At 49.8% G+C, this 114,152-nt stretch overlaps 1 protein-coding gene across 3 annotated transcripts; it reads left to right on the forward strand.

Annotated features, from left to right (window-relative positions):
• Nucleotides 1-9,849: 9,849 nt before the first annotated feature.
• Nucleotides 9,850-69,667, forward strand: LOC125623645 (carboxyl-terminal PDZ ligand of neuronal nitric oxide synthase protein). Of its 3 annotated transcripts, none has more exons than XM_048823304.2 (11): nucleotides 9,851-10,037; nucleotides 18,303-18,374; nucleotides 51,563-51,655; nucleotides 52,977-53,035; nucleotides 56,108-56,216; nucleotides 57,114-57,255; nucleotides 57,737-57,882; nucleotides 61,178-61,345; nucleotides 63,707-63,872; nucleotides 65,524-65,884; nucleotides 66,484-69,667. In XM_048823304.2, the coding sequence occupies exons 1-11, from the start codon at nucleotides 9,933-9,935 to the stop codon at nucleotides 66,995-66,997; spliced, it is 1,935 nt and encodes a 644-aa protein (XP_048679261.1). In that variant the 5' UTR covers nucleotides 9,851-9,932; the 3' UTR covers nucleotides 66,998-69,667. The 3 variants fall into 3 exon arrangements, with proteins under 3 accessions (XP_048679262.1, XP_048679261.1, XP_074976404.1); XM_075120303.1 differs by lacking the exon at nucleotides 9,851-10,037 and adding an exon at nucleotides 25,455-25,781; XM_048823305.2 differs by lacking the exon at nucleotides 18,303-18,374 and having other exon boundaries at nucleotides 9,850-10,037.
• The last annotated feature ends 44,485 nt before the right edge of the window (nucleotides 69,668-114,152 follow it).

A 114,152-nucleotide genomic window follows, 5' to 3' on the forward strand; every position in this document is an offset into this window, starting at 1 on the left:
AAAACTCTGGAGATTCCCTGAGAGCATGACTTTTATGCTAAAGCACTGAGGACGACTCTATTCAGTGTTGCACCAAGAGCAAACGGTGCCTCAGGTAGGTACAGTCTCTCCAGATGTTGTTCCTTATGCATGTGTCCTTTTAAGGTTAATGATCGGCTCTTCATATCAGGAAGAATCTTTGTAGAGTGTGAATGTAAAACTGCTGATTTCACAGACCCGGAAGCTGAAGTCTTCTATCTATCAGATACAGCACAGAACATGGTAATGTCCCACACTAACCAGCATATATCTAAGCCTTTTCTGAAGGGATCACCTCTGGGAGGAAAAGAGGAGTCTCTTTTCTCATTGCTCATTCAGTCTTTGGCGTCTCTGTTAAGACTGCCTAAAAGGGTGCCAATTCTAGTGGTGATTTTAGTGACGACAGCTGTCCACCAACGCCTCTCACACAACAATTATGATTCACCAACTCATGTCACACAGATCACCAAACAGCCACCAGATGGTAGCAACTGCTGGTGACTGCCAGCTAGGGTGGGATTTAAACTGGTGACCCAAAAGTGAAAGGCTCCTTATCCTATTATCAGCCTCCTGAGCCATTTAGCCCCCTGGCATAACACTTTGAAATGTATGTTAGAGCTTTTTCCATCACAGATGTCAGAAATGCTAAAGGAAAACCATGGATTTAGCTGACATGGGCCAGAACATTGACTAGCTTTTTGAGCACTGGAAATGTCCTGAAGATGCCAGATAAAATGACTGGAGTCATTAGGAGTATTTTTATATACAATTTTGATAGAGCCATATTTCTAAAAGGTTCATAATTCACTACCTACTTCTACCCAGTCATACACCAGATACCTGGTTTGCTTTATGCTACAGGCATAAAAGCTTCATTTCCTGTTGAGATAAATGGGGATGGTATGTACTGTACGGCGTGAAGTCAGACTGTATGTAGTATTCCTGTACTGCAAGGTAAGGAAGTAAAGTATAGGTTGAGTAGTAATGAGGTAGCAATGGCACAGCAGAAGGAGCAGGTATCATGCTGTATATTGCAGGTTAGATCTAGTGGCAGGGGACAAACAAGCATGAATTTTTAAATTCTCTCTTGTAAGGTCAAGGGAAATTGAAAGTTACTGTGTGCTGCTAAACACAGATTTATATCCTAGAGAGCCCCTCATCCAGAGATTTGCTCAAGCAATCCTTGTGTAATAAAGCTCAGACACATATTCCCGGTAGGAGCTATATACAGAACTATGTTGGGAAAAAATATTTATGAAGAGTGTCTACCTGAAGAAACTCTTACATCTAGCAGTAGCCATGTCAGCTTTGGTGGGCCTGACAATACAGGGGGCCACCATGATACCACAAATCAGATGAGGTCTGACATTCTGTCATCTGAGGGCACAGTGGTGCTCTCATACACATTAGCCAATACATTATCCAGTCCCAGTAATGTACCTGATAATGGAGTAATCTGGCCAGGAAGAGACCTGGATTTGAGTCCTACTTTAATGGCCTTTGTAACTGTATTACTGTAAGACAGGGCTAACAAATCACACAGATGGCAGGCTCACCCCCCAGGGAGATAGCAGGCTGGCTGTGAGTTCAGATTGCCCTGTACTCTACCTGTCTCCTAGCCAAAAGCCTTGCTCATCCCTGTGCTGATTCATACTTTATTGGGTCATCTACAGCATGGTATATTACATGTGTGTACATGCCTTCCCAAAAGGTGTGTATGTAACAACTGCTCAGTACTGGATCGATATCAGGTCTACTCCTGCGGGATCACATTGCCATTGAATGGCTGCAGCCCACTAAAGGGAGAAGCCTTAATACTACTATATAAGCACAAACATTATTTCACTGACTAATGCTAAATGTCTACTTTTGATCTGTAAACATCTGAGAACCTGATTCTATGAGTTATGATCGTGCAGTCAGGAAACTGACGTGTACCATACGACGTCCAAATCAAAACAACACATTAGGAATATCAACAGCATTGCAAGCTCCAAGCATGCAAAACTCATGAGTCAGGCTTCAGAAAGTATCAGGAGATTATCTTAAAATTCATGGGAATTTTGTGAATAATAAATTTGGGGATCTTTTTATTTGTCCTCTGGTTTCTAAGTCTTTACAAAAAGAAAAGGAGTACTTGTGGCACCTTAGAGAATTTGTTAGTCTCTAAGGTGCCACAAGTACTCCTTTTCTTTTTGCGAATACAGACTAACACGGCTGCTACTCTGAAACAAGTCTTTACTGTGAACTTGGGTCACAGTTTCATGCTTTTCCCTGTAGCCATGAAAACTAGCAACTTACATGAAAGCTGAGATTCTCATGTAATCACAGGACTCCAGAATCTGGTTATTTAGATCAACATCAAATATCATGAGACTTGTGATATAAAAAAAAAGTCACAACTTTTGTACCAACACCAACACCAAACTGGTCTCCTGCAAGCTGCAGAACAAGAATTATTTGCAGATATTATTCAGCAAATCATTTTGAATACAAAATAAATTTGAGAAAACCTATGATGCATTCATGGACAATTCACAAACAGACACAAGGAAAAGTTAATCAAATAAAGTTATCCATAGGAACTATCCACTCTGCTCTATAGTAAGCAGTTCCTTCTGTAACCCTGGTGGGAGGGTTTTTTTTGTTTTTTTTTTTATAATTGTGCCTTTACTGGTCAACAGGAAAACAATGTTTTAAAACTGAAAAAATCAGGAGAAAACATGTCTGGTAAACACAGTCTCTCTTTGGGAAATGTCTCTGTTGTAATTATACTTCCCAGGCTGGGTTTAAATTGGTTTACATAAGCATATGCTCACAATGTTTATGTTAGACCACTGCAGATTTGTGGTTGGCCTACAAATGCAAACAAAACAATGGCTGCATACTTTGGAAAAAATGTTCATGATAGAAGATGATGAAAATATGCATAATAGTAGATGACATTTCTCATTCCTGAATCCTCTTGTACACAACTTAGGAACTGGCCATGCATAAAAGAGGCTTGCAGTTGTAATGGAGAGATTTTCTGGCTACACTACAAATCTGAACCTTCAAGACATTAGGCTTCTGTTTCTCCCCGAACACCACAAATCTGTATAAACCATCTAACCAAACAGAACCGCCACCAGCCGAGCAGATATGTGACACTGAGAGAGAGGGACTGACAGTGATGAAACAATGACCGTGCTACCCAGCCTGATCCACATGTCACTTCCTGATTTGGTTCATGTGGCAGCTCAAGAGCCTCACTGCAAGATTTTGCCCTATTAAACCCCACTGTAGCTGAGGGTAATACCAGCTAATTTCAACCAACATTACCTTATTTATCTAACCTGTTCCTTTGGGTTTAATCAAACATTAGCATTTACAGACATGTGAGGGTGTCTCCAGGTATTTTTGGCTAACCAGGATTCTAGTGTATCACCTTACTGTCCTGAATAACAAAGAAGGGAGCTACCTGATTTGCAACACACAAGAGGAATCCAGGGTCAAATTCTTCAGCCAACTGTGAACTAATTCATCCATCTTTATTTTATGCAGAAAAGCTCAGCTTGGGTTGAGCACATGGTTAATGTTCCTGCTTTGTTACCAATTTTCTGTGTTAAATTAAAACACAAGGTCAGTTTTTTTTTAATCAAGGTCGGACACTGCCTTAGTCAGGAATAGAAACACAGCCTGCTCCTTTGTTTCCAAGTTTGCTCTAGCTACGAGAAAGCATCAGCTCCTCAGGCAATGGAGAAGTGGAGCATGTATGGGGGTCTTCTGGCTTTACAGTGAAACCCATGGCGGCATGTCAAGGCACAAGAGAATTCCTGAGATGTGTGAAGAGCTGGTTGGTAATGCCAGTTCATGTTCCTTTTTCATTTGTGTCCCGATCCTGTGAGCCCTGCTTGCAGACATCAAGTGAAAGTGACAGATTTTTCTGTCTTAACAACAATGCTTATTTCTGATCCTCTGTTTTTGAGGGTAAAGTAAGTGATTAGTTGGAAAAAAAACAAAAAACCCTCACCATGAAGTACTGAATGTCTCAAGCTTTGGAAATACAATCAGAACTTGCATTTTATTTATATTGTTAAACATGCAATCTTAAAATGTTAAGCCCATTATGATGGTGTCCTCTCTCCCCTCCCCGACATTCTTCAGCTCATCTTGCTTTGCAGTGGGAAGGCAGGCAGGCTTTTGGAATTGGTTCTGGGCTTGTTATACAAAAAAAATCCACCCCAACATTTAAATAAATATTAAAGTCCTGATCCAAAATCCATTGACGTCAATGAAAGACTCTGATTCAGGCCCCAGATGCTTCATTTTTATTTACCACTCTCCAGGAACGAAGCCAGAGAATTTGTTCCCCCCCACCCCACCCCCCACATGCATGTTTTAAATTTAGCAGCCTTCAAACACATGTCTCAAAGACACACCAAAACTACCGGATTTTGATCCCCAACTTCACATCTGTCCCAAATCCCCTCTTCATCGTAAAATCCTCACCTCAACACCCACTGGCTCTCAATATCCTGAAAGTGAGAGAACACTGTCTGTTCTTAGTAAACATACACAGCAAGACTCTGCTTTGCAAACAAACTCCCATCTCATAATTAGTGGTAAGTGAATTAACCTTTTAAATCTTATAAAGCTGTCTGCCAGAACGCTTGAGGACCTAGCTTTAAGACCTCACCTGCCCATGGTACTCTTGCTACCATACTAGCTGGTGTCGGAGGTACTGCTAAAAACTGGTGTTACAAAAAGTTAGAGGAGATCAAATACACTGAGCTGGGAGTAAAGTGCATAGGGCTTTCAGGTCTTGCAAGTAAGCTCTGGAAGTGATTCCTGTAATAAAGATTTTCACTAGCATTACCCTAGGTCTGGCTTGTTGTTTTTGCTAAGCCATGTTATTTATTGTTTTAATCAGCATAGCTCTGCAATGCAGAAACAAGTCATCCTTGCAAACATAAAAACTTTAACAGAAGAAGGGGAAATAATCTTGACATCAAAACCAGCTTTTTGGTCTGTTAAACGTGTGTAATCAGAGACTTCACTCAGGCCTGCTCTACACCTAAAACTTAGGTTTATCTAGCTACTTTCCTCAGGGGTGTGAAAAAAATTCATGCCCCTGAGAGATATAATTAAGCCAACCTAAGCCCAAGTGTAGACAGCACTAGGCTGACAGGAGAACTTTTCTGTCGACCTAGGTACTGCCTCTCGGAGAGGTGGATTTACTACAGCACCCCTTCGATCACTGTAGTAAGTGTCAATACTGCAGGAGCGGAGCTGCAGCAGTGCCTCTGTGCCGCTGTAGCGTGTCTAGTGTAGCCATACCTTCAGCTTAATAAAGTCACTGGGGTGTGTCTTCACTAGCAACGTTAAAGCGCTGCTGCGACAGCGCTTTCATGGGGCTGTGTAGTCGCGGCTCCCAGCACTGGGGCACTGTCTACCCTGCCACTTTACAACGCTGAAACTTGCAGTGCTCAGGGATGTGTTTTTTCACACCCCTGAGTGAGAAAGTTGCAGTGCTGTAAAGTGGCAGTGTAGACAAGGCCTAGAAATGACATGTCATGGGTGTTGTAATGATGCTCACTCTGTTTTAGGGCAACACTCTGATGGGCACGAATGGTGTCCCTAGCCTCTGTTTGCCAGAAGCTGGCAATGGGCGACAGGGGATGGATCATGTGATAATTCCCTGTTCTGTTCATTCCCTCTGGGGCACCTGGCATTGGCCACTGTCGGAAGACAGGATACTGGGCTAGATGGACCTTTGGTCTGACCCAGTAGGGCCGTTCTTATGTTCTTATGTACTGTTACTGTATAATGTCCCTTTAAACAAAAGCTCACTGTTGTTTTCTTTCTGATATTTACATATCAAATATTTGTAAACCTGTGAACACTTCCTAAATAAATAAATAGTTTTTTAAAAAGTCTTCCTTTAAAAGGTTGCAGTGTCCTTGTAAGGTGTGAGAGGTAAACACCTTGTCCCAATTGTTAGGCTGGCTGGGACCTGGAAGAAACACTTTTAAAGCTGGTGGGTGTGGCAGCTGCCTTCCATTCCGGCTAGAGGAGGAACAATTAAATAAGCCTTTGTTTAGAGATAGCTGAAACAGCAGCAGCCACCACCCAAAACACAGGCCACATGAAAAGCCTCAGGAATCTGAGCTGGGAGGGGAGAGCGGGGGGGCTTCACTGTGGGCTTTTTAACCAGCATGTTGTCTAACTTGGCCCATTGGGCTCCCAGGGCAGTCACCACTGGAAGACTTGAACACAACTTCCTCTGCCAGCAGCGTAGGGGCTGAATTATTGCACCTGTCCCACTATGCTCAGCACAGCTCCTTGCAGCAAGTGTCTAATGTCTATGGTTTATAATGACTACAGTTTGGAACGACACCTCCTACTGCTTCCTACTGAGACTGGGAGCGGAGGTTGTGACATAGTGGCTAGCGTTGTGTAGAGCAGGGACAATCCAAGTGGTAGTGGGAAACTTGAGCACCATGGATAGCAATTGTGACTAGAAATGTGGGGTGAAATCCTGTCGCCAGTGAAGTCAATGGGAGTTTTGCCACTTACTTAAATGAAGCCAGGATTTTACCCATGGTGTGTTACAGGCATGCTGGGTTAGTACACTAACTGGTTAGTGTAGACAATGCCTAGGTGTACTGCCTCCCATTCAGCGAGCGTGAGTCAAAGGAGTCTTTCCCACGTGAGCTCCAAGAAACGCTTTGAGGCTCACATATACCAAACAGCAGCAGCAGTGCTAGCAAGCAGTTTTAAATGAGAGGTTGGGATAGTGGCCATTCTCTTCTGTTTTAAGGAAACCAAACAATTCACCTTACCCCATTAGTTCAGCGACACTCACAAGAAGGTAATCTAGGTTATTGATTCAGGCTGGGTGGATTTTATTTCCATATTTTATTAAATTAAGACTCCTGAAAATATAAAGAAAAAAGCACCAATCACCCTGAGCATTCAGCACACAAGTGAGTGTAAAAAGCTCTTGCCTAAAGAGAACTCATGAATCTGCAGGTGCAATGCAGAATCTGAAGAGTGGCACATTGGATAGAAAAAACAGATTCATTTAATTGCATATGTAAAATGAAACCTGTATTGGGGTACTCTGAACAAATGAAGGATTAGCATAAATCTGTGTACATTTAAATGGGAAATGTGATATTATATTATAGCCAGGGAAAAAAGAAGGAGCCTGGAGACAAGACAGACAGAAGAGCTTAGCAAAGAAGAGGCTAAGTGAAGGACCTGTCATTGCTGACTCAACCCTGAGTGATGCCCACAATATCAGGAAGATCTGCCAGCAACCCTAGTATTCCTGAACCCTAGTATTTCTGGACTCCGACCAATGGTACATAGAAACAGTACTAGTTCTTCAGGCTGCCCCGCCCTTTATGATGAGGTTCTGTAATTGGCCAGAGTTTGTGGCTGCTGCCTTCCTCCCATTGACTCGTACATGCTCAAACCTGCCAAGCCACTTGGGCCAATCACAGTCATGGGAGTGAGGCTTGGAGCAGCACAGACTCCACTGTGGCATAAAGTGTGCATAACTGAATGGGAGGAGGTAGGTCCAGGCTGGCAGAGCGAAGGATTGTTGTCACAACTCTTGCAATAATATAGGTGTCTGAGCAGAGGATCTGAGACCAGAATACCAACAATCACCACTTGGCAGTGCATATCCTTTGATTTATCAGTTAGCAGCCATAGATCAGTCACAAGGTTACAGTTCAGTAATGGGAACCCCACATCCTCTGTGGTTTTGGAACTAAATACCCTGTTATGATATCACTGATCAAGCTCCATATCTTGAATTCTGCTCATTAAAAAAAAAATCTCTCTTGTTAAAATAGATATCACAGAGTACAGTGTGTGATCATATTTGAGCATGCATGGGGATATTATTTGTATGATAAAAGGTTATAGTCACTCACTTCATAAACAAAGGCCCAGATTAATTCCTGGTGCAGCTGTACTGAAATCAGTAGAGTTACCCCAAGGATAAGCATGTCTCTGACTTTTAGGCCCTATTCAACTTATACCTTTTAAACCAGATTTTGCAACTGGTTAGTGACAGGATTGCCTTAGAAAGTTGCACATTAAATGGCTCAGCTTTTCTGTCATCACCACTACCCTGCTTGTGCATCTGCTGTTTGCATAAGTTCATCCTGGGAAATTTGGACAGCTACTGCACAGCTACTCCACACTGTCTCAGCAAGGGATAGGCCACTACAGAGCAACATCAGCAAGCTGTGACACAATACACCATGGGATGCCCTACCGCAGAGACGGCTGGAAGGAAAGAGGACCAGCCAAACTGGTTGCACAAAGATGGCAAGGATGCTTCACTGCAAGAACCTGTAACTGGTTCAGCACCTGTGGGAATCAGCCACCTGACACTATGCCTCTGGCAGGGGGGAATACAGGGCTATGGTTATTAACAGAGCCTTAACCATATTGTGAATTGATAGGAAACATGGTTAAAACCTGCCGTATCTGGTTACAACCTTGGCTAGAAGTTGTAGCGTGGACACGGCCTTCCACTGTATCATTTTTTGCACAGTTGTACACAGTAGGGAAAAAGGCACAAAATCAAACCAGAGTTAAAATAACAGATACAGGGCTAAAAACAGAGAAAAGACAGACAAATCAGTTATAGCCGATATTCCATCCTTAACTCATCCTGCCATCCCTCTGAGCTGCAGTGCTAGAGACTAGGCAACATCACCCACTGTTTTAAGATGCCCTAAGAGAAATTGCCCCATGATGTAAACTTCATTTCCTCCATAAACAGCTAACAATTCCTTTTCAGGCTCCTTGTGTGCTTTTTCAGTCAGTTCCTTACTATTATTGTCAGCCCTGGGTTTGTATTTAAGGGGACGCTGTCAGGCCAGCATAGCCCCCAGTTTGTAAGACAAGATTCCATAAGGCTAAACTCCAACAGAAATGTCCCCATGATTGGTTTCCCGGGTGGGCGCAGAAAGCCTGTTTCTAAAGGGGTAACATTTCCCACCGCCTCTGGCAGCAAGCTGCGCCCCGCGCTACAATGCAGGGAAAGTTGCAGTGGGGGAGGTTTAGGTTGGATATTAGGAAAAGCTTTTTCACTAGGAGGGTGGTGAAACACTGGAATGCGTTACCTAGGGAGGTGGTAGAATCTCCTTCCTTAGAAGTTTTTAAGGTCAGGCTTGACATAGCCCTGGCTGGGATGATTTATTTGGGGATTGGTCCTGCTTTGAGCAGGGGGTTGGACTAGATGACCTCCTGAGGTCCCTTCCAACCCTGATATTCTATGATTCTATGAAAGGAGAAAGTGAAACGGCTCCGAACTGACGCTAAACCAGAGTGAAGCCGATCGGCGCCGCCTCCACCCTGCCCGCTTGTGGCGGGGGAGGATGCGGGATGCCGGGCGGGCCAGGTCCGGACGAGCCCGTGCGTGGCGGGGACCCGCGAGGGGGAAGCAGATGCTATTGCCAGGTCTCTGCATGTGCCCTCTGGGGCGGGCTCAGTGAACCACAAGGGGGCTGGCTGGGGAAATGGCCAGGCCAGGGGTGTGGGGCCGGGCTGCTGGGCAGGGCCCTATGCCACCCCCTCCCTCCCGCCCAGGCCCGCGGTCACGGCAGGCCCCGAGGGAGGGGAGGGGGGACCAGAGGCAGGAGCCAGCTCCCCCCCCCCCAGCAGCACCGCCCCCGCCCGTCACGTGAGGGAACTTGGGGCCAATGGGCGCGAGGCGCCGCGGGCAGCCGGGGGAATCTCGTTCAAAACGCGGCCGCCTGGCACCGGGGTGCGCGGCGCTGGCTCGGGGCCTCCGCCACCCTGCCGAGCCGAGCCGCGCCGGGCCGAGCCGGGCCGGGCCGGGCCGGGCGGAGGGGGCGGCAGCGGGCGATGCGCGCGGGCTGGGCGGCGCCTGAGCGCGCGGGAAGATGCCGGTGAAGAACAGGTACAACCTGGTGGACGATGGCTGCGACTCGCGGGTCCCCCTGCACAACGAGGACGCCTTCCAGCACGGCATCCACTTCCAGGCCAAGGTGAGCCGCTCAGGCCGGCGCCTGCTGGGGAGCGGAGGGGGCTCCCCCGGCTGGGGGGGGGCGGGGGACGGGACACCCCCCCCCCAGGGCCCCGGGCAGTGCAGGGCGGCCGGGCCCCCTGCCCCGCCCGGGGACGGGGATGCTGCGGCCGGTGTCCGGGGCACGTGTCACGGGGGCACGTCCAGCGCCAGCTAATCCCCTCGGGGCACAGGGGGGCCCCGGCGCCTGGCTGCGGCTGCCCGCGCACCGGGGCCGGCTGCCCGCGGGCGGAGGACCGCGCGGCCTGGTGACAAAGCCGCGCAGTCCCGGCCGAGCAGGGCTTCCGTGCCGGCGGCAGAATCGTGCCAGGGGCGAGCCGCCCGCCCTGGCTGCTCCCTGGGTCGGGTCCTGCCGGGGCGGCCTTGCGCAGCAGTCGGGCAGGAGCGTGGGGAACTTTGTGCTCCGAGAGGCGCCCGCGGGGGAGGGAGTTCTGGGGCCAGGGCAGGGAAGGGTTCGGGTCCCAGGGACCGGCCCTTCCTAGGCTGGTCTGCACAGGGTCACTGCCCAGCAGCCCTGGCCTGGGGCGGTACCATCCTGCCGCGGTAGCTGCGCTGGCAGTCTGGGGGGGCCTCCCTCTCTGCCGGGACAAGTGCCTTTATTCCCCTATCAGCACCTGGGGCGTTAGCGGAGCATAGTTCTGCTGGTCAATTTCCCCCAGCCCATAGCGGTGTAGAGTTTGGGTTCCCTAAGAGCAGTCAAACTAAGTCAGACCAATGGTCCACCTCGGCCAGTCTCCTGCCTCCCAAGGACCAATGTCAGATGTTTCAAAGGGAATGAGCAGAACAGGGCAATTATCAAGGGAGCCATCCCCTGTCATCCAGTCTCAGCTTCTGGCAGTCAGAGGCTTAGGACACCCGGAGCATGGGGTTGGATCCCTGACCATCTTGGCTACTAGCCCTTGATGGATTTATCCTCCATGAACATATTTAATTCCTTTTTGAAACCAGTTCTAGTTTTGGCCTTCACAACATCCCCTGGCAACAAGTTCCACAGGTTGACTGGGTGTTGTGTGAGGAAATACTTCCTTTTGTTTAACCAATTTATTTGAGCATGAGCTTTCGTGAGCTACAGCTCACTTCATCAGATGTTGTGATCTGATGAAGTGAGCTGTAGCTCACGAAAGCTCATGCTCAAATAAATTGGTTAGTCTCTAAGGTGCCACAAGTACTCCTTTTCTTTTTGCGAATACAGACTAACACGGCTGTTCCTCTGAAACCTTCCTTTTGTTTGTTTTAAACCTGCTGCCTGTTAATTTCATTGGGTAACCACTGATTATTGTGTTATGAGAAGGAGTAAATAACACTTCCCTGTTCACTTTCTCCCCACCATTTGTGATTTTTACAAACCTCTTTCGTATCTCTCCTCAGTCATCTTTTCCCCAAGCTGAACGGTCCCAGTCTTTTTAATCTCTCCTCATACGGAAGCTGTTCCAGACTGGTCATAATTTTTGCTGGCCTTCTCTGTACCTTTTCCAATTCCAATGTATCTTCTTTGAGACGGGACAACCAGAACTGCACGCAGTATTTAAGGTGTGGGTGTAGCATGGATTTATGCAGTGGCATTATGATATTTTTTGTCATTTTGTAGACTGTTCCTTGTTCACCATGAGTAGTTGCATCCTCTGCTTGTGTTGCCAGATTATCAATATAATGCTGTTTGTCCGCTCTCCCAAGTCGTTTGACCTTCCCATGTGCCTTGCTATGCTGCTCGTAGCATTTGTCCTTTACCTTCTGGGATTTTGCGTCTAAAATTTTTTTCTTCAGGGCTCGTCTGGTTTCTATGGCATTCCATGTGCTGGGTGTAATCCACTCCTTCCTTCTCTTCTGCCTGTAGCCTAGACAGGCTTCACTGCTCTGTTTATAAATTGCTGTTACTTTGTCCCACTTCTTGTTGATCTCCCCGTTTGCATTCCCCTCCTCTTCATCAAGGTCTGCAAGTGTTTGAAACCTGTTCTTTAACTGCAGAACGAAGGCTTTCTGCACTTTTATCTGTGCCAAGCAAAGTATTGTGTAAGATCATAGTCCAGTGTATATCAGAGGTCGTTGATGGTGTTCTCAGAAAAGAGCAAGTGTGGCTGCACAGACTACATCTTCATTCTACGAAACATAATAGAACAGTGCTTAGAATGGCAATGGCAACTCTACATAAATTTCATAGACGTTGAGAAGGCTTTTGATAGCTTTCACAGGACCAGCCTATGGAGCATTCTGCAGGCATATGGAATTCCCTTCCCTATAATCAATGTCATCAAAAGCTTCTACTTCAACTTTACATGCAGTGTTGATCACAGTGAGCTCAGTGTTGAAATCAAAACAGGAGTACATCCGGGGTGTGTCATGTCTGCAATCCTCTTCAACATTGCTATCGACTGGGTAATGCGGCGTACAACAGAAGACATGCCAAGAGGCATTAAATGGACACTCGTCTCATCCCTTGAAGACCTGGACTTCGCAGATGATGTCGCTCTCCTATCACATACCCAACACCATATACAAGAAAAAACAACTCTACTCAACGCATTCAGCCAGCAAATTGGACTGAACATCAACCACAATAAGACAGAGATCATGACCTTTAATATTGCCTCACCATCCCCAGTGCAGATAGAGGGTTATTTTCTCACCAATGTAGAACCATTCACATACTTGGGCAGCACCATCAGTCAGGACATCCAGAACAAAATCAGTAAAGCCAGGAACACCTTCAGGAGCTTAAATACAGTCTGGAAATCATCATCAAAATACAACACCAAAACCAAACTCAAGATTTATCAGAGCTGCGTCCTTTCAACACTACTTTATAGTGCAGAATGCTGGGGAATGAGAAAGTCTGATGTGTCCAAACTGTCTTCATTCCATACAGCCTGCCTCAGAAAAATCCTCCGTATCTTTTGGCCCAGAACAATCTCAAACCAAGATCTATTGACAGTGCAGCCAAGAGGATCTGAGCACCATCATTGCCAGGAGGCGTTGGAGATGGATCAGCCATGTGCTTCAGATAGAAACTGATTCCATCACCAGAGTAACAATAAGATGGACACCTGAAGGTAAGTGAAAATGAGGCTGCCCGAAAACAACGTGGAGAAGAGCTGTGGAAGCTGAGCTGTAAAACCTGGGGCACAGTGGGGAATCATTGAAAGACTTGCCAGAAACAGACAGGAGTGGAAGAGCTTCATCACTGCCCTAAACGCCAGAGGGGTAATAGGAACATGATGATGATGATGATATTTACTGTCTTATTGTAATCAGATAATGGGCAGGCTCCCATTGAAGTCACTTAACACATGGTGTGCTGAAAAGAATGGACTTGATCAGACAGGGCTTGGTTGGGAAGAGGAAGAGAAGCTGTCACTGACATGGCTGCTGGTACCCAAGAGCAGGTGTGAGGCATCTACTGCCCTGTAGCCCAAGGAGACATGTGGTAAAACACGTAACATGGAAGTGCAGAGTGGAGCCAGGTACGAACTGGACAGCAAGGGAGTGAGTTGCAGGAGGCCCAAGGCTGAGGAGATGTCCGTGCACTGTGGTTTTCAGCCCCCTTGTCTGTTAAAACATTGAGGCCAAAGCTTTCAGAAGTGTTCACTGACTTAGGTGCCTTGGATGTTGGGTGCCTAGCTTCAGGACCTTGCTGTCCTAGAGGTGCTGGGACACAGCTGCCTTCCAACCCTGGACTTTCGGGTGGCCTTGCACTCTTACTGTCAGGCCCACGATCAATAGACACTTCAGCATTTTTGGCCACCTGGCTTTAATTTGGAGCTGCAGGTGGGTGCTGGTACTAAAGGGCCATAACTGGAGTTCTAATGCCCTTACCAGGCTACTAAAGTCACGTGTGTTAGTGTTGGTGTCACGGGTAATAAACCATGAACAAGGCCTAAAAGGCTTTCTGACTTTCTATCTTCCTTTAGCGTTCTGAACCTGCTGTTCCCACGCTAGTTTCAGCCCCATTCAGAATATGTTTCTCTCTGCAAGTGGGCTTTAAAAAAAAAAAAGCAAAGGAACTTCAAAACATGCCAACAAAACTTATAGTGCTTTTGAGCAGAGGAAGTGTGGAGGGGAAAATAGCAAAAGGTCACAGAGGCTGAGCTGTTATGCTCAGATTAAACTGGTTTGCACTACATTTCTTTTTGGTAGCTGTTTTTGGAAGCCTAGCTTGGAAACTTTCCTGTGTAGTTTGCTTGGGAACTGATCTGGAAAGGCTCCTGTTGACTGCACTGGACTTTGCATCACGTCCTTAATACTTTTCTATCTATGGCAGGTGCCAGTGGGTGCTGGGTGATGATAGTGGCCTGTGCTGTACAGGAGGTCAGCCTAGATTATTTAATGGTCCCTTCTGGCCTTGAACTCTAATACTAGGATTCTAATAGTATTTGTATCATGAGCATTTGTACTCAGAGGCTCCACTTGGACTGGGAAATTGTTCAGACACACAGGGGTAAACTGACCCTGCCACAAGGAGCTTAATAGTTAGAAAAAATACTTCCCTGGAAACCAACATAGCAATGGCCATTGTGCTAAATTCCATGTTAGCGTATTAGCCCTTTTGACCCACTGTGCTGCAGGAAAAGCTATAGAAGGCCAAGTGTTAATGTAAATAGAAGTAATCTTGAGGCTGGATCTGAAGAACTGCTGGTATCACTGTCAGGGACTTCATATTGATCATGAAAAATGTCCAGGCATGACTACATCTGCCTTTCAGTAAATGACTTCATTGTAACTGGCTTTCTGTAGTCAGTGCAGGGGGAATGAGTTTATAATTTAGCTGACAAAATGAATTGCATTTTGCAGGAATAATTCTAGCTTGTTTGCAGGTGGCCTGACAGATTAGAAATGGAATTCATTTCTCCCCTCCCCTGAGCTGTAAGGAAAGGGAACGCATTCAAACAAAGCTTTAAGAACGCTGATCTTGTGCAGCTCAGTTTTCCTGCTGAAGGAGCTGTAGATTTAAAGAGGATGTGGGAGAGAGATCTGTAAATTCTCAACTGTGTGTATAAAAATCTAGCTTTGCTGAACAGGGAGATACAGTATTTTGAATGCTTAAAACATAACAGCTGATCTACTGGATACCACCTTGACCAGGCGAAAAGCTGTTACATTCAGGAACTTTTAAAAGTTACTATGAAATGAATTTACACTTCTAATGGGTAGGATAGCCACCTGCAGTCAGCCAGCTTTAGGACTACCATGCTATAGAGAGAGTGGATAGCTCTATAAGTATTCAGCTACTTGCCCAACTCTCCTCTTCAAGTTGTAATGGGCTGGCTTCTCTTCCACCCTCACAGATGAAGTTTGCATTACCATAGTAACATGCTTACTTAGTGCTACTATAGGGTCTGTCTCTTCCAGTTAATAGTGTCTCACTGCAGGTACATCAGACTGGCTGTGCCTCTTAAAATGACCAGTGTATTAATTATCTAGCTTGCTTCGTGCAAGACTTTTGTTTATTGGTAGTGTTTCTCATCTCTAATTCTTTCCACGTTGTAAGTACCAAGCCACATTGCATTATATGAATGAGTTTATATTTCAGATTTTTAGGGATGAACTCCCAATGCACACACAAGAACCTGATACTGCAAGCTGCAGGTGAGCAGCCTTACACTTGGGTGGAGCCCCCGGTGAACTCGATAGGGCTCTCCATAGGCAAACACAGAATCATAGAAGATTAGGCTTGGAAGAGACCTCAGGAGATCATCTGGTCCAACCCCTTGCTCAAAGCAGCACCACCCCAACTAACTCATCCCAGCCAGGGCTTTGTCAAGCTGGGCCTTAAAAACCTCTAAGGATGGAGATTCCACATGGATCAGCTTGCAGGATTGGGACCCCAATACAAGGTCTGAGAGGAAAGCCAATAGAAGTGTTCTTAGCCACTGGCTCTCTCCCCATTGCCTACTGATAACAAGATTGCAAAACGCCAGCCTACTGCATTAAATAGAATTTTTTCATGTGACTCACTATAGATCATGGCCCTTTGTGAATGGGGAAAGCCAAACAGATCCCATTTTGTGATGTTAATGTACCTTTGCCACTATAGAAAGGGGGAGGAAAAGCTAGTCCTTTCCTTCCCAATGTACCCCAAGTACTCATGCTCTGGGGCCTGGATCTCTCTTGTGACTCACCGAGGGGTTGCTGTAAGTAGTTACAAAATGGCATGTCTGTAGAAGCTGTGGAGACATTTACAGATGGTGCAGGGAAATGAGATGAACTTTCAAGATGCTTGCAGTGCTTATTTCTAGGCAGCTGAAAGAGCAGTAAATACTGAGCTAAGACGGCCAGTCTGTGTGGAGAGCTCTTCATTGAATACAAGCTTGCAAAATAAAACTCTACAAGCTGTTGGGTCTTGCCAGCTTCAGCTCTTGCATCAGTGCTTTCAAAAACCCATAAAGATGTCAACATGTCCAGTCAGAGCCATGGGCTGGTCTTTAGGAAGAGCAGGAGCTGCCTGCCAAGCTTCCATGGGGCTTCCCTGACTTGCTGACCACAAAACTTCCTCTAGACTCACAAGCCAAACCCTCTTATGCATGGAGGCTGAGCTTTGTCAGCTCCAGCACCCCTGATTAACCTGGGGGAGGAAGGCAGGCTGCCTGCCATGGCTGTGTATGAGGGGAGAGGGCTGCATGCTCCACCTATGAGACAATGCTAATGCCGACATATTGGACTGGCTTTTGGAATCGGACTCCCTCGCTCCAGCTGTCTGACTTCCACAGCATATGGCCTGAGGACAGCAACCCGCACTCCCCGGTACTGACAGGATGCTGATCACCCACTCGGTTCTGCTTCTGTTTACTGGCTGACTCGGGCTATTCTCTCTTCGCTCCCCCTTCCAGTCAGTTATGCTGCAGATGAGCCAGAGGCCCTGTGGAGAGTTCACTACTCTTTGCATCACACGAAAGAACTGCTCTGTCTGTGGGAGGTTTGGGGGTTCCCCCATGGCTTGGGGCAGAAGGGCAGCCTGGATCTCAAGCTTTGCACTGGCTTGCTTTGGTTGGTGGCGGTGTGGGCATGTTCATCCCGCCCCATGTGCCATCCCGAGTGTCCCCGTCCTGCAGCAGAGTCCTCCCAGCAGAACAGTTTCTTCCTGTCACTGTTCAGATCACTGTGTCCCTTGGCTGGCTTGGCACACAAGCGTGGGCAGGCTGGGGCTGAGCATACGGTAGCCGTGCTGCCACCACAGGGCAAATGTCTGTGGGAGGGTTGGCTCCTGCTGTATCAGGTAGGCGGTCAAACTACATTTTTGTCCAGAGCAAGCGTATGACCAATGTATATGGTCCTGATGCCACCCAAACCCACAGGCAGGACTAGAGGTAGCCAGGATACAGAAGGCTGCATTTGTTAATTGGTTGTGGGCAGGTTTTCAGGCTGGACCTGGAACTTGCCATCTGCCTTGAGCTTGAGCAGCCCTTATTCAGCAGGCAGAGGTGCTAACTCTGCAAACCTAAGTTTTGCATGTCCTGTTACAGGATGCTGGGCAACTTGCTGTTTCCGGTGGAAATGTAGGGCTGCAGCTCCCATTAGCTCCTACTTATTGACAGGCTGGGCCAGCACAGAATACCAATTCTGGCACGTTTTCCAGGATCAGCTAGAGAATTCTGCTAGGCCAAGCAAGCAAAAAGGCAACTGATGTCCAGAGAGGTGCAGAGAAAACAACAAAGGGTTTTGACCAGGGATGCAGACACATTGCTCCTCATCAAAGCCAGTAGCCACAGAGCCATGCACTAGCCTCAGTCCTTGGGGGTGCCTGGCATTCTGAGGTTTTCAAGAAGCTTTTCTTGGTGAGGGGAAGGAAGAAGATAGGAACCAAAATGTAGCAATCAGCTTGTCTGAGATGCAATATATGTAATGATTTGGCTAGCAGCTGTCCCCCTGGTTGTGGTTGCCAGCAGTAATCTCCTTTCTCCAGTGCAGAGTATTACGGTCTCTAGTGGAGTCCAGCAAACTGGACTGGGCTTCCAGGAAGGGGCTAGCTTTTAGTGGGGTAATGTGAATTTAATGTCTAACGGATCTAAGGGCATTTCCAGAACTGGAAGAGCTCAAGGGCTTAAACCTGACATTAAGGATCCATTGATACCTGTGAGGGATCCTCCTTGTAGGTGCTGACAGGAGTTAGAGGTGTCTAACTGCCCAGCCACTTATGAGCTAATTATCAGTCAAAGATGCTGTTCATTTTGAAGACGTCGTGACTCCTTCACTGCAATTTGTTTTAAGACCATCCCACCACTATTCTATCTTCCAGTACATCGGTAGTCTGGATGTGCCGAGACCCAACAGCCGTGTGGAGATCGTGGCAGCCATGAGAAGGATTCGGGTGAGTCTGACTGGGAGCCCTAGTACCACTGCTCATGGCAGGTTACCGTGAATGGAAGTATACAGGTGTAGTTGCTCTGTGCTGCTCTTCCCCAGACCCCTCTGCTTTTAACAGCTGAAATTTGAGCAGCTTGACTGCTTTTCTTGTCTAGCTTTGGAGCCACGCTCTTGAGACATACCAGGACTAGATCCAGCACCCTGACCTCCCAAACTCTCCTCTCCAAAGCAGGGAGAGGAAACCAGCTCCACCTCCACTGAGTTATGTAAGGTTTCTGTTTTCCTCTCTGAACCTCACACACTTCACATTTCCCTTTTGCAAATTCTTATTTTAACAAAGACTTGGCGAGATTCCACTTTTCTCCTCTACCTTCTTATTCATCAGAAGGGCTTGTGAATGGGCACTAGAATTAACCAACAAAGTTATTAGAATTTCTGTCTCAAACCAGTTTTGAAGTTTCTCAAGTGCAGGTTTATTTTCTCAAAGCCTCCATCCAAGAGGTAGCACTGATGGCTGCTCTGACAGTCTCCATGTTAGTTATATTGTTACCCATCTGAAATAGTAGGGTGTTTTTTAATTAATTCAGAGACTGTTCAGAAATGTTGCAAACTTCAACTGAAGTAGGTTTGGAATTGTGCATTTGAAGCCTTCAAAGGGGATTATCCTGGTTTTCTTTTGGAGTTTAAAAATCTAATGTAATTTAAAATGGCTTTTTTAAAAAAAAAAAAATCTTTGCCTGTAACCAGCTGGAGAGTTGATTTATTCATCTCCAGCCAAGTGCAGAAATGAGATTCCCTGCCTCCTGCCTGCCCAGAGACTATTAACATAGCTCCTGCTCATAAAGGACACAGTGCAGTGGCAATCTAAATTGCCAGATTATTTATCTTAAAAGTAGAAGTTAATAGCAAAGAGGCAACGGATGGGGGCCAGTGGGGCAGCTCAGATGCTGCAGTGAATAGCAGTATATCTTGGGCTGCGTCTTATTTTTGGCCTGTCAGATTTAAAATAGCACTGCAAAAGAGCTTCATTTCTGATCCTTCAGTGGCTATTTTAAAAAAATAAAATAAAGGTGTTTAATTCCTGTTCCCAGCAACTGTGTACAGCCACTGATTGAGCACCTGCTATCGGCATGATGAATGGCTTAATATCGATCAGGGAATTCTGGCAGTGCAGCAACACGCTTGGGTGTTGGGAAGCACGTAACAATGCCCTTCTGCTCTCGTGGATGCAACTGATTAATCTGGTGACTGAGTTGCAGCTTTATCGCAATGTATTTTAAAGCAGCTATTCTGTTAAAGCAGCTATAACCTCAGCCCATTGTTTGAAGGCAGGGCTTTCCCTTTTCACTTGTGTGTGCACTGTACAGCAGGACCTTATTCAGACACGTCCAAGCTGTGTGGAGCAGAGGATGCTGCTCTGCTGAAAAGTTAACTAGCTTGGACCTCTTACTAGAGGATAAGGAACAGGGTTTTTGAGAAGGATACTTGAGCACAGACAGCATAATAATAGGAACTCTGAAGAAAGGTAGTGGCTATTTAGTGCTAACTTGCGTACAGAGGCCTGGTCTACACCCGAATTCTTTCTCTCTCCTGTCAGTGTAGCTGTCCCTGTGGAAGAAACCATGGTACAGCCACAGGCCATTTGTGCCTATTACTCTTTAAACGGTGGTCTCCTGGAAAGCCGGCATCCTGTCAGTGCTGGCACCAGCATGGCTCCCCTGCTGGGAGTAATATTGGGAAACTCTAAGATGTCTACCCTGCCCTTGGCAGGTTGCAATCTATGCAGACAGGGCATCTGGGATATTAAAGACTATTAAGGAAAAACTGGGTACATACAAAATTAGTGCTTGTGAGAGGCTCTGGAGTGACAAGACCAGAGACTGGCGTTGTCTAGCCATAAGACGGGGTATACAGTGCAAGCCTCCTCATGCCACCCAGTTTGCCTCCCCAGTGACCTGAAGGGGCCGCCTCTAGGAGTGAGGGCATTTCCACCAAGATTGGCAACAGAGCGAGCCAGCTGGCATGTGGGCGCTTGCCTAGTGGCTCTGAAGAGAGGCCACAAACTCATGTAGGCTGCTGCCACCCTGGATTGGCACCAGTCATCTGTATGAGAAGCTCAGTGTCCCAATCCCCTGAGTCAGCCAGCCCCATCCCTCTTTTTATTTTTCCAGGCTCTGGCAGAGCTGGTTAGTCCAGTCACTCATTTCTGGAAAAAATTGTATTTGGGGTTTGAAACTGAATCTCTACTCCATGTCTATGGAATCCTGGATCTCCAGCCAGGGGCGAAATGCTAGCTCTCTATGGGGGGGTGGGGGCGGGGGCAAGGGCAACAACACAGGCTACTTATCACATGCTAAACTCAGTGGCGCCCCCCGAGAGTTGCATAGAGACATAGAATGAGGGAAACAGCAATTCATGCATCTCGCTGCTCAGAAAGTCTCCTCTCCTTCAGGCCTCATTATGCCAGGCCACATTCTGCATATGGCTGCTGCAGACTTGCGGCTAAAGCTGCAAATGATATATACGAGAGAGACCCAGGGACACTAATCCATTGATGTGCTCTTCCAGCTCAGCAGACAGTTGTGCACAATAAGTCAGTTAGCCATAAATCCTGGGAAGTTGCTATCTGAGATTCTCATTCATGAATCTAACATTGGTCTGTTAAAAGCACAAGCTGTTCTTTTGAGGCATAGGCTTTTTATACAACTTTAAGTGGTAAAAATTCTATCCATAATCGATCCTATCACTGAGTTAGTGGCATGCCTTTTGTTCGTACTCATGGAACTAAGTTCCATTTGCAAGACAAATTGAAAAACCTTGTTGCAGATCATGTTTCCTCAGTTAGAGGAACTGCATGCAAATCCAGTAGGTAGAGCAGGGGGAATGGCCATTCTCTGCTTAGCTTTTCATTATGCAGCACTAGTCATACATTTAAAATTTCCTAATCCTCCCCCTGGATTATTAACTACATACAGTTGCCATGTTATTATAGGATTCTCTGGGTTCAAGCTAATCCCCTGCCCACTCCTACACTGACAAAGGAGGTGATGGAATTTGTTTAGTACCTGAATAATAAGTAGGACCAGAAGTATGACACACTGACAGGCATATCTAGTTCCAACCACTGCTTGGTCAGAATCGAGTTCTTAGTGCAGCTATGGCCATTCAGTCCAGGAGGGAATGCTTCTAGTGGTGATGCCGCAGAGAACCTGTGATCTGGGGAACTAGTGTCACACAATAGCTGCCTAACTTTTGTTCCATTGCCTGAGGCATTCCAGGTCTAAGGCTTTGTCTACACTAGCACTTTTGTCAGCAAAACTTTCGCTGGCCGGGGGTGTGGGAAAAAGCCAAACCCTGACATAAGCGTCACCAACAAAAGCACCGGTGTGGACGTAGTTTAATTATGCGGGCAGGACAACTCTCTCCTGCCGGCACAGAGCAGCTACACAGGAGACCTTACCGTGGCACAGCTGGAGCGGTACAGCTGTGCCGCTGTAAGACCCATAGCGTAGACATCGCCTAAGAGCCTGCAGGGTTTTCTCTCTGGCTGTCAAGCCCTTGCCACATGCAGAGGCAGTAATGTATTCGGAGAGCGTTGGAGTTGATTGATCTGCAGGAGAACTGCAGGTGACATGACATTCCTGGAGTTCCAGAATGCCAGGGTGTGATTGCAAACATTTTCTTTCTGCATGACTCCAAGGAAAATTCATTCTCATGAGCCAGAATCAAAGTGATGCAGCAAATCTCTTGGGGGCAGGTGTATCTGCTCCCTTATGCCTTCTAGGGAGAAATTAATGGGCAAGGGTCTGCCCTTGTGCACAGGTGAAGCTCTCCCTGAAGTCCTTGAGAGTAGAGGGCAGGTCTGAGGGCAGAACTGGGCCTGCTATTTGTAGGAAGGTAGCTGTGGGGAAGCGGTATTTGAACTGTAGGAATGCTAGCTCAAAGATCATGGGGCCTACAATGTGCAAATATGAGTCTTCCCACCCTGTGTGGTGTGTGTGTGTGGATGGTATGAATGGGCAAATAGGCATCTCCTGCCAATGCGGAGCTGTCTCTCCCTCTGCAGTCTGTCGGCACTCCACGTGGCTAGGTGGCTATGGCAGAGGAACAGCTATTGGTCCCTTCTCAAGGCAGTGGGATTTAAGATTCAAAGAGCATCATGATCTACAGCTGATGTGTCACTGGCTCGCTCTCTGTGGCCTGGGGGTGGGGCATAGACTTAGCCGCTGGCAGCACACCAGAGCCCAGAAGTACAAAGAGCATAACCCAGGCGTGGGCAAACTTTTTGGCCCGAGAGCCACATCTGGGTATGGAAATTGTATGGCAGGCCATGAATGTTCACAAAATTGGGGTGCAAGAGGGGATGAGGGCTCTGGCTGGGGGTGCAGGCTCTGGGGTGGGCCAGAATTGAGGAGTTCAGGATGCAGGAGGGGGCTCCAGGATGGGGCAGAGGGTTGTGGGGGGTGAAGGCTCTGGGGTGGGGCTGGGGATGAGGGTTTGGGGTGCAGGAGGGTGTTCCAGGCTGGGACCAAGGGGTTTGGTGGGGTGTAGGCTCCGGACGGCACTTACCTCAAGCAGCTCCTGGAAGCAGGGGCATATGCCCTCTCCAGCTCCTACACGGAGGCACGGCCAGGCAGCTGTGCGTGCTGCCCTGTCCGCAGGTGCCACCCCTGCAGCTCCCATTGGCCGCAGTTTCCGACCAATGGGAGCTGCGTGGGCGGTGCTTAGGGCAGGGGAAGTGCGCGGAGCCCCTTGGCCGCCCCTAAACGTAGGAGCCGAAATGGGGACATGCCGCTGCTTCTGGCAGCTGCGGGGAGCGGCCCTTGAACCTTGCTCCTCCACTGGAGTGTGGGAGCGGGGCAAACCCCAGGCCCTGCTCCCCAGCAGGAGCTTGAGGGCTGGGTGTGCCCAGCAGGCTGGATGTGGCTGGCAGGCTGTAGTTTGCCCACCCCTGGCATAATCCCCGCTCCTTTTCTCCTGCCTACAGTAGATCCTGGAGTCTCTGAACACTACCGAATATGTATAGTAATATGAAGTCATCTTACATTTTTTTGAGATGCCAAAGCACTTTAGACTGATACAGAATTACTGAAATGCAGCCAGCTTTTTGGGATGAGGAGTGGCCTAAGAACACAAGTGCAGACTCCTCTTATGAGAAGCGTTGTAGGATCTGCAACATCCTTATAGAGCAGATCTCCAGCAACTCACATTTAGCTGAGTGGATCTCCAGTTATCTACTTTGAATTTATTTGCCAGGTAGTCTAGAGGTTTCAAACTTGATACCTAGACCCCTGTGGCTATTGTAGTTCTGAGCAAGTTGTCTCGACATCTAGAAAGAAGCCATAACACCGGTATTGGAGGTTTAACATAAAGCCTCTTATTTGTAAAGGCAGCAATTCACTGACACCGCTTCCATCGTGCATTATTAATGTCCAAACAAAAAGTTAAATCTCCAAACTGGCATATTCCTCCTCCTGTTTCCTTCTGATAACTCTAGGCTTCTCAGGGTAGGCTGTTAAGTCTTTAACAACTGAAACCCCAAAGAAACAGGCACACACTTAAAAACCTCAGGAATCTACACAGTGTATCTTCTAAGGATTTGTGTTTTGTTTTTTGCTTGGAATAACAACACAAGGAATCCAAACCTGGTTTATTACTGCCAGTTTACTAATACTAGCTCTGTTTCCATGTTTTTAGCAAGTGTCTTGAATAATTCTTGCATTTTAATGCCAAGTTAACCTGCCGCTGAGGGGCAGGACTCTGAGCTGGACAGGAACAGCTCCGACGGGTGTGGTGCGTGGGGGTTTAGTAATACTCTGTCTCAGAATTTCAGTAAAACTCCAGTACAATTGTCATGGATAGTCTCAAAGCTTCTTAGTTTAATTTTAGCTTGGCAAATAGAACACCTACTGGGGAGGAGAGTGTTTGTTTTTCTGTTGCACAGATGCTTCCAAAAAAATCTCATTTTATGGCTCCAAGAGACTCCTTCCTGAGTTGTTATGCTTGGAGCCAAGTTGGGTTTCCCTGCCAGCTTTGCATTGTTTACAGCTCGCAGCCCTGTAGCTTAAACCAAACCTGACAAAAAACCCAAGACAGTGGGATTTCTTGATTGGTCTTTGCAGCCTGTGCAGCTTCCTTATTCTAATTACACTGCTGGTTCTGTGGTGGTCGGAGTTCAGACTTGAAGTGTGTAAAACTTCTTTTGTGTTGAGCATGCAGAGCTTTTGCACCTGTACAAGGCTATGTAGCTGCATGACAGGCGCTGTTGCTGGATAGGAATGTTGTGCTGTCAGAAGCTGCTGTAGGCCATTTCCTTTTTACCTCCCAAGAAGAAGAGGGTGACAAATTGTTCCCCTTAACCGCCACGGACAGGACAAGAAGCAATGGGCTTAAATTGCAGCCAGGGAGATTTAGGTTGGACATTAGGAAAACTTTCTGTCAGGGTAGTTAAACTCTGGAACAAATTACCTAGGGAGGTTATGGAATCTGTCATTGGGGGTGTTTAAGGACAGGTTAGACAAACACCTGTCGGGGATGGTCTTGATCAGCATTTCTCAGTGCCTGCTCCATGGGCTGGTGCAGGTCCCTGCGATCTCCCCGACACCGTTTAGGAAGGCAGCAAGCTGGTTCCTGGTGTCAGAAAAGGTTGAGAAACACCAGTCTAGATAATACTTCAGCTTGCTTCACTGCAGGGGACTGGATTAGAGGACCTAGCAAGTTCTGTGAAAAGAAGCCAAAATCCTCAGGTAATGGCTCAGAGGCAGAAGGGGACAGACACACCGCATTAGTGTGCGTTACTTCAACAGCTCTCCAATTGACAGCATGGCCCCCTAACAATCTTGTTGACACCCCCCTTCTCATTCACAAGCTGGAAATATCCTTTTGGCAGCTCCGGCCATTGCTGACGCGGGACAGGAGTTATGCAGTCTTAGCTAATACACTGTAGGGCTGGAAAGGAGCATTAGCATCATGTGGCATCCATCTCTCTCAGCGGCCATCATCACCTACTTTGCAGGCTATGCTGAGAACCACTGCTTGTCTTCTGCAGGGAGGATAACCCAGACTTGTTTGTTTGTATTGGCAGTGCATGAAGGCCCAACCAAGACCCGGGGTCCCATCACGCTGGGTGCTGTACAGACAGAGGAGATAGGGCCCTGCTAGCTTCTTCCCTGAGAAGGAGTCCATTGATAATTATTGGTGTCAGACTCTCCGTGGCACCTCCTTGAACGCGACAGTACTGGAGCAATGGGCACCTTAGCTGCTGTGGTCCTCGATCTGCATTCACATTTACAGCTGCAAGATGTGCAGGCAGCAGGGCCAGTGCAACCAGTAGGCGAACGAGGCGGTTGCCTAGGGCGCCAAGTGGTTGGGGGTGGCCAAAAGCACGCTCCAGGGAGGCGGTGGAGCAGAGGTGAGCTGGAGCGGGGAGCTGCCATACGGCGGGGAGTTGTCACACATGGCTCCCCAGGCTGAGGGGAGCTGCCGCGAGGGGGGGCGCCGAGAGGAGGGAGGGAGGGAGGGGGCCGAGGGGAGCTGCCGCGGGGTGGGGGGTGCCTCAGGGCAGAGGGGGGGCAGGGTGCTGCTGCAGAGCTCCCGGGGGAGCAGAGGGGGGGGGCGCGCAAGGTGGAAGTTTCACCTAGGACGCGAAACAACCTTGTACCGGCCCTGGCAGGCAGAGAAAGCGGGTCTGTAATGGGAGGTGAGGCAAGTGCTTCAGGAGGGACCAGATACTGACCACCACCTCACTGACCTGCGTGTTCAGTGTTTCTACACTGCTCCACTATAAACTAACCAAAAAGCCCACAGCTGCCTATGTGTGGAAACCGCTGCCTGAGACCTGCACCTTGTGCAGTGAGGTCAGGGGAAACCAGTGTGGTTTCCCAGATTAGAACAGGAAGCCACAAGTTTCCCTGAATGAGAGCAGCATCGCACAGGTCTTAGAACCAAGCCCTCACGCCATGCTCAGAACCCAAGACTCCTGTTGAGGCTGCTGCTCAGCGTTTAGAAGGGTTATGCTGACTTTTTGGTCCCTAGCTCTGTATCCATCATAGGCTAGTAGCTGCAGATGTGTGGGGAGGCGGGAGGTGTCTTTTGGTAACCAAGAGCTCTTAGATAAATAAGAAAGTCTCCCTTCCCCCAAGGGAGTGCAGGACAGAGACAATGTTGCCGCGTCAGAGTACTGCAGAGTCTTCTCCCTGCCGCCGTCCCCCAAAATCTGGAAAGGCTGTTTCATTTTGAGCACCATCTAGGTTCTACTTTTAAGACAGACCCCTAATAAAAAAAATATTCAGACTGAAAGACTAGAACAGATCTAACGTTAACTTGCATTTTTCTTACTGTGTGGTGTCGTACAAAAGAAGTAGAAAGAAATGTGCCTGGCACTTCAGGCACTGGCCTGATTCTTCAGAGGGGACCAGCAGTTTTGGGGTACTTCCATTTTGGGGTGTCCAGCTTGAGACACTCCTAGGAACCCAAAGTGCTGAGCACCCACCCTTTAAAGGTCAGGCCTTTTAAGATATCTCAGGTTGGGTTCCCACAATCAATGGTCACCTCTGAAAACAAAAGTCTCGGATTCCAGATCCTAAGTCAAGAAGACTCTGTAATGAGGGATGGGAACAAACATTAGGGGGACAGGATGACATGGGTAACTGGCACGATGCTGTTAGTTAGCTTAACAACACATGTCATTTGGATGGGGGATTCTGACATCAATTGGACTCCTTTTCTCCTCCTGTCTCCCTTCACTTCTTAAAGGAGGCTTTATCCTCATCTCCCATCTAATCTCTTCTCCAGCTGCACTGACACGCCTTCCCTGATGCCTTTTGTCCCCAGCCCCTGTGGACAGCGCACCGCGGCCTGGTGTGTTGTTTGCCATCTGCTCTGTCTCCTGGACATATCGATGAGCACTATCAAAATCAATATCCCACTAGATGAAGCAAAGCTGCAGCACTAGAAAAGGACAGTTAGTCACCCACACTAACGGGCAGGGGTAGCAGAAGTGACATCCTGGAATCAGGGAGCCAACAGCATAGAGCAGGCTGACTTGATGCAGGGTGTTTCTCTGCAGCGTGTGCTTCTCTACTGCAGCCAGTAGAACAGTCACCCAGTTCCCTGTCCAGTAGGTCTGACCCTGGTACACATCTGCTGGCCCTGTGGGTCACTCAGGCTAGCATGCTGAAGATCTCTGCAGCCTCAAATGGTGTAAAGAATCAGTAACACCTCACAGGGACATGCAAGGTCCTATCAGATGCAGAGTGACAAGATTTAATGCAGTTTCAAGGTTTCTGTCACAAATGATTAGGCTAATCTGTTACACTTTTAAGGGACCTGGTCAATACAGTGTCTGGGATTTTTAGGCTATTAAATGTTCATTGCAGCTATATTTAGCTTAGATCCCTCAGTCCAGATTTAGTTTTCCTTTAGTCCTTGCAGCTCCAGCTCCTGAGTCTCCCACATGGCACCATGATTGCTGGCAGTAGAGTTGCTGGGATCCTGGCAGAATGGCCTTTGCATTTTCAAAGCCTGTGTGGATGGGGGTATCCTGCATGAAACCCTGGAGTCCATTAAGGTTATTAACAGGCCCTGAAGGGAATCCCAGCTCGCTCTCCATGCCCAGGGGGATGGTACCATATTCAAGTTACCATATAGATAGGCTTGGAAGGATTAGATTTTTATTGGTAAATGTTGATAAACGTCACTTTTGTCTGTGTGTGTCCAGTGAAATAATTTCCACCAATAATAACTGAAATTTACGGGCACATTCTGCATGTCTAGGCAAAGTAAGAAATGCTGCCTGAGAATTTAGAGGCAAAAATCCAGTGGTTTAGCCTGGTTACAGGAGGAGTAGAGAAGGAACAGTAAGAACGGGTTCGATTTGTTGATTGAAGGGTATTTACTTTGTATATTTTGACATGTGATATTGACAATTTGTGTTTTAACAGTTTATAAAGCTTTAACTCTGAGTCTCAGCCTCTACTTTAGTTAAATAATTGTCTGACTCCCACAGAATTTCTCACAGACTCCTAGATGTTAAGACCAGAAGGGACTGTTGTGATCATCTAGTCTGACCTCCTGCACATGGCAGGCCACAGAACTCACCCACCCTATCCTGTAGTAGGCCCATAACCTCTGGCCGAGTTACTGAAGTCCTTGAATCCGGATTTAAAGGCTTCAAGTTACAAAGAATCCATCAATTACTCTAATTCAAACCAGCAAGCGACTCATGCCCCACGCTGCAGAGGAAGGTGAAAAACCCCCAAGGTCTCTGTCCACCTGACCTGGAAGAAAATTCCTTCCCGGCCCCAAGTATGGCAGTCAGTTAGCCCCTGAGCATGTGGGCAGAACCCACCAGACACACACCTGGGAAAGAATTCTCTGTATAACTCACAGCCTGCAACTGTGAAAATTTAAAATTGTTACTTTCAAAAATTGCTGAAGAATAAACAGGCATTTATCCATCAAAATTGTAAAAAAAAATTAAAATCAAGTTCTCCTACGCCTTCACAAGGACAAGTCTGCATGAGAGATTGTAGCATTTGTGCCTGGAGATGTACGAGCCGACACCCACATTTAATAACCTACAGACTGCCTTGTTGTTTCCATGGGCCTGTGTCTCATTTCACGAGAGCCACAGCAACAGCTCTTCCTTTTTTATTCTGCGGCCCTCCCTTGCCGGGTGCATTAGTTGCTAGAGTTCGTTGACTACCCGCATTGAACGCTACTGATTTTTCCAGTGTCCTGCTCTCTAGAGGCAGGTACTTTTCTGAATATCTGTTGGGGCCACACAGCAAGTGCCACAGACATATTTTGTTCGTCTTCGTGCAAGGAACAGAAGTAATAGCCCCAGCTCCCATGGGGCTTCCATACGCTATATTCGAGAGAAACCTGGCTGTCGCAGGCACTTACCTTTCTGCAAGGAGCTTGCTGCCTAAGTCTCAATCTGTAGATGATCTCCCTCTTGTCACAGTGTTGTCTAGTGTGTTCCCTTGTGATGGAACAACATGGCTCTCCAGCCAGACTAGAGATTCCTCCCCTTCCAGATCAAGCAAGAGTACCAAACAACCAAAATCCATTCTGCCGTCCCCTGAGGCAGGAGTGTGCAATAATCCTTCAATCCTTTGCATGCTTAGCTTTCCCCCTTGATGGAGGGTTCAGGTCAATAGCTTCTTCACCCTTCCACAACTAACAGTGTGATAGTCCTTTTCCCATCGGGGTCTCTCCTAGCCTCTCTAGGGGAGGCAGATGGAGCTGATGGCAGGACTTCCTCCCTCCATTGGTCCAGCCTGGGGCCTCTAAACAAAGACACGTGCTAACACCAGGCTTCGGACCCTCACCATTACTGTGGTCCCCAGGCCTCTTCATTCACTCCACTGTTATATCCTGCCCTTTTGGGACTTGTACAGCTTATCCTCCTTTACATCCCCTCCTAGCTACTCCTCCCACTGTCTAGAGAGAACACCCCTCTCCTATGCTCTCTCAGCAACTCCAGCTCCCTGCAGGTCTTTTTTGACTGGGCCACAGGCAACTTTATATACAATTACCCACTCTTACCCAGCATGCCTTGAAGCAGCCTACTATACCCAGGGTCCTTCTTGGGACTACATCTCCCATAATTCCCCTAAAGGCCAAGCACCAGGAACAGTGGTAGCTGCTCTTAAAGGGGAGCATGTCCTGTTACACTCCTGCTGAAGACTTCCTTGTTGTTTAGCTGGTAGCCCATTATGCACATGCATTGACTGGAGTGTATTTCAGATAAAAGCTTCCTAACTAGTTTTATGGTGATATTTTCATTTCTAAGCTGATTGCAGAAAAAGTTTTAGAAACCTGGAAGGTCTCTCTGAAACCATTTGGAACAACTGCCTGGGCCATATCTCAGACTAAACCTAGAGCAGCTTATGTAGCTGCTGCTTTTGAGAAGTAGTTAAGATACCATCATATTGTCATAAGGCAAAGGGAAGAGGCTTTTAATTAAACTTGCATCTGCAGAGTCTGCACCCAGCCTTATATAGCTGCAGTAGAGAACAAACTATTCCCAGCTCATTAAATCATGATGGGGGAGGGGAAGGAAATAGACTGCTTTTGTATACAGGAATCCAAGATAAAATAGTACCTTCTGTCTACCCTTTGGGGACATTTAATTATGGTATGACACTGGGGTACAAGTGAATAGCTGCCCCTGCTGCTTTTATGTCCACTAGTCACCTCACTGACTGTTTTCCTTTGTCCCTTAGGAACGCTTACACGTTTCTATCCTAAAAAAAACCCCAAAAACAAACAAAAAAAAAACCCCACAACCTTTTGGTGGAGAATAGTAGCTGACATTCTCTTTAAACACTTAGGCTTGTAAGTTTGAAATCATTGAGCCTAGTTCTGCTCTTAGGTACACAAGTTTACTTCTGATCTTTTGCCACTGTAACAGAAAGGAACTTGGATGCTTTGCTGTAGCCACATTCTGTGGCCGAACTTTTCAAAAGTGACTAGTGATTTTTGGATGCCTTAATTTTTAGATCATGTTCAAAGAGGATGCTAAGTATGACTGATAACAGATGGATGGAGGCATCAGTAAATGAAATGTGTAATCTCTAAATAAGTGACCTTTTAATGCCTTCCTTGGATTGCTGAAAACTGGTTGGCTTCTCAAATGTGGGGGATGAAAATAGACATGTTAACATAGTTTTGCATGGGAGTCATGCTAGACTGGGATTAGTTTAGAGGCTAATAAATGGAGCAGTTAAACAGATAAAAGTTAAATTGAACTGTTAATACCAAACTGAGTAAGAGCGAGCTCTTTAACTGGCAGCGCTACAAGGCAGGTGCCTTTTTTATTCTAAAGCAAAGGGGTTTTAACAGTACAATCATTTTATTACACCATGTACTAGCACTTGGAGTCATTCAGTAAAATATTCCTGGATAAGATCTCTACAAGGACTTTTAGCTGGTTTGAAATAAAGTGGCTTTTTCAACAAATTATATTACTGGGTAGTAGAGACTTGTAGAGATGAAATATAATGGCCTTCAAATTACATTACTGTGTAGAACAGTAAGCCCTGCCTTAGATCTTTTTCTGTCTGGGTGTCTGAAAAAGTGTAATTGAGATGGCAACCAGAGAGGGAGTAAGCACATTCGATGAACTCATTAATGAGAAGGTACCTTAATTCAAGTGACAGTTGCACTGGGAGACTGTCCAAGGTAACCAGGATCTGACTGGTTGTTTAGAGAATGCCTCAGCTGTATTTCTGTAAAGCGGTGTGGCCCTTGCTTGTAGACCAGATCTGAGCTACTAGCTGGTTTCTTCTGTAAGAATTATTGCCCAAGGCATGTTATCACCACAGCAACTTGACGTGATCCAGAGACGGCAACAAAATACAATGGTCCATGAAAACACACAAACTTAAACCTGCCTCTGTGGTGATGCTTACAGAAATGAAGGGGGAATTTTTTTCTTCTTCTTCTTCTTTTTTTGCACTCATCATGAAATTCTTGCTTCTCTAAGTCAGCTACTAGTCTTAGTGCAAACTACTGCCTAGACACCCCCTCCCTTGCTGCCTGTTAAAATCACATTGGCTCTGCTCCCCAGACATGGGAAGTGCTAGTCCTGATGCTGTGGGCTGGGGACCTTTATAGATTAGTTACTGTTGTTATTTGTATGTCCGTGGTACCTTGGAGCCCCAGTCATGGCCCACGACCCCATTGTGCTAAGTGCTGTGCAAAGCCAGTCCCTGTCCCAGAGGTTGTGCTGGTTTCTGTTTAGGCTCCTATACCTCACCTGGCAGCATGGCACCTGAGTCCCTTATATTTTACAGGGCCCTGTTAGTTCTGGGAAGTTCTCTGGGGCCACAAAGCCGTCTGGTGGTTAACAAAATATGTGACTCACCAACAAAGGCTTTGTTCCACACTTACATTCTTCAGTCGGCTTTCGCTCGGTACTAAATGAGGCCTGAAGGCAAATGGAATCCATGCTGCTTAACATAATCATCTAACAAGTTACTTCATGTTTTGACCAAATAACTCTGTGATAAATCTACACAATAAAAATTCTTAATGGATCCCTGGAGGAGGGGAATGCTTTGGCAGGGGAGCAGCGAGTCTTAAAAGGCTTTAAATTAGTTTTCTTCCTCTTCTGCTATAATTATTAGACACTCTAAATAGCCTTTCCTTAGGCCAGATGGGCTCTTTGGACTAATTGGCAACTGCTTGGCTGTTTTCTGAACACCTGAGTCACTTCCCCTCCCTGCTTTTCTCATTCCATCACCATTGGTGACTAACTACCAGCTGCGCTTTGAGATTGATAGAGAACACGGGCCGACCCACATTGCAAACTGTGCCATAATCCTAGGGGATCTCTGTATCATTGCCCTGTCTGCAGGGCTGGGTATAAAATGCACCCAGGGGACCGAGCTGAACTCTGTTGCTGGGCTTCCAAAGCTGCCAGCCAAGCCAGTTATGGCTTTGTTGTATTGTAGCTCTTGGCTTCAGGAGAAACCTTAATTTTTTTCTCTTCTAAAAATAAATGTGTCTTTCTGTTTTGTCATGGGGTGAGAGAGCAGTGAGATTTGTAGGGCTAAATTGTACCTTCTGCCTGCTTGCTGGAAGAAGCTCTGTAATGGAGGAGAGGGTTTCGGGTAGCTTGGGACTTCTGCTCTGAGGTTGGGAACACCTCACCCCAACTAATGGGCATTGGGCATGCCCTTCGCTTCATGTTGCTGCCTCCCCCGGGCAGCAGCAGTCTCGGGCTAGTCCCTGCAGCCCAGGTTGTGAGGTGTTGCAGTGTTGTGGCGGGGAAGCACCCTGTAAAGTTAAGTATTCATGGGTAACTGGATGTGCTGCCATCACAGGCAATTAGCATCTTCAGCTTTGTCTCCCTGTAAGAAATGATAGTAGGAACTCTGGGCCAGATTTTTCAAGGTATTCAGGTGCCTAAAGATTCAGACAGGCAGTTTTGAAAATCCCACTAGGTGCTTACCTCCCACTAATGTCAAGGGGAGTTGCTTGATGCTTTTACCAATCTGGCCCTCTGTGCTTATTGGGCTGAGGAGGTGGGACCTAGCAGCAATCCAGGGGCAAGGGGAGCCAGGTATTTGGTAAAGGAAGGGCATTGTAATGCGGGCATTACAGGGACTCTGGCAAAGCTGCCAAACTCCATCTGGGAGTGCTGGGAGCCAGTGGCCTGACCCAATCTGTTGCATCATCAGTATCGAAAGATGTGCACAGCCATGGGCATTTCCATCCTTTGCAATGCCTGGGGCCATGGCTAAGTTTGACTTTCTAGGCCTTCTAAGGTTGTGGTAAATGTTCTCTCATGTGGAAATACTCTTATGTAATGGATACAGATTGACAGTGTTAAAGCAGCTGAAGATGGTTCTCTTGCCTGGGAATAAACAAAATGGTTCTGTGTCAAGGTGCACCAGCCCTGATCTGACTGAGACCAGGTGGGTGTTGGGTTTGTTTGCGAAGGTTGCTGGCTGAGGAACTGAACAGTTCCGCTGTACCCAAGGTTGGAGTTAGCAAAGGGCACTCTTCCATGAAAGCAGAGAATGAAGCCTAGTAGCATACAGCCAACGGGGCATGAAACACAGTGTGAACATTGTCGTGTGTCGAGTGCCTCAGCACCTCTGGTGACTCTTCCTGATTGTATCTGTCAGTTGAATGTTGGGTTATGACTGTAGATGGAGTCGGGCTCTTCAGTGGTAACCTGCTCTCCTCTGAGTTATCGCCACCAACCCTCTGCTTAGAGGCAGAGAGACATATGCCTTCGCCTGGCTTCAGACCTCCCCCGGTGGCCTAGTTCATCTTCATTGCATTCTGCATCGCAGGCTGAGTAATGTTTTGCTCACGGTTGGAGCGTTGGGTGTGGACGCTTGGCAGTTTGCAGGCTGAAGCTCTGCTGCTTAGGGAACTTGATCAACCTTGTTTTCTTGTTTCTGACTGTTGCTTTTTCTGTCTATTTTTGTGCTTAAACGTTGCTACACTGCTCAGCTCCTGGGTGCTCAGCTCAAAGCGTCTGGCAGCTAGCCGAGCCACTGGGGCTCCCCTGTCTCCTCCCTCCTCTAGGGCTTCTGCCTTCAGACTTCATTTATTGAAATCAACTATTTCCTTAGAGAAAAGAGCTTGGGAGTGGGAGAGGGGGGCACTGACCTTCTTGCCATGTCACCCCCTATGGAGACTGAGCCCAGACTGGTCTGTAGAGGGAAACTGCTCGAGTTAGCTGGGCCATGTCGTACCTCACTCCCTTGTGCCAACTTCCTTGCCTTGCCACCTCCCCTTCCGTACGAGGAAGATATGTTTGAGTTCCGCTGTTCTAGGAGTGGGAAGCCCCATGGGGCTTATATCTTCTCCTCCCAGGAGCTAATTAATGTCAGATTAATTGTGTTAAACCACTCTAGCCAAACACAGCTCTTTCCAGAATGTAACGCATCCGTCCCGCCCAACCAGCACTTCAGATGGCTGCGGTACTTTATTCCTTCTGGTGCTAGCAGCACAAAGACGCTTTGCTGTGACGTCAGAGGGGACAGTCCACTGGGGGTGGGGAGAAGGCATAGAACACTTCTTCCCCTTGTAGGTGCACCTAACAAATACTGCTCTGGGGGGAAGGGACGTGGGGAGGCGGTAGCTGAACGGAACTTAATATGGGAGTAGGAGGGCTGAACAAAAGCCTAGAAAACATGGGATGAGTGTATCTCAGAGTGCAGATACTTCTCAGAACATCTGAAGTCTGCAAAATGGGGATGGGGGAGTCAGGAGTGCAGACGTGCAGGCTTTAGCAGTTTGTAAACACAGGCCTGAATCAGATTTTGCTTACACCAGCATGAGAGCCGAATAAAGGCCTTGTAGCATTGCTCTCTGTTAGGATTTGTATACATTTTGTATACATTTTGCCCTTCCAGCCCTTTGGCAGTGTGTCATGTATGCCGAGAAAGAGGTGCTTCTCTCTCTTGCAGAGGGTCTCTCCTGTCTGGGTGCTGTTGGCTAAGGATTCTTGTTCCCTACGCACAGCGTGCTGGCAGAGCAGTGACAGACATGCTGCTGGAGTCCCTGGGCCTAGAGTATTTTTTTCTGGAAATTGTTCTATCATGCACGCTGCGGGTTCCTGAGTCCACATGGGAACACCAGGCCTAACACCTGGCAAGGCTCCATGCTGTCATCTTTCATGTCTTGCCGCCTCTGCGCTCTACTGGTCATTGCAGTGGGATTTCTGGTGGGGGTGGCTGGGGAGGGCAATGTCTGCGATAAATTACTCCTAGGATGAGATCATAGTAGAACTTAAAACCAAAGTTAAACAGCTCAGGGACAGGCACCTGTGAAAGAAGGGCCTAGGCTCCTTATGCAGTATTGCTCCAAAACTTCTTTCATATTCCACTCTCTGGTGAAAGCATCAAGGGTCACATCATCTTCAGAGACAGGGATTCTCTTCCCACAAGTATAGCAAAGCAGAGAGAAGCCACAGATCTGCCTACTGCTAATGCAAAAATTCACCCCAACTACAGATGAAAACTGTGAGATGTCCATGTCTGCACGACTTCATATAGCACCCAACCTGCACAAGGCACTTCAGAGCAAATAAAAAGCCATGCCATGTCCTTGTCCTGAAGAGCTTAAAAAAGAAGTGGGTTTGTTCTTAGGGTGGTAGGAGCAACATCTCCAGCATGAGATGAGCCTTGCAAACAAGCCAGGCTCTGCTTTTCATTTGGGTAAATAGCTTTGCTCCTAGTGGATCTGGGATTGGAAATACTCAGCACAGATCTTCTCCGAATTCACATGCTGCAAGAAGGTCGCAGCAGTGTGGAGGCGGGTGCTGGCAGCCTGTGCCCTCAGCCAATGAAGGAGGGACACCACAGCCAAGGTCAGGGCCTTTTACCTTAGGTAGGACTTCAGCTTTATTTCTTCACAATAAAGCCATTCCACACACAAGCCCAGTCATTCCCCCTGCCCAGGGTCTTCAGTTCCCACTGTAGCAGCCACTTGTCTGAGAGATGCCACCTGCTCCCTGTATCTCTCCACATCAGCTGCGCTCTTTCAGCCTTGAATAGGAATCAGGGGCTCATTAGGCAATCACCTGAACCCTTCCCAGCTGGATCTGATGAGCACCTCTAACAGGCCTGTTCTGAAAGGGGCTCTGCATAACCACGGGGCTGGCCGGCCCCAGGCCCCCTAACCACCCTGTTACATGGGGACTTCCAAGCATCCTAGAAGTTAGATCTGGAAAAGAACTCTTAGATGATGCGATGTGTCCCCCTGTGAAATGTGGGGGTAGTCCCACAGCAGCTAAGCTCCTGAGCTGATCCGAAAGGCCACGGCCCCTCTGGCTTGCACATTCTTTAGTGTCACTCTCCATCTCACGCCGTTTGCAGCAACAGACACATTTGCCTCCTGGCATCTGGGTCGTATGGAGTCTGCCATGCAGCCCGGTGACTCTGAGCACCTCCTGCCTGTCACACTCAGTCCTTCCTGGAGAGCACAAGGTCAGAGCTTCCTCTCTGGCTGCTCTGGTTTGCCAGAGGAATAAAAGTTGTGAGTTCTCATTTTGAATATATGGCCTAAAATAGCACCATTACATAAATGTACAGGGAAGTGCTGCATTATTTAGTGTCCTGAAATCCCAACACCCACCTTCCCTCAGAACCATCGCATCAGGAATTCTCACTCTATCTGTGTCAGCGTGTTCATTAAATAGCCCCAAGCGTAATGAGGCTCGGCTCAGCCACACTCTGCTCATATGCTGCTGCTCTTGCCATCCCTGAAAGCATCCAGATAGGAGCAGACATGGTGGGGCCCTACCCACGCCCACATTAATACCGACTGCTTAAAGTCTAAATAATTACATGCCTCTCTGCAGGATCAGTGACATGAGAGTTCCCGTGAAGAGCCACAGAAGAATTAAAAACGGCTCTTAATTTATATTCTGTCTTTCCAAACAAGTTCTACCATGTACAAGCAATAAACTCTGTCTCCCTCAGGCATAGGGATGACACAGTCCCATTAATCACCACTGTGTCCTTTCCTCCGACCTCCTTTTCCCCTGTGCAAGCCACAGATCCTCTCTGCTGTCAGAGGGAGCAGCTGCCAAGCATAGCCATTGTACTGGCCAGTGAGGAATTCAGCCAGGAGCCTCCAAGAGGCTCACACATCTTGCCTAGCATGTCGCCCTGTGACTGGGCTTGTAGGGCACAATGTGAGAGGGGAGAGGAACTGACTGGACAGAGAGAGCTTTGGAAGGAGAAACAGGAATTTGGGCCAGTGGCACTGTACAAACACAGAGTGCAGGACGGTCTGGGCCCAAAGAGCTAACGGTCTAAATAGACGAGACCGACAGTTATCCTCACTCTTCAGATGGGGGAACTGAGCCCCTGAGAGATCAGGGGCCTTGCCCAAGGACACCCAGGGAGGCTAGAGCCCCCGAGTCCTAACACAATGCCCTAACCACAAGCCCATCCTCCTCCCACGTGCGCCAATGCGGAGCATGGCCCTGTAGCCTGAGCTTTGCCATGGAACTGTTCCATCCTGTGGAAGGGGAATCGGGCGTATTCTTGTCATTTAGGCTTTTATTGTTTGAATATTTAGGGTTAAAGTTGCAAGAGCATCAAACCTGACATCTTGCCATTTGTGCAACGCGTGGTGCCAAAGGAGACACCACAGGCCAAAAGGACAGCGAGAGCATGAAATGCCACGTGTCCAGAAAGCAGCACAGAGATGAGCTGTTCTCCCTGCACTGAGCTGGGCTCCGCTGAGTCCCCATTCACAGAGAAATGCTGGGACGGGCTGGCATCACAGCCTACAGACGGCAGCATCCGTTCAAGGGGCTGGGTGAGGTGAACCCGATCTGCTTCTCCTCAGATTAGCATCTCTTGCCGTGTCTTTAGAGTGTATCAGCTCTTTGAGACAGGGACGGTCTCCATTTTTGCATGTGTGCTACAGTGGAGACCTGATCCCTGGCCAGGCGCCTCAAGCCACAACCTCAGTACAAGTACTAATGAATACTCCTGGCTGTCCCCATCCACCGGGAGGAGGAAGGGTACCGTGAAGCCTCTGAACGGCTCTCCGGGGGGGGCATGAGTCCACACAGACCGCCTGGATCTCCACGCGCTGAAAACAGCAGGTGTTGTGAATCCGTGGAAGTGGGTGCAGTATATAAACCCGGAACAGCTTGGTACTCAGACTGCAATGACAGCTAGCCAGGTCTAGTGTTTGATCGATGGGGCACAGTGCAGGAGAGTGAAAGTCTAATTCCAGTACAGAGAGAGCAAAGGGGTGTTTCCAAACTCCGGTCCTTCAGTGCTCTCCACCGGTCTGGAAAGTCGAGATTGCTGCACACGTACTGGCCCGGCGTGGATTCTCTACTCACAGGAGAAGCTGCTGAGTTCACGTCTGGCAGAGAACTAGCCTGTTCTGCTTTGATGCCAAAGATGCCAAGCGATCCACATGCTGCTCAGGCTCCACAGGACAATTTATGAGATGCCGGCTAATGCCGCCTGTGCAGCCCTCCTCTCCAACCCACCCGACGTGGGTATCAATGCTGTAGCAGCCTCGCCCAGGCTCCCTGCACTCTCCCCCCAGTACTTGTCTCGTCGTCAGCCCTGCCCTGGTGAAAGGTCCCGTGCGGACAGCCCTGAAGCACAAAGGCCTGAGCAGGCACAGTGCTAGCAGCAGGAGGGCAGCTTCCCTGCCACGGGCCTCCCTCCTGACTGGGTCTGGATGCTCTTTTGTGGGCAGAGGGTAGATGAGTCTCCATGGGCCTGTCGCCGCGTAGCCATCTCAGCTGGGAAGCCAGGAAAGGGGTGGTTCTGGGATAGGCCAGATTGATTCACCAGCTACTGGAGGGTAACTTTCGGGCCCTGGGCTGGATTGAACTGGGGCTCTAGAGGCAGAGCCGCCATGGGGGGGCAAGTGGGGCAATTTGCCCCAGGCCCCAAGCCCCACAGGGGCCTCCACGAGAATGCCTGAAGTCTGAGGTCTGAGACAGGGAAGGGGCCCCCGAAATTGCTTTGCCCCAGGCCCCCTGAATCCTCTGGGTGGCCCTGTCTCGAGGTGACGGGCTCATTGGCTTTCATCCCTGCCTTTGGCCCAGCTGTCCCCAGCGAGAGGAAAGGCAGGGCCAGGATAGCACGGCAGCCAGGAAAGGTGCCCTTGTTCCCTTTCAGTGAGTGAATGGCGCTGGGCTGCCCTGGTGAATTGGGCCTGGCCCACCCCAGCAACAGAGCAGCTGTGTGTGGGAAAGCTCCCTGTTAAACCTGGGCACGATGGGGGGCTCCTGGAGATGACAGTCACATAATGGTGCTTTTGTTGGAGAGGCCCCAAAGGGCAGATGATGTCACCTTGCACTGGGCTGTGCGGCCACTCGGGTCACTGGGGGAGAAGCTGCTGAATCTCTTTGGCAACAAGGCAGCCAGGAAAAGGCTGCTTTTATCCCATCCCTTTCTAAAGCGGGTGAAGGGGTTTTGTTCCCAAACAGCACATGTGGTTAGGAATGAAAACCTCCAATCGGAGCTGTCACCTCTGCCCCCTTGTGTGCCCTTGGCAGCTCCCTGCACTGGGAGAGCACCCACTGCCCACGTCCTTTGGACCAACGCCAAGGGTTTGGGCTCCAGGCACACCTTTTTGCCTTCGCTGTCCCCCCTTCCAGGTGGATGGGGTTGGCGGCAGGAGAGGCCGTCTGCGTGAAACACCCAGAGGGCAGGAGTTTTCTTAATACCAGATCTACTGAAGCCAGAGAGCACCAGATCAAAAGAAAGGGTTTGCAGTGTGTGCCCATCTGAATGCTCTTCATAGCCCAGACAGGCAGGCTCCCCTCAGCCTGGTTACAGAGAAGAAGGGAAGATCTGGTGTGCCTGGAAACAGTTCTCTTCTCTGACCCCCCCAAGGTCAGACTGACACCCCCACCTTGCTGCAACCAGAGAGCTCATCACAGTGCTCCTCACTATTAACCCCCTCAGTCCAGGGTAGGACCTCCTCCTGTTTTCCCAAACTGTTTACATACAGTGTTTGCCTTTTCCAGGAGACTGTCAAGGGAGGGGAAGAAAGTTCTTTAGAGGAGAAATAATTGTTGCCTTTCAGATGCTTAAAGACTGAACTCAAGTACAGGCTGTCACAGTTCATTTGGCCTGGCTATCTCCAGTTTCTTCAGCCCCCTTTTAAAAAACCCCCTATCGGTTTTCCCTTGCCATGAAATGTAAATGATTGACAATCCCCAACCCCCCTCTCCCAGGAGCACAGGGTAAACCTTTACTAACAGCCTGAACTCCACCCCAGGGGAGCGGACCTAGGAGGATGCTTACTTACATTTCTCCTGCTTTTAATTTAATCTCAAACCCACTGGCTTTTCCTTCCTCCCTGTAAGGAGCAGCTGAGCCTCTCTCTTCAGATCTGTCTGAGGCTTTGCATGAGCTCTCAGGCAGAGCACACATGAATTGAGATGCCATGCCATGCAGCCCTGATTACCCCAGGGTGCTGGGCATTGGACATCACAGGGAATCATTAATGTAATTAAATGACAGACATTAGAGGAAGGAACTCTTCTGGGGAATAGCAAGTTTGCACCCGCTGTACAAGAGAGCAGTGTGATCGTAAACACGTGAGCAGGAGCCAGGAACTCCCAACTCCTAGTCCCAGCTCTGCCATGACTTGCTAAGTGGGCCTTTGGCAAGCCACTGTGTTGTGGTTTCCAAAACCGTAAAGTGGGGTAATGTGTCCGTATCTCAGAGAGGTGCTGCGAGGGTTCGTCTTTGCAAATGACAGAAAACCTCTGTTTCAGCAGGAAGTATTTGGATCAGTCACTTTCTGGTTGCTTTTGGATTCTGAGGTTGGGTGTTTCTGAAAGCAGGAGCTGCTCAGGATCTTGGAGGGATTCTGCTGAGCTGTGCAGAGCAGGCCCCTTTCCTATAGAGAAAGTGTTTGCAGTGCAGTGTTTCTACAGGATCTGTTTTCAGACCTAAAGCCGCACTTAGGCACTAGCTAAGGGAAGGCTTTGGCAGTAACACGGGCTGATGTTTTCTGGAATGGATTTTGGAGGTTCCTTTAGATATTTGGGCTGAAACCAGCTGGCAGTGCCCTTCTTCAGTGCAGTTTCAGCAGCAAAGCTGGTGAAAGGAGGGTGTGTATTCTGGAAGGCCCTGATCCACAACTTGGCCTTCTGCTGTCCACGAACTGTGTTGGTTGTGGCTTCCAGACTTGTATTGCGAGAGAGGGGGTCGGTCTGTACTGCTGTGTAGGAGAATTTTGCAAAACTCTGGGAGCTGTATTCTGGCTTCACACACCTGCACATGCACCCCATCAGGAGACTGGTTTGTCTCTAAGGCCAAAATATGAATTAACAGGAAGTGGCCGGGGTGGATTTCACCCTGAATGTGCCCAATGTACCTACTATAGCTGCTGGCAGAAGCTTTTCTGCCCCCTGCACAATGCCCCTAAGGGAGATGGAAAATCCCTGGCACTGGGCAAGGATCTGAAGTATGGCAAAAGGCTGAATTAAGAGGAGCTGTACTGAGCTGTTGCTTCCTTTTACAGGCAACTTTCAAGAAGCAAGTCTCAGAGCTGCATTTACAAGCTGAGCACATGAACTGCCTCCGCCTGACCAAAATGACCTGCTCATTTAAGGGTCACTGGGCTCAGGGCCAAGAAAACTCGAGGGTCAGATCAATTAGAAACAAAATGTTGCTGGGAATGCCAAGCTGGAGGCTTTGGGAAAGGAAAAATGTTCTACCGCCTTAATCCCAGGAGTTTGCAACACTGGGCCCCTCACAGTGAATTGGGCAAACCCAGTCTGCAGTCACTCGCAGCTTTGGGTTCAGCGGGTATTGGCTTGAACCAAAACACTCCAGTCCAATAATCATTAATTGGACTCTCCAATGCTCCAAGGTGATTGTACATGCTGCAGCCCAGTCTCTTCCCCACATAAGTTTCCATGCAATAGGATGTCCCTTTGGCCATAATATTCACAGGCTATGCAGGACTGGCTGGCTTGTGAGTGGGGAATGGACTGCACAGGCTTTTGCTTCTCTCTCACCTGCTCAGATGCCCATGCGTATCCGTTCGTAGCCCATGTGACAAGAGCTGGTGCTGGCAGTCCAGTTCCTCATGGATGGACATCTGCGAAGACTCTGCTTGGCTCCTTGGGGACGGGCTTGGCAGTGAGGCTAAGGATGGAGGGTTGGCGGCTGGCTCGAGCAAGGGACTGGAGCTCAGGTTTCCTGGGTTCCCTTCACAGCTGTTTGACTGTCTTGTTGTTACTTCCACTTACCAGCTCTAGATCTGTCTATGCTTCTATTTCCTCACCTTTCAAAGGGGTAACCGCTGCCTACCTCACAGAAGCATTGCGCAGCGCCTATTTAAAGAGCTCTGAGACCCGTGGGTGACATGGGCCAGAGAATTTCTGGGCTTGGAATCCAGATTCCCTCTCACTCCTGAGACAGTGTCTGTGCTCAGGCTCCCACACCATTACTCTACCGCCACAGCCCCTCCCCTCGTGTTAGCATCGGTAGGGTTCTGGCTCTGGACCAGCTCTAGGTGACACAGGTCGAAATGCCCCTCCTGATACTAGCAGCAGTGGGAAAGCTAGAGAAGCCAAGGCCCCAAAGCAGTCCCGGCAGACCAGGGCTGTGGCGGGTGAAGCCGCCCACGCTGGGCTTGTTCTGGGCATAAACATGAGGCTTTTTAGTGGGTCCAAGCCTAGCTGTGAATTTTGGTTGGAAGTGGAATCCCCGGCAAAGGGGATGAAGATACGGCACATGGGGATCCCACGCCTGTCCCAGAAACCCACCTGCCTGCTGCTCGTCTGCCCACACAACTTATTTCCATGAGCTGACTGCACAGAGCAAAAGGCTGTTTGTAGGACCGCCTGCTTCCATTGAACTAGCAAGAAGTGCTGAGGGATTACAGTCCTTCCTTAAGGGGGGCAAGATGCTCCTGTTTGTTCTTCCCATATGGGGCCTATGGATTTGGAGGTGCTCTGTAATAATTTGTTAATACTGTATGTTGTCTATTTATTGGGATGTTTATGGTAAATGGGGTTAACTCAACAGAGGGCTGGCTGGGAAAACAGGCAGGAAGGAAAAGAATGGCTCATGATAATCACCCCTCAACAAACACTAAGCAGTTGTTAAGGAACAATGCCAGAACTATTAGCTGTCATGGTTTTACCTCCTCTCCAGCCAGCCTACAGAAGTAGTTCTGACCAGGACAGGAAAAGGCCTGGAACATGGAAGAACAAAGGAACTGTGGCAGGATTTATAGGGTCCCTCTGAAGAGAGGTTGAGTACTCATGGGAAATGAGACTGAGATCCAGCGCCCCATTGGGGTCCTCTGGGGAAGCTAGGCTTGATTAGGTCACCATCACAGGTCACCATCACAGGATCCACCGGGAGGAGGAAGGGTACCGTGAAGCCTCTGAACAGCTCTCCGGGGGGGCATGAGTCCACACAGACAGCCTGGATCTCCACGCGCTGAAAACAGGCCTTCAGGGAAGGTAGGCCTTCAGGGAAGACAGGCATGCATGTAGACTGTTGGACCCTTTGGTTTGAGAAGGCTGTCTGATCATGGTATTTGTCATTAGTCATAGATGGCTGACGCGAAGAACCCCAGGTGTCCGAACCCAGTCAGCCCTGCAGGGTAAGCAGAGTGGATACCTGGTGCCCAGTGTGAGAGTGGGAGGACTGTGAAATTCCACCACAGGAGCAGTAAAGGCACAAGGCCCGACACCCGGCTGGCGCCTTCTGAGAGGCCTGCGAGGGGACAGAGTGTAGCTAGCCCTGCACTGTGACAGTAAGCCCCAGGGGCAGTTATCCAGGCAGAGCAGGGGTAGGTCTGACAGAGAGCTTTATGTGGGGAATGAACCCCAGGCTCTGGGATAAGTCAGATGAAGAATGGGCAAACTTAAATTTGAAAAAAAGCGTATACAGGATATTTTGCCAACATCCCCCTCGTCCAGTGTATTCCCTGCTCGTTTTCTGCTTTCCAGTGGCCACTTTTATGTTTCCGAGGATCATAAATCCTCATTTTTCCACTGGACGGGAGGTAGGACAGTCTAATCAGCAGCGATCTGTATAGGTATTGTTTACATGTTGCCCAGTTACTGGGAGTACAGGCCCAGACTGTGCTCAGCTACATTCAAACATGCCAACTTCCTGCGAATGTTTGACTGCTCGCCATACATGGGGCTGGGACAGTCGAATGCTGTGAAAGGGGGAAGAACCAAAGCCCTTCACTCCCCTGCCACCCCTTGGCAGGTCTGGTGCGCTGGTAATGCTCTAAGTCTGTGCTAGCTAAGATGCTGAGAGGGAAACTCATGGGATATTTAAAAATAAAAAAGTAGAGTTTAGTTTTCTAATCACATCAGTTTCAAGGGTCAGCGCTTCTAATAGCAATACTGAGATGAACACAGAGAGCGCGAACATGGCCTCCATGTGTGAGGGAGGCAAATTTAGTTTGAAACAAGTAATGTTCCATACATTGAAAATACTCACTCTCCCTGCATTATTAACGCTTACAGAGACACTCTCCCAGCTTCAGAAGCTCCAGCCTGCAATTGCTGTGGAAGGGAAAGGTACCTCATTAGGTTGCATAGATAAGCTATTTGCTGCATCCAGTTTAGGAGCAGAAGGATGCAATAGATGTCCCGCAAACCACGCAAGTGGGATACTGTGACTAGCCGTTCTGTCAGTGGAGCAGAATTGGTCAGAGTTCCATCTACTTCCTGGGTCTGTTACTTCACCTGCAGTCTCTAGTAAGGTGTGTTTTGGGGAAGGAGGTGGAGCTATTTATTTTTCTAGAACATAAGGGTCCAGAAACAGCCATTTACGGTTGAGAAATAGTGGGCACATGCCACAGTATTAACTTTAAATGTACATTCTAGCTCCCTGTACCCCAGTTCTTTGAAAGCTAAATCTGCAGCTACACCAGCCTCAGCTGTGATCTGGATCTCTAGGAGCTAAATAAGATTAGTCCTGCTACTGTTTGGATAGAAAATCCCACAGGAAAATCCTGGTTATTCAACAGGGTGGGAGGTGGGGGTGGGACTTTGCTCAGCCGTAATCCTATATCCAAACCATTTCCCTCTTTAGAATCAGTGAGACACTGATGCTGGAAATACTGTCTTTCGCCTGACACCTAAAATGAAGGTGCTGGTCATATTAAAAATCCTGTGGCATTTTTTTCCCCATTCACTGTCTGGGCTGAATTCCCGTTTGGGTAATTGCAGCCTGCCTCCGTAGACTCCTCTGCAGTGTTATCTGGACAGAGGGTTCTTCTAGACTCCCTTCCTGAAGTGTTCTGTACTCCTTTCAAAGGATGCTACAACCCAGTGGCAGTGACTGTATGAGATTAGATTGTAAACTCTTTGGGGGAAGGCCCTTGCCTGACCTTTGGTGCAGGGCCCAGCACAGCATTCCTGATTGGGCCTTTTGGGGTACCACACTGTAAATGACAATATGGAGTTTGTACCTTTAGATTTTTTGCTATGAAATTGATCGGACAGGGGAGCTGCAGTTCTCTCAAATTGAAGTGCAGAGGAACCACCACTGTAGTCCAATAGCTAGCTGAAGTCCTTGTAACTGACAGCGAATCAGATAGACATTCATGACTGCAGTGCCTTTGAGCGATCGTTCAGAAAATGCTAGTGTTTCTGGCTCAGAACAAGTGCTATGATCTGGTCTCTGTGGAGAGGCATTTGCAGGCTCTCTTGTATTCCTGCTCCAAAGAGCCCAAGCATCTCTGCTTCAGAAACATTTTTCTCTTAATGGGACAGCTGTGAGAGGATGACAAAACCTCAGGTGTTATGTCAGTGATCCTGGCCATTCCTGGCTCTGGGGGTTCTCTTCTGGCTGCTCTTTACTAACGGAGAGGCTACATCTCGCAGAGACCAAGTCAATTCCAAAGACCCACAAACCTTTCCATTTTATCATGGTTTTTCATTTACATAATAAAGGCCCCAATACCTGGAGTAATTAAGGCACTTTAAGAATTGCTTTTTCGAATAATTCTCCATACATGCAAGTTATTCCTAGCCCTGGATACTGCATGTGATTTCAAATGTGCATTAACCCATCTCTTTCATCAGCAGATAGAAGCCAGTATCTGCATATGTAATTTATATCTACTTGAGTGGAATTAGCAGATGAAATATGCATTATGCGGCTCCTTTAACATTTTTTACTCATACAGCTTTTAGCTCTTGGTAAGTTAACATTACACACCAAGAGTGTGCAGGTCCTTATGCAAAGCAAGGCATTGCACAAAGGGATTTAAAGCAGTTACAGAGTGTATTCCAGGTCAGGCAGGTTTGACTGTCTCTAAATAGAATAAAATTTAGCTGCTAAATGACAAGAAAGCAGGCCAGAAAGAGGCATTGCCTCTTCTTTGAAGCATCATATGTAGGTTCTTTAGATCAGACAGACCCTTGTCTGTGCAGTCTCCCCCTGGAATCTCCCAAACCTAGGGGCATCTTCAGAATCATTAATATCCAAAGGTATTTCTACCCCACCCTGCATGATCATCAAAAAGACTAACTATTGAAACCTGGAAGTCAGCAAAGAAAACCCATGTTGCTGAATAGAATTTGGTCCTCGGTACCACTGGCAAATTTTGGGGGTAGGGGAGGACACAGAAATTGATTCAATAAAATAAAAAAAATGCAAGGAACATTGACCCCTTTCTTAGAAGCCAATGTAAGGATAACCAATGAACCATCTACATTCTTCTCCGTTTGTTTACACACCGAGCGTTTCATCTTTGCTAGGTTATAAAACATACTAGTTTGAGTCCAGTTTGGGAATTTTTTTGCATTTGCTTTTTCCTCCAGATAAAAAATATAAATGCTTAATTACAATATAACACCATTGATTCTTACTAGAAAGGAAGTGAATAAATGACTCTGCAATTGGATCCCATCTGCCTCTTGTGTTCAGAGATTGAAAGAAAGAGTTGGTGTGCAGCTTTTTAATGGGATAGTAATGACCTCTCCTAGACATGCCCTTTGCAGTGCTGATCTCTCTTGCCCAGCTGGCATAGCTCACTCCCCATGCAAAGTGGCCCAAAATGGCAGTGCCATCCTCATGCCTCTTGGGCTTTGAAGGATTTCACTCCTTGGAGATGCACTTCAAGGCCCAATGAGTTTTAATTATTTCGAAGCCAGGCTAATGCTGCTTCCCTGCTCTGCTGCATCTTGCCTGTCACTGGAGACCTGTCGCCTCCCCTGTGCGAGAGACACATTGTGCACTAGCCCATTAGAGGTGATCCAGCAGGAAGGCTGTAGCCAGGTGGGAACAGGAATGGCCACAGCCAGTGTGAGGAAACCGGTACTAGCTAACACACATGCCAACACATGGTAGATCCATAGCCAGAGAGCCAAATCCGGGTCCGGTGAGTGAAGTCTGAACAGTTTGCTTCATGATTGGCTTGTCCTCCCTCCCTTCCCTACTTTGCAGCTATATTCCTAAAATAAATGGAGCCAGGCATTTAGCAGCGGACAGGATCTCAGCATTGCAGAGCAGTGTGGGGCAGCCCAGTGCTGGACCAGCAGAGTAGAGCTGCGGGTCAGGCTTGAGTTGCAGGAGGGGGAGGAGGGTTGCACTAGCTGGCTGTGCAGAGAGCGACTGAGTGACTGTGGAAGGAGTTTGCACTTTCTGCCAGAATTACGACTCACGCCAGGGCTTTCATCCCTCACCTCTGCGACCATTAACGTTCATACCTCCATTTAAACACAAACGCCCGTCTTGTACTTTAGCTCCTGCTTCGCATGCTACCGCGCTGCAGCTAGATTTTTAAACAGCTTGTCTCAGAGTAATAATGCATGGAGAGATCAGAAGGGTACATCTTATCCAGGGCTTGCCTGCCATAAACAGTGTGAAGTGCTGGAATTTTATGAGCAGCAGCAGCAGAAGCCTGATAGACAGGAAGGCCACCTAATGTTTCTGGCTGTGAGCCTGATGTGGCGTGTAATGGGTTTCGGAGGCTCCTTTTCTGCAGTAGGTGCTCAGAGACTTCACTGCTCTGAGCTATATATGAACCTAGGTACCGCATGCACGTGTCGATGCAAGGTGTCCACACTCCAGTGAGGGTGTTTAGCTGGCCCCATCTGAGCACCTCACACTTGTTAAGGGACTTCGCCTGGCAAGTGACAGCCTCAGTGTGATAGAGGGGATCGGTGGCAGAGCAGGCCATTGAACCTGGGTATCCCCATTCCCAGCTACTGCTCTAACCACTGCACCCTCCTGCCGTGAGACGTAGTCTTCTCGTGGGCCTTGCCTGGGCAGGTGTGGCTCTGTTTCGGGAGGTGCCAGCACTGAAAATGTGGTTTTCACCACGGTTCTCTCACCACTCATGGCACCTCAGTAAGGGAACTGCCTGGCTTCTCCACTCCGTCTGCTCTTGTAGATCAGTGGCTCTCAGCCTTTCCAAATGACTGTCCCCCTTTCAGGGGTCTGGTTTGTCTCACGTACCCCAAGTTACACCTCGCATAAAAACAATGTGCTTACGCAGCCAGACATACAAATACAAAAGTGTCATAGCACACTGTTACTGACAAACTGCCGACTTTCTCATTTTTACCATGTAATTATGGAATAGATCTATTGGAATTTAAATATTGTACTTACATTTCAGTGTATAGAGCGGTATAAACAAGTCATTGTATGAAATTTTAGCTTGTCCTGTCTTCACTAGTGCTTTTTATGTAGCCTGTTATAAAACTAGGCAAATCTCTAGATGAGTTGATGTACCTCCTGGAAGACCTCTGCGTACCCCCAGGGTACACGTACCCCTGGTTGAGAAGCACTGTTATAGATCATAGTGAGACCCAGACCCACAGTTAGGAGGTAACATTCTCTGGGGGCAGGTTATCTCATGGCTGCCTACTGTGTCTGGGCTTGGCCCCTGCAGTATGGCAGTCCCTTTGTGCCTAGAATACGTGTGTTCAAAACTGACCCTCTGGACCAGGAAACGATGAGGACCTGGAATGGCAGCCCAGGAATCCTTCTACCAAAGTAATAGGAGGAACCAGTGCCTGTTATTTTAGAATTCCATGAAATATGCTGCAGAATCCCTCTGGGAGTCTGTTCGCAGTTAGTTCTGGCTGTGGGAAGGGGCTCCACCACTCTCCGCACTGGGGCTGAGTCCAAGCAACATGTGGTGCCCCAGAGTGCCCAGAACTACCTGAGCCCTCCGCCCCCTTTCCACTGGTGGCGACAGAGCAACTGATTGGGTATGCAAGAACTGCCCCCTCCCAACTGCAGAAGCTACTTCTGCCCAGCCAGGTGCTTGGGGTAGCAGGCTGGCCCAGGAGGTGACCATGACGTGTCCCCGTCCATGGCCTGGTTCTACCTGCAGTGCCACAAAGGCCCTTCTGGGCTCACCCTAGTCTGAATTTTAAGAAAAATGAGAAACAACCCAACCCTGATCTTGCAATTTCAGAAACAACAATGTCCAGACTGCCCCACTGCGGCAATCTCACCGTACCCCATACAGGGAAAAAACAAATCCTAGCCCTCAGGCCTGGGTCGTGTCTCTTGCTATTTTGAGTTGCAAATTAGCGAGGCATGAGTCCTTTGCCTTTTTAAAAAAAAAACCAACAGTTTAAAATCTCTCCCCTTTTAAAATGAAAATGGAATAGGACCTGTAAGGAGGGGAGTGACATCCCCTTTGGAGACGGGAGAGCCCGTGGGGGTAGCAGAGCTGCCTTTGAATGCATTGCCAGCATCTGGATACTACCCAGAATCAAGACGGATGCGCCTGCATCGGGGCCTCCGTGACTCTTGCAGGATCTTGCGCAATTTTGAAGTGTATGTAACATTAGTGTTCACAGCCTCACTGCTGCTGTTTACATGGCTATGGCTGTCAGGCAATCCTTGCAATGGCTCCCTTGCTGATTTCACCAGCTCAATTACAGCTGAGTTTATGTTATTAGACTATTAAAACAAGGATTTATTCTCACTGTTGTCAACCAACAGTAATTCTTACACCAAGTTAATCCAGAGTATTTTTTTAAATAGATGCATGTGGCCAGATTGTCAGCCAGCTTAAATCACTGAAGCTACACCGATTTCAATGGAGCTGTGTTGGTTTACAGCAGTTGAGGGTCTGGCCCATGCATGGAGTCCATTGTTCGTACGGGGTCAGCTAAATCCTGTGTAAAAATATTTAGCAGCTCAGAACCAAGCCCAGAATGGGGGCGTAAGGACTGGGTCCGTGATGAACTCGTGGATGTTCGGTCTAGCTGTCTCTTGGCTTGCTCCTTAGCTTTTGTCAAGGGCAATATTTAAAAAACAAACTCCGTAATTTTTAAAATAAGTGGCATTCAGCAGGAGCATGCAGATAGGAGCCTGAAGTGTTTCAGGGATACTGAGCCCATCGAAGTGGATACGATTATGTTAATAGCCAAGATGACTGCATTTTTGCTGCCCCTATGGTCCTCCCTCCGAATGGTCCTGCGCTGTGCACTGCAGTGCCCAAACCCAAGGACAATGGACCTGCCAGAAGTCATCAGTTCCTAGCTTATCCTGCAGGCAAATCCCTCTGAGTTAACCCTTTGATACAGAGGCTGGATTTGCCAGCACTTTAACTGCTACCAATGGAATTTCCATATGCCAGCAGGTTCTGGTTGGTGCCCCCTTCTCTGACGACAGTGCCTCCCCCGACTTTATCCAGACTATGTGTGCTGTGTCTTCTCCCTGCATTGAAAGCCCATTTATGTCACTTGCCATTTAACTAGTCATTAGCACCAGCAAAACCCATCCACCAAGCGCTTCCCTCCCCCACACTCCACTGGTGCCCTCTCCCGGGCTTGGCAATCACACGCACGTGAGAGTCTACCAGTCAGTTCCAGAGTCTGCTCAGGTAGATGCCAACGTTCATGTTCCAGCCACTGGCCTCAAGAACATGGCATTCGTGGCCAGATTTTCAGTGCTCAGGTCCCATTAAGAGCTGAGGAAACTTTGGGCTTTGAAAATAGCCCACCAAAGTCAAGGTCAGTTTGTCTCCTCAACAAGGGTCATTTTTAATTAAAAACACACACACACACACACACAAAGAAGCCTTTGCCAGTGTGCCTTTTGAACACACTTCCCTCAGCGGCACAAAATGGCTCCTCCTTCAGCTAGAACTAGATTTTTTTAAAATAAAATTTAGGCTAAAATTGCCTGTTTTGTCTAAGTCCATCCCAGGTGTTAACTATTGACCTGAAATCTCTTCTAACTCGGGTTTCTTTTCCCTTAGTATGAATTCAAAGCAAAGAACATCAAGAAGAAGAAAGTGAGCATCATCGTTTCTGTGGACGGAGTGAAGGTGATTCTGCGCAAGAAGCAGAAGGTGAGACTTCACACCAAATGTGTCTAAGGGATTAGCCATGGCTGGATCAGAACCCAAAGTCCAGCAAGCCCAGTGTCCTGTCAGCCAGTGGCCAGGATCAGCTGCTTCAGAGAAAGCTGTAAGAACCTCACAGTCGCCAGATGTGGGATAATCCATCTCCCACATTAGGTCTCATCCTAATCTCTAGTCGTTAGAGATCGGTTTAAATGCCGAAGCACAAGATTTAGTATCCCTGCCAAAATTTGTGCAATTATGGAAACTGAGGGTGCTCTGCTGTCCATATAAATGTCCAGTCCCTCTTTGACTCTTGTGAAGTTGTGGCCTCATTTGGCTGCCATCCGTGTGTTTGTTTCCTACAAAGGAGCTTTTTGTATGTGGTGTGAAGATAGTCGGGTAAGTGAGTTGGGGGGCGGAGGGAGGGGTTTGCACTGCCTGGAGTCAGCACTTTAGCTGCTTAGTGGGAAATTCTAACAAGAGTGAAGGATTCTGTGAGGCCAAACCAGATTAATTTTGCAAACAGGCTTTTCTGTGAGGCCAGGGCTGTGTCCAAGTGCTAGAGCTGCTCACAATGGTTCTGGGGGAGCAGAATTTTGATGAAAAATGACCTTTCTTGAAAGAATTTTCACCAAAAAAAACCCGTTTTCTAAATTTTCCATCAGAAACAATTGACTGAAAAATGGTTTTGACAGTTGAAACTGTTGGGTGGTGGAGAGGGGTGTGGGTTTTGTTTTGTTTTTTTCTTTTACCAAAACAAACAATTCTCAAAGGAAGTTTCAACAAAAATTATTTAAACAAAATTTCCCATAAAAAATAATTAGCGGGTTTTTGACCAGCTCCACTAAGCACCTTGCAGACATTAATACCTTAATGAGCTAATCCTCCACATGCTGGTAGGGCAGGAATTACCATTATCCCCATTTCACAGATGGGGAACTGAGGAATCGAGATGAAATGATTTGCCCATGATCACACATGAACTTTGAGGTAGAGCTGGGAATTGCACCTAAATCTCCTAAATTCTAGTCAGTCCAGTGCCAAACCTGCCCTTCCTCTGTCTGTGTGATAACCGAATTCTAGCTTACGACCATTTTTCAAGCCTGCGGGAGGGCTAAATGGTCCAAAGTGTGCACTTACATCTGAGCCACCAGCTTTTCTTCAGCCAAATGACTGTCACTAAAATATTCAAATCCTGGCCTAGATTCTGGTTGAGGTAAAACCCACTGTTCTCCTTGGGTTCGCATTACAAACAGTTCTTCAGGCAGAGCAGTGTGGCTTCAGCTCATAAGGTGTGTCATTCCTTTTTTCTCTTCCCTGCTTACAGAGAAAAGAATGGACTTGGGACGAGAGTAAGATGTTAGTGATGCACGATCCTGTCTACAGGTAGGCTGCGGAGGATTGCGCCAGCTAGCTTTAGAGGCAACCAATCAAATGTAATAGGATGCATTCAGCATGGCTTTTATGTGCCAAATTATTGCCTAGCCACAGTTGTGCTTCCCAAAGGCCTGTGTTAAATTAACGAGGTGGCTACATTACTTAAGAAAGGAATTCTGATTCCCTATGTTTTTGGAGAATGCCTCCGCCCTTTAGGAAAATGTTAGTTTAAAATAGATACGTGTTATTTGTGTTAGAAGAGGAGGGTGACTGAAAACCATTGTTCTTAGGTGCTAAGAACAATTAGTTGTGATGCAGACTGAATTAAGGAAAAATCCACCCCGTTTCCCCTTCTAACCTAGCCTCGGTGCTCTCTGCCATGTGCTCCCAAAGACAGCCTTTGTTAATCGTCCTGTCTAGCATGGACAGGATAGGGTGAGGAAACTGACCCATACGAAGGCTGGTACAATAACAGTGCCCTTCCCTACAGTCTGTCCCAAGATCTCCAAGCGTTTGCAGGCAGAAAGCTCCCCCAGGAGGCAGGTGTTCTCCACGCTTTACAGATGGAAGGCGGGGACTTCAGTGATTTACCCCTCCCCCCACATCAAATCAGCGGCAGAGCTGGGATTAGAAACCAGTGCTCCTGTCTGCTAGGTGGCTGTTCTAACCACTGCACCACAATGGTCCATCTGGTCTGGGCATGTGACCACGGCCAGATACAGTCACATGGTTTTAAAGCCAGTGGGATTCTTTGGTCTATGGAGAACGGGTGTGTGGGTGCAGGCTGCCTTTTGGCTATGGATGCGTCAGCAAGAGGCAGGGAAGACTGAAGGGAGAGACCGGGGGACTGGAGCAGCCCCTTTGTCCATTAGTTCTTTGTGACCGCAGCCTAGGCTGCGCCTGGCTCTGAGGGGTTAACACTTGTACTGGGGCTGAACAAACGGAGCCCCTGCTGGAGGGTTTCCATCCCAGAGGATAAAGAGTTAATGCTGAGTGGGATGAACCCCCCAGCTAAGAGCAGACCCTTTCTGTACAATGGGACAAGAAGAGATGACGGGTGAATCCACAGCTTGTCATCAGGCTCGGGGAGAGCCCGAAGGTGCTGTACACACTCACTGCCTGGCGGGCATACAATGGAAATTGTCATAGAGATTTGGGCCATTGTGCTTGGCATGAGAGCAGCATTTCTTCCCCAGGAGCCAAACGTGGTCCAGTTCTCAATCCCCAGGCAGAGCTACAATACAACACCTGGGCAGCTATTCAACAACAGGGGATTGGAACACACGGGGAAAGGGGTGTCCTTTGATTGCCTCTGACACTGGTAACTGAATCTCAGGTTAATCTCTTGAAAGGACTAAAACCAATCACTTGCCATCCCCACCCCGGCCATATGTCAGGTGGGCAGACTAGACTCGATAGTGAACATCTCTGAATTCTGGTGTGTGAGCTGTCTCTCGATTCTGGCTGCCTTAGGACATATGGAATTCCTTCCTGGAATTCCTTCCTCCCCGGCAGCCATAATGATGCTAGGTAATCTATAAAACTAACTTTCTAAAGGCCCTAAATTGGTTCAGGCTGTTAAATCTGTTAAGCCAGTAATTGCATCGTTAGAGCAAAGCCCACAGCACTAGGAGCTCAGATACCTACATTTTACATCCAGGGAATGGTGGGGAAGAGTTTCCAAGAGGCACCATTGATATTTGTCTTATTCTTGTCCCTCTCCCTTCTGGCATTCTTAAAGGAGACGGGTCTGTGTGCCAAAGGGAGAGGGTAATTTCAGTAGACTCTCTAGAAAGGAGCTTGATTGTTACTAAAATAATCTGGAAAGAAGACAACTTGCTTATTACAGGGCCGAGTCCATGTTCTTGATAATTGTCCTGATTGCGGATTCAAGGCAGAATTCAAAGACAGAGAACTGGAGGGGGAAGGAGAAACATGCGCCCGTCTCCCTCATTTCCTCCTCATTCACAGCTGAAATTACTCAGTGCATTTTTACCCAATGAAATAACTGTGGGGAATAAAATGGACAAAAATTTGAGTGGAAAAAACTGTAACATGGTCTGTGGAAATGGATTTTGTCAAGTGGAGGATGGGAAGGAGCCAGGGTTAACAGGGGTAGGGGAGGTAAAGGGGGGACTGAAAATCCCTTGAGCTGGGAATGGGGTGGAGATTGAATTCAGCATCCTTTGCAGAAGCATCAGAAGGAAGCTGGCTTTTGTATTGTACCATCTGCCTGTCATTAATGATAATGGGCCTATGCTACCACTTTCTGCCTTGTAGGCTAGGACAAACTAGCTAATGGCTTTTGACGTGGCTCGTTGCAGAGTGTGTTTCCCAAACTGCGGTGGGTTCCTGGACTTAGGAACCCCTGCCCTGAAACTGCCCCTGCCAGGCAGGTGGTCATCTGTGGTCGTTCTTGACACTGGCTAGCCTGGATCTTTGCTCTCCGGTTGAAAGGGCGCTGGCTCCTTATCCGCTGTGTGGCAGAGCTCACTCAGCTGACGAGGGCTGAAGCAGAACAGGTGAACACGTGGAGGCTAATGGCTGAAGGTTAAAAGAGGAAGGGCTATTTCTGCTACCATAGCAGAGCAAAATGCAGACTGTTCCTGTTCCCTTTGATGTGACAGGAAGGGCCCGAAACACCCCCTGTAACTTCCTAGCCCAGATGTCACTGGGCTGACTGAGTGCTAGGCACAATGTGACTTTAGATGTTAGAACACCTGGTGCGGCAGCTGGAGACTAGATTCACTGTCAGGAGCTAGGGAGATGCTTGGTCTCTAATGCTGTAGCTTTTTAGAGTTTGTACCCGCTTTAGAAACAGGTGATTTCTCTCAGACATGCAAAGTGCCATCTTACTAGCTGCTCGCTGGCCTTGCTAATTGTGGAAGGAAAGAGGAATCTCTCTTCCAGACCCGTGGGGCTGTTCCTATTTTTCCTTTGCCCCGGGATCCTTTTGACTAGCCGCTCTGTGCCTGATCCTGACTTTGGATGGTTTGATTCCCGTGTCCTGTTTGCTATACTGGAATCTAGATTTTTGCCACGCTTAGTGTCTCTGATTCACTCTGTGTCTTTTCTAACTAGAATCTTCTACGTGTCGCACGACTCGCAGGACCTAAAGATTTTCAGTTACATTGCAAGGGATGGCGCCAACAACTCCTTCAGATGCAACGTTTTCAAATCCAAAAAGAAGGTGCGGTGGGTCATTTGCAGTGACTAGCTTTTCAGAGGCGTGTATCCTTTGTAACGGTCTGGGTTATCCCGGGAGGAAACCCCCCCCCAATCCCTGATGGGTACTTGGCAGAGCGAAGGGGCAAGTGAGTCTTGCTGAGAATTCACCCTGGATTTTACCCGGAGAACAAAGGACATATTGTAGGGTTAATTATCCCATTTATAGCAGACTACTAGGGACGCTGAACAACATCAGTAGGCTCATTAACTTTGGCTTAAACGTATCTCCATCCCGACTAACGCTTCCCAATGCAGTGGCTGCAGAAGTTAAAGTTTATCCAACTCAGGCTTGCCTGCACTCCCCCAAACTCTCTCTAGCAGACAATCGTACAGTGCAGCTCTAGGAAGGACACTGCCCCAGCCCCTTCACACAGATAACTGTCCAGAGGACGCTCCAGACCTAGCAAACCAAGGAATAAAGTCTGTCAGGGAGCCAGGAGTAAAACTCCATTGTCTGGGGAGACAATGGCACAAAGGGATGTAGAATTATCTGTGCAGAGAATTGGGAGCTCCAGTCAGAGGCAGCTGCATTTCAAAACGGGAAGTGATTAGTGCTGCTCTAGTCCCTATTATCTGATGCCTCCTAAATACCGCTGCCCCAGAGCAGCCTTATGGAGGTTCCTGGGGCCTGCATGCTGCTAAGTGTGCCTAGAAGGCTCCCTTTTGGGCAGGGGGGAGTTTGGCTCTCCAGGCGGGCCCAGGCTCTGTTTTGGGATGTGGAGGGATGGCTCCCCATCAGCAGAGCCGTGGTGGGAAGCAGGGAATAGCAGGAGTCTCCTGGGAACGGCTGGTTTCTGCTCCGTGATATAACCTGTGGCAAAGCTCCTGCTCCAAAGGGCTCTAACCATCTGCTCCCCAGAGCCAGGCCATGCGGGTGGTGCGGACAGTGGGCCAGGCCTTCGAGGTGTGTCACAAGCTGAGCCTGCAGCACGCACTGCAGAACGCGGATGGACAGGCGGACGGCGCCAGTGACAAGTCTGTGGAAGAGCAGCCTCTAGAAGGTGACAGCTCCCCGGGGACACCTGCAGAGCCCCCTCCCGAGGCAGCTGGCGCACTGGGTGCTCTCGGGTGGGGGACAGTCTCTGGTGATGCATCGCTGTCTTGGTGCTAACCCTGACCATGGGTTATGTCCGCAGCTGGGCTCACGGCCCAGAGAACGTGCATTTTACAGACTCTGCTGCTCCAGCCCCTTCAGTGCAACGAAGCAGAGTGCCTTAAAAACATCCAGAGGAGGGAAGTATCCCCCATGTGGACACAGCCCTGAGGGGCTGAGGACTTGGCCCAGCCCCGTGCTGCACTGACCCTCCAAGGCACTTTTCCTGTCCGTTAACTTTGCTCCAACACGTGGAGATGGCTAAGGAAAGCCAAACTAGTCTTTAGCTGCTCTCCCTTCTCCTGCCAGCCCGGCCCTGCCACTCAGTCTCCTTGCTCTGATCTGCTCACATTGTGGTTCCTTCATTTGTTTTACTCTCACCCTTGAAGTTCACCAGCAGGGGGGAGCCAAGATCGTGGATGTCGATGAGGCTGACGTGGACTCCGATGGCATCGGTCTGTCTGAGAGGGGCGCTGAAGAGCTGCCCTCCCCCATGGGGGAGCTGGGCATCCTGAAATCCGGACAGAGCTGTCAGGTAATAACGGGCGGAGCTGGGGGGAATTTGATAGTGACGCCCATTCGCTGATATGACGCATTTTCTTCTGGGGGTTCATTCCACAGCCTCGCTCAGGAGGGCAGTTCACAGCAACAGCAGTCACGGGACGCTAAACTGCCTTCGTTTCAGCATGTCCCTGGGCAGAAAGCCAGCAGGACAGCCCCTTCCTTTGAAAGCTGCAGTAGAGAGGCAGGTCAGGTAGCCACCTGTCCAGGCTTCCCCAGCTCCATCCTACACGCTGCATATCTTGCCTGCAGGGCATGCACTGTCCGGCAGATCTGAGGCTCCATTAATGTCTCTAAAGCATCCTGATAGAGGACTGTTCCTGTAGGACTTGCTATACAGAATGTAATTTCCCATTGGCTCACTGCAGCTGGTCACTGGGAAGTGAAGAGGAGCAACAAACAGGGAATGCAGCAACTGCAAACAGCTGGCCTTCCAGGGTGGGTTTGCATCATTAACCTGTGGAACTTGCTGCCACAAGATATCACTAAGGCCAAGAGCTCAGCAGGTTTTTAAAAGGGGTTAGATTTTTGTGTGGCTAAAGAGAACACCCCACACTGTTAATGTTAAACAGGACCAAAACTAAGGACTATAAATCCTCATTCTTTAGGCAATAAGATGTCCAACTAACTGATATAATTTAGGAAAAAGCTTCCCCTGTAAGCAGATTATTCTGCAGTTGTCCAGTCTGGTTTTCTTGCACCTTGCTCTGAAGAATCAAGTACTGGTCACTGATGGAAAAAGGATACCAGGCTGGATGGACCACATCTGATCTGCTATGGGAATTCCTGTGTCCCTTTCCTAGCCCAGTTGCTAAATAGTGGTGTCCAGAGAGGTGCTGGAGACAGCTGTGTCGCAGTGTTGAACTCACACAGTGAATATGTTGCTATTAAACTGACATAATGTATAATGAAAAACTGAGCCGAAGATTTGTTTCGGTGAGCATTTCCTGGCTGACTGAAATGCTCACATCACTTGCTGAGTCTGGCTGAAAGTGACTAGTGAAACAGATGAAAATGGGATGTGTGTCATTGGCTTGGACTGCAGGTATTTCCAAGGGTTTGGCTTCCAAAGGTGATCTGTCTGAATGACTGATATCCAGAACTGGCCCTAGTCCAGCTGGGCACTGGAGCACCTGCAGCTGCTTGCATTGCGCCAGCCAAGGGAAGGAAATGAATTTTAAATGCAAATTTTTAGGGCGAGTGGGACTGGTTGGCCATGGCTCCATGCACTTCCCCAGGACAGAGTGGGTTAGTGGGAGCTGCCGCAGGCTGACAAGACTGGCTTCTCTCTACAGGGAGGTCACTTTTTCTTCCCAGGTGGAATGCGATTTTGTTTTACACCCTTGACTTGCAGGTGTCCCACTAGAGAGGCGCTGTGGAAATCCTTCGTAGCCAAGAGAGGAATGGCACCGCCCCCCCGGCTCCCTGAAGGGTACATTAGAGAGCCTGATCTGAACCACCTCCCAGTAGAGAATGCGCAAACACATCGTGTAGCCCAACGCTGTCACTCCCACCCTGCCTGGAAGCTCCTGGGCCAGAGCCATGCATTGGCGTGGGCCTCCTCTTCCTAAAAGTGGAGAAGCTTCGCCAGTCTGTAATGCCATCGCGTCAACTTCCCTAGTGATTGTAGCAGGGTCCCTCCCAGGAGCACCAGCTCACTGCCACGCGTGGCGTGTTGGTGGTTAGCAGCACGTGGCTCGTTCCCCTCCGTGGAGAGCATGTGCTGTTTGAGGCATCGCTGTCTGGGGGTACTGCTGCCCACTGAAGACACCCTGGAGTTTTTCACAGGAGTAATGGTGTTAACCTCAGGCCTTGCTAAATGAGGTATTCCCTCTGAGAGCTACATTCTGTCTCTTTACATTCTTCCTCCACCTTTCCTGGGCTGTGACAATCACCTCCTGCCTCACGCATTGCTGCGTGCTCGACACCCGTGGCCACTGCGTAGTCGCAGTGTGTCATCGGGGGGGACCCTCACAGCCTGTGCAGGGCTGGCTTCTTTGCTAAAGCCTTGGGAGCCATGGGGATGAAAGGTGCCGCCGAGCAATGAGGGGACGCCCTCTCTTACCCGGCTGCAAGTTGACAGCTCTGGTTCTCAATCACCAATGAACTTCTCCCCTCTAAATCTGGGTTTCCTTTCGGAGGGCACCCAGCGGGCTAAACCTGACGGTATTTTGTTAGTGGTCCATTTGACTAGGGTTAAAAAGAGTGACCCTAGAGTGCTGTGTCCAGAGAACCAAGCTTTAATTGATTGCTTTGAAGAGTGAGCCACTCCGCAGTGTATAAACAAGGGCTGATTTAGGACGGTGAGGCAGGAGAGCATTAACCCAGGGGGCTAGGGTTTAAGTGAGAGAGAGAGAGAGAGAGTGTAAAACTCCTGTGGGTTCTGAAACTGCCCAGCACGAGAGAGGGAAATTCACCTCCATTCACCTATGAGCCAGAAAGGCAGCTCTGAAATCAGTCAGATTTACTCTCCAGTGTCATTTTAATTTCCAGTGATCTGACAGGGGTGGGGCTTGGGTCTCTGAGGTTTACTGGAGGGGGAGGAAGCCTGCTTTGCTTAATTATTAATGTTGTCTGCCTGCAGTGTCTTAATACTCTAACGGATCTGGCTCAAGTCCATCTGCCATCATTCACTTTAATGGAGGCAAACGTTTCTGGCTGCCAAACAGCAAAATTCCTAGTATCTGTCGGTGATTCTGGGCAGCTGGAGCATTTTGGAGACTAGCTCCCATTGGGTGTTTGCTGGGAGATTCAAGCCACTTTCTGCCACTGCTTCCCAGTAGGGGAAGGTACCAGGGGACATAAACCCTGCATTCCGATTCTGAGCGCCACATAAACACACATGCACACAGGGATGTTACTCATTGCAAGTGGTGTCACTGGAAAACGTACTCCCTTTGGAGCCGGGAGAGCAGGTGCATACACATGTACAGCGCCAAACAGCAGGATCCTGTTCTTGCTTCAGCACATTGTTCAACATACTGAAGGCCTCGTCCACACTAGGGTTTTCAAGTGTCAGTAGCCAGGCACTGGTGCACACCCCAACTATGGATAAGCAAAACCGGTTTAAGCTGCATAGTACATCAGTGCAGTGCTGCTGGGGTACGCTGCACCAGTGCAAAGAGTAGCTTTGCCTGCCTACGCTAGGGAGCAGGACCAACGACTCTAGCCAGAGCCCACCCTCCATGGTAAACAAGGCCCAAGTCTCAGCAACAGCTGATCTGGGAACTGCTACACTCGTGTCACTAAGCCCGTTTCTTTGTGCCCAGGATGCCGAAAACTGCTCCATCTACCCCTCTGTGTCCCAGCAACTGCTGAGTGCAAGCAGCCCCTGCTCCTCTGCCTCGGCAGCCCCCCTGGCATCTCAGCACTGCCTGCAGCTCCTCCAGCATCAGCTACTGCAGCAGCAGCAGCAGACCCAGGTGGCTGTGGCACAGGTAAGGGGCTCCGCAGCCCTGTTTCGGGGTGGGGGGGGGATCACACACACACACTCTCTCTCTCTCCACTTACTGACCTTTGACTGGCAACCATTTCCTCTGCCTTGTTCAAGGTTCCTTTTCCTACTAGCCCAGCTGAATTAGCCATTGGATAACTCAAGCCCTTCACTGCTCCGTGCTCTGTTCCCTGGCTGGGGCCCCTGGGAGTCTTGCAGAGCAATCCGGGGTGGAACGTGGCCCTTAGCATCTGAACTGAGGCACAGTCTCTCCTTCTCCCCCTCCAGCAAAAAAAAAAAAAAAGGTCCATGTCAGAGGTGGGTCTAGAACCCAGAAGTCATAATTAAGGCTACGATTTAGTCACGGAGGCCATGGCAGTCACGGACTACATGACTTCATAGAATCGTAGACTTTAAGGTCAGAAGGGACCATTATGATCGTCTAGTCTGACCTCCTGCATAACGCACGCCACAGAATCTCACCCACCCACTCCTGTAACAAACCTCTCACCTATGTCTGAGCTATTGAAGTCCTCAAATCGTGGTTTAAAGACTTCAAGGTGCAGAGAATCCTCCAGCAAGTGACCCGTGCCCCACGCTGCAGAGGAAGGCGAAAAACCCCCAGGGCCTCTGCCAATCTGCCCTGGAGGAAAATTCCTTTCCGACCCCAAATATGGTGATAGCTAAACCCTGAGCATGTGGGCAAGACTCGCCAGCCAGACACCCAGGAAAGAATTCTTTGTAGTAACTCAGATCCCACACCATCTAACGTCCCATCACTGGCCGTAGGGCATATCTACCTTTAATAGTCGAAGATCAATTAATTGCCAAAATTAGGCTATCCCATCATATCATCCCATCCATAAACTTATCAAGCTTAGTGTTGAAGCCAGATAAGTCTTTTGCCCCCACTTTACTGGACCTCCGTGACTTCTTCAGCTTCAGCTGGAGCCAGGGCTACGTTCTTCACACAGCCCCGCGGTGGGGGCCGCCACCGGGGCCATGAGCCCCTGCCCTGCGGCTTGTAGTGGGGGCTGCAGCTGGAGCTGTACACCTCTGCCGCAGCTTGTACGGTCAGTTTTAGTAAAAGTCACGGGCTCCATGAATTTTTGTTTGTTGCCCGTGACCTGTCCGTGACTTTTACCAAAAATAACCATGACAAAATCTTAGCCTTAGTCATAATCCCCAACTAGCTGCTGTACCAGGGGGCTGCTCTTTTTTTAAACCTATCGTTAATTTCTTAATCCAGCCAGTACTTGATGGGCAGGGACCACCTTCCAGCACCTACTCACCTAAACCAACAAGGTGGGGACTAGGCTCCATTGGAGGGGCTCTGGCATGGCCCATCGAGGGAGGGGATAGCTTTAGCTCAGAAGGAAGAGTCCCAGCTCTTACCTTTGCATCGCTATTCCACAGCACGTTCCCCTACGTATGGCGGGCGGACGGTCAGCCCCCCAGCAGCCGTCGCATCACAACCGCCTCAGCCACTCGGCCTGACACCGCAGCCGCCAGGCGGGGGTCAATGAGTTTGCCTGGTTTCGGCTGCTGACAGAGAAAGACAGGGCCGGAGCAGCCTCGTCTACCCTGGGTGTGCAAATATGCATCTCACTGTTAGCTTCGGGGGGTGGGTATGTACATGGAGGGGACAAGGTATTGCAGGGGGGCTGACTACAGCCTGCAGAAGCTGCCTCTGTGGGGCCGAACTGTCCCGGAGCCTCTGGAATTCCCAGGCCCTCAGACATATTTCATTGTGGATTTCCTTCCTTTTGTAGGGGGAAGGGAGATAAAGGAGGGCTTCCCTGCAGGGGAGCAGCCAGTTCCTGTGGAAGCAACAAAGCACAAAGGGCTTTGCAACCTCCGTGCATGCTGCCCCACTGACATGCAGCCGCCCGTGGCGTGGGCCCTAGTTCACTGCACAGCCGGAGTGAGGGGGCCGTTTTGGACAAGAGCACGCCCCCGCTTCCAAAGAATCTGCCCTGGGATATTTAGGAGTCACACAGGGCAGACAGGGCCCTGGTTTTTAAGGTGGCAGCAACCTATGCTGCATGAAGTGCACAGTGGGAGTATCTGTTCTGAAGGCAGAGCTCACCCAGCTGGGACCAGACCCTGGGCTGTCAGAAAGAGAGGGGGAGACCTGAGGAGAAAGAACAGACTCAAGTTTGTCAAAAAAAAAGATCCTAGCCAAATTACAGAAACTTTCCCACTCTGCAGACTCGGACTGGGGTTGGGAGAGAGATTCATACAGAAGGGAGCCAGGGTGCAGGTCTGGGTTGTTGCCGTGCACCCCTGGAGCTGCGGGCAGCGTAGCTGCGGCCTGGCCATTCCCCAGGAGAAGGTGACGTATCGGCGTCTCCTGACCCTGCAGGTGCAGCTGCTGAAAGACCAGCTGGCTGCCGAAACAGCCGCCCGCATCGAGGCTCAGGCCCGGGTGCGCCAGCTGCTGCTGACCAACCGCGACCTGCTGCAGCACGTCTCCCTGCTGGTGAAGCAGCTGAAGGAGCTGGAGATCAAGGTGCAGCACAGACAGCCAGGTAGGAGGGCGTGGGGGTGGTGGTGGTGCTTATAGAGCCTCCCGACAGTGGTGGGGCTGAGAGGCCGGGACATCTCTCCAGCCCACAGCCAGGGGGAGCTGCTGAGAACATCCCAACTCGACTCCTACAGGCAGATGCTGAGAGCGAAGGAGAGGACAGTGCTCTCATTAGGGGCACTCCAGGGCATGGGGACTCTGGCCACAGAGCCCTCCCCAGCCCACAAGCTCATCCAGCCCAGAGCCCCAGCGTTTCCCTGAGTCAGCCCAGGAAGCAAACGCTGCTGGGACCGAGCTGGCTCCAGCCATGAATTGCTCTAATCCAGCACCCTCCCTGCCACGCTGGTTTTGCCCTGCCCCAGCATGGGCTGCAGCGCGGCATAGCACCGAATCAGGGCAGAGGGCTCTTTGCTGGCTCCCTGCCAGGGCCCAGTTCTGCCCAGTAGCCTGAGCAGTGATGGCGCTGGTGACACTTTGGCCTGGATGAGAATTTGCTGCTTGTTGGTGGGGAAACGTCTGCTCCCATTTCCAGCCCCTGTGTATGGGGCTGCAGCTCTTGGCGGGGTCTGGACCCTGCTGCAGGCAGCCTCCGGTAACCCCCCTCCTTCTCTGCCAGGCCAGCCCCTGCCTTTGCCCAGTTTATGGAATACACCTGTCCTTGGTAGGGTGGCAGGCTGCTATGGAGAATCCCCACCTCCACCCCTCATGAGCATCTGGTGCTGAGCAAGGCAGGGAGGCCGCTCCGAGTTCCAGCCAGCCTTTGTGCTCTCAGCCGGGGTGCAGGCAGGGGGGTGTTAACATGGGAGATGAAAGGTGCCCCTGTGCACTGCAATATGGGTACGCCAATCCCCGAGGAGCCCGCTGGAGAGGAGAAGTTCTGACCCCGTTTCATAGATGGGGAATGGAGGGAGTCTGGTCAGATGTCAGGATGGGAACCAAATGCCAGACCTCAGCCTCTCCACCCTGGGCCTAGCCCCACGGTCGTTCCAAGGCCAATTCCACTGCTTCACACGGCAGCTCCTCAGGCCTGAGACGACCATGGGCCTTCAGTGCTTGTGAGCGGCACTGGGTTGGCAGTTCCGGAGACTGCTGGCCTCTGTCCACAGAGCAGAGCGAGCTCCCATCTGCCCTGCCCGTGTACACCATCCCGACCCCGAGGGCAGGGCAGCTCAGCCTGCACATCCTCCAGCCAGGGGCCATGCAGTCCCTGCGGCTGGCAGCTGGTTGTGGGTTTGTTATTTTATGCTGCAGACAGATGGCTGCTGCAAACTGAGACCCAACGCAACTCACAGAGCCTCTGACCAGCCCCAGAGGGGCTAATGGCAGAGAGTGTGGTGGGGGACACGTGCAAAGCCAACTCTGGCCCCAGGCAGCCATCCTCTTTCTCCCTCTCCCCATGCAGGAGGAGGGAAGCGGGCCTGGCTAGCTGGGGCTGGAGCCTGTGCTGGCTTTGGACCAGGGCTGCTCTAATCTCCCTGTGCCAGCAGAGGCCCCTGCCTTCACTGATAGGGGCCAAGGCCGCCAAGCCCCCTCTCTCCCCGCCCCACCTTTGCTGGGCCTGACCAGGCCCTGAGGGGAGCGGCTGGGCCTCGGGGAAGCGTCACGGCTAGGGGCTGGTAACACTTTACCCAGGCTGCTTCTCTTTGCCTTGGCAGTTGACAGATCCTTGCAGAACCTGTCCCTGGCTCAGTCCCTGTCTCTGAACCTGAAGAACCATTACAGCCTGGAACTCAACCTGCCCTCCACCTCCACCCCAGCCAGTGTCCTGGGCAGCCCGCTGGCCCCTGGCTCGCTGGCTCTGCTGGGCACTAGTGCCTCCTACCTCAACCTCCTGAGCCTGGAGAAAGGCAGCAGGGGCCCTACTGCCACGGACGGGGACGAGCACCTGGTGGTGCTGGAGGGGCAGGATGGTCTCCACCGGCAGGTGGAGGGCTCCGAGGTCAGCGACCAGGCTCTGCTCAATGGTGGCGGCAGGCAGAAGGCAGGCGACCCGAGCAGCAGAGCAGAGGATGAGAGGTAGGTCGGTCTCCCTGTTCCCCCCAGCTGGTTAACAGCCACCCACACTTAGTCCGAGGCAGTGGGAGGAGCAGGGACCCTCCCCCACTTGCTGGCTGCTCCGTTCAGCGCGGAGTCTGGGCCAGTGGCCTTGGCAAGCCCGGGGGCTGGGCCAGGCCACGCTCCCCGGTAGCCTGCAATGGAGAAAGGCAGGCGAGTCTTGCCCAGGGGCCAGGCAGCTGTGACCACCCACGAGCGCTGGGGGCTGTGGAGCACAACTTAACCCAAAAAGGAACAGGAAGAGGACAGGGTGAGCGCATTCCTGGCTCCTTCACACCGGCCCCTGCGGGCACGGCTGGAGCTTCCCTGTCTCTGCACAGAGCTGGGGACAGCGGGGGTGGGGCTCAGTCCCCAGCCTGCTTCCCCCTCACACTGCCCCCATGGCCCCAGGAGCGACCAGGGGGCTGGGCGGGAGGTGCTGCAGGTCCCCCCTGCCCCCCGATGTAGCTACCGCAGGGTTGTAAGAAGGCAGCTGGCCTCTGAGATCTCTTGCAGCTGAGCCCAGAGCCTCAGCAGAGACGTGCTTAGACATGGACATCTCTTTGCTCTGTGCTCTCAAGGTTGCAGCAGCCCATCCCTAAGCTCAACCCGCCCCCAGCCATCCTGCGGAAGAGGTCGAGCAAGACCTCCCCGAGCCTGGAGGTGGAACCCAAGCCTGAGAACGCTGCTCCCACGACGCTGCCCAGCCCCAATGCATCCAGTCTCACCAACGTCACCACCTGCTCGCTCGCCAGCTCGGAGTTCGAGTCGGACGTCAGGACTCCTGCCCCTGGCACAGAGCTCTTCCCCAACCAGGGGGCCCGGCCAGCATGGGGCAAGGACAGGACTGGCAAGAACAGCCATGCTTCCCCCATGTCTGGCACCTGCCATCTTTCAGAAGAGGCCCCTGCACCTGGAGACATGGCTAGCAAGAACCCAGTGAGAGACCCGGCAGACATGGCCTGCACCATGGACAGCACCTTGCTGTTCTCCTCCACAGGCACCAAAACATGCTTACACATCAGCTTCTCGGAGGATGAGCTGCTGGAGAATGAGGTGGATGAGGTCATGGGGCTCAGCAGGGTCCCTGCTTAGCCTCCCAGTTAACTGGCAGGTGCCATCACTACCCGATGTTAGAATTTAGATTGGCACAGACCTCAGGGTAACTAGAGTTCTTAGTACTCAGCCCAGGAAGCAGTTTGCTTCCCCTGGCTTTTCTGCAACACGTAGCAGCTAGGCTGGCTTTGTAGCACCCTCTCCAACAGGCTGCTGGGTGCTACAGGACGAGGCCGGGTTAGTCCAGGCCCCCTGGAGCCCCCCAAGTGGTCACAGGCCGTGGGCTGCAGACATTGGCTTGGAGAGCAATGCTACAACCATCCTTCAAGCCCTCTGGTGGCCGAGGGCCTCTCCTCGTCCAGCCGGCCTGCCACGGGCACAGTCCAGTGATGCACACGCAGCAGGGTACCCCTCTGAAACGCTGCCCCGCTGCTCTAGAAGGGCGCTGCTCCTTTGCTGCCATGACTCTCCCTGCCCCAGTCATGGTCGGCTGCTGTGTCTGCCGGACAGCGCCATCCTCCGCCCATGGAGCGCCACACCCCAACCTGCCATTCCCACTGCTCTCCGGCTGGGATGCCCCAGGGCTGCTGCCCCACTAAACTGGCTGTGGGGCCAGGGCAGGTGACGCTTGTTTACCCTGGCCAGAGGAGGCCAGTCTGTGTTTGCTCCCTTGCTGCTAAGCCCAGCCGGGGCCCAGGTCTAGCCTCCCCCGCTTCACCAGCACTGGTGTCTGACTTGTGACAAGCAGCGTTCCCCCAAACTGTGCGATAGGAGTCTCTTGGCTGGGGGGTATTAGATACTGCCTAGCAAGCCCCAAACAGAACAGGGGCCCAGAGGAGAGGGGCACAAGTGCAAATCCTCCGATGCTCCACTCCTGACCACTTGAGAATTGAATCAGCTTTAATATGTATTAGCTGCTTGAACAGGAAACTCTGCAGCGATAGGGCTGGGAGCAGGCAGAGCAGGATGGGGTGCTGGCAGGCTCTTTGAAATGCCCAAGGCAGCCCCAGCTGCGAAGGGGGAGACTAGGCTGGAGAATACCCTTGGAAGCGGTCCGTGCAGCACTATGACCCTGGGTTGATTGACAATCCAAGTCCACTGGTCTCCGCAAAGCAATCTGCATCTGACGGGGACAGACAGGTCCAGGATGTGGACCTGTTATGCTGGTTCCAGGGGTCTGTTCCCTTCTCATACTGATCCCCATTGGCTAACGGGACACGAAGAACAGCTGCTGTTTGGTAGGGGCATAAATAGCTGGGTACAGACTAATCCAGCCACTGTTACCAAGGCCTGAGAGTTCACTGTATCCCCCCTAGTAGGGATTGGGACCATCCCTTATAGAGGTCACTGCACTGGCTTCCAGACCCAAGCCATCTAAGGGTTTGATTGGGAGGGCTGCTGATGCTAAAAATCCATTGCTAGCCACTTCCCCCACCCCCAGGCCCTCCTGGGAATGGAGGGGCAGGAGGCACCTCGTTTCATTTGTAGTATGGCCACCAGACCCTCCCAGCCTTGCAGCCCAGCTTGTATGCATGTGACGGGGGCTGTGCATCCTACTGGGGACAGCGAGGGGCTTCTTCCTGCGCCCTGGGGAGTCTGCTCTGAGCACCTCACCCTGCAGCATTGGCTTCCAGCGTCCCTGCTGCACACTGTGGAAGCGACTCCTACTCATCGAGCTCGGCCGTGTTCCCGCTGACTGCTGCATGGGAGGAACTCAGTGCTCTCCTCTGAGTGCCCATGCCAGGGTAGCTCGGAAGGGGGGGGCCGCTCGCCCAGGCAGGTCAGTAGTGGGTCGTTCCACCCCCCAGCCACAGGCATGTAGGAGCTGTGCTCTGATGTGCAAACAGCTGCTTTGTTGCACATTCTGACCATGGGGGGAGGGATTGGTCTGAGGTTTGGGCGGTTTGCCAGGTTATGGATCAGTTTTTAGGAGTAATGAAATGTGGGGGGCGGGGGTTGGGGGCTGCCCATAATGTTCATGCTGTGAACTCTGGGGGAGCTTTGCTGCAAAGGGGTAACCTAGGCCCAGGGCCGTGTTAGGTGCAGTTTAGACAAGGTGGGGTTAAGCAGATATACCCCCACCCCCGACTGCATGGTGAAAGCTTCTGCAGGTTGGAGTAAGGGAAGTGGGCAGGCTGCGGGTGGACGGGCCGTGCAGCGTGGGGCAAAATGCAGCTCTGGGCAGAGGAGTCAGAGCAAGGCTTCGTTACCACTTCGCGCTCCCAAGGGCTAGGCACCACAGGGGCCCTCCTTTAGGCTGGAGGGAGACTCACATGGTGCCAGCCTTGGGCTGTCTGTGCCCAGGGTGATGCTGCCCTGGCTGAGGACGTGCGGGGTGGATGGCGAATGTGTTGAACCTTGGGCTGGAGGGTGGCTTGCGGGAGATCAGCAGAGGGGAGGACTAAGAGGGGCGGCTGTTGAGTTAGATCCAGGGGATGGATCGGCCCGCACAGCTTTGGTGATGCGTGGACTCTGCTGCCTGTCACCAAGGACCAGGCCAGCTCCAGCTGGGATGTATTTCAGTCCGCTAGGAAACACACGGACCTTGTGGTGGGACAACAGAGGGGTAGGCGGTTTGTTACTGGACTTGGAAGGCGATAAATGCTGTGTTCTGCTCTCCCGGCGCCGTGGGATTTCCATGCAGCGCCCTGTTGCCGGACAAGCGGACGGGAGCCGGTGCTGTAATTACAGATTAGTTTTCCACTGGTGCGTGTGCCTGGTGTGTTTGTTTATTTTAAATACCAGGGCCCCGAAAGCCCCTCGTTCCACGCTGGGGGCTCCGTGCTGGGCACAGGGGACCTGCCCGCTGGGACTCCGGCCCCGAGAAGCAAGGACGGAGCCCCCCGTCCCCATGTAAACCCACAGCGTCACTGGAGTCGTGTCTACCCCAGCAGAGCGGCACTTTATCGCCGTGTACCAACCCCCGCCTCCCACCCCACGCCCCAGGTGACACACGTCAGCCTGGTAGAAACTCAGCTGTGCCAGCTTGTGGGGTCTACCGTAGGAACGGCGTGGCCAGAGCAGCCGTGGGGTTGGGTCACCTCTCGTCCCGCCCCTCGCCCCAGCCCAGCAGAGCTGTGGCAGCCGAAGGCTGCAGCATAAACCTGGCCTTGAATGGGGTAGGCCGGAGTCGCGCTTGGGCCACGTCCAGTGCAGACGCTGCAGGGAGCGTGGTCCATGGCCCCTAGCGCCTTACAGCCTCATGGTGCTATGCGGGCAAAGGGCAGGCCTGGTGCGTCACCATGTGGTGACAATTGGTATCACACTCGGCAAAAGCACGCACACAAAAGACCCCGGGCCCTCCCCGGCTCAGGGTGGCTGGAGGCTGCAAGCTACATCATGGGTCCTCAGAGCATGGCTCAGCAGGGACGGGGGTAGCTTAGACGGGGCTGGTGGCAGCATGCAGTGGGCTGAACGGCTGGGGAGCAAGCTGCTCTCCCTCTCTCTGACACCAAGGGACCCACAAAGAGCCCCGGGGGGGGGAGGGGTGTAGGCGGATGATTTTGGAAACAAATCCTGCAGGTTAAAGCCAGCCCATTTTCTACCCTATCAATCTCCCCCAACTCCACCCTGGTTCCTGCTCATGGCTTGAGCTTGCCACAAAGCTGCTGCTCCTGGCTAGGCCCGTGTCCTGCTTCGAGCAGGGGTCGTGCAGGCTCTCTCGAGTGACAGGCCTACATTTTTGTTATTGTTACCTCGGCGACTACCTTTGGTGAGGGCTGCAGGCCCAGCAGAGATGGCTGGGTAGCCCGAGCATGAGCGCACAGCCCACGGTGCAGGCTAAGAGGTCAATACAGGGCAGGATGTGCAGCAAGGTGACCTGCCTACGCCCAGGGAAGTGCAAGGCCAAAAACGACGAGCCAGCCAGTTCCACAACTGTCCCACTCTCAGCACTACACCCTTGCTCTCCCCCCAGCAGAGAGGGGTCTACAGCAGTCTGCCAGTCCCTCCGAGTGAGCACAGCTCTGTCCTGGAGCATGGACTGATCCCAGGCCAGCGTCAGCTGGAGTGAAATACCTGGTCTACTTCAGCAGACTCCACCTCGGCTCTGAATTCATGTGAAGTCCACTCAATGGGCAACGCCTGGGTCTGGTGCATTAGACAACGCCTGGAGAACTGCTGTGGCCCATTGGTAGTCCCAGGCGAGGGAATCACATGCCCATGTGCAGGCCTCATTTTGACATGTCCATAGTTTGTGGTGAGCCAGAGTAGGAGGTTCTGAAGTCCTAAGGGGCATAAGTGCACCGAAGGCTTATGTGCTGTTGACAACCTGCCTCCCCTGCTGAATGTGACTCCAGCCTCCTTCCATAAAGGGCCGGCGGCCCCTGGCTCCAACCCTTCCAAGAGCCGTTTTCGGTTTATTGGCAATAAAAATGACGTGGAACTTTGTCAGATTCACTTTGGCTCCTGTCTCATTCGCAGTCATTGACAAACGGTTTTCGCAACTGGAACAGCCAGCACCGGTTCTCCCAGGCTGCCTGCTGATCTGCTCCCTAATGCAGAACATCCCATGAGATCTGGGCACAAAAAGCTTGTCGCCCTGGTACTTTCCCTCCTTAGCAATGGCGCATAATCAGGGCAAGCGTTCCCGGGCTACCTTGCTGGGGTAATTTCCTCCTGCGATTAACCTGAGGGGGAGGGACTTCATGCCACTGTCTGTTCCCCACATTCTTATGCCCCCACTTCCAAACACCAGCATGATTCAGAGCGAGTCCCTGCAGCGGGGGGAGGCAGTTTGCTAACTGCCTTAAATGGTCCCAACTCCACCGCAATCCCACCCAGTCTGTCTCTTAGACAGAGAGTGGGTTTTCCTACACACCACCACTAGGGGTCAGCCAAACTTCATTTTCCTCCACTCCCTCTCCCTAGAGACGCTGACAGGCTCTGTGTGGCCATGGGTTGTAGTCACACAAGCAGAGCCACCGGGGTGCGTGCCTGCCGGGGTGTGCACCGGGTCCAGCTCCCTGCAGAGACGTGCTGCATGTCCCACGGGGCCTCCTCCCCAGCGCTAAGGCACCAGCCTAGCAATAAACAGTGGGGGCCACCAACCAACCAGGGCAGACCAGGCCTAGGAACAAATGCATTTAGGCTCTTCCGGCCCCCGCAACCCTAACCCCGCGAGGGCTGCTGCTTTAGGGAGCCCTTGAGGTTACTGCTCTCTAGGCCACTGCAGTACGGAGTACGAGCTGGTTCTCCAGCACGTCTCCCCGTCAGAGATGCTGCCTGCAAGGCCTGGGCCCTGGAGCATGAGCCTGTCCGGAGAACAGTCGGGCTGCACACAGCACGGGGAGGCCTGCTGGAACCCTTGACCAAGTGGCCCAAGTGGCCCACTCAGTGAAGGGACGAGGCCGTGCCCCCTTCCCGGAGGTCTCAGACTAGGGCTGGAGCCTGCGGCGGTGCAGGGGGGAGCTGGCTGGGCTGTACCAGCGCTGCTGGAAGAGCTGCCTCTGGGCAAGCAAGGCGGGCAGGCTGGAGAACAGAGAATAGCAACAACCCTGTGTTAAAAAGGACGTTCTCGTACTGCACCCAGCGCCGGGCTGGCCCAGGACAGCATCACCACCTCACCCCTCCTTGGAGATCACTGTCTGGACGAGTCGCCCAGGCCTGCCGCCCAGCACCGGCGCTTTGCCTGCTGCCCAAAGGGACAGGGCAGGAGCAACAGGGGGTTGGGAGTTTGCTCAGCCTGAATAGCAGCAGCCACTCTCCCAGCTGGACCCTGAGTTCCACGGAGCAGGGCCCTGCCTTGTAGGTTTGGCAAGTGCAGGCCGCCTCCTTCTAGATCTTCACACTGTGCCCATCACCGTGGGCTCTGGGTGCCTCAATCTCTCCTGCCCCAGCTGGTGCTTCCAAGGGGAGCCACATTCCCCACAGCCAGTTCCAAAGCCCCGCCCCAGGCTAGAAACTAGACACAAAAGACGACAGGTTACAGGGCGGGACAGAGCCAGCAGCAGGGACGGCCATCAGCCCCCTGGGCCGGGGGGGCAGCCAGCCAGGGAGACAGATGGAGGCCACAGAGCTGGCAGCACAGCAAAGAGGCCCACAGCATCCCAGTGCTGCCCATAGAGGCCAAGCATGCTCGGCCGGGATGCTCGAGGGACCCGGCAGGGGGCTGGGTGCACACATCGCAACTGCTCTCCAGGGTGTCATCGTGCTAGCTAAGTGATGGATTATGTCCAAGAGTTTCCTTAACCACACATGGTCCCTACAAGCCCTGCACCTCCATGGACAACCCAGACGCTCTGGCCAGTCAGCGCAGGGTGTGTGTGGGAGGGTGCCCGGACAGCATCTCTGTCCCCACCATCTCTACCAGCTGCTGCGCTAGTCCCAGATTGCAGGAGTTCAACGTGCCCCTAATCGCACACTGGCCTGGGGTCCGACAGGTCCAGATGATGCCCAAACCTCAAGGCATCTCTGCTACCACCTGTCACCCCCACGCAGCCCACTGGTACAGTTACAGCTCTTGCAACCAGCCTGTCGATTTTAGGTCGTGGCTTTGCCCCCTGGTGCTCACTCATTCAAATTGCAGCTGGGAAAGTTTGGGCTGCTCTGGCTCATGAGATCCTTGGCAGAATGGGGGGATGCACGTTAGGGGGCTGGAGCACTGAGGAGCCGGGGCTGGGGGTGGGAGTTAGTCCACAACTGGCACCACATCAAACAAGCCTACCTGGACCAATGGTCCCAGAAACGAGTACGGTGGCTTTGGGCATGGGGGTTTACTCACCGCAGGGGAGGGTCTGTCCGCAGAATCCCCACCTGAGAGGTGGAGTGGAGGCATGGTTTGGGGCTGAGCAGGGTGCTTGGGGGGGGGGTCCACAAAAATTTTTAAATCAAGATGGGGGTCCTCGGTTTCCTAAAGTTTGAGAATCGCAGCCCTAAAGCATAAAAAAATGCAACTGCCCTGCCTTTAATTTGTCACCTGTTTTCCCAGTTATAGCATCAGCCTAGGTCAGGCATTAGTTAAAGCACTTTGCACCATTTGGCTGCTCAGTGGCCAATGGAAAATGGTCCCTGCCCAGTTCATAAGAACTGCCATAAGGTCAGACCAATGGTCCATCTCACCAAGCATCCTGTCTCTGACAATGGCCGGTTTCAGAGGGAATGAACAGAACAGGGCAATTTCAAGCGATCCATCCCTGTCATCCACTCCTAGGTTCTGGCAGGTGGAGTTTTAAGGACCCTCGGAGCATGGGGTTGCATCTCTGACCATCTAGGCTAATAGCCATTGATGGACCTGTCCTCCAGGAACTTATCTAGTTCTCTTTTGAACCCTGTTATACTTTTGGTCTTCACAACAGTCCCTGGCAGCGAGTTCCACAGGTGGACTGTGCGTTGTGGGAAGTACTGCCTTTTGTTTGTTTTAAACCTGCTGTCTGTTAATTTCATTAGGTGACCCCTAGTTTTTGTGACATGTGCAGGGGTAAATAACACTTCTCTGTTCACTTTCCCCACACCGTCCAGAGCTTTATAGACCTCTCATCTCCCCCACACCAAACAGTCCCCGGCTTTTAAACTTGTCCTCATAAGGAAGCTGTTCCCTACCCCTGATCATTTTCATTGCCCTTTTCTGCACCTTTTCCAATTCTAATGTTGTTGTTTTTTTTTTTTTTGGGGTGGGGGGAAGAGATGGGGGTTGAGATGGAGAGGCCAGAACTGCAGTATTCAAGGTGTGGGCATACCATGGATTTACATAGTGGCATTATGATATTTTCTATTTTCTCATCTATCCCTTTTCTTATGGTTCCCTATATTCTGTTAGTGTTCAGTGGCCAAAAAAAAAAAAAAAAGAGTGGAGTGGATATTTCCAGGGAACTATCCACAATGACTCCAAGATCTTTCTTGACCGATAACAGCTAATTTAGACCCCGTCATTTTATATGTACAGTTAGGATTACGTTTCCAGTATGCATTACTTCGCATTTATCAACACCATTGAATTTCATCTGCCATTTTGTTGCCCAGTCACCCTTTGTAACTCTTCACAGTCATCTTTGGACTTAGCTATCTTGAATAATTTAGTATATTCTGCAAACTTTGCCACCTCGCTGTTCAGCTTTTCCAGATCATGTATGAGTATGTTGAACAACACTGGTTCCAGTACAGACCTCTGGGAGACCCACACTATTTACCTTTCTCCACTGTTAAAACTCACCATTTATTCCTACCCTTTGTTTCCTGTCTTAACTAGTTACTGATCCGTGAGAGGACCTTCCCTCTTATCCCATGACAGGTTACTTTGCTTAAGAGCCTTTGGTGAGGGACCTTATCAAAGGCTTTCTGAAAGTCCAAGTACACTAGATCCACTGAATCACCCTTGTCCACAGGCTTGTTGGCTCCCTCAAAGAATTCTAATAGATTGGTGAGGCATGATTTCCCTTTACAAAAGCAGTGTTGACTCTTCCCCAGCACATCATGTTTATTATCTATGTGTCTGATCATTTTGTCCTTTACTGTAGTTTCAACTAATTTGCCTGGTACTGAAGTTAGACTTACCAGCCTCTAATTGCCAGATCACCTCTGAAGTCTTTTTTAAAAATTGGCATTACATTAGCTATCCTCCAGTCACCTGGTCCAGAGGCTGATGTAAGCTGTAGGATACATTTACCACAGTTAATAGTTCTGCAGTTTCATATCTGAATTCCTTCACAACTCTTGGGTAAATATCATCTGGTCCTGCTAACTAGGGTTTAATTTATCAATTTGCACCAAAATCTCTTCTATTGACACCTCAATCTAGGGCAGTTCCTCAGATTGGCTCAGGTATGGGGATCTCCCCCACATCCTCTGCAGTGAAGACTAATGCAAAGAATACATTTAGCTTCTCTGCAACGACTTTGTCTTCCTTGAGTGCTCCCGCTGACTGTTTCTTATGGACTTTTTTTTTTTTTTTTGCTGTTTGTTTTTGTGTCTTTAGCTAGGTCCTCTTCAAATTCTTTCTTGGCCTGCCTCTTAGACTTGACTTACCAGAATTTATGCTCCTTTCTTCACCAGGATTTGACTTGGAATTTCCAAAGGATGCCTTTTTGCCTCTAACTGCCTCTCTTATTCTGCTATGGTGGCCTTTTTTTTTTTTTTTTTTTTGGTTCTCTTACTGTTTTTCCCTATGTGGATTCCAGGACAAGCTGCTCCAAGAAGCAGTCATTTATGGTGTCTAGAAATTTTCTCTCTGCATCACAGCCTGAGGTGATATACGCACAGTCAACATGAAGATAGCTGAAATTCCCTATTTTTGTAGTGTTTTCTGCCTTTGTAGCCTCTCTACTCTCCCTACACATTTCACAATCACCATTCTGGTCAGGTCGTTGGTAGTATATTCCTACTGCTACACTCATTGTTCAAGCATGGAATTTCTATCCAGAGAGACATTTCTATCTATCTATCTAGGGGGCAGTTTAATTCATTTAAGATTTTACTGTATTTGACACGATGCTTTTTTTCACATATAGCAGCCCCACCACCACCACCACCAGCACAACCAACCCTGTCATTCCTATGTATTTTGTACCTGGTATTACTGTGTCTCATAGATTATCCTCACTCCATCAAGTTTCTGTGATATCTGTTCTAATAATATCCTCCTCTAATGCAGCTACCCGGCTACATGAGGCTGGGAAACTGAACTCTAGAGCTTGTCCTCCCCAGTGGTGGGCCGGGCACACTGGCAGTGCAGTGGGTGAAACTGGCCCTCCTACCACCTACGCAGAGACCAGGGACCCCAGGCCCCTGGAATAGCAGGTCAGCGCTTTCCCCACCAGTACAGTCACAGAGAAACATTTGCAAATGCTTTAAAATCTATTCCATGGTCCATACTTTACAGACTAAGTCATGCCAACACGACTCCGTTCTCATGCAGAGCCTTCGGGGGGCCTTTTCAGTGATTAACAACATCCGACTATTATTATAATTACAGTGTATCAGGATGGAAGCTCTCGGATGAGATGGACTATTTGTCTGACCCAACAGAGTGGCAGGCGAGAGGCTGGACTAGACGGGCTGTTGGTCTAGTCCGGTCAACATCTCGCTCATTTATATTCTGGGAATTCTTGAGTTGTTCTTTAATCACACTGCACCTAAAGGAAAACCCTATGGAATTTAATAGGGATTAAACCGACGAGGTTCTATGGCGGTCACGCGGAAAGTGTATTTATGTTAATTGGTTATCTCGATATAGGGTGACCACATAGCAAGCGTGAAAAGTTGGGATGGGGTTGGGGGGAATAGGTGGCTACATAATACAAAGCCCCAAATATCGGGACTGTCCCTATAAAGTCAGGACATCTGGTCACCCTATCTCGATACTTTTTCGATAGGATTTCCATAACATGCTGTATAGCTCCATAGTAGGGACACGGTTCTCTGTTATTCAAGCATCCTATGGAAAAAGTGCATTGTTTTCTATTGTCCTTATGGAGAAGACCTACAGAATATAAGTTCCAGAAGACACTTGGCTGTAGGGGATACGTTGCAGAAATGAACTCTTTGGGGGGAGGGGGAGAGGAAGAGACACTATTACTATTTAACATTTTTATTACGCTTCCTTCAGAGAAAGAAACTTTCCCCCTCTCTTTGCTGTCTGGTAAGCTGCTAGCAATCATCAGGCAGACAGGTGGTAAAGATTCAGACCCATCAAACAATGCCATTTAGTTTGTAACCTGTGACTAAATCTGGTGTTAGCTTTAATTTCAGTCTGCTTCAGGGCTCGCTTGTTAATCTCTATGCAAAGCAGATGAAATGAATATGCAGCATTTTGGATGTAATTGTGCAGCTTCAATTCAGCTCTATAATTTTCCAAACAGGATCTTGCAATCAAGCTTCTATTCATTAGTGTATAAACAATTTAGTTTCTCAGCTCTCCAGTATGCCAATCATTTCAGTGGAGTGAGCATCTCTGACAAAAAGGGAGGAAAGTTTCCTTTGTGTAATAGAGGTAAAAGTTGCTGGGTAACTTTAGCCCATTTCACACAAGAGAGAGATTCTGGCTGTTTTTAAAGAATCCCTTTGTTTTCCTGGTGTCTGGCAAACTGGTTCTGAAGGACTGAGTGGCATTTTCCCCCTAAGTGAGAGCCCCCCAAATCTGGCCAGTAACGAGCCCTTTCATGACTAGACACAAAACCAAGGTACTGACCACATGTGACCATTAAAGATCCTCTGATAGCTTTTGCAAATGGGGTCCGGAACCCCGAGAACAATTTTCCCTTGGATCATGTCATCCTGCGGATCTTCCTTCCTCCTGGCATTTCGATCAGAGGTTTTTCTCCTTCACTTCCTGTCCTAAATCATCACATAGCATTGCTGCTCTTTATTAAAACAGCGGTCACATTTCACCCCAGAGGTGGCTGCGTGTCAGTGGTGGAAGTGATCCTTCTGTCTAGGTGGTCCACGGCATTCTGTGGCGTAAGTATGGATTTCTGCTTGCTAAGCCTGGTAGGCTCTCTTGGACGGGATTCCCATGCCAGTGTCAGATGGTGACTGTAGTAGGACACTGGCTATAGTGCACCATACCGAGTTTATCCTGGAAACTCATCAGAGGTGCTCAGAATCTAGGTAGATCCTTCCTGCAGCGTGACGGTCACAACATTTGGTCCCAATGCAGAGACAGAGCAATGCAATGCAGAGCTGCCCAGACTAAGCATCCTTGTGAAGCCTTCATTCAGCAGCCCCCCCACCCTTAGGAGCCCTCTTTGCTACCCACATGCACAGCACCTCTTTGGGACATTTGTGTCTGGAAGAGAAGACTCTTGTCCCCTCTGAGAGGGGCTCATAATGTCCTCCCCCACTCTGAGGCTAGAATTGTGTCTCTCCCCCCGCAGCCCACTTTCTCTGTCATGGTTAATACCAGCGCTCTCCCTTTCCACATTCCCCTCAGGCTTCTCCCTCCTGTCATTTCCGCACTGCCCTCTCTACCCCCTCACATCCCCTTGCATTCCTCCAACCCTACCGACTCACCTGCCACCCCCTTACCCCACTCCATGCATGGGGCAGAAGGGGAAAGCAACTTGGTGAAGCATTTCTCTGCCTCTCCAACCCCTTGGTCAGCAGGGCCAGCTCCCAGGCTGCCCTGCTTTGCTTCCCCTCCTCGAGGGTCTCCGGGTGCCCAAAGGGAATTGGGCTAGCACCCAGGGCTGGAGGGTACTTTAAATATCATCTCTCTAAAATCTCACATCAGCGATCCCGGAGGTTTCCACCCCCTTGCTTTGGGCTTGCCAATAAGATAAAGTCTGAGTGCATGACGTTTTAGAAAGGAGGAATCATTTAATTTAGGAAAAAGTGTTAGCTTCTGGGGGCTAGACGGCCCTGGGCATTAGGTCCTTCATCTCTACAGCACCAATTCAAATCCAGCCCTGGACCAGTACTGGCCAAACATCCTCCCATGGCTGGCACGTGAACTGCTGGCTGGGGAAGGCTAGCCCTCAGCCCTGCCCCTTCTGCCTGAGGCCCCGCCCATTCTGCCCCCCCATGCTGGAGTCCAGAGCCCCCCACACTGTGGCCACCGGCGCCTGCCCCAGGTTAGTGCCCCCAGCCCTGGGAGGGCAAGCGCCGGGGCCCCAGTCCAAGCTGGGGCCACGGCACAAGGGGAGCCGCAGAGCGGGAAGCAGGGCCACGCCTGGCTGTTTGGGGAGGCACAGCCTCCTCCAGCCTAGAACACCTGCTGCCCGGGCATCCTTCCCATGAGACGGCTGTTGGCTAGGCTACGGGAAGCGGGCTTGGGGGCACTCAGGCCAGCTCCTAGCAGGCAGGTGCCAATAGCAGAAGCACAATCAGCAGCACAACACAGAGACGAAGGGTTGAATGGACTAGCGAGAAGGCAGGATGGCCCAGTGGTTAGGGCATTAACCTAGGAATCGGGAGACCTGGGTTCGATTCCCTACAATGCCACTGACTTCCTGTGTGAGCGTGGGCAAGTCACTAGGCATCTATGTGCCTCAGTTCCCCTCTGTACAATGGGGCTAACAGCCCTGCCTTGCGGGGCTTTGGGAAGATAAATACAGTGAATATGGTGACGCACTCAGATACGATAGCCATGGGGCCGTATAACTGGTAGCCAGTCGTTCGTTCTATCTGGCCAGGCCTGGCTGGAACACACTGAGGGGTGTAGCATAGACAAGTCCTGCACTCCAGGAGGTAGAGCATTTCTGGCTCCAGGGCTGTTAATCCACCCAGTTAGGTGAAGTTTTTGTTTAAACATTGAGGGTGTCTTATCTACTTCAATCCATCAGCTAAGCACACGCGCTATCGACCGTATGGGAAACGGACAAATCCCATGCAATTGGGGGCCAAACCTCGCCATCGGCTGGACTGATGAATATGAACTCCTGGCAACACACCCTGGTGCTCCCCATTCAAGCTCTGCAGAGACATGACCGACACTTACAACAATCTAGGGCTTGCATGGCCCAGGCATTGCTGAGAACAGCCACAAAAGGCAGCGCCGTCAGCGGACATGCTTAGCGTAGTCTCCATTTCTAAGTGAATACCGACAGGTCTAATTACAGACTATCATGCAGGCAGCTTATTCGCTCATCACACAAAAACCGGTACTGAACCCTAAGCCATAGTATTCACAGAACTCAGCAAGACACTGCTGAGACCGCACAGGGAACTAGGCAGGCAAACCACCTCCAGCAAAAACTAATTACTTCCTGATTGTCTCAGGCCACCCACTGGGTAGAATAGTATAGACTAAATTCAGCATATACATAACTAAGTACTTGGCACCAATTTGGAATACAATAATCATCCTCTGCGTTCCATAATTAAAATCTGATCACTCGGAAGAATTATTTCCTATTCTAAGTATTGGGTAAGGATTGCATAATGCGGAGGAAGAGAAGAACGCAGCCTAGCAGTGAAACACTCCAGTACTAACGGTATTCAGTCACACACTGGCTTTCCAAAAATGCACGTTTAAAACATGGTGCAGTGTGAAATGACGGCAGGGGAGGAGCGGGGGAGTCATTAGCAGACAGGAGGGTTTATGACCCTAGTTTTAGCAACCAGTTTGAGGTCATCTCAGGTTTAAGCAGAGATGCTGCAAAGCCCTACCAGCAGCATTTGATGCAGTACAACAAGGGACCTGCAGCAACCTTAACTCTGCCCCTTTATGTATATGCAGCACAACAGGCTCTTTCTTCACAGGGCCCTTCTACACAGAGGCAGCTTCTGACATTAGCCACCTGATGGGACAGGAACAGGTCCAGGTCCAAGCAGAGAGCAATTTGCAATCCTCTGTATTCTCCGATCTCACGGGGGAGCGGAGAAGAACGGCCGTTACTGATCAACCCATTTTGGCTCTTTTGTAACAATGTAGCGGAGCCACATCACTCCATTTTGGAGGGAACTGGACACCAGGCTGCTTTCACTCCAAGCCACGTCTGAGTTACAGGAGCATGGAAAGGCAACAGGGGAGAGGTCAATGGATTAAAAAAAACAAAACAACCTCTGAAACGGCAAAACTGGAAAGGATTCCTTGGTGTGCTGAGCAGTAGCACTAGCCATGAGCACCGCGAAGCTCCGTTGGTGGAGTGATTAGAAGCCACTGGAAATAAAGGTTTAGGACTGGAACCAGGAAAGCACTGCGGAAAAATAACTACCCAGGAGCATTTCACAAACATTGGTTCCCATTTATAAGTGAATTCACTTTGGCCAGGTTTTCTTGCATTTCCTTTTCATGCACACGTCGCCCTTGCTAGCTTTCCGTGCAAGCATCAGTGCTAATGGTAAGCTCAGCCGCTCACGTACCTGCCACCCTGAGCCTTGCAGTAGATGCTCCCTTGGCATAACTGGGAAGCTTTGGGGCCTAATCCAGTTCTGTCACACGGGTGTAAATCTGGAGTAATACCACTGAAGTCAGTAGGGTTACTGCAGCAGCAGAGAGAGCAGAATCTTTTCTGTTCACTTCCTCCCACTGGTTTGCAGCTGGATCATACGCTGGCCATGCAGCAGGGGTGGGCTGCTCGGCTGCTCCCAAAGCACGTGCACCTTCCTTTACATTGACCCTTCGCAAGCAGAGAGTTGACCTCTTACCTACAAAGCAATGAGGCTTCATGGCCAGGTCTATTGTGATTGTGCGTCTGCTAAAGGCGTTTGGAAGGACGCAGTAATAAGAAATAAAATAAAATGGAACGTGTGTGTCTGATCCATTGGCTTCCCTTTGAGGCCCCCTGGAGACTCAGCAAGAATGAGAAAGAATACATGGATATTGCATGAGCCCTGGCATCTGACAGTAGGCCAGCCCTGCGGTCGGCCACTGCCATGACTTGCACTGTCCAAGCTCATAAATCACCCGCCGTGACATCCTTTTCACAACTCGATTCCCAGCCAGGATATTCCTATTCCTGCTGATTACACATCAGTGCGCTCGGGGGAAGTTGTATCTCCCATTTCCAGGAAGGGAGGCACCACAAGGAAAATGCATTGATAAAAAGGAGAATGAAATCAGCTTTGTTCATGCTGCGAATCCTCTATTGTTCCTGCTGAAATCGTCAGCCATCACTGGAGAAAGTATTTCCTAAGCGATAAATCTCCTGGGCTCCTCTGCAGCCTTTGCCTTGGCACGAGCTCCTTCTTGGGTTGTTTTGAAAGAAAAGCAGCCTTCGCCATAAGGCTGTCTTTGTGAGATACAGACTTTATTTGATTAACACTTTCACCTTCCACCCCTGGCCCTGTGCTGGGGCAACACCTCTGCAGGACGGATGCCAAGCACTTTGAGAGCCCCTGAGCGCTTTTGGGATGGGGGTGCTTAGGTCTTCGGGGCCAGACTTGAGTCGGCCTGTAGTTATGCCGTGCTGTGTCCATCAGAACTCGCAGGGCCAGGCCAGGCCAAGGACCCCAAAGGGGCACCTAACATAGCAGAAGGTGGAGTTGGCAATTCCATAAGTCAGCTCCTTAACCAGTGCCCCACTGTGGTGCTAGGAGCCACCATGCTGCTAGACCTGCGTCTTGCACAACAGCAAAAAACCAGAGCATGTCGATGTTAGACCCAGAGGGATGATTATTACCACCTAGTCTGAGCCCCTGCATAGAACAGGCCAGAGAACTACACCCAGGGATTCCTGCATGGAGCCCATCACTTCTAGATGAGAGCCCTTAGAAGGAGAGCTCTGATTTTGGGGTCACTGAGAACACATGGCACTTTGCAAGACCAGGGCTGCTGCTGACCATGCTGTTCTGCTTTCTTAAATTCACCAGGCAATTCCAATTAGCGACAGCATTCTTCATGTCTCATCCCAGACCACAGCGCAGTGTTACTGCGCCCAGACGGACAGCTCAGGAGGCTGAGTCAGTAGTGGGGGAGATAATGGCCGTACAGAGGAGGGGTGTGGCAGCATGATTCAAGTGCAGTGTCATCAAGTGTTCTGGGTTCTGTCCCAGGCGGTGCCACAGACTTGTATTTGATGGACAAGTTGCTTTGCCTCAGGTTCCTCCCATCTGTAAAATAGGGATTAGTAATACTCACCTGCTTTCATTAACGGATGTTAAGGAAAGTTAACATACTTTCAGCAAGTTAACATAAAGTTAACATACCTTAACAGCAAGTTAAGGAAGTATGGGCTGGATGAATGCACTATAAGGTGGGTAGAAAGTTGGCTAGATTGTCGGGCTCAACGGGTAGTGATCAATGGCTCCATGTCTAGTTGGCAGCCGGTATCAAGCGGAGTGCCCCAAAGGTCGGTCCTGGGGCCGGTTTTGTTCAATATCTTCATAAATGATCTGGAGGATGGTGTGGATTGCACTCTCAGCAAATTTGCGGATGATACTAAACTGGGAGGAGTGGTAGATACGCTGGAGGGGAGGGATAGGATACAGAAGGACCTAGACAAATTGGAGGATTGGGCCAAAAGAAATCTGATGAGGTTCAATAAGGATAAGTGCAGGGTCCTGCACTTAGGACGGAAGAACCCAATGCACAGCTACAGACTAGGGACCGAATGTCTAGGCAGCAGTTCTGCGGAAAAGGACCTAGGGGTGACAGTGGACGAGAAGCTGGATATGAGTCAACAGTGTGCCCTTGTTGCCAAGAAGGCCAATGGCATTTTGGGGTGTATAAGTAGGGGCACAGCGAGCAGATCGAGGGACGTGATTGTTCCCCTCTATTCGACATTGGTGAGGCCTCATCTGGAGTACTGTGTCCAGTTTTGGGCCCCACACTTCAAGAAGGATGTGGATAAATTGGAGAGAGTCCAGCGAAGGGCAACAAAAATGATTAGGGGTCTGGAACACATGAGTTATGAGGAGAGGCTGAGGGAGCTGGGATTGTTTAGCCTGCAGAAGAGAAGAATGAGGGGGGATTTGATAGCTGCTTTCAACTACCTGAAAGGGGGTTCCAAAGAGGATGGCTCCAGACTGTTCTCAATGGTAGCAGATGACAGAACGAGGAGTAATGGTCTCAAGTTGCAGTGGGGGAGGTTTAGATTGGATATTAGGAAAAACTTTTTCACTAGGAGGGTGGTGAAACACTGGAATGCGTTACCTAGGGAGGTGGTGGAATCCCCTTCCTTAAAAGTTTTTAAGGTCAGGCTTGACAAAGCCCTGGCTGGGATGATTTAACTGGGAATTGGTCCTGCTTCGAGCAGGGGGTTGGACTAGATGACCTTCTGGGGTCCCTTCCAACCCTGATATTCTATGATTCTATGTTTGTAAGTGCTTTGGGAAGAAAGGAAAGCAGCAGAATATGGACCCTGGACTTCAGAAAAGCAGACTTTGACTCCCTCCGGGAACTGATAGGCAGGATCCCCTGGGAGAATAACATGAGGGGGAAAGGAGTCCAGGAGAGCTGGCTGTATTTTAAAGAATCCTTATTGTGGTTACAGGAACAAACCATCCCGATGTGTAGAAAGAATAGTAAACATGGCAGGCGACCAGCTTGGCTTAACAGTGAAATCCTTGCTGATCTTAAACACAAAAAAGAGGCTTACAAGAAGTGGAAGATTGGACAAATGACCAGGGATGAGTATATAAATATTGCTCGGGCATGGTGGAGTGAAATTAGGAAGGCTAAATCACACCTGGAGTTGCAGCTAGCGAGAGATGTTAAGAGTAACAAGAAGGGTTTCTTCAGGTATGTTGGCAACAAGAAGAAAGCCAAGGAAAGTGTGGGCCACTTACTGAATGAGGGAGGCAACCTAGTGACAGAGGATGTGGAAAAAGCTAATGTACTCAATGCTTTTTTTGCCTCTGTCTTCACAAACAAGGTCAGCTCCCAAACTGCTGCACTGGGCAGCACAGCATGGGGAGGAGGTGACCAGCCCTCTGTGAAGGAAGAAGTGGTTCGGGACTATTTAGAAAAACTGGACGTGCACAAGTCCATGGGGCCAGATGAGTTGCATCCGAGAGTGCTAAAGGAACTGGTGGATGTGATTGCAGAGCCATTGGCCATTATCTCTGAAAACTCATGGCGATCGGGGGAAGTCCCGGAAGACTGGAAAAAGGCTAATGTAGTGCCAATCTTTAAAAAAGGGAAGAAGGAGGATCCTGGGAACTACAGGCTGGTCAGCCTCACCTCAGTCCCCAGAAAAATCATGGAGCATGTCTTTAAGGAATCAATTCTGAAGCACTAGATGAGAGGAAAGTGATCAGGAACAGTCAGCATGGATTCACCAAGGGAAAGTCATGCCTGACTAATCTAATTGCCTTCTATGAAGAGATAACTGGGTCTGTGGATGAGGGGAAAGCAGTGGATGTGTTACTACTCGACTTTAGCAAAGCTTTTGACACGGTCTCCCACAGTATTCTTGTCAGCAAGTTAAGGAAGTATGGGCTGGATGGATGCACTACAAGGTGGGTAGAAAGTTGGCTAGATTGTCGGGCTCAACGTCTAGTTGGCAGCCGGTGTCAAGCGGAGTGCCCCAAGGGTCGGTCCTGGGGCCGGTTTTGTTCAATATCTTCATAAATGATCTGGAGGATGGTGTGGATTGCACTCTCAGCAAGTTTGCAGATGACACTAAACTGGGAGGAGAGGTAGATACACTGGAGGGTAGGGATAGGATACAGAGAGACCTAGACAAATTAGAGGACTGGGCCAAAAGAAATCTGATGAGGTTCAACAAGGACAAGCGCAGAGTCCTGCACTTAGGACGGAAGAATCCAATGCACCGCTACAGACTAGGGACCGAATGGCTCGGCAGCAGTTCTGCAGAGAAGGACCTAGGGGTTACAGTGGACGAGAAGCTGGATATGAGTCAACAGTGTGCCCTTGTTGCCAAGAAGGCCAATGGCATTTTGGGGTGTATAAGTAGGGGCATTGCCAGCAGATCGAGGGACGTGATCGTTCCCCTCTATTCGACATTGGTGAGGCCTCATCTGGAGTACTGTGTCCAGTTTTGGGCCCCACACTTCAAGAAGGATGTGGATAAATTGGAGAGAGTCCAGCGAAGGGCAACAAAAATGATTAGGGGTCTGGAACACATGACTTATGAGGAGAGGCTGAGGGAGCTGGGATTGTTTAGCCTGCAGAAGAGAAGAATGAGGGGGGATTTGATAGCTGCTTTTAACTACCTGAAAGGTGGATCCAAAGAGGATGGATCTAGACTATTCTCAGTGATAGCAGATGACAGGACAAGGAGTAATGGTCTCAAGTTGCAGTGGGGGAAGATTTAGGTTGGATATTAGGAAAAACTTTTTCACTAGGAGGGTGGTGAAACACTGGAATGCGTTACCTAGGGAGGTGGTGGAATCCCCTTCCTTAAAAGTTTTTAAGGTCAGGCTTGACATAGCCCTGGCTGGGATGATTTAGTTGGGATTGGTCCTGCTCTGGGCAGGGGGTTGGACTAGATGACCTCCAGAGATCCCTTCCAACTCTGAGATTCTATGATTCTATGATCCTTGTTAGCTCTATGCTACTGAGCTGGTTTTCCAAAGTTTCAGAGGAAACACTTAAGTTAAACTAGTTTCTCATGAAAAAAGAAAAGGAGTACTTGTGGCACCTTAGAGACTAAACAATTTATTTGAGCATAAGCTTTCGTGAGCTACAGCTCACCTCATTGGATGCATACTAACACGGCTGTTACTCTGAAACCTGTAGTTTCTCACGGACATTTTAAAGCCACCCATTAAACACATCTATCCACTTGGCTGCTTGTAAAGCCTGTTCTTTAGAACACTTGTGTCCGTTTAACAGAACGTGTCCCTTTGCCAGTGCCCAGTGTGAGGCTGGGGCCAAAGGAACTAATGCGATCCTGGGCTGCATGCAGCAGGGAATCTCGAGAAGGAGCAGAAAGGTTATTTTACCTCCGTATCTGGTACTGGAATGCTGCTGGAATGCTGGGCCCAGGTGTGGGGTCCTCGATTCAGAAAGGATGTTGATGAATTAGAGTTCAGAAAAGAGGCACACAAATGAGAAGAAAACCTGCCTTATAGTGATAGACTGAACTCTTTGAGCCTAGTGTATTTAGCTTAAAGTTAAGGGGTGACTTGATGATCGTCTAGAAGTACTGACATGGGGAAAAACATATATGAGAGTGGGCTCCTCAGTCTAGCAGAGAAAGGACTGACACAATCCAATGGCTGGAAGTTGAAACTAGACAAATTCCCACAGAAAATAAGGCCTGAATTTGTAACACCGGGCAATTACCCACCAGAATATTTCACCATGGGTGCTGGTGAATTCTCTATCACTGACAATGTTTAAATCAACAATGGCTATTTTTCTAGATCTTCCCTGGGAATGATCTGGGAGAAGCTCTCTGGCCTGCGTGCTACAGCGCAGTCTGGATGATCAGAATGGTCCCATCTGGCCTCTGATGAAAGCTTTGGGCTTGGCAATTCCCTTGACCTGGTGTCATTTATAAAGCTCCAGGGTAAGGCTTGTTAAAGCACCGAAGTGACTTAGACGGCCATGTGTCAATCAACGGGACTAAAGAGCCTAAGCATCTTAGGGTCTTAAGAAAACTATCCCTGGCCTGTTTTCTTCATGCGGACACAGAGTTTCCAAAGGGCTCAGCACTCAGTGTGGTCAGCACTCAGTGTGGTCACTTATTTGGGGACCTAAAAGGGAGCTGAGGTCTCTCTAAAATCTGACCGTATGTGGGTGGAACTTTGAAAATTCTGGCCACTGAGCTGCTCTACATCATCAGGAGGAAAGGAACATGGTCCAGTGGGTTCAAAAGCAGGAGCTTCCAGCTCAGTACCAATGTGCTTGGCTAAATACAGGTATTAGGTGACCTCCTGCGAGGCCACAGAGAGCGTCTCTCAATGCATCAGGCTTCCCCTTACTGGTGGGTGGCAGTGGTGGAGGAAATAATCACTTAATTTGACAGCTGATATTTTGGTAATTGAGATAATCATCTCCGAGACCAAAGCAATCAAACCGGAACGGTTCCACACTCCCCTGGGGAGAGAAGCACTGTGAAATTCACATTGTAAGAATTCAGACACCGAACCTTTCCAATAATCAGGAATTAAGAGCATATTACCCAGGCATGCACAGGAAACACTCTGTTAGGCCCCAGCTTTGCAGCCTCTCCATGGTCTGATCTCCCTTCGATTCCTACGGCGTTCCACAGGCAGAGCGGGTACAGAACTGAGCCCTTGGTATGCTAGAATGGGCTAAATTATTCAATATCCCAGTTTTCTGCAATTCTTCCTTTTAAATATTTATTCCTGGCACACAACACATTACAGCGGAACATCTGCCTGGTTTAGCCTAGGGGATACTCTAATGTTACAACATGGGTCTTACTGTAAATTAGCAGTCCAAAACTGGGATTGCATCAGAGGCTCAGTGGGAGTAGTAGATACTGGGAAGCCATAGAACAAAGAAAAAGTTCTGACATGAACCCAAATATGCAGCCCTGTGCCCTTTGGAATTAAACTAGGCTTACAATACAAAGAACTGCATTTAACCTAGATTCTTCACATTATCTGATTACAGGTGAGGATCAGTCATCACCAGACATAAGCAAACCGCAACCATCATGCACTGAATCCAAAGAGGAGATCATGCTAATCCATCTTTTCTGTTACTCTCAGAGCTGACATAGACATAGGTTGCTATTGCCAGGTATTTAAAATGCAGGAGTCAGGTTGATAGTTGTACGAGAAAAATAGATCAAATTTTAAAATAAATACAAGCAAAATGATCTGATTTTCATCAGCATCATCAGCTGCCTTTCAGGAAGCCACAGTCATCCCCCTGTTCTTCATTTCTGGTTTACAAACTACTTCATTCCTTGTTGCTTTGGAAACCATCACAAAGACCCTCTGCATCACCCAAAATAACTAGCAACAGATGCTGCTTTGACCTTAGCAACTTCCTGGAAACATACATTTGTCAAAATGAAAATAAAAAGATTAATGTGAGGGAGGCGCTTGAAGTTACAAGGAAATAGCCACACACAACCCCAGACATGGGAGCCTGCCATTTGTAATAGCAACGCAACGCTTGGCCAAGCAAAGGACAAATCAGCTACAGACTCCAGCTGACTGATGTTGCCCCACCCTCATCTCCACATGGCACTCTCTGGGCGGCTCGCCCATGTTGGCGAGATGACCATACAAAGCTTCCAATCCTAGGAGATGCTGGGCACCAGCTGGAAGGTGATGAATGCCCTTAATGTCATAATACAGGGAATCATGGACTCTCAGGGTAAGGTTATGTGAGAAATGCTGCAGCACTGAAGTGTAGAACGGAAGGGGTACTTCCTTCCCCGCAGTAAATCCACCTCTCTGAGAGGCATGGGTAGATTGCCAGGTGAGCTGTAGCTCACGAAAGCTTATGCTCAGATAAACTGGTTAGTCTCTAAGGTGCCACAAGTCCTCCTTTTCCTTTTGCGGATACAGACTAACACGGCTGCTACTCTGAAATCTGTTGATCTAGTGGTGTTTACACTGGAGCTTACATTGGCTTAGTTAGAGGGCTTAGTTTTCATAGCCCTGAGTGATGTAGTTGAGCCGCCCTAACTTTGTAGTGTGGACCAGCCTCTCAGTTCCTATTAACCAGGAGGCACATAAGCTATACGCCAGACAAACAGGCTTCTACACACAGTGCCACCTGGATCTGCCTTGGTTTACCAGGACCACACCTGTCTGAATCGCCAATAGAGCGCACAGTGACATCCAGTGGCTGCATGATGTTACTACAACAAAACATGACACTACGCTTACTGCCTTCAACAGGAGTTGAGGGTGCTTAGCGGCGCCTCCTGTGAGCAAGACCCACCTCAGGAGTACAGGCATTTCCTGAGTATTCATGACCAGCCCAGGAAGGGGTGATGGCTCAGACTCCAGCATTATCAATCTGGCATCTTCCCTGGGCTCTCACCTCACTTGAGAAGACAGACACCAGCCACCTGTTTGAGCGTCACATTTACCTTCTTTATCCAACATGGCACAGGAAACAGAGAAGGAAATGGCCTTCTAGTCTAGCTCCATAGCAATGCAGGGTAGCTCCCCAGGGGTATGTTTACTAGTGCTTTGTGCAGCCTAGTTTTACATGTCCCAGGTAATGGGGTTTCCAACACTTTCCTTAGAAAACTATTGCACAGCTTCGTATATGTCGCACTCAGGATTTTGTTATCACTTAGTGTCCCAAATCATCATGCTGCGTTACTGTGCAACTGTTAAATAGCTGCCACATTCCACCCCAGAGGTGCATTTTAGGGGTGGGTCAATCATATCCTTGCTCTAGCTTTACATAAATTTACAAGATGCACTGAAAATAAAAAGTGTTAAACAATAACAATTTGTAGAATGAAAAGTTCTTTAGCAATATATGTTTATCAATAGCATTTAACAGAAAGACCACCAGTTTCAGGCTTATTCTTTGCTGAACACTGTACAAAAATTAATGAGACAAGGTGGATGAAGTAATGTATTTCATTGTCTCTTTCACCAACAGAAGTTGGGCCAACGAAAGATAGTACCTCACCCACCTTCTCTCTCTCTCTCTAATATCCTGGGACCAACAAGGCTACAACAACACTGCAATCAATCAATTCATCAATAATAATTGCACTTAGACTGGGTTCTCATTCTAAATGCCCTGTGATATTTATAGGTTCATTCATTAATATCTTCCTTTGCATTGCTTCAAAAATGCATTGTGTAGATAATATTGAGACTGAAGCAGCATAATTATATATAAATCATGACATTTTTATTTTAGGATGCTTACAAAAATATGGTGTTAGCTTAGAGAATTTTTTTTTAAAACCTGTCTATAGTGCAACAGTCTGTTTCAATTACTCTGCAGTGGTCATCTCCTCTCTGTTTGGTTGCTCTCTTGCCTTTTGTTTCCTACAATATGCAGAAGACTCCATTTTGGGACGAGGAAGAAGAGCTGTTACGAACCATGGTTTCTGTGTTACCACCACCACACACTAGCTAAGTGTTCTACAGCCACAGGGGATAAGAGCTTATTACTGCTACGAACTAATGGAGTTACTCCTGTATCTCCCGTGCTTAGAGGCCCAGGCTTTTAGTGTTGAAGGCTGTAGGGTCAACCCCCCTTAATACCTTTTTAAGAGGTGCGAGCTTTGTTAACGAACAAATTGGAGTGTTACTTAGGAAGCCCTTGCACCCCACTAGGGCGCTCAGGATTGGGCACATCACAGTCACATGACTGAAGCCAGAGCTAGTCCAGAAGTAAACACACAGTGAGACTCTGGAGCCAGAACTTCCTGGCTCTGGTCCATCTTCAATTCAAATACAATCAAAGCATAATAAAAAACCCACCCTCTTAATATTCAGAACAGTAAAGGCAAGCCAGCAGGCTCAATACAGCGTGAAATGCACATGGGGGAGGTAATAAATGTAGAGGCAACACTGGGCATTCTCCAGGAAAGCAACAGCCTTGGACTGAAGAGCCTGGAGGGATTTTCAGAAGCAGGGAAAGAGTGAGTTGAGAGTGAATTCTGGGGCACCAAGAGTCACATCCCTGGGGCCCTCTCTGCGAGGGCACAATTGCCTGCCAACCTGAGACAGGCTCCCAAAAAACCAAACACAGCTGAGAGAAGCCATTTGGTTCAAGGAAGATGAGGGGCGCTTAGATGTAGCAGGCACCTTTGCTGTTAAGGTCTTAAAAAACAATCCCTCTGATCAGTCTCTGTGAATTATAAAGCTCACGCAAAGGCCCGCACTTCCTCAGCAATAAACTATCCACAATAGGAGCCAAAAGCACTCACCAGCTAGAAGGGAAGGAGATACAGTCTGTTGCAGCCAGATGATAACTTTGAGCATCCACCTTCCAAGTAGAAGACCTTGTCTCACCCTGAGTTACAGGGGCACCTAGCAGATGAGCATGCTGGGAAAGGCTCCTTCTAAAAGAGGGGGGGCCCAGAGTAAAGTGAAAACTAGACTGTTGCTGAGAAACATTCCCAGGGTAGGGGTGGAATTAACAGCACGGGGAGGGGAAAAGTTTCAGGGCTGGAGATAGTTCTGGCCTTTCATTTTCCTTTAATAGCATGTTTCCATAATACAGCCCAGAGGCACCTGACTGTGAGCTGCTTCTTGGCTGGAAGGGCCTCACCACTGCATCACAAGGACTAGTATTTCCTTTTGTATTTAAAGAGAAAGTGCATGAAGAAGGAGGTGTGTTCTTGCCCCGCTTGGGGGCTTCTGTATGTCTTATCTAGAATACCAGGAAGGGGTTCTCTCTCCAAACAAGATGGGTAAGGGTTTTTTCCTGCCTATTTTTCACCTTTCAAAGATCAGGTGTGTCAAGTGCGTGTCCCTCCTCTGGAGCAGTTAGAAGTGGGGCAGCCATCTCTTGTGATCAGTGGTGTTTTTCTTAAAGCCCCAGCTCCTGGAGTCATGTGATTATGTGAGAATCTGTTTTCATTTTTTCAAAAATATAAGTTTCCAGCACTCACGCTGATGGAGAAAATCTTGATAATGTGACGCTGAAAGGCTCAAAAGGCAAACAATACCCACCCCGTCCAAAAAAACACCCCAAACTCAAAACCCCCCAAACCCCTTATTGTTTTTAAAAGCTCTTGATTTAGGGCCTGACTCATGATTTTTGACCACTTGGCAATACTACAGATATGTGACTTGGGAGCTTTCACAGCCATTCATGGAAGAAATGGGGTGGGTGTTCTCGCGGGGGGGAAACAGCTTTTCTCCTCTGTATGTGAGTTAAATAAGTGTTAACAAAAATAACTGAGCAACCAAGCATGCTAATCAGTCTGAATACAAAACCCTCCCCTCCTGGGGGTTAGGCCTATTCGCAGGGGTGCTGGAACAATTTGTATAGCGGGGGTGCTGAGAGCCATTGAACCAAACTGTAAATCCTGTATATAATGGAAACCACTTCAAGGCAAGGGGTGCTGCAGCACCCCCCGCACCCCTAGTTCCAGCACCTATGCCTGTTCGTTCTCTGGTTGTCCACTTGGTCATGCAGGGCAGGAAAGAGCTGGAATTCAAGCTTTTATAAAAGAATCAAGAAAGGGACACAGATTCATTTGTTTTGCCCTCTGCAGGTCACTGTTAAACCATGTCATTGGTCTCTGCCCCTGGGGGGGGGGTACAGATTTCTACCCACTCTACCCTTTCAAAGCTGACGCTCACTCGACAGCTGTGTAGCTGTGTGAAGGGCCTGCTGATCTGCAGCACAGACTCACATGGCCCCTCTGTCTACATGGCTCCAATGAACTGGCTGGCTTTAGAACTGTTGTGGGTAAGTCAGTCAGAGCCATAGTGTAGACCCAGATGAAGGCAGCCGGACCCAGTCAGACAAATGGGTCAAGTGCCTTAAGCCCTCTAAAAATTGGGTCTTTGCCATGACTAGAACCAATCTGGAAAGAGGTTAAAAAATGCCCCAGGCCCATAGTCAGAACCCAGCCACCCCAGCCCTGCCTCTGGGTTTTGTTATTTGAGGGTGTTTGAAGCTGCTTGTTGGGTTTGAACGTCTCTTCCTTTGGTGGGTCAAACGGTTGGGCCATTAACGCTCTACCAATAACTCTCTCTAGGGCACATCATTTGCTTGGTTCAGTGGTGGAGACATTGGCTAGATAGTGGTGATGAGCCAGATCTGTTACTCAGAGCACATTACTCAGGGGCTGTTCTCCAGGCACCCCAGGAACTAATGAATATTGAGCGCAGGCAGCAAGCAGCTCCTGCCAATAGCTCCACAGTCATTCTGCAAACTCCCATTGACAGCAGTGAGCACAAACCCTCAATTCACTTGGCTTTGCTAGAGTGTTTGACCGTCGCTGTTTATTCACGGCTGTTTATTCTGCTCTGATCCTTGCCAGAGCCTAGCCCACAGGCTCCCAGGTCTCACGCTGACTTCATCCCGCCAGAATGCGTTTTAAAATAACGTCCAGTCAAAGTGTTTGATTGTTCTCAGGGCCTGTTGGGATGGTTCCAGAGCATCACAGTCTGAACAAGAGCGCTGCTGAGAATGACGCTTCTTCCGTTACACCGAGGCCTTCACCGCCGATTGATCAATGCTAATCCCGCCCCTCTCCAGCACACGGGAACCCTTCCTTTAGTGCAGACACTGTATCCTGCGCTGGTAGGGAGACGGGCTTATGATCTTAGTCGGGCTTTTCCATCTCCAGGGCTCCAGCCAAGGAATTCACCCCTTCAGCTACAACTCCTGTCTCATCGTCTCTGACTCAGACCCTTCCTAGCAGCACGAACGGCTGCATTGTGGCTGTTGTCTCAGCCCCGCAAACACTTCCACATGTGCTTAGCTTGAAGCATGCAAGTAGTCTCCTTGACTTGACTGGAGTTCCCACGGTGTGTAAGCGCTCACAGAAGTGAGGCTGGGGGGAGATGAAGGGGGTGTTCCAACAGATGCAGATGAACAGGGATGCTCACATTTTTGCAGAGTTCAAGGAACACTTTTCCCCCTAAGGGACGGGGAGTTTTTAACCTCAGAGAAGATAAGATCAGCCCTATGCCCCCCACCAAGGGTTGACCTCAACTAGCTACAGTGCGGTAAAGGCTACAGGGCCTTGCCTCCACTAGGATTTTACAGTGCAATGTAAAGGCCCTGCTTTGCACAGGGAAGACAGAGCCTTGGCTTGCTCTTCCCAGGAGCAGAACGTGATCTTGTAGCAAGTCAGGATTTCTGGGTCCTGAGCCCAGTTCTGCCCCGGGTTCCCTCTGTGACTTTGGACGAGTAACAGCACCTCTTTGTGCCTCAGAACTGCTGAGTACGAGGGTTGATGCATTTATGCTGGGAACTGTTGCTCTGACGCAGGGAAGAAAGGTAAGCAGCAGGATACGAACCCTGGACTTCAGGAAAGCAGACTTCGACTCCCTCAGGGAACGGATGGCCAGGATCCCCTGGGGGACTAACTTGAAGGGGAAAGGAGTCCAGGAGAGCTGGCTGTATTTCAAGGAATCCCTGTTGAGGTTACAGGGACAAACCATCCCGATGAGTCGAAAGAATAGTAAATATGGCAGGCGACCAGCTTGGCTTAATGGTGAAATCCTAGCGGATCTTAAACATAAAAAAGAGGCTTACAAGAAGTGGAAGATTGGACATATGACCAGGGAAGAGTATAAAAATATTGCTCGGGCATGTAGGAATGATATCAGGAGGGCCAAATCGCACCTGGAGCTGCAGCTAGCCAGAGATGTCAAGAGTAACAAGAAGGGTTTCTTCAGGTATGTTGGCAACAAGAAGAAAGCCAAGGAAAGTGTGGGCCACTTACTGAATGAGGGAGGCAACCTAGTGACAGAGGATGTGGAAAAAGCTAATGTACTCAATGCTTTTTTTGCCTCTGTTTTCACTAACAAGGTCAGCTCCCAGACTGCTGCGCTGGGCATCGCAAAATGGGGAAGAGATGGCCAGCCCTCTGTGGAGATAGAGGTGGTTAGGGACTATTTAGAAAAGCTGGACGTGCACAATTCCATGGGGCCGGACGAGTTGCATCCGAGAGTGCTGAAGGAATTGGCGGCTGTGATTGCAGAGCCATTGGCCATTATCTTTGAAAACTCGTGGCGAACGGGGGAAGTCCCAGATGACTGGAAAAAGGCTAATGTAGTGCCAATCTTTAAAAAAGGGAAGGAGGATCCTGGGAACTACAGGCCAGTCAGCCTCACCTCAGTCCCCAGAAAAATCATGGAGCAGGTCCTCAAAGAATCAATCCTGAAGCACTTGCATGAGAGGAAAGTGATCAGGAACAGCCAGCATGGATTCACCAAGGGAAGGTCATGCCTGACTAATCTAATCGCCTTTTATGATGAGATTACTGGTTCTGTGGATGAAGGGAAAGCAGTGGATGTATTGTTTCTTGACTTTAGCAAAGCTTTTGACACGGTCTCCCACAGTATTCTTGTCAGCAAGTTAAGGAAGTATGGGCTGGAAGAATGCACTATAAGGTGGGTAGAAAGCTGGCTAGATTGTCGGGCTCAACGGGTAGTTATCAATGGCTCCATGTCTAGTTGGCAGCCGGTATCAAGTGGAGTGCCCCAAGGGTCGGTCCTGGGGCCGGTTTTGTTCAATATCTTCATAAATGATCTGGAGGATGGTGTGGATTGCACTCTCAGCAAATTTGCGGATGATACTAAACTGGGAGGAGTGGTAGATAAGCTTGGGGGGAGGGATAGGATACAGAAGGACCTAGACAAATTGGAGGATTGGGCCAAAAGAAATCTGATGAGGTTCAATAAGGATAAGTGCAGGGTCCTGCACTTAGGACGGAAGAACCCAATGCACAGCTACAGACTAGGGACCGAATGGCTAGGCAGCAGTTCTGCGGAAAAGGACCTAGGGGTGACAGTGGACGAGAAGCTGGATATGAGTCAGCAGTGTGCCCTTGTTGCCAAGAAGGCCAATGGCATTTTGGGATGTATAAGTAGGGGCATAGCGAGCAGATCGAGGGACGTGATCGTTCCCCTCTATTCGACATTGGTGAGGCCTCATCTGGAGTACTGTGTCCAGTTTTGGGCCCCACGCTACAAGAAGGATGTGGATAAATTGGAGAGAGTCCAGCGAAGGGCAACAAAAATGATTAGGGGTCTGGAACACATGAGTTATGAGGAGAGGCTGAGGGAGCTGGGATTGTTTAGCCTGCAGAAGAGAAGAATGAGGGGGGATTTGATAGCTGCTTTCAACTACCTGAAAGGGGGTTCCAAAGAGGATGGCTCTAGACTGTTCTCAATGGTAGCAGATGACAGAACGAGGAGTAATGGTCTCAAGTTGCAGTGGGGGAGGTTTAGATTGGATATTAGGAAAAACTTTTTCACTAAGAGGGTGGTGAAACACTGGAATGCGTTACCTAGGGAGGTGGTGGAATCTCCTTCCTTAGAGGTTTTTAAGGTCAGGCTTGACAAAGCCCTGGCTGGGATGATTTAACTGGGATTTGGTCCTGCTTCGAGCAGGGGGTTGGACTAGATGACCTTCTGGGGTCCCTTCCAACCCTTATATTCTATGATTCTATGATTCTATGACAGCTTGGCATGACGCTGACCTATTCGGATGCTCTTCTCTGACCCATCAGCCAGAAGGTGCTGTCTGGGGCAAGGTCTTATTATGTGTTATTATTCTGTGTCGCCCTGTGCTGCTACTGGGCCTAGTGTCCCTTAATTAATCTGACAATAAAGAATTAGTGCTGTCAGGTAAAAGGTGCTTCAGATGAATGAAGGTGTATTGGGGGGGGAGCTTCTCCCTGCTGCAAAGTCCTATGGATGTGATTGCAAATTTGGGGGACATGAAAGCCAGAGCTGCTGTCTGCAGCTTCATGCAAGCAGTTTAGTGGCGCTTGACCAAAAAAAAAAAAGGGGGGGGGGATATTTCTGTGATTACTGATTGTAACTCTGCCTGGCAGCTTCATCTGGGAGCAAAGCAATTGTCACAAATGCAAATCCTGACCCTGCTGGAATTTTTTGCCTTTTCCAATATGCTGGAACACTAGCTGTAATCCAGGAAGTAACTATGGCAACTGACATATACATTTACATATTCTTCCAGTTAATTACAGGGACATCCAAGGCAACTATCTTTGCTGGGTTTTTTTAACATAATTTATTGTTTTCATTTTGCTAAACAAGCACCATAATCCAGGACCCTTCCCAGTTACATTATCTGCATTATCTAGAGTCACTCACCAGTTTAAATCAAATTCTTCTCTGTTAAAATACCTTAGATTCATCTCTAACCAAGAGCTCCATGTGAGGAGCCTAACATGGGCAAAACTTTCCAGGCCCCACCCCCAAAGCTAAGCCTTCAGACTGATCAGTATTGTATCAGACACACGCACTGATTATTGGACCCCTGGGTGCATGGGACCCCAGTAACGAGCGAGTATTGAGAGAATGCAGAATCGGTCAGCACTACGCTCAGCTGCTGCGGCAACTCAGGGTGTTGGACGTTATCAGGTGGTCAAGGGACATCTACACAGAACACATCAAGGGACATTGGCAATACCAGGCGGGATGAGCTGGAATGCTGATGAGAAGGGCAGAGGGGAAAGTAACTGAAATACTTTCCTCATGGATTGTATTTTCCAAATGGACGACCTACCCTAAATTCTCAGTTACTGAGGGCCAATCTCACTTGTTGCTATATTTGCTTTCCACAACCAACTCTCTGTATAACTTTTCATGAGTGATGTACCCGAATACTTGGATGCTAATATCTAAACTGTATTCTTAAATTTAGTCCCCTAAATTGGGTTATTGCTGATTATGCACTATATGTATCTTATGACTTTAAAAACAAACTTTATATTTCTGGATAATCTAAGCACTATACCCAGATGTGTGCACACTCTTTTCTTAACCTGCATATTATATTAATTTTTTAATATTAGCTTTAATAAAATGTGTACATCCACCTCACGCAGGGCTCTATGCGTGCAGTAGAAGCGCACTGATCTAATATGGCTTTGTCATGTCTTCAGCTAGGTTTGGGTACTTCAGGCTAAAACACTGGGACAGCGCATTAATCTCTCTAGAAGCCTTCATGGGCTTACGCTGACAAAGAAGCAATAGACATGAAAACTATTGTACGGTTGGAATTTTACAGCCGCCAGTGGCATAGCCAGCGTTAGAACCCTGGAGACCTGACCTCTAGTCCCCTGATCTAGCTATTAAACGACAGTCTTTTCCAGAGCTGGGAATAGACCCAGGAGTCCTGCTTGCCAGTCTCCCCTGCTCTAACCACAAGATTACCCATTCCCCTCTCCTTGGGGAGGGCTGCAGAATTTGGATAACAAAACCAGGGTTCTGGTTTTGTTATGAACCCTCAACTTGGGTTTCTTGGTCTGGGGGTTCCTGGAGAACCTGGGAACATGTATGTGTGAGGCTGGGGGCTCATTTATAGTCTGGGTGGATACTATGTATCGCTCTCTCTCTAAGTACTTAAGTGGCCCCCCCATCAGTCTTGTGCCCAAGTGACTAAAAGCTGGTGGTTTTAAATGAGTTTTACTTAGTGCTTGGTGCTTCCGTCGAACCTGAAACTCCAAGTGAAACTTGGGGCAGGAGACTACCAACCCCAGATGAACTGAAGCAAAGCAAAGGGCTCCCCAGAGATGGTCGCAAGTGAAAGTGCTGAGTTTCCCACAGCTCTGCTGACCATGCAGGTTTCCAGTTCCCAGCCTGGAAGGAGCAGGAGTTGTATGCTGTGATGTGTGTGAAACGGTTCTGGGGTGACGCTGCTCCAACTGCTTTGCTTTAAAAAATAACCCAGGGAAAACAATTAAAAAGTGATGAGATCCAGAGTTTACAAAAATTTAGCTGCAGCCCAACGGGCTGGGACCTAACCTCTCCAGCCGTTTTTTAACCTGTCAGGGAAGAGTGGGGGCCGGGTGGGCACGTGGTTGGTTTGCTTTTTCATGTTTTTGCTTTGTTTTGTTTAAATGAAATTAAATGATCAATTTTATTGTTGTTTATTGCAGCGCCTTCATTGCTCACGGCTGGCAGAGACGAAAGCCCCACACGGCTCAGAGGGATCAGCAGCAGCATTATCCCATTTTAAGCAGAGCCATGCTGGGAGAGTGGGAGGAGGCACACAGCACATCCAGGGCCCTAAATTAACATGCGACTTGCCTGGATTTCTACTGCAGGCCAATGCTCAATTCTCTTCCAGTGTGCACCATCCTGGTTACCAGATGTGCACTGGCTCTCACCAGAATCTCTCTGCATAACCAAGGAGTGTGCAAGGCATGGTCTTTCCACCCAAATCTCAGCACATTCTGCAGGCTCTCCATGATGGGAGGTGAAGAAGGTGGGAGTCTAGGTGTCATAAGGCATGTATTTGTATGTGCACCCTAATTACTGTAAACCCCGCAGATTCTCTGTGCTCCAGCAGGTACACTGTGCACTGTGGGGGGAGAGGGGGCCTGTACACAGGGCTGCTGTTAGCCAGAATAGGGCTGCATGTTAATCCCACTTTTGCAGTGCAGCCTACACCTGTTCAGGGGCATTTAAACACAGGAATGGAATTTGGCCCCATCGCTGAAAATCTGTGATAGGCAGTTGGTCATGAACCGCCATCCCACGCTGTCTCCTGCAGCTATTGGACAAAGTGGGTGGTGCCCATCACTTTGATTAGGGCAGCAGGCCAGTTTGGGGCATTAAGCAGGGCATGGGGTCCTTTCCAGGGCACAGGAGGGTGGTGAGCCTGAGGTTTCTCTGAGCACTTTCTGCACAATATCTGCAAACAGGCTCCGAGCAGCCACCCAACTCCTGCTGCTTCCCCCACCTTAAAGATTTAAGATCCACCAGCTTCCTCTGCCCTCTCCACTGAGCCAAGCATCAGAACGTTTTATAAACTCAAGGAAACACGAGTCAAAGCAAAAGGAGCCCAAAGCTGAGCCAAATTGTGACCTCAGCAACCTCTTCTCTTTGTCTCGGCTGGGACCTCATTATTATCTGTCATCATTTGCTGAGTCTCCTCCTTCAGGAGAGACAGCCAGGCCCTTCCTGGGAAGCAGGGCCTTGCCGCAGCTTGAAGCGGATTTAATTAATGTGTTATCTCTGTCATTTCCATCTCTACTTCCCTTCAGCTGCAGGGTTAGTGCCCTATTGTATCCTGCAATCTCGAGGGGAGCTGAGACCCCAGCCCACTCCTACCTCAAAACCTGCTTCACAGAATGGATTCTTGCCCTTGACTTCAATGGCCCGTGGATCAGGCCCTGACTGCAGGGCAGGCGGTAGCTGGATGAGGCTTTCCTGGAATGGAATGGTATAAAGAGAAGGGGGTGCGGTTTTTCAACAGCACCTCAGTTACAAAGAGCTTACAAGCCAAGCTTAAGGCAAGGGCATCAGGTGGGTCCAGACAGACAGGGGAGCGTAAGGAAACAATGACAGTACTGATGAGTATGACAGACAGAGGTCACAGCACACCCACTGGCTAACCACGGATGGATGTTTTGTTGACATCAAGGCCAAGGAGAGCTTTGAAAAGGGATCTGAAGAACAACGAGGTGCTTTACCGAAGTTTACGGGGAGCTTGTACCAAGCAGCAGCCATGGTGGGAGAAAGCACCAAGGGGCTTGTGGGGAAATTTAACAAAGGGTTGACAAGGGCTGGCCTCATGGGAGGCTTCTGCACTCACTCCCCACATTCTGCCATTGGCCAAGAACAGGCTCTGCCTCTGTTTGCAACCCCCTAAGCATGGGCTGTGAGGGTCTAATCCTGGCCTGGTGTTACTCCCTTGGTGCTGCCACTGCATGACTGTGTGGCAAGGCCGTCGATTCTGTTACTCCTTCCCTGTCGCCTCCATGCTTCTGCCCCCTTTCATGAGCAGGCGAAGAACACAGCCAGTCACTGTGTGGGGCACTTCCAGAATTCCTCCAGCCAGGGCTGTTACAGGTTGCTGAGTCCCACCCACCCAAAGGTGCAGTCTGTTGAGGGGGAACCTGCCCCCGCCCCGCCACACACACACTGAATGCCGGGCTTGGAATGAATAAGCCACATGATGGGGAAAGGAGCAGAACGAAGGCCTTGTTTGCTTAGATAATTTTTAGTTTTAACTAACTTTTGGCAGCTGTGCAGCCAGTTTAGTCACAGATTAAACGAGTAAAGCTAGAATTTTACCCCAGCAAAACCAGCCATGGGAACATTAACTAAACTACCCCGTTAGCTAATCTCCTGGAGACCTTCTCTTTGGGCCAACTCCTGTAGTTCTTAATCAGGCCAAACTGCCACTGACTTCAAACACAGGATCAGGCCCTTCGTAGGTAACGGAAGAGTAACAACAAAGGCAGTTTAGGCAATATGCTATACCAATGTCCTTATGCAGTGTCCTATGTCAAGCCCTCTCTGCTGCTTACTGTTTCAGAGTCAAAAAGCCAGTCTCCCTGCTGTCTTGGGAAACAGAAGATGCTAAATGGTGGAGCCTGTCACCAAAGTGGTACCCTGAGAGGCAGGAGGACAGTTTGTAGGGACATGTGCCCCTGTAAAGATAAATCAGAGGAATGGCTGGAACTTTGCAACACTGGGTCAAGAGCCACAATTACCCCCAGGTCCTGCCTCTCCAGTAGTGATGGCTGAGAAAGGAGCTAATACTAAAGAAGGCAGAGAGCATCATGTACAACAGAGGCTAAAGAAAGGGCGGAACATAATTTTATGTTGGAAGCGTCAACAACTTGCCCCTCCAAGCACAAACAGCTTTGTGACAGGCAGGGAGTGTTTGGTGCAAAGGAAGGAAATGGAAGAATTACATCCATAGAACTTCCCAGCCTTTGTTCCCCCTCCTGCCCCTTCTCTGGTCTTCAGTTGTTTGCTCTCCTCCTTGGATGTATATGGCTTGATATTACCCAAGCAGGCTGAAAATGGGGTATATCAGCTGAAAGCAATTTACTTTGAAATCCAGCTGCCAGATTTTCCTTCATTCGTTTACTTTTAAATGCTTTTTTAAAAGCCAAAATATACAAGGCAGCCAAATTGCTGACATGTGTGCTGGGCCAGTACCCCAGCAAATGCTGCATTCTTTCATGTCCTCCTGGACTCAAATCCTCTCTTGTTTATTTAAAATACATAGAACACTTCAGCACTATTAAGGAACACGTCTTACAGTAAATGGAAAAAGGTTTCCTTGCAGGCAAAGTGGGGGGGAGGGAGGGGAAGAGAGGGAATCACTTTGATTCATTTTTGTTCCTAGAATAGTTTGCCTGCCACATAATGACCCAGCCACCCACATCTTTCTCCATCAAAGTCTGCTTGCAAACGGGATGGGCTCAAAAAGCCCATTAGCCAGTAGTTCACCAGGGCTTCACCAGCACACAAGGTGTCTTGGTATTTCCTTTCTATGGATCCTGGTGGAAAGTTGCCCTGCCAAGGCTGAATGATGCTCCAAGGCCGAGCTCTGGAGCAGATAGCAAGGCACTCTGCTGCTTCTGACTCTCATGAGAGAGAGAGAGAGAGAGAGAGAGAGAGAGAGAGAGTCTGACTCAGACGGACCTCCATCAGCTTGCCAGCTCATTTGAAATCTGGCCCCAAATCCTCTCTTTCCTATGCCTATTAATTTCCCTCTCCACCTGTTACAGTCTCATACATTCTACATAACTGATCGTATTCGACACTTCTGTAACAATAACACTTGGCACTTTTATAGTGCGTGACCCAGTGCACGTTGACTCCAGGTGCACTGGATCAGGTCCACAAAGCCTCCTGCCCGAGGAAATCAATGTGCTTTGGAAACAAATGATTTAGTCTCATCACACCCCTCGGCATCATTATCCCCATTTTACAGATTAAGAAATTGAGGCCTCGAGAGATTAAGTGGCTGATTTTGAAAAGTAGTCTCCGTTTCGGTAGGTACAATTTTTAACCTGCAAATTGTGGATTCCAAAACTACCAAGTAGACAGCAAATTCCGTGACTGCACCTGCACACAGGGATTTAATTTTGTTGTAGATGCAAAATTGCACTCTCAAAAATGGAGAGCTGTTGAAGAATTTTTAAAAGTTAGGCATGTCCTAAGCGACCCACTTAAAGTCAGACAATGACTGCAGATAGCTCCAGGTCTCCTGATTCACACTCACACCTTAATCTCACAACCACCCTCCCAGTCCTGCAACTACAGTATCCATTCAGTAAGGCATTAATGATTAGCTTGCATGACAAAGGATATGTACACTCTCTATTGTTGGTCATTTTATAACTTTTGCAAATCAATCTGAGGAAATGAGCTAATAACAGAGTGATGGATAGGTAGACTGGTACACAGTTGCAGAAGAGACCTGACATGGTAGGCATTCATACCAACACTGAGTGAGAAAATATGGATTCATTTTCCATGCAACATCAATCTTTCAACAAACAAACAAAACAACAATACCACCACCAATAAAAGGAGAAAATACTAAAAAGATGCTAAAGTGGATAGCAAATAAAGACATTACATAAATAAAGCAAACAACAGGTAAAGAAGCAACAAAGAAGTTTAGACTCAAATGTAGTATTTGTAGAAATAGTGTCCACAAAATCACTTTCATGACTTTTTTATACTTAAATCCTTCTGCAACAGATGCAACCTGAACATTACAGCACTGTACTAAATAACACCTGCACCACTAAGTGAAATTGACTATAAACAAAAGCGAAATTCTACTTTTACTGCCCAAGCTTTCAGAAGTACATAAAAGTAACCACACAGCATAAAAGATTAAAAGTGAATATTTTTAAATCCTGTCATTTTAACTGTATAATATATTATTAACACCACCAGGAGAGATAACTGTTTTGTTAAAAATATTATTTTTAGTCTGTCAGTATCCCTTTACCAAACCCTCTTTCTAAATGAAAACTCTGCTGGCTTTGCTAGAATTGGTCTGGTTTCTTTCATAGCAGAAAGTACGTGGGAATCATGAACTTCCACTTAATAACTGTTAATCATGTAGACTGCACCACCTTCTCATAATTTTATTTTGATTAATTATCTGGAGTATAAAATCTTCCAAAGCTTCTCAGATGGAATTTAGAAGCCAATGCTGCATTGTTCCAAGCTCAGATTATGTCATAGATTGATCACAAAAATCCCACAACTGGTTTCACTCATTCCTAGCAGCACCAAAGACTCCATCCAAGTGATAATAGAAGAGTGGAGCAGTCTGCAAGCCAAGCACTTCGCACAGGCTGTATATTGGCCTTTGGGGACTTTCACTTCTGTAACTGACTCCATAGTTCTCTGGTGCCCTGCGCCTCATACTAAACAGTGTCTCCAGTATGAGCTGAGAACCATCAAGTGGCTCCGAAAGCAGGATTTTGCCCTTGCCGGCTATACACAGACAGCAGTGATTTTAGGTTTATGGCTTCAGTGTGGCACACTCTGGAGACCCAAACCACAACCCTTCCTGGCCAGAGCATCATCCTCTATTCCCATGCGCAAAAAGAAAAGGAGTACTTGTGGCACCTTAGAGACTAACCAATTTATTTGAGCAATTGGTTAGTCTCTAAGGTGCCACAAGTACTCCTTTTCTTTTTGCGAATACAGACTAACACGGCTGTTCCTCTGAAACCTATTCCCATGCGCATTCCCTCACACAGTAAGGTCTCTAGCTGCCTTCCTTCCTGGGCTCTCTGGCTGCCTGGGGCTCACCAGAGCTGTGTGGAGGGAGTTGTAAGGAGGCAGGAGGCAGCTGGGAAAGTTGCTCTAGGAAAGTTGCCCACGGCTGAAGGGACCTGGTCATAGACGGAGGGGATCATTGTCACGGAGTGTGGGGGAGTCCAAGCCCTGCACCCCTCTTCCTGGGATTCACTGAGACTCTCAGCCAGTCAGTAAAACAGAAGGTTTATTGGACAACAGGAACACAGTCCAAAATAGAGCTTGTGGGCACAACCAGGACCCCTCAGTCAAGTCCTTCTGGGGGAGCAGGGAGCTTAGACCCCAGCCCTGGGGTTCCCTGCGTTCCTCCACCCAGCACCAAACTGAAACTAAACCCCCCCAGCAGGTTCCCTTCTGCAGCCTGTCTTCACATTCCTGGGCAGAGGTGTCACCTCCTCCTCCCCCTCCTGGCTCAGGTTACAGGCTCTCAGGTCTCCCATCCCCAGGGCACATTCCCAGGTCAACACTCCCCCCTCCCTGCTGCATCACATCGTCACATCTCTCCCCCCTTCGAGACTGAACTGAGCAGGGTCACTCTGACCAGTGACCTGGGGAAGTTTGGGGCCCCCTCTCCGGGACAGCGCATCCGCTATCAGGTTGGCACTTCCCTTCACGTGGACCACGTCCATGTCGTAATCCTGCAGGAGCAGGCTCCACCTCAGGAGTTTGGCGTTGGCTCCTTTCATCTGGTGCATCCAGGTCAGGGGAGAGTGGTCGGTGTACACGGTGAAGTGTCGCCCGAAGAGATAGGGCTCTAGTTTCTTGAGGGCCCACACCATGGCCAGGCACTCCTTCTCGATGGCCGTGTAGTGTTGCTCCCGGGGTAGCAACTTCTTGCTCAGGTACATGATGGGGTGTCTCTCCCCCTTTTCATCCTCCTGCATTAACACCGCCCCCAGTCCCGTGTCTGAGGCGTCGGTGAACACCACAAAGGGCTTGTCAAAGTCTGGGTTTGCCAGAACTGGGCCACTGACCAGAGCCTCCTTCAGCACCTGGAAAGCCGTCTGGCACTGCTTGGTCCAGACCACCTTGTCTGGCTTCCCCTTCTTGCATAGCTCAGTGATGGGGGTGGCGATGGCGCTAAAGTGGGGCACAAATCTTCGGTAGTATCCTGCCATCCCAATAAAGGCCTGGACCTGCTTTTTGGTGTGGGGAGCGGGCCAGTCTCTGATCACTTCCACCTTGGCTGGTTCCGGCTTTAGGCGGCCGCTCCCCACCCGATGGCCAGGTAAGATACTTCAGCCATCCCCACCTTGCACTTCTCCGCTTTTACAGTCAGCCCAGCCCCCTGGAGTCGGTCCAGCACTTGTCTAACCTGGGACACATGGTCCTCCCAGGTCTGGCTAAAGACACAGATGTCATCAATATACGCCACGGCAAAACTCTCCATCTCCCTCAGTAGCTGATCCACCAGGCACTGGAAGGTGGCCGGCGCTCCCTTGAGGCCGAAAGGCAGGATCAGGAACTCATAGAGCCCCAGAGGGGTGATAAAGGCCGATTTCAGCCAGGCATCTGCATTCAGCGGCACTTGCCAGTAGCCTTTTGTAAGGTCCATGGTGGTAAGGTACCGAGCTCCTCCCAGCTTGTCTAGGAGCTCGTCAGGCCTGGGCATGGGGTAGGCATCAGATACACTGATGGCACTGAGCTTCCGATAGTCCACACAGAACCGGACCGACCCGTCCTTTTTGGGGACCAGCACCACCGGCGAGGCCCAAGGGCTGGCAGATGGCTGGATCACCTCCAAAGCCTGCATGTCCCAGACCTCTCTTTCCAGGTCCTGAGCAGTTTTCCCTGTGACTCGGAAGGGGGAGCGTCTTATCGGCGGGTGCGACCCTGTCTGCACCCGGTGGACAGTCAGATTAGTGCGTCCAGGCTGGTTGGAAAACAGCTGTCGGTACGGATGCAGCACCCCCCTGACCTCAGCTTGCTGGGCAGGGGTTAGCTGATCCGAGAGGGGAATTGTTTCCAGGGGGGAACCAGCTCTGGTCCCAGGGAACAGATCTGCTAAAGGGTCATCTCCCTGCTCCTCCCAATGTCCACATACGGCCAACACCACATTCCCCCCGGCATAATATGGCTTCATCATATTCACATGGTACACCCGGCGGTGGTGCGCCCGGTTCGACAGCTCCACCACATAGTTTACCTCATTGAGCTGCTTGACAACCTTGAAAGGGCCCTCCCAGGTGGCCTGTAGTTTGTTCTTTCTCACGGGGATGAGAACCATCACCAGATCCCCGGTGGCGTAGGCACGGGCCCTTGCCATGCGGTCATACCAGACCTTCTGCTTCCTCTGGGCTCTGGCCAGATTCTCCCTGGCCAGGCCCATGAGTTCAGCAAGTCTCTCTTGAAAGATCAGGACATACTCCACCACTGACTCTCCATCGGGAGTGGCCTTCCCCTCCCACTCGTCTCTCATCAGGTCCAGGGAGCCCCTTACCCTCCTTCCATATAACAGTTTGAAAGGCAAAAATCCGGTAGACTCCTGGGGTACCTCCCTGTACACGAACAGCAGGTGAGGTAAGTACTTGTCCCAATCCTGCAGGTGCTGGTGCATAAAGGTTTTCAGCATCATCTTTAGTGTCCTGTTGAACCTCTCCACCAGCCCATTGGACTGGGGGTGATAAGCTGAGGCCCAGTTGTGCCGGACCCCACATTTCTCCCACAAGCACCGGAGCAGGGCCAACGTGAAGTTGGACCCTTGGTCTGTCAAGACTTCCTTGGGGAACCCCACTCGGCTGAAAATGGTCAGGAGCACATCTGCCATGGTGTCTGCTTCCATGGAAGCTCAGGGCACTGCCTCGGGGTAGCGGGTGGCAAAATCTACCACCACCAGAATGTATTTCTTCCCCGACCGGGTCGTCTTGCTGAGAGGCCCCACGATGTCCATGGCCACCTTCTGGAAAGGCTCCTCTATGATGGGCAAAGGTCTCAAAGCCGCTTTCCCCTTGTCCCGGGCCTTCCCCACCCTCTGACAGGGGTCACAGGATCGGCAATACTGCCGGACAGTGGTAAAGACCCCGGGCCAGTAAAAGCTCTGTAGCAACCTCTGCCGGGTGCGCCAGATTCCCTGATGCCCTGCGAGGGGGGTGTCATGGGCCAGGTACAGTAGCTTGCGGTGATACTTCTGGGGGACCACCAGCTGCCTCCTGATCCCATACTTCCCTTGTGGGAGCCCATTCTCGGTACAGGAACCCCTTCTCCCACAGGAACCTCTCCTGGCAACCTCTCCTCATGGTCCCACACTGAGGTCGGCCAGGTCCCTGAGCTTCTGCAAGGAGGGGTCTTTCCTCAACTCGGCCTGGAACTCAGCAGCTGGTGACGGGATGGGGACTGGTTCCCTCTCATTGGCCTGGTCTGAGGCCACAGCCTTGGGTAGGGTCCTGCGCCTCCGGTGTGGTACCCTCCCCAAGGTCAGGGTGCAGTGCCCCTCGCCGGCTCTGGCTACAGGTCACAACCAGGGCGGTCTGGGGGTTGCTTGGCCAGTCCTCTAGGTCTCCCCCCATCAAAACCTCAGTTGGCAAATGGTGGTGTACCCCTACATCCTTGGGGCCCTCCTTGGCCCCCCATTTCAGGTGTACCCTTGCCACGGGCACCTTAAATGGGGTCCCGCCCACCCCCGTCCAGGTCAGGTAGGTGTTGGGCACCACCTGATCTGGGGCCACCACCTCGGGCCGGGCCAGCATCACCTCCACGCCCGTATCCCAGTATCCATTGACCTTCCTCCCATCCACCTCCAGGGGAACAAGGCACTCTCTCCGGAGGGACAACCCCACGCCCACCCTGTAAACCGAGCATCCAGCCCTCTGGCGGAGCTGGCCTGGGGTACTCTTCCCTCCTGAGCAGGTGGTAAACTGGCAGCCCCCCTTGCCTGGGCCGTTTTCAGTTAACCCTGGGTAGGTTGGGTCTGCTCAGTCTGTCCCTGAGCCTGGGGCACTGGGTCCGTACGTGGCCTCTCTGGCCACAGTGATAGCAGCTCAGGTCATGTTGGTCCCCTCTAGCGGGTCGGAGGGGCCCGACGCCAGGCGTTCCCCTTTGGAGGGGGTTCTCCCTATTTCCCCGCTGGGAGGTCCCATGGTGACTCTCTCTCTGCATCAGGGGGGGCCTGTTCTTTTGGGACTCCTCCCGGCTACCCCCTGACTGACTGTTCACAAACTCGTCGGCCAGCTGCCCTGCGTGCTGTGGGTTCTCTAGCTTTTTGTCCACCAACCACAGCCTCAGGTCGGAAGGGCACTGTTCATACAGTTGCTCCAGTACGATTAGGTCAAGCAGGTCCTCTTTAGCTTGGGCCCCAGCTATCCACTTGCGGGCATATCCCTGCATCCGATTGACCAGTTGTAGGTATGTGACCTCAGGCGTTTTACGCTGATTCCGGAACCTTCTCCGGTACATCTCGGGGGTCAGCCCAAACTCATGGAGCAGGGCCTGTTTGAACAGTTTGTAGTCCCCTGCCTCCGCCCCTGTCATTCGGCTGTACACCTCCACGGCTTTGGGGTCCAGTAAGGGGGTGAGAAACTGGAGCCTCTCTGCAGGGTCAACCCTGTGCATCTCACAGGCATTCTCAAAGGCCGTCAGGAAGCTATCTATGTCCTCCCACTCCTGCTGGGCCAGGAAGCACTTATCAAAGCTCCTTGCAGTCTTGGGTCCCCCCTCACTCACCAAGCCGGGGCCCCACTGCTCCTCAGCCTGGTCAGCTCCAGTTCATACTATCTTTGTTTCTCCTTCTCCTGACGTTCCCTCTCCTTCTACTGACGTTCCCTCTCCTTCTCCTCCTGCTCATGCTTACGTTGTTTTTCATGATCCTCCAGCTCCCTCATTTTCATCTCCCTCCCCCATTACAGCTGCATCCGCTCCAGGGATGGGGAGCTCCGCCAGGAGGATCCCCTGCTGGGGTCAGGGTGCCCTCGATATTCACTGGGTTTCCCCCAACCCCTTCCCCAGGCATGGGTAGGAAGGGTCTTGGGATGTCCTCGGCAGCAGTCTGACCACTCCTAGCCCGGTCAGGCCCCAGGGCCCACGCTGCATCCACTGGGCGGCTTCCCTCAGGGACAGGGATCCGGTCATCCAAGCGATCCCTCTCCTCCAACTGGGCAATCCCAATGCGCAGCCCCCTCTGCCTGCACAGCTCTGATGAAGTGAGCTGTAGCTCACGAAAGCTCATGCTCAAATAAATTGGTTAGTCTCTAAGGTGCTACAAGTACTCCTTTTCTTTTTGCGAATACAGACTAACACGGCTGTTACTCTGAAACAGCTCCACTAGGTCGCTCTTCAGGCGTTTAGCGTACATCTCCCTGCTGGCCACTCGCAGGCCGGGCAGCTTTCTACGGTTTCCAGGAAAAACTCCTAGTGTGCCAGTCCTTCTTGAGGTCACCACCTCTTTGCCAGGGTCGAGCTGCAGAACCTCCGTCCCTGGGACCGCTCGCTGCAATCCCCCGGGAGACCCTGTTACTGCAAAAGTCCTCTCTGGTCACACACTCCCAGGGGTTAACCGCCCCCTTAAACCGTCTCTCTCTGAATCTTCGGCACGCCTGGTCCCTGTCATTCCCCCTTCATTTTACTGTTCCCCAGTCACTTACTGCAGGAAGCACCGTTCACTGGGTGCAGTACATCCCACCTCTGCCACCAGTTGTCACGGAGTGTGGGGGACTCCAGGCCCTGCACCCCTCTTCCTGGGATTCACTGAGACTCTCAGCCAGGCAGTAAAACGGAAGGTTTTTTGGACAACAGGAACACAGTCCAAAATAGAGCTTGTGGGCACAACCAGGACCCCTCAGTCAAGTCCTTCTGGGGGAGCAGGGAGCTTAGACCCCAGCCCTGGGGTTCCCTGCGTTCCTCCACCCAGCACCAAACTGAAACTAAACCCCCCCAGCAGGTTCCCTTCTGCAGCCTGTCTTCACATTCCTGGGCAGAGGTGTCACCTCCTCCTCCCCCTTCTGGCTCAGGTTACAGGCTCTCAGGTCTCCCATCCCCAGGGCGCATTCCCAAGTCAACACTCCCCCCTCCCTGCTGCGTCACATGGTCACAATCATCATGTGTCATTTCACGTTGGCCTGCTCTAATCGCACTGTCTCTGGACACAGCTCCTACCATTCAGGGTGGCCAGGCGTGGGGAACAAGAAGTGCTTCTGCTTGGGACGGGTTAGACTGTAACCGTTCTAGGATTGTGGGTAAGTGCACATCCAGGGCTCACACTCCAGGGTGCAGTCGTTTCTAAGACCAAAACAGATCAATATTATCAAGGCTCACCTCTGTCTGTAGTAGGATGCTGTAAGTGCTGTATGGGGTGGGGGAGAAAACAGAGGCACAGAAGGGCAATGACTCTCCCAAGGCCTCAAAGCAAGTCAACGTCAGGTCTCCTAACTCTGGCCACTGCGCTACACTGCCCCTGCGCTCTTCTCTGTTTGCTGCTCTGCAACATGTTGGGGTGAAGGTAGAAAGCAAACCCATGAATGCGTGAGACAATGAATAACCCAGCAAACAATCAAAATCGGCTCCTTGGCTGTCGGGAGCCAAGTGCTACTTAGAGGGACCTGGATCGGAGCTGAGCCTCCCTCCCTGCTTGCATTGTATTCCTTTCCTTCGCCAAAATGTGCTTCCTGAGACTTGGGCAGAGCTCACCGCCGCTGACCCTCACCTTCCTCTGTTTAGCCTGGAGAGCAGGCTTGCCACGAGCCCTGAGATTGCACCTTGGGGCAGACATCGTCCCCTGCTGCGTGCACATTGCCAGGGTCAAGCCTGCCTGTCAGTGGCTTCCTGAAAACGAAAGCCAAGTAGGGCCACACCTGGCTGTGTCCCCTGGGAGCACTGGCTGGAGTGCTCACACTTTAAGAGGCTAAAGTGTGTGTGTGTGTTTAGAACTGATTTAATACCAATGTAAGGCTCTATTCAATCCTCCTTAAACACGCAAAACTTGGGCCAAACCCTGCTGTCCCCTGCACAGCCATAAATCTGAAGTTACTGAGAACAGAACAGAGGTCAGACAGCACTTTGCGTGAGTAAGGAGCACTCAACAGGGCTGTTAAATGGCAGCTCCTGTTTGCATGGATGCAAAAAAGCTACATTGCTGATAAATAGATGAATCAGCCTCATGGCCATCAGAGCAGCCATAAATGCTGCTTTTAAAAATTAAGGATGGCAATGCTTTAAAATCCCCGATAGATCCACACTGGAGCAAAATTCTCGCAACAATGAGAGTTGGAACCTTAGCTCTTTTATAAAGCTCCCTTTCTCTGGTATTGTATTACCATTCACAGTGCCAGAAATGGGCCACAGCTGGGCTTAGCAGAGCACCAGGCATGGTCTTTCTGCTCACGGTTCTCATTTCCTGCCTCTCAAGGCATCCGTGGGGAGAATTAACTTGAACCCCGCCGCAGCGAGTGGAAGTTGAGGGTTGTTGCCGCTATATAAATGAAAAATTAACTTAAACCTCGGTTTGCTAACGAGGCAAGAGCACACAAACACGCAGCTTTGGAATCCCTTCATTCGGGGATGTGCCACAAAAAACTGTGCTCTTTCAAAGGTCGGGCTGCAAGCAACTCTTACAAGATACTTAGGGGAGGGGAGCAGTGGAAAAGGAGAAGGGACAGAGGCTCTCTTTCACTCACTTTTATTTCATTAAATGCTCTCTGGTTTCCTCTTAGGCCAGACTCTCCACAGGGTCCAGTTGGGTGCAGCAGAGCTGGTTGCAACTACCTGATTCTTTGCCGCAGCCCTAATGCAGGCCAGAGCAGTCATAAATCATGTGGGGAGAGCCCAAGGGCACTGAACTTGAGTTATCTACACTCCAGTTAGCCCAGCTTGAGAGAGCAGCCTACTGGAGCCACGCTCACTCGTGTGGGACTGACTTCTGGGGACACAGCCTATGGTTCTTTGCACTGCACTAAGCTGACCTATGAATTCTTTGCCAGGGAATTGGGGGAACTTGTCTGTTTTTTCTGGGCAAACAGGGGTATTGTGGAAAGGCACTGAGGGGCACCACACTGCAGCGTGGTCATGTTAGCAGCCACCAAACTGTGCTAACTCAAGCTCTAGCCTACATCCCTGATAAGCCAACCAACTTGAGATGAAAGACTCCACTACCACTCCACGTCCCACTCCAGATAATTCCTGCCTTGGCTAAAGGACATCTACACAGCTGAGGGAGACCATATTTCCAGCACTTGCTCAGACAGTGTGCCTCCTTCCTAATCACGGCCAGTTATAAGTGGAATGAATGATGTGTGTGGACAGGACTCAAGGTAGGGGCAACACTTGAGTTAATAATTCGCATTAACTCTGTCATGAAGACAAGTGCTGAGTCTGGTTTTCCTCTGCTAGTAACACTGATTTAGAATTGGGATTGACACCCGGGAAAAACTTCATTCAGGTGTCCTAGCAGCGCTTAAAGCAGCCACAAGAGGGAGTCTTCATCTGCTACTGCATTCAGATTTCAAAAACCTTAACAGCTTCTAGACTGTAGGAGCTTACAGTGTTTTGAAAAGGATAAAAAAAACCTGTGACTAATTATTTTGGATTCCCAATTCCCTCTGTGGCCTTGTGCAAATCAGTTACCTCCTGTGCTTTGCTTCCTTTCCCCTTTCTCCCCCCTCCCAGGGATGCTGGGAGGATGTAGTTAATGTTGCACAAGCACTCTGAAGGTTAAAAGCCTGCAAATGTTGATAATTATTAAATAATCCTTTAAACCGGTGGTTCTCAACTCTGGTCCACCGCTTGTTCAGGGAAAGACCCTGGAGGGCCGGGCCAGTTTGTTTACCTG

Source organism: Caretta caretta, chromosome 16, assembly GCF_965140235.1.
Source record: "Caretta caretta isolate rCarCar2 chromosome 16, rCarCar1.hap1, whole genome shotgun sequence".
Classification (NCBI taxonomy): Eukaryota; Metazoa; Chordata; order Testudines; family Cheloniidae; genus Caretta; species Caretta caretta.

Coding starts and splice junctions, on each gene's coding strand:
- LOC125623645 (XM_048823304.2), top strand. CDS start 9,933: ATGCCGGTGAAGAACAGGTACAACCTGGTGGACGATGGCTGCGACTCG. Junction 18,375..51,562: donor CAGCCATGAGAAGGATTCGG/GTGAGTCTGACT, acceptor CTTTTCCCTTAG/TATGAATTCAAAGCAAAGAA. Junction 56,217..57,113: donor TTTTCAAATCCAAAAAGAAG/GTGCGGTGGGTC, acceptor TCTGCTCCCCAG/AGCCAGGCCATGCGGGTGGT.